We start from the raw sequence: 144,179 nt of genomic DNA on the forward strand, positions 1-144,179 counted from the left end.
TTAGAGAAACAAGAGATATGTCTCCATAACTTTGTTGTGTCTGTGAGGTGAGAGCTGAAGTCACTTTTAGCTCTGCTGGTTCCCAATAAGAAAGCCTCAGCAATTAGGCAATAGCACTGAAATAGGCAGAACAAAAGATTTGAGGGTGTGAAACGAAGACAGAAAAACAAAAATTTGAATCAAAATTTTAAGATGGGACTCCAGAAAGTCTGCAGATGTCATTTTACATAAAAGAATGCAGCTAAGAAATCTGTCTTCCTCCATTTTCTCCATAGTAAGCACAGCTGGTCTATTCTTCAAGTAAAAAGTTTTTTTTAATCAAAACATATTTCATACATTTTGAGAACAGAAAAAAAAATTGGGCTTTTGTTAAAAACAAATAATGAATTTACATTAAATTATACAGCATACTTTCCATCTTCTACATTTGTCACTTGCCAAAATTGAGTTATAGTAAATGAACATTTTCAATAATCAGTACAATAATGTCTGATTTTTAAAAAGCTTTTTGTAGAGAAGAGGCATTGGAAGAACCATCCCCGGTTTTGCAAGGCTAAAAGCCCTCTTGATTTCTTTCTTTTATTTATAGCTCTTTTTTAACATGTCTCTGTGACTGACAAATGAGAACTGCCATCCCTTACCCTCCCTGTTTTCCAGGGTTTTTTCTCCTGGCTTTTCCTTATATTTAACCATTTATATTACACACATGTTCTTCATGTCAGCGTTCCTTTCTTTCTTGCTCTTCCTTGGTATCTGAGTAGTCTATATTTCTGTTTTCTAATTCATGGTCCTTCACACTTACCCTCTGTGAATCCTTGTGTTATGCTTTCCCTTCGTGCTGATTCAATGGATTTTAATACAGATTCCAATTCTGCAGGGGTGAATTTTTTTCCCCTTTCCCCAGCTATCCTTTTGGTAAAGTGCTACCTCACTCCCTCCTCTCAGACCTCAAGCTCTGTTTGACCTTGATGGCTATGACAAAGCTGCAGGCCAGAAGCCTTTCAGAGGCACCTTCCAAACACTGCAGCTAGCAGCATGAAGCTTCCAAGTGGGCCACAATACAGCAGCAGCAGTATGAGCACAAAGAATTCCCCACAATTTAAAAAATATTCATACTCTATTACAGGCTCAGCTGGCCTGATGAAGAGCCAAAATTCATTCTTTCTTAAATTCTCTTACAGCTTGCTCAGGTATTGCCAACGGAAGAGAATTTCCTGTTGTTCTTCAGATGCCAGCAGCTAAAGTCAAGTGAAGATTTCATGCAGGTACAGCGTGAAAAGTTGTCTGTTACAAAACCATCAAAGACCTGCTTGCCATAAACATATCATTAAAGCATTCCCATTCTGATTGCAGACCTGGAGGAAATATGACAGCGACCACAGTGGCTTCATTGATTCTGAGGAACTTAAGGTAAACCAGTATCCTCTATGAGCATGCACAACATGAGAACAGGTGTTGGATTACAGCCTGTGCTGCTATCTCTTTCTTCAGATACCCAACTGTGCATGTTTTTGCATTTCAAACATGACAAAAAATGCAATACAACTAGCTGATGTTTTTATCACCAGTAAATTATTTAAAGTGAAACTCTAATCTGATCAATGTTTTTTAAGCCATGTTTTAATTCAGATCAGTGCTGGTATCAAATGACTTAGGGTACTAGGTAGCTTAGAAGTAAGAAAGATTAAGAAAGCAAGAGGAGTCTCTGTCAGCTATATTGGTTATCTTTTTTGGCCTCTTAGGGAAAAGAACTGCTTTGTTGTATTTTTTCTTAAGAGCATCACTACTATTAATCACTTGCTGCTGAACAGTTGATGCTGTCTCAAGTACTACATAACCCTGCAATTTCCTAACTCTAATACTGCTAGACTAACACACGTGGTATTGTGCTGCCTCTGCTTGGTTTAATATGCACAAATAAGAGCAGAATCAAGGTTACTCCCTTAGCCATCTCGGCCTTGCACAGTTAAGAAATCTTGAAACAAGAGTGATTTAATTTCCCTAGTCATACAACCAACACCAATTTGTCAATGCTGAGTTAGTGTCACAGAGTCACAGGGTAGTTGTTGGGAACCTCAGGAGGTCATCTGGTCCAACCCCTCTGCTCAAGCAATACCACCCAGAGCCAGTTGCCCAGGACCTTTTTCAGATGCCCTTTGCATGTCATCAAGAATGAAGACTCTGCAGCCTCCATGGGCAACCTGTGCCAGTGCTGTGTCATCATTGCAGTGAAAATATATTTCCTGATGCTCAGAAGGAACATTTTGTGTTTCACTTTGTGACCATTGCCTCTGGTCCTGTCAGTAGCCTAGCTCCATCCTCTTTGCACCCTCTCTTGAAGTTTTTATATACTTTGATGATGTTCTCCTGAAGCTCCTCTTCTCCAAGCTTAAGCGTCCCAATTCCCTCTGCCTTTCTTCATAGCAGAGATGCTCATATACAGCAGCTTTCTGAGTAGAAAGGTGCCATCTTCCACAGTTCAACTGCATTTGATTCATTATTGTAGCTTTACATTCAAAGGAGTCAAAGCAATTCATATCAAGAGAACTATCTGTGTTTATCCATCTAATTTGGACTATTTTGTCCATATGTGGCATAAAGAAGAGTGATGTAAGTTTTAAATAAAGCACCAGGAGATCAAACTGTTCAAAATCTTTACTGTTCTTCTGCTCAGAAAAGAAATCCATCACAGAAAATTCACATCTTTTTTTCCTTTTCCCTTTCTCTTTTGAGTTTGATATCTGTGTGACATTTGCTGAGGATCTAAGCTTAGGGTAACGCTCAGGCAGACAAGCCCATTCTTCTGCTGACTGGTTGCACCAGACCAGTTTTTAAAGTTGCAGGATCAGGAAAAGGTAGCACTTGAGAACTCTCCAGCTGTTAGATGATGTCTGCTGACTGCTATATTTTAAAATAGATTTTAAAAGGCAGGGTTGATTGAGGGCCATCTGAAGAATGAAGACATTTAAACTGCATCTCTAATGGTTCATCTCTCTTGTGCTGGGAGGTTTCATTTGCCTCAGAGAAAGAGGTCATTTTAACACTGAAAATAAGACATAAATGTCCAGTTTTATTTTTAGATCAGTATTTCTTGGCAAGCCTAAACATTTTAAAGTATTTGCTATGGGAGGTGTACACCCACTTACAACTTTGTAAGTGAAATTTAAGCTAAAAAATCAAGAAAACTTTCTAACAATAGTAATGACAGTAGAATATGTTGTGTAAGGGGGAGGCAGACTCTTCATCACTGCCTATATTTAGGAAAGGTTTGGCAATAGCTCAGATCAGAGACTAATTCAGGAAGTTTAGATAGATAGAATCCTTTATTGAGACATGGACTGAATAGCCTTTTAATTTCCCTTCCAGTTCTATTTTCCATTGAAGCACACAAGATTAAATATTAGACATGTTTCTGTAGTATCCATTCACAACATTTCAGTCGTGTTCTTCATTATACAAGCTACCAGGAAGGGCCTTCAGCCTGGAGGGGGCCAGGCTGTATGAACTATAGGGAGTGTTAGTCATACCAGTATTGACATGGTTGCATTCAGGTCCAGGAATACAAGTATATTTTCCTATAAGCTCTCCCATTTTCTGTCTTGAAATGTGGCCAGAAATTCTGCAAGGATAATGACACTCCAACAGATGACAGAAATTAGGTCCTTCATCAGGTCTTGTAATGCCCTTGCTTTACAATTTAGTATCTTCCTTGTTTTGAATGTCACAGATCGAGTACAGAAATTTTAAACACTGAATGGGTGGAAACCATCTTATTTTTTAAAGTGAAAATGGCTTGTGTTTCAAGTCATGTGACATCAAATTCTCATTCAAAAATGCAATTAAATTGGCTGCACACATTTAAAATACAAAGTAGGAAGAAGCAATGTTCGCTTCTAGCATCAGGTAATGCCATAGGCAAGGACAAAACTCAATTAATCATTGATCTTTTCTTTAAAATTGTTCAGATTCTGCAAGAAGTGATTAGGCATACAAGTTTCAAGGAGACCCAAGGTTAATTAGTTTAGTTTACTGATAGTGCATATTTAGAAGCAGTACACTTAAAAGCCAAACTTTTTTCCAAATTCACAATACAACAAATGGCATACAATGCAGGAAGTTTTATTAATTACTTTTTCCAAATGAAATGCAATATACTTGAACTTACTAAAAGAAACATATACTCTTAGCTGTTAATAAATATTTTTTCCTACTTATTTGGCACTGCAGTAGTAAATACTAAAGTGGAAGTAAAATAGTATTTCCCAATACTTTAATCTGAAGTTAGCAAGTCAGACATTTTACACTGTAGATAAAAATTCAAAATAAATTCTATTTATTTTAACAGAGCTTCTTGAAAGATTTATTACAGAAAGCAAATAAGCAAATTGAAGACTCAAAGCTAACGGAATACACAGAAATAATGGTAAGTTTATTTAAAAGCATAATGGGTTAATGGGAAGTTACTCAATAACTGCCCATAATGGGTTAATGGGCAGTACTGCTCAAAAAGAGAAGTCCAGAAATTTTTAACCTTCTTGGTATTTATATAGTATCATGCCAAGCCATTGTGTTTTCCGTGGTTTGCTCCCGTGTGCTGTTAGCTGTAAAACCAACAGTCTTCACATTTCATAGGAGCAAAATTGTTCTTGTCATAATTATATTGTTTTGATCAAATTAATTTGGTGTTACTTTCTATATTTTGCATTTTTTCAGAGCTGTGTCTGTCTCTTGTCTTAAAAGATATCACTGCATGATGGCTTCCTTAAATTTACAAATACCTCACTCTTTCTCCCCTTGCTTTAAGGACGATAGTTGATATTTTAGATAAACACTATAGCAAAACTGTTGCTTCCTTTGAACAATCCATCCATCCATTGCTATGGCACTCCATGGTAAGGACTAGTACTGGCTTCTTCATGGGCTTTTCAAGAAAAAAAGACAGAATTCTGGTCTTCAGGAAATGTATAAATCCACATTTTTTTTTGTTTTACCAGCTTGTTTTCATCCTAAAATACTTGTAACAATCAAAAATATGCTAGGTAGATGCACTAGGCCTCAAACTGGCTTAAGACTGGCTGAAAAAAAACTTGTGTTTCTTCTGGAAAAAGTCTGCTGGTTCATTGTACCAGTATAAACCATTTACATAGAATTGTCACTGTTCCTTTACTGCTGAAGATAACATTTTCATTCAGGGAGCTTTTTGACCTCCATCCTAAAGTGTGCTATAAGTTCTGGCCTCTGAAGAGATACACATTGACAAAGAGTTTAGTTAAAAGAGAAAAAAATAAGCCCAGCTCTGCAATTGTCTCTGCAGAAAACAGAAGGATAATAAAAAAACACACAGTCCTGAGCAGCTGCTGGCAGGCAGAGCCAGCCACTAACTCATCAAAATACAAAATAAGTTTACTTCACAGCTGCCTCTGCTTACCTCCCTCAAATGCAAATCTGTTTTCCTGGGAAATGCACACAAGGCAGATGCTTTTATGTAAAGGAAGGAAGTGTTAAAAGGAACCACGGTGTTGTGTAGAAATAAATGTTCTTAGAATTGGTCACTTTTTTCTGGTATCCTTTATCATTTATTGTGTATTAACAAAATGAAATTAGGCCTTTTTTCATTGCCTTACATTAGCTCCCTCTTTAAAAGGATGTATGTTTATGTATATACCTTGGTACAGGATGTTGCTTTTCCTCTTACCTATAAATGACATCTCAAATTACTGGAATTGAAGGTGATGGGATGCAGTGTGGGTGGTGGTGCTTTCAATACAATGCCTTGTAGTCTGCTGCTTTTGTGACTTTTATTGCACAGCAAGTGCAATATAATGTTCAACAGTAGAAAAATGGAACTATACAGACTTAAATACTGGAAAAGCAGGAACAATATCTTCATCTACTTCTAACAGCTATTATAAGCTGTTTGTGCCTGTCAAATGGCAGGAATTAATTCTTTCAAGGCCTCAAAGGAAAACACTTTAATAGTAGAGCTATTAAAATTATTAGAAATAATAATAACAACTTATTTTGTGAACTCATATTAACATAGTTATTACTATAATTTAATTATGCTTATTTGGAGAGATTTATTTTCCTATTTTCATACCATCAAGAAAATAGGATCATCTGCAACATCTGTTCACTTTTTTTTTTAATATTTCACAGTAAAAAAATACTGTCTTTACTTAAATAGTTAGACCTATTCAATTGAATGAAATGTCAATTCTTTTCTTTCTTGGGAATTGATTGCCTTGGATTCTATTGCACTTAACCCAACAGTTTTACATCTTTATGAATAGAGAATAATGATTCTATTACCCAATCACGCCATGAAGTCAAAAGTAAAATGTTATCACATCAACACTCCTCTCATTTATAAATAATAACATGCACCATTTCTCATACAGGAAATTCATTCAGCAGTGTAGGCAGGCTAAGACCTACCTTATTGCAGGTTAATCAGAATTGCTCAGCTGCCTTCTTATCAAGATTTTGCAGTAGAATTATTTACTATAAATTACTTAATCAGTACTTAAAATAAACGCATTACACAGCAAATGTGACTTGGGGACATCATTTCAGGACAAAGTTAATTGGACTTAAGTTTTCCAAATTAGTGTTTTCTTCATTAGGTTGATTAATTTTGATTGATATATTAAATATATATATTCTTTCAGCTCAGGATGTTTGATGCAAACAATGATGGAAAATTGGAGCTTACTGAACTGGCCAGGTATGTCTTCTGTTTCTTTTCACAACAAATATCATATACCAAGTGCTGTAATGGGAACAGTTAAATATTTTGACCTTTGTTTTTTTTTCTCTCCAAAGACTGCTCCCTGTACAGGAAAATTTTCTTATTAAATTTCAGGTATGAATATTCACATTCTTCAGGTAACCTGTTACAATCACACATAACTGGTGTCATTAATGGGTTTGTTTTCCTTTTGGCATTTAGGGTGTCAAAATGTGTGCAAAAGAATTCAATAATGCCTTTGAGATGTATGATCAAGTAAGTCTTTAAAAAATGTTTTTATTAATGGTGTAGTTTATTGGCACTTATTTTCTGAATTTGTGAAGAACTAGCCATAACCTCTGGAATTAAAAATAAACGTTTAAACTTATCTTTAATGGTATTTTTCAGGATGGCAATGGCTATATAGATGAAAATGAACTTGATGCCCTACTGAAGGATCTCTGTGAAAAGAACAAAAAGGTAATCCTAGAGGGCTTCTTTCCCCTTAGAGATTAGATTTAATTTGGATTTTAAGGACGTTTTAATCCACCCTAATAAGATAAATATAGAGCTTCTAAGTCATAATTCCTGAAGTCAAAGTACAACTAAAAATTGTGGTGGAAATAATAGCAGTGTAAATCCTGAACTAAGGAAGTTGTGATTACACAGTTACATTGTCAAGAGCTTGCTTGCTTCTGAGACACCAGCTAGCAGCAAGCTAACACATGGCTATCATATAATGGATAACATACAAATAAATAAAAAACATTTTAGTGTGTTACTGTTGGACAGGCTGAGAATACCTGAGATTTTTTCTCATTTCCTGCCATTGGAAGTAAACTTGTTCATGCTGATAACTAAACAGGATTATAAAGCATTATCTGTTCTTTAAATAGGAACTAGACATTACCAACCTTGCAACATACAAGAAAAGCATCATGGCCTTGTCTGATGGAGGAAAGCTTTACCGAGCAGAATTGGCTCTTATTCTCTGTGCTGAGGAAAACTAGAGCTCTTCTATCATGTCCACTTAACTAGTGATGTACTCTACACAATAACTGTGCACTATAAGGGAGTAGGCTGTATTTTTAAACTGCATATAGAAAATTAGCCAGGATGTGTGGCACATTCCTTTCAGTTTGTTTCTATACTGTTTGTAATGTACAGTTTTTGTAACAATAAGATTGATAAAGAGAATGTCAGTGTTTGGGCCAGTCTATATATTCAAAAAGAAACTAAATATGTCAGGGTTGGTTTTGGTTGGGTTTTTGCTTTCATAAACACAGCTGGAGAAAAATTAAACCTGCTGACATTGTTGTGGTCATCATATCCTTTGACACTTGCGACATTTCTTGTTAAACTACTTGACAAAAAGATCGACACATAAACACATATCTTTCCCAAAACAAATAAATGTGGGATTTTTAAATATGAAACATGAATTCAGATTAAATATGATCTAGGTCTGAAATAGGAAAGAGACATTGGCATGTCTGATTTCAAAAATTTAATAAGGCACTAAGAAATATTTTGAGTTGTTAAACCTTCCACTTACAGGTCTGTATTCTCTGCAGTCTTACAATTACTCTTCTCATTGCGAATTCATAGCATATAGACAAAGCATTTATCTGGAATAGATCTCCATGCAGTAGTTGATAAAAATATAGTGTTCTCAATCTAGCTGTTTTACTGAATTTAAACATAGGCACTTCAGAAATAAATGCCTTTAATCTGTCTTGAAATCCTGGCTAAATGACAGGTAGTATAGTTAATACACAGATTAACATATGATATTATAAGTGTACCTTTCATGACTATTGCTGTGTCAGAGAATATGACAATCCATTTTCTAAACTATTTTCACATTTTGCAGGTTATAATTATTCTAGTAAATTGCTGTTTTTACATCATATTCTGTGTAATCTATAATTAAATTTAATATCCTAAGATTATTGGTGTCTAGTTTGTGTATCTCCTGGATTCTTGTATCTGTACCATGTAAAGGACAAACTGACTATTTTAAAAAATGTGCCTCCTTGGATCTTACACTGAATTATTAGTCTATCTCACTAGCATTAAAATTTGACATTAAATGAAGAAAAAATAATACAGATTTTATAACAATTTAGTAATTTAGTTTACATTGTGGGCTCTGCTTTTTATTATATTAGAGATGTATTTTTTAAATGGGAACTATACTATGAAGCAGCCCTATCTTCTTGCATCCTTGGGGTTTTTTTGGGCCTGGCTCCCTTTTTACTTTACACCAATTTTATGCCAGACAACTTCATGAATGTCCAGGCCACCGCTCCCAGTAAGTACTGGATAAGGAAGGAAACTGGGGTGTCTATTAATGCCAATAAACCTATGCTGCCTCCATGTACAACTGCTTTGGAAGCAATTCCAGGTTAGCAGATTAGCTATACACAACTTCTCAGATGCACTTCTGTGTCTTATTTAACATATGGAAGCAAATGCATTTTATTTGAAATGTGTCTCAAACAATCAGGCTCAGTCCTTCAAGATTACAGTCAATGAACTCCCAATGAAATGAATCCTTGAATTCCTCAGTGAACTCAAGCAACTAAGTACCATTTCAGGAAAGGCCTGATGGCCTTGGGCTCTCTCCAGCCTGAGCCTCAGAAAGTTAAGGGGTAGGTGGTACTGAATGGGGTCTTGCTGGGAATAAAAACCACACAAAAAACTAAAATAAGGTTAAGCCAGTTCATTCTCACTGTTTTACTCCCACTCCATGCACAGTGATTTAATGTCTTACCTGCTTGTCTCCTCTTTTCTCTATGCAATGTGAAATACAATTGTGTACATGAAGTAAAGGAAAAGTGAATCTGCCTATCAGTACAATAAATGATTGATATTGTTCATATTGTCCACTTGAAATCCTGGATTTTGCCTTATTTTAACATTTTAAAAGTATAAAGAAAAAAGCCCCAAACCTTGTGTGTAAAAATATGTTTGCTACATCATTACAGTGAGAGATGAAGCTTTTAAAGTGTTTTGACAGTCACCACAGAAATTGAAATCTGTCTTCCTGAACATAAGTAAAGGTAACTGTCACAAACCCGTTCTGAAGTCACCCTTGTGCTACTGCTGCTGCCCACCAGCTGGCTCTGCTGCAGGACGCAATGCAGAAAGCAGGTCTCAGTCACTCACAGGCAGGGTGTTTCCTGCAGTTATTTCTCTTAAATAAAACTTGGATTAAAAGGCAGCAGTTCAGAACCCCAGTTCTAGCAAAGGTGCCTACTGTCAGTGCAAAGCAAATTGTGACAAGTACAGCTAAGACAAAACTGCTGTAATACCCCCTGGTTTTAAACTCTAAATCACTCCTGGGCAGACTGATTTTTAAATGTCAGGGTTGGGGCAGAACAAGGCATAATTACAAGAGAGGTAATTATAGGGAAGACTTCTTCTTCCTTCTGGTAGACATCTGGTGACCAAAGAAAAATCGTAGCATGTACGAAGATTATTTACATGATGTAGTTCAGATATGCCATATTCCAGCTAAACACAGAAACTGAGACAGAGCTACTTGGGATCCCCTTTACTGAAGCTATTAACCATTTTGCTGTCTATAAATACATAATTTACTACAATAAACACACAAAGAAACACTCAAGCTAACAAATACCAAAACTCACTGTCCTACAAATTACAATTACGCTGTAAAATATTTTAGCCCATTCTAGTTTAAATATGTACAGATTAAAACTTAATGTAGCACTAGGTAGTCAAATCAAAGAAGGTGACCTTCTAGACATTTTAGAGCACAAACCAGCAAACTGAAAGAAAAATAACAGTAGTAATGATGAGGCCCTTCAAATCCTTGGCATTATAAATGCAGTGTTTGCTGACAGAAGTAAACCTTAACAGTACCAGGTCAGCCAGAGTGAGTGCCTGCTTCCACCTAGGCCCACAGCACTGTCCACCAGTGGAGCAGCGGCCGGGTGATACAGAATGCCCAGGCTAGAGAAGCAATGTCCAGCCAGCCTCCAGCCAGTCGAGCACTGCCTAGGCGTGAAATCCAGGCCCTGTGCCTTGCGCTTGAAGGCAGGTGGCCGCAGGTAGAGAACTCCAAAGCTGCAGGACGCTGAAGAAAGGGCGACTCACGGCTTCTTGGGAAAGGAGATTTATTGGAAGGGAAGGTGACGGGTCTGGGAGCTGAAGTCCGGAGCCCCGAGGCAGGGAAAAGCCTCAGGTTATATAGGGAGCGGGCGGGGTTTAGAAAAACAAATCAGGAGAGGGGTACAGAAGTTACATTGAAGACTGACAGTGGTGAGGAGCCAACGGGAGACAGTTGCGGGTGGGGCCCTGGCCCCTGAACCAATCACCCAACACCCCAGCCAGAAGCTTCTGGAAAAAGAGGCAGGGGTGCTGGGTGACAGGCAGGCGGCCAGGGGAGGGGAACACACGAGATACATTGGGGAAACCATGACAACGTGGGAGGGGTACAGAGATTGACATGTACTGGAACTTCCGGGCAGAACCATTAACACAACAACTGAGGGGAAAACTGAACGAACATAGAACAAACCACAACACACCAGGGCACCTCAGGGACCATTAACGCTGCCCAGCTAACCATTCTGGAGAACACCATGTGAATTTCCACTAACAACTTAATCAGGATTGAACACAGCCCTTGAAGCAAATACATTGGCTTTCTTTTGTTCACTGCTTCACTGTTCTGTCATCAACAGTTCATGTGCAGTATCATAGCATTGATCTAATCTTCCCTGTTTAGAACTTAGTTATCCACCTTCAACAATATTACCCACACAAGCTGATGAAATTTCTAAACACTATATTCCATGGGCAAATGTCTAATACAGACCGGGGTGCTGACAGTCATCAGCACTTTTATGCAAAATGAACCTCATCAATGAATAAAATACATACACACTGCTGCTAAACTCCCCTTAAACCTCAGTTAAGGCTGTGTTTCTTTACATAAAGTTTGCTTTTTCTGATTTTTACTAAGCCCTCATCAGAATCATGGTTATAGCCCCTGGTTATGGAGGGCAACTGAAATCCACTCCTACTTACCATGGTTTTGAAAAGATACAGAATACATACTTGGGCACCTGAATATACACGGCCTGATTTTCTGAAGTGTTGAGCACCTCCAATTCCCTATGAAATCAATTGAAGTTGTTCTTCAGCAACTAAAAGCAGGTCAGTGCAATCAAATCCCAAAGACTATTTTATTTTATTGCATATTAAATTATTGCATATTAAAAGACTGTGGGGTTACCTTTGTTCAAGTGGCACTACTTATTTAGCAGTTGCAACACAAGATGTTATATTGAAGGAAGACAATGGTACAAAGTTTCTTGCAGTTCAGTGTCTTTAGTTATATGTTATCAGTATGGGGAAAAAAAGAAAATAAAAATGAGCAGTTCACATGAATTTGGAAGCCAGTACGGACAGCTAGGCACTCACAGTTCCCTCAAACAGTATCATCTTCTGTTTGTAAAGCAATCCTCAACTTGGGAAATGGAAGAAATATTTTCAACAGTAATTAAAACATTAAAGAGGAGAGAGTTCCCAGAACTAGGAGAACTAAAGACTGACAGCAGTTCTGGTATCATAATGAAGAGGAAATACAATAGATTTCTCTCATTTGCAATCTTAAATGATTTTCATAACTTGTTGATAAGCCTCTACTATAGCACAATAACACTTTTGCAGCACTGAATTAATCTAATAAATTTTAACAGGTTCCAAAGACAGTAAATCACCAGCAGAAATAAAAAGGGTAATTTAAAGATTTAATTAAGCAGACAAGACATACTTTTCAGTTGAAAACAAACAATGAATCCTCTTTGTGGGTGTTTCCAAGTTGAGTTCATGGAAGCTACACCACCTTCCACTGATGGACCATGCAAAAGTCATTTTTAAAAAGGTATTTGGATTTTAGGGAAACATCCTTGTGACTCATGAAAATTAAATTGCCTCTGCACCCCTACTGACTCCTGTTGCAATCTCCAATATACACCATCACCTTTTCTGACTCATTTCTCCACGATCCTGTCCATCCAACTTCATAAAATGATTTTGCCACAAAGCAATACTTTTTTTATCCTTCCCTTTACATTGGGTCTCACTGGCAATCTCAGGGTGAGAAATGTAATAACCTCAGGTCAAATATGCCAGCCTAAGACAGCAAAGACCCTACCTCTCCTGACAGTTTAGCTATGTTGGGAATAAAGTAGCTGTGATGACTGTGCTTTGTTTCAGTCTGTGAGTAATACAAAGCTGTGGGGCATGCTTATGGATTGGACACCTCTTGGGTTTTAGCAGTATTTTATGCCTTTTTCAGGACAGTCTAATCCTCATCAGCATTTAGGAACAGCTTCTTTGGGAGTTTCCAAATCAGACACTGCCTGGGTTAAGTAGTAGCTATAAAGCTTTCTCTTATTCTTTTCCTGAGTTCAGATATCATGGGTTGCTACTTCAGTAACAATTACACTGTATTTAAGCAAAACATAAACTTGAGATGTTTAGGATTCATGTCTTCATAGTAATGTTTCTTTCCTGTCCCTACCAAGTCTAAGAACTTTTACTGAAGGAAATGTGTCCCAGCCAGACTATTCCATTCTCCTGTAGCAGTGGATACAAGATCAGTTATGTTTTCTCACTTAACTAAGTCTATATATTAGCAAGTATTTTGTAAGTTAAGTAACATGTAACTCTTAAAACATTAAATGCCATTTCTAAAATCTACATATTGTATACACCTTGTCAAGACAAAATGTTCAGCATCTAAAAGCAACTAACTTGTGTAGTTTGAAATAGATGTCACTGGCATAAGCAAGATAAGATACCCTATTCTTATTATAGATGCTCATTAAAACTTAAAACGTGCTTTCTAGCTCCATCGCTTTAAAAATAGGTTTTTTGTCACTTTACAATTAATAATTCATTTAGCTATGAACAGTTAACAGGTAGAAGACTTCAGAAGCAGTATCCATTTCTACAAATGACAAACATTCTGTGAGTAAATAAATCCCCAGTATCTCTTTGCAAGACAGGCTTTAAGAGGCCTCCCTTCAATATTATGACAATGTCAGATGAAGCAAAATCTGCTATTGTGTTACCATTATTTTATACACAGGGAAGAGATCTATATGACAGGCAGAAGTGCTTCCTAGCACCCAAAACCAAGTACAAACTGGATCCCAACTTCATGTTGAGACTTGGAATATGCCTCTTTCTTGATCTTTCCCACCTATGCCCCACCTATGACCTGTTTTGTGAGCTAGAAGGAACTTGCCAGTCTTCTTGCTTCACATGACCAGCTCCGAGGGAATATTGCACAGTACACCTGTCCTGCTGTTCACAGGCTACAGAAATCACTTCAGGTCACATGGAGTCCATGGCAATTTCAGAGATTGAACCATTGAGATAGTAATCTACAGTCTCAGTCCAGTACTTCAATCACACAACACACCTAGCTATAGTAAGTCACAGAAACCCACAGATGCAAGAGACTGATAGGAACTTCTTTTTATTGACAGCCTGTCACCAGAGGATAACCTGCTAGGCATTCCAGAGAAATAATTGATGTTACCACACCTCACAAACATACATTTTTCTCTGAAGCACTTTTTTTTAAATGTCAAAAGTCTCATATGCAACTGTGTCCCATACAAGGAGACAATATAATTATATGCAAAGGATGACAAGCAAAAAACAGTATATATGGGCCTAACTTCTCAATTAAATCACTTTTTGAGGAAAAGACATGGCTGTCATGTCAGAATTTGATCTTGACAACACACCTACCAAGCCCAAGTTACCATAAAAAAGCTTTACATTGTGCTCAAGAACACCTTGAAGGCTGCTCCAATAAACACATTTGTTTTTTTGATTTGTTTTATTATCAGTGGCTGTTCAATCCCACAGAGAACCATCACTCACAAGAGAAAGGCACATGGAAGCCTGCACTAATACAGTCCACACTTTGAGCAGAAGACATCTTAGCTTGCTTCAGATTTGTAATAAGGCAATCAAGTGAATTCAAAGTCAGATGTTGGCACATGTTAAGTATGCCCTGGATTGTGTGGAAAAATACATGACTGCCACCATCACCTGAAGGAAGACATCCTTATATTGATTTATTGTCCTGACTCTTAAATCACTGTATCAGTCTCAAAGCACATAAAACTATGTACATGCTTGTATGTGGTGACTGGCTGGAGCTCTAGTTAAACACAAAAAAACCCCCAAAAAAACAAAACAAAACAAAACAAAACAAAAAAAAAAAAAAGCAAGCATCGATTTCAGGTTGTAAAGGCCAGAGGCTGATAATTTCTTTGAAGAATTCCAGCCATTGTCTGAGGCATGAGGGACAAAATCTACCAGCTCTGTAAATTTGGATAAAAGAAGAAGAACAATTTTTTTATCACCTGTTTATCTGGAATGGATAAATTGACTAGATTCAGAAGTAATGCCATCTAAAAGTTTCTTTAGTACCAGCTTGTGGATGCAAATGAAACCTAGGGATTTTTTGTACATTTCAATAAATGAGGTTTCAACACTTTCAGTCCCAATATACCGACATCCCTTTAACAGTCTTAAAAAACCTGCTTTTTATGGAGAGCTGCCATAGTCACACATATGTAATAACAAATGATTTTCAGCTTCTCATTTTCAAGAACATTAACTTCATCATGACAAAGAGCAAGCTCCTTAGAAAGGCACAGCAGGTCCGTAAATGCCATTTTTAAAGTTCAGAAAAAGATAATTAACAGACTGAAAATGTCACAAAAGATGAGACCAAGACAGTTAGGCATTTCAAGATTTCCTAAGTAACCACAGGAGTTACATCTTTTCTCAGTGTATGTAGTCCTGCTAATAATGTGAAACTGTATCTGCAAGTTTAGAATTTCTTATTTAAGTGTGAAGATTAGGACTTAGTAGTTTGTTTCTCTCTTCAGATTAATGATTACATTCAGTTATGATAGTACTGAAATGCTATTGGTATTATAATATTAATAGACACTTGCATATATATGAGAAAAAAAATCCTCAGAAGATAAAAAAAAAAAAGGCTGATTGTAGACCATAGCATGGCTATGTAAAACAATCTAAAGACCAATGAAATATTAGTGACCAACTGTTGCTCACTATTGGCAACAGAACAGATTTTACATTGGAAAAATATACAAACTATATTCAAAATACAACAATTTCAAAATATTTTATTGAAATTAGCATAAAAAAGATTTTGAAGGTTATTTCTCAATTGGTTATTTCTAAATATTAATGAAAAAGTAGTGGTTCATTTCCAAGAATCTCCACCATAAAGTTATGTACTTTAGGAGCCTTTTGTTTTTCTAATCATTGCTTCCATCATATCCCACTGCTCTTTGGTAACCTAACAAAAGAAAAGAGATTTTATTGGCATTTCATATAATACTTGCACATCAAAGTATCTAAATGTAAAATAGTGAACAAGGAAATTAATACCTTCTTCAAAGCATTGAATTCTCCTGCCATAGAAACATATTCTCCACCATCCATTCTGATAACCTAGAAAGAGCACAAACAGTGTATTTAGGAATTGTGTGATTTCTGCAATATTCCCTTGTTATGAACTGTGAAAATAAATTTTACTGATTTGGGTGAAAAATGCCCATACTCAAAATAATGCAATGCAGTCACTTTTAAAAGTTCTTTTTAAAGGTGCTAACAACCATGCCCTACACTTAAAAGGTGACTAATACTTGTGAGGAATTTAAAATCAAGATGTTCTGCTTCATTTCTGAAACCAGGGGTTTGAAAAAATATCAGCAATACTCACACCATCATCAGGTTAATTGTACAAACAAGATCAACTCACTGCTCCATTAACCCAGCTTGCATAATCACTGCAGAAATAAGCAGCAAGATTTGCAATTTCTTCTATAGTACCCAGACGACCACAGGGAATCCTCTCAATCATCATCTTCTCAAATGCGCCTGTTGGGTCAAGGCGGCTAAAAGCACCCTGAGAATTAAAAGGAACATTAAAAAAAAAGTTATAACAACATCAAAAAATAAAATCCAATAGAGCTTTGACTCCACACACACAATATGGAAGTTAATATTTGTGAGTAAGCTGTCTACACCCTAATTGTCAGTAGAATGAAAAAGAAAGAAGTAGAAAAGAAAAGCAATTTATCCCTGTTGAACTGATATGCATCTACTGATGATAAGTTGGAATTTAATCCATTTGGGATAGTCACCCACCATCTATCTGTGAAAAACAAAAGGATTTAATCATCTTATTTTCCTCAAACACCCTAGATAAACATTTGAGAAAATAACCAAAACTCAAAATTGCTGCATGGACAGAGGAGAGGAACAAGAGGAGAAGAGGAACAGTAAAGTGACCAAAAATAAATTATAGGTGACTGAGTAAATAAAATGGAAAAGAAAAAAACATCAAGTTCAGTTAAATTGCAGCAACTGCTAAAGCTAAAGGAAGTCATTGGAAGCTTTAGTACTTGAATAGCTTAAAATGGCACAGGAAATAAAAGGAGTTTTTCTGCTCCTCCACAAGGAAATAGCCGCCTCATTCAAAATCAGAAATGTATCAGTAACATTTATGTTAAATTACTGGAGTTATGATTTAAAGCACATTGTAATTCATGTAATCATGGCTGCAAGCATGCCATTTAAGTCTTCTATTGCCATGTTTTTAATTGCCACTTTATAAGCCTAAGAGTGTTGTGCTTGTATACCTTATTCTTTTCCCATCATGACTTAAAACAGTTATGCTTTAAAGCCATTGATACTCCCCCTAAGGCAGAAACCCTTGATTTTGCAATATGCTCTCTGCCTTTTTATGCTTTCAGGGAAATTTCAGGTTGGAATCATACACCAAATGTAGCCTTTTATTAACACACATTATCCCAAACAGATTATACACTATTAGTTCAAAAAAGGAACATTAACTGGAGGTAGCATTACAGACACTTAAACCCCGTAACTTGCCAAATGTTTTTCTTCTACTCTTACTTAAAAATACACAAGATTGTAGAACTTTTGGTCTGATCCTCTAATGGTATTTCAACATTCTTATAATTCTGCTAATTCTGCCACTTATTTTTCTTTTTAGTGAAAAGAGTTAAAACTAAGTGTTCCAGTGTAGCATCTAAAACAGACAAGAGGGGGAAAAGGAAAGAATAGTAAATAAAACAAACACACAAAAAAGTAAAAAAGAACCAACTCTGTACCCCTATTCCCAAAACAACAGCAAAACCAACTGTGAAATATTTTATGGAAGAAGTAATACCATTATTAGTTGTTAGTGCTCATAATCATAATAATTTGATTCAATGGGAAATGGATCCTTCTTTCTCTTCTTGCAGGACTGCTTTCTTTATTCTTCCTGTTCCAGCTCTCTGGGTTACTTCCTTCAAACCCTTCAGTCCTCCTTCTCACTCACTTCAAAGCTTCTCATTTCCTTGCCAACTTAGTTTTTCTCTTTCTAGTTTTGAGATTTTCAACAAAACTAGTGAGATTCTGTTCTCATATACCTAAAAGAGATTCTAAGATTTTGGAATGTTTCAGATGTTATATTTAAAAATTAGGAGTTAGGCAGAAACAGGAACTTTACTCCAACAACTGTAAAGATTCACTCCACTTGACAAACTAAGTATACAGAAATAAGAATCATCCTTAAGTACTTTGATATATCAATTCTTTGAAACACTAAAAAAAGAGGTTCTGTTTATATCAAGTGTAGTAGAAGGGACAGTGGCAGGTCTCAGAAGTTCAAAAAATCCTATTTTATAAAAAGACTAAGAGGGAAGTGTGTTCAATATTCCAGCATTGTCTTGACTATCAAGGAAATCCTATTAGAATTTACAGCTACAGAAAAGTTAGACTGTTGTGAAGTTAGGTCTGTACTACAAAGCACATTCAAGGCTGTGTTTCACTTCATGCCATGTACCTTTGTTTTTATTGGACCTGGTTGAATCACATTGAATCTCATGCCATATCTACCCCATTCAGCCGCAAGAGACCTAAAAATTCATTAACAGAATGCATCAATATTTTAAACACAATATTGTAATCCTATTCAAAAGAAATTAAAATTTAATCAAATGTGTAAATATTAGAACATTCCTGAAGCAGACAATTTATGCTTAAAGGGATTTTTTGTGCTTAACAAAATTATTTCAGAGAAGTAAAAAAAATCTCATTCACCAATAGAGGAATATTGACTTAACAGAGGAATCATAGGTAAAGTAGGGTGAAGGAGCAATTCTTTCTCCCTTGCAAATCACAGATGGTGTTGGCATCCAAATTCCTTACCAAACAACCGTTAGGCCATCATCTTTCTGTGGCAATTTCGACTATCCCACAAGTACACATTTCTAACATTTGCAACATAGCTCTCACATTATGTTTTCAAATAAAACAGAGGATACATTTTAAAATAGAACCACTAGAATAGTTTTGCTTTATGACATTTTCTCTGCATTTCTTTGGATATACCATAGTGAATGAATTAGCTGAGTCATAAAGTCTCTCTACACATTTCCGTTACAGCTCTGTAGAATAGAAATCAAGACCATTACTCAGTCCCTCATTTTCTTCCAGATACAGAATTCTAGTTACTAAAAGGCTTCAAATCTATTCAATTCTTTCTGCTGAAGTGCAGAGGAAAGATCTATGTGCTATGAAGGACTAGCCTGAAATTAAAAATGAGAGAAATCCTTTTGTTTGCTGAGCACAATGGATATGTCAACATGATACTCAGTGGATATATCAACATGATACTGTTCTGAACTAAGTAGAACTGCAGACTTTAATTTTAAATAGTGACAGGAAACAAATTTGTTGAGTAATCTAAACAGTGCTGAAGCCACACTATACTGCACCCAAAAAACAGGCATGTATTTTACTCAGACAAAAGAATGTAGAAGATGCTACAGAACTCAAACAGTCTCCCTCATAGCTGTCTTTAGGTGCTGGTTCACCAATGAGAATGCAAGAGAATCTGATTATCAAAACTCCGTGAAACAAACTTTGGAACTTGCAATTGCCAAAATAAGTAGTTCTACTTGTCCTTATCTCGGTCTTGTAAAAAAACCAGTAGCAGTTAATACTTCCCTTTGCAAGAAGCTGCCAGCATACTATTTTCTTGCTAGGATACTGGAGCCTGGATTGAACTCTTGTGGAACAGTGAAATAGGGGTCTACACTAATAAGCTCCATTTTTATAGACCAATTACCCCATCTTAAGGATGTGAAAATCAAAGCATACATTTTGCTGTATTACTCACTTGCTCATTGCTTCTACACCAGCTTTGGCAGAGGCACTTGGCAACACAAATCCTGAACCACTCTCTGCATAAATTGTTGTAATAGCCAGGAATGCTGCTCCTAGAAGGGGAAAAAACATTTAATAAACAACCCACACCACACAAACCAAACAACCCTGAAGATCAAACTCTCAAGTTCAGATAAAAGCAAGCTAAATGGTACAGATGTTTTCAGCTCAAGTGGTAGGGATACCTTTTCACTCTGGGCAGTGAAAAGGCCTTTTTAAAATATAGTGTTTGAAACTTTCTTTCCAAGCCTGTTTATTTCAGTTTCCTCTTCTTTTGCATGAGTGTTAAGAGAGTTGTTCTAGGTAAGTGCAAATAGCTATTGATTAGGCTCTGAAGGTCTAAGCCCTCAGACTTCCACTGATAATGAACTTAATGCATAAATTAGTCTAACTGGAGTGAAGGCCTAAGATCTTACAGTGTTTTTTCAGAAGCTGCCCTAGTCTAGTTGCCACTAACCAGACATTTTGCCCTAAATTCATCAATTACTGAGTGGGGGGAAAAAAACCCAAAAAACCAACAAAACAGAAAACAAACAAAAACAAACAAGGAAAACAATCAGCATTAACACTTAGGTTTGGCATAATCTCCAATTAACAGGTGAAGGCTTGAATTAACATTTATGCAGAAAAATAAAATATTTTAAAGAAATTTCCAGAAGTTTTTTTCTGCAGCAGAGCCAATTACAGAGTGAACCTGCATAACTTTTCATGTTATTATCAAAACAAACTCCTTTATAAAAGAACTACTTTCTTTTATATGCTGTATTTTGTAACAGATTTAGCAAAAAAACATTCTAGAATAGAATGGAAACTGCAACTGCTTATTTAATCTTTCTTTTATAGAATCCTGCAAATTATGTCTGATCAATGACTGGCATGAGCTTACTGTAGCTGGGAAATGAAGGACAAGGGAAGACAGTTCACTGCTTACGTCATAGTAACTAAAATAACTGTTCTACTTACTATATTTCAAAAATAATTTCATTAAAATAGCTGCCCAGGGAATATTTCTAAAACAATATACACTACTGATAGATTGGATGTAAGTAGACTCAGGTAAAAAATTACAGTAATATAACACAAGAGAAACTAAAGAGAACCAAAAACAAGCACTAATTGAAATGCCAGCAGATATCCAGAAATCATGGGACCTGTTTATAAAAAAAGAGTCTTCACTGAGAGACTTTGAAAGGCAAACAATCCTAGAACAACTTTGCAGTTATCTAGAGATGATTGTTAATTACACATTTTGTAGAATTAAACCACTGATTTTCTTTTTAAATATAGGTTAAATAGATGTAAGCTAGGTGAACTTAACACAGAAGCAAGAATAACTGAGAAATTTACAGCTCTGATATTTAAAGAACACTTCAGCTCATATACAACTTTTATTTATAAAGCCTATATTCACAAAATGGACAATAACTGATCAATTAGTTCCTCTAACTTTGTAAAAATAACTAACATGCTAGCAGATTACAAATTCATTTTAAATACCAGCACAAATTTGCAGTCTAAAAGCAGAGAACTTTTATTTACTAAATTAGACTTAATGTAGGTCACACTGCAGACCTAAAGGACATCCCAGTGTTCTAGAAACTGTCAGATTCCTAGTGTCCTCACAGACTGCTCTAAAATATCTGCACTAGGTAGCATCGCTTTAGAAACTAAGGCATCTGCTCAAACTAAAAAACCACAAGCAAATACAAAGAAAATGAAGGTGAGAAGACAAACACGTACATATGACTTACAAAAACATGCCTTAAAGAAAGCCTTAAACAAAAAGTCTTATTTACAGATGGACTTCCCTAGAAAGAAGACATGCAAGTAATAGCAAAAGAAATTCAAATGTTTTGGAAGCTTAGAAGTCCAAGAAAGAGAGACAACATGAAGGTGAATGACATCTGGATTTTACCAAATTTGAGGATGGAAGTAAGGAAAGTAATGTTGTTTTCATTCAACAACAGCAAAAACAAAAGCATATTTTATTTCATATATATTTCACATTACTATATGGGCACACCACATGCATCTAGAAGACCACAAGGCAACCTATTTCAGTGGTCTGCCATAATGATATAGTAAGTCATAGCTGGGGATGGGTTTCTCATGTGGGAATATCAGCACTAGAATGGTGGAAATGAATTTTTCATGTGCTGCTAAAATAGAGAGGGGACACACTTGTATACTAACAAAAACTGTTACAGAGCCACTGAAACAATATTAACTTCATATTGTTATAATTAAATAGTATAAGCTCATGGAATACTTTTTAGAGAGGATTTTGAAGAAATTAATTCAGAAGGTGAAGAAATGAAGAAACTAATTCAGAGGTTAAAGAAATTCCAGTGTAAATACAAAAGTAGTATTCCAACACAGTGGCTGTACCTAGAAAACAGGGCTCAGTAGTGAGGGCACATTGAAAACCAAAATTATATCTCCCTGCTTTTAAATGAATTTGACATTATATTATGCTGATCTCATAAAATAAACTCCTTCTTTTTCAATTTATAACTGGAACGTAAAATGAAAGCAGTTCTTTGTAAATAATCTATGATATAGCATAGAAGGGCATACATCACCTTTCCTTTTAAAACAATAATCTGTTTAAATAAATCTTTGGCTAAATAGTATATAAAGGACTGTCATATTTTTAAGGTGAAACTGTGATATTGAATTAAACTTCTAGGTAGTCCAGAATTAAGAATGAAACCTGGGAAAATAAAATCCAATACTGATTTCAATTTCAAAGTTCTTTTTCAAATGACCTCAAACGTAATATTCTCTAGTACTATTAGTCATACAGCACAGCTGTAAATTTTATTTTACTGTGGGAGGAAAATTCAAAGGGATATCCTGACTTCTTGTTCATTTAAAGAAATATCCCATGTTCAGTTCAATGAAATTAACATACACAGAGAAAATTCAGAAGAAATAACAGCTTTTTTTGTTTTTTAACACAAAGCTTTATTTTTTAATTTTAAAAATGTTTTGCAACTAGAACTCTGCAATTAGATTTTTATATTCAGCCTCAGTTGGCCTCTGGGTCCAACTGTAAGGCCTGGTACTACAATGAAGTAATTGTTAGCCAGATCTACTGTGTGATACTTAAGTACAGCTTTCACTGAAAAACTTCCTTTCTAGAAGAATATTAAAAATTGTATTTCTCTTCTCACATGAACTCTCAAAACTGGCTATAATGACAAGGCAAGCATAGCAAGTAATAGCATGTCACAATGCTTAAGATACCTTTTTTTACTTTAATGAGCTCCTTTCCAATTTCCAGAGTTACAAAGGCAGTACCATTAAGTACAATATCAGTTATTGTTTTCCAGGCATTAGCAGAAAGTCGTTCAGAAGGGGAAATAAAATTTCCAGCTGCATTGTTTATCACAACCTGAAACACATGAAGGAAAAGAGTTAACTAACAATAACTCTTCCAAAGAGAGACATAAGTAAAGAATTTAAAAGGAGCTTTTTAGGGGTTCCAGGGGACAAAAGTAAACATATGCTCATTGAATGAGGTATGGGGGGCATGGGAAGAGGGAGAAAAATCCAGAAGAAATTTTACCATCTGCAGCACAGATAAAGTATCAGTAACAGAAAATGGGCTGTATTTCCAAATTACTGTACTGAGTGTCCCAAGTGCATCCTAACAGAAAAGTTTGCTTCCATCAAATTCCTGCATCACATCTATTTAATCTAATGGATGCATGGGAAAGAAGCAAAAGGCAGCAACCTGATAACTGAAGTCTGGATGAAGTGACTGCTGTATAACAGGAATTCAAATCACTCGTGATGAGAATGTTATGATACAACATACTGCAAACAACCACTACAAAACTTCTGTTGAATAGATGTACCTCTGTCACTTCCTATGAACAATCATCAGGCAGAGGATTCTTTCACTTCAGGGGACTAAGCATCACATTAGCAGTATTTAAACCAAAACTTATGTAGCCAGATCTGGCATATTTAATAATATAATGTGTTGAAGAATATAATGATGTACTATTAATGGAATGGCACCTTGATTCATGTAGGTTTGCACATAAAACAATTTGTCCAGAAGAACTTCTGGGCTAAAGTCTAATGAAGATATTTGAATTTTCAATAACAAAACAGAGTACAGTACATATTACATGAATGTAAAACTAATAATATACAACAGCCAGAAATTATACATATAGAGAGCAAATTCAATTTAAAGGCATCCCTAAAATTTGAAGGAATAAAAATCCCAACACCTTGAGATACTAAGGAGGTTACTTGAATCACTAAATAAATACAGGAAAGACACAACAATAAAACTAGTGAACTAAGAACTGTACCATGTGATCTTTGAGGTACATAGGACTGCCAAAATAAGCCATGAAAAAAGAATGATTGCTTTCTAATTGGGAGTAACATTCTTGGGAATGGAATGAACAAAACAAAGCTGGAAGGACTTTCAAGTTACTGCCATTAACTTCTGTCTTTGAGATCTCATCTCACATGCAGTATGGCAGTGAGTGATACTCAGGATTCATAAACTAACATCTCATGTCTGCAACAAAGAGAAAAACTGGACAAAAAGAACTCAATATTCAATTTACTCTGCCATCTATCTTAAACACACAAAATATATGAAATTAAAGAGAAGGTAAATGCTTGCAAAGAACAAATCATGGAAAGCATTTATTCAGAAAATTACTGGTGCTCTAAAAATGTACTATACAGGAAGAAATCTCCTCCCTCTCTGCACACATGTAAAATCTTCATGATTTTCACTTAGGCCAAAAATTGCCTTAACTAACAGTCAAAATAATATCCAGAGAATCTTGTCTACAAATCAGGACAGTGAATTGCCTTATTTCTAGCACTGTTATAGCACACAGCTATATAGACCACAATTTCTCTACTTCTTACAATATTTAAAATTCAGTAGGTTCTCTACCACATCTGTAGGAAGCTCCTCCTGAATGCAAATTGTCGACAACAGACATACAATAATTTTAAATTTACAGTAAACAGTTTTAAATCTGTCCTTTACAATGATGCTACATCATCACACTTTCTATCAGCTAGCAGAATCCAAGTTGTTGTCTCACAATCACATCAGAATTTGGTGACATCATCTTTCAGACTCCACCAGATCACCCTCCTCACAATCTGATGTAAAGAGCTCTGTTGGCTTTTTGCCAAACTATAAAAAAAGCAGATGCTTGGCTTGACTGAAGACTTTTTTCTTCATTTTATGAGAACTTAATCTTCAAATTGGAACCTTCCTTGTGTATATTAATAAGCTAAGCAAGGATCAAAGAAGACATTTATGCTTATTTCCATTCCTAATTTGTGAAGCATTGTGTTAAGATGTAATTCAGTAAACACAGGTAAATCACATTTTCAGGAGGATTTAAGGCCGATACTCTACTCCCTTAATTCAAAGAATGCCTCCAGAATTGTCCCATTATTTGAAATGAGATGTTAGACCTCAGAGTAAGGGTAGAAATGTTTTGTCTACTTGGGCACCAAATATTTTAAGAACCACAGGAACGGAGTAACTGGTCTAAATATGAATGTTAGCTTTATCTTGAAGTACTGCCACTGCTCTCTCTAGTGTCTTTTTAAATTCCATTAACTTTCTACCTTATTGAGTTTCTTCACACCTACTATGCAAAGTATTTTCAGTAATGAAGAATGAGTTCTTTCCCTAGGATACTTACATCAGGATGTCCTGCCAGTTGGATTGTTTCAGCAACAGCATTCTTAACTGAAACAGGATCTCTCACATCACACTGGATGGCATGAACCTAAAGAATAATGGAAAGGCAGTTTTAAGACTTAAAAACTGTATCATTCATAAATTAAACAAGTCCATAGAAGTATACAAATGCAAAAAAATCCAATAAAATGTAGAGTATAATATGTAACATATTCATAATTCTGTAAAAATTTACCTTATTCCCTGTTTTAGAAGAAATTTCATCTGCTGTTCCTTTCAAAACATCCAGCTTCCTAGAAATAATCATTAACATCCCTTATGTCAGTTAAATGCAATTACCATTTAGATTACTAAAATCTTTTTTTTCTGAGCAAATATGAACTGCAACTTAAAATATCTGTGTGTGCACATGCATGTTGCTGATTTTCATCAATTAAAAGTATGATTAAGACTATGCTTAACCAGTAACTTTCTGAAAGAAAACTTTAGGTAATTTATGGTTAGTGCTACTTTAAACCAACTCAGAAGTGACAATGGTTAAGAGACTCTAAAGGTAAACAACATATGATAAGCCAGAAAAAAAGCACACAATCATAACAAACTTAGTTTCAGCTACTACTCTACTAGTATTAATAACAGATATACATATTCACATTTGAAACTAAACAAATTACTATTAGGATGAATGTCACACCACTTCTGTTTATTTTGATTTAAAATGAGATTGTTTTTCTAGACTTTACTGAAGTGCTTCTAGACTCAACTGCAGTACTTGAGAGCTGTAGAAAATCATCATTAAAGGAAAATCAGGGCTCTTGTTGAAAGTCAGAAGAGGAATGGATTTAATTCTTTATTGTAATTTAATCTGTATCAAGAACACCTGTATTAATAACATTTATTACTGTTCAATACTGCCCACTGCACATTTTTGTTGTCTTTAAGGCTTTAGTTGAATTTATGCCTAATATTTGAGGTTGTTCATTTTGCTGCCACATTTCACAAAAATGTGCTTAGTTTATTTCTTCCTACTGATTTTTATACCATTAAACATTTGCAGATAAATCTGCAAGTTTCTAGAATCCACAATATGACACTGTAATTTAAACGTGTACTGCAACAGAATAAATAGAATAATTTTTTCTGGTTTGTAAAGAAGAAAACATCTATTCAGCAGTCAGTACTAAGTGAAAGTTCTAAAACATCTTCATTAATATTTACCGGCTTGCTATAACACACTTGGCACCTAAACTGGACAAAGCTGTTGTCATCCCTTTGCCAAGCCCAGTACCTCCACCAGTTATAAAGGCCACTTTCCCTTGGAAGGTATTTGGTGGCAACATCACTTTTTGAAGAGGTGAGAAGAATGCAGCTTGTGGTGCACTGCTCTCTTGATGCAGCACATTGGGCCCACGGCTGAAAAACTGAAAGAAAAAAACCCAGAAAAGTTAGTTTCTTCACCTTTCTGTATGCAGGACTGCTACACAAGATCAGATTTTCCTATGGCAATGGAGGTAACAATCATAACTCCCTTAGTATAAGTAAATATATATGAACATAAGAATGACTAGACTGCATTATACCAACACACGTGGGTCTTTACATAAACTATCACTAGACTAGGAAAGCACTTGAGCTATTTTTATATATTATAATGCAACTAGAGAACTACTGAAAAATACTTCAGTCATGCTTCTTGCTACTTCCTGCATTTTTTGTATCTATCACTTTTACTAAAGCATGTGGAAAACCATTACCAACTAATTACAGAAGAACTTGGGCATCAGATTGATATATGCACTGTAATTTATGCACAAACAAATCCATGTGATTTTAGGTTACATATGTATGTATTTACAAATTTAAAATCTTCAGTAATAGACTCATGATTTTGATCCTTTACTACTCCATCCAACCAAACCTTCTTCTTTACTGGAGAACAGGACAGAATCAAACTTCACAAGACCTGCCCTAATGGCCACTGGAGGTGCTAAGGAAACCAATGCCATCTCCCAGAAAAAACTGGGCAGGGTTAGGTTATCAGCATCACACTCTATCCCAGCAGAAATACCAGCTACAGTACATTAGCCTTGGAAGGATTAGTCCCTGCAAAAAGACACATGGTTGGAACATGTTTAAAAACAGACATGGAAAAAAAAAACCTCAGTATTACATATAGAAAACTATGCTAGTAAGAAAATACCCCACAAATGTAATGAGAAATCAGTGATGTCACCAAGAAAGTTGCAGCAAAAATAGCAAACAGGATATTTCTAGCATCCTAATATGCTAAACTAACTCAAGGCCTAATCTAAGTATTGAATTAAATGCCTTGGGACAGCAGCACTACAGTAATAATTGAGAAATTCCCCTATTATTTAAAAGACAGAAGTTATCACAACCTGAAGCTGCAAATGCTTCTAAGTTTAACAAAACTAGATTTACTTTATTTTTGATGTGCAAAGCAATTATAAGACTAAGTTATACTAATTCACATTTTGAACACTAAAATTAAGAGACAATACTTTTAATGGTAGATGATTACTCTGTACTTCCCACAGTTACAATGCATTGGGGGGTTCACATAGCTTGAAGTTGGCCTGCAGAAGTGTGCACATGAATCTTTCTGTGTGGTAATACATGTGCATTAGTAACTCAGGTGAACACAGAGAGAACAACCATGGAATTACACAGACAATTTAATACAACTTAAAGCATGGTGCTAAAAACATGAGGGTCACAGGCTCAATCCCCGTATGGGACATTCACTTAGGAGCTGGACTCAATCCTTGTGGGTACCTTCCAACTTCTGTGAAAATCTAAAATTGAATTGAATTGAAGAGTTGGAGCCACTACACAGGACAAAATTCAGAAAGCAAAGCTTGAACCAGAGCTAGAACTATTACATTTGTAAAACACTGCTGTTATTGAATTCTCCCAGTGAAAATAAAATTTGCATGCTTTCACGGAGTACCAGGATACTATTAAGCCTCCAGGAAAGGGAAATGTGAAGGTTCTCTTTTGGGACTTTCTTAGTAGCCCCCTGCTCATCTCTCTTCAGGAAAAAAGCTCCCTCTGGAGAATTTCAGCTCACAGCAGAGCTGAAAATCAAGATGGCATTTGGACTCCCCCTTCCTTCAGGACATGGAGATAACCCCCATGAGTGCTGAGACTCCCTGATCAGGTGCTCTGGCAGTGACAGACACAGCCCAGTCTTCTTGCCCTCCATGAAAATAACACTGCAAGCAGCTTTCCTTCTGCTCCAGGCAGGAAGATTAGGACATGCCATAACAGAGGAAAGCAGAACACTGCACCAAGACTAATAAAGTATGGCAATGATAACAGCCAGTAAAGCTGGTATAATTGAGCAATCTTTTAGTCAGACTGCTATCAGCTCCTTACTGGCTTGCACAAGAGGCTTCTATGACAGCATCCATGCAATTTAATCATTCCACTGCTTAAGGCTGAGATTTTAAATTAAATCTCAGGTGTAAACAGAGATATAAAGAAGCCAGTAAACAACTTAAAAAAACCAAACATCAAACACACAAATCACTGACAAACCAAAAAACAACCCTCACCCAGGGGGTGAAAGTGAATTGTGAAATAAATGCAGAAAGCCATCTCAGAAACAAAAGCAGTCGCTAGAAAGAAGCACCGTGCTTGTGGAGAAATCACTAGAAACGGCCTCCAGCAACATCCACACAGTCACAGAATCATAGAATGGCTTGGATTGGAAAGGACCTTAAAGATCATCTTGTTCCAACCCACCTGCCATAGGCAGGAACACCTTCCACTGTAACAGGTCGCCCAGAGATCCAACCTGGTCTTGAACACCTCCACAGATGGGGCATCCACAGCTTTTCTGGGCAACATGTCCGTACCTAACCTAAACACCCTCTTTCAATCTGAATCCATTCCCCCTTTTCTTGTCACTCCATGCCCTCGCAAAAAGTTCCCTTCCAGACTTCTTGTAGGCCCCCTTCAGGTACTGGAAGCCTGCCATAAAGCCAACTCGGTCACAAGTCAAGCCGCGCCGCTGCTCGGACAGCAACATTCCAGCCATTTACCTAAATGGACGGCCCTGCACAGCTGTGCTATCGGGGCCAAAGGGCGCCACGCTCAACGGGGTGACACGGCACGCCCGGCGGTGGGGCCGCAGGCCGTGTACCGGCAGCTCAGCCCGCGCCTCTGCGGGGCTCCGCGGCGGGCAGGGCCGGCAGCTGAGGAGAACCGAGGGGTGCCCCTTCCTGGTGCTTCCCTAACCCCGGCAGCGGGAACCGCAGAGCCCCGCCGTGCCCTCCCTCTGACGGGACACCGGCGCCCGGGCAGAGCCGGGGCGGCGGGGCAGCAGGTGGCGGAGCACATCCGCGGCGCCGCCCGTCCGCCCTCAGCCCGCCAGCCCAGGGAGCGCCTTACCCGCCCGGTGCCGAACGCGCAGGGGCCGCGCACCCCGCGCCGCCACAGCCCCGCCGCCGCTGCCGCCGCCATGTTCCGCGCCGCGCTCTGCGCCTGCTCCGTGGGGAGGAGCGGCGGGCGCCGGGCGAGCACCGAGAGCCGCGGGCGTCGGGGAACCGGCGAGACCGCCCCCGCCCCAGGTGCTGCAAAACGTAGAACATGTAAAAATTTTCTTTAAAAAGGACGGTCTTTGATCCTTGATCTTTGTATACTTTCAAGCCTAATCAACAAGAAAGGAGCAAACAAGTTCTAAGCGATGTCCAGGTGAAATACAAATTATTTATCGGTGGAATTGCCTTGCTAAGGCTTAGGGCTTGACATGTTTCAGTGATCTCAGACCTAGAGAGAGATTAACAAAACTTGGGAAGAGAGATGTACTACTGACACTGGACACAAAGAATACAGAATTTATGGGCTACAAGGGCATTTGGCAGAATCCCCATGATAAACAAAATCTAATAAAGGCAACTCTGCAACTTCGCTCAGATCAGCTCTGACTGGGTATTTCTGACAGGGGAGATTACCCACTGACCCAAAAGAAGAGAAAGACTGAGTATAAGGACTAAACGGCAGGAGAGGTGAGAGAATCATTAACTAAAGAACATAGAACGCTAATTAATGAGAGAACTGGGTAACTGGTAGGCAATGAACATGAATGCCCTTTTTTGCTAAAATGTTTAAATAGTAAAAAGTTTTGGTTTCCTTGTGCTGGCCGTGTGGATTTGTCACCCAACACGCCTTTCTGCACAGAACTATAAATAAATCAAATGTGGATTGGCCTCTTGCACACCAGGTGAAAAAACCTATTTTGGAACAACACAGGGGCACCTCGACCACAGCCACAGCGAGAGCCACAGCAGAGCGCCCGCCCCGACTCCGCCTCGGCTTCCCCCGGGCCCCGCCTCGGCTTCCCCCGGGCCCCGGGCCCCGCCCCAGCCCCCGGGCCCCTTCCCGGCCTCTTCCTGGCCCCGCCCCAGCCCCCGGGCCCCGCCCCAGCCCCCGGGCCCCGCCCCGGGCCCCGCCCCAGCACCCGGGCCCCGCCCCAGCCCCCCGGGCCCCGCCCCAGCCCCCGGGCCCCGCCCCAGCCCCCGGGCCCCGCCCCAGCCCCCGGGCCCCTTCCCGGCCTCTTCCCGGCCCCGCCCCAGCCCCGGCTCCGCCCTGGCCCCGTCTCGGCCTCGCCCCAGCCCTGGCCCCGCCCCCGGCCCCGCCTCTGCCCCGCCCGCCTCCGTCTCGGCCCAGCTCCCGGCCCCGCGCACGCGCGCCGGCCCACGGCTGCGGAGGTAGCGCGAGGCCAGTAGGCGGCGCCCTCGGTCGCGTCCCTCCCCTTATCCCGGCCCGGCGCGCGGGATCGCGGCGGCAGCGGCAGATCCCGGGATTTTCTCTCCCCGGCCCGGCCTTGTCCGGGTCGCCGGGGGCTGCCGGGCGGAGCTCCAGGATGTGGAAGCTGGTGCCCGCTTCGGGAAAAGGTGAGGGAACGCCAAACGCCTCCGCCGCTCCGGCGGGCTGGGCCCCGGCACTGCGGGCCCCTCGCCGCCCCTTCCGCCGCTGCGCGGTCCCCGGGCGTGCCGGGCTGATGGCTGCCCCGGGGCTGATGGCTGCCCCGGGGCTGATGGCTGCCCCGGGGCTGATGGCTGCCCCGGGGCTGATGGCTGCCCCGGGGCTGATGGCTGCCCCGGGGCTGATGGCTGCCCCGGGGCTGATGGCTGCCCCGGGGCTGATGGCTGCCCCGGGGCTGATGGCTGCCCCGGGGCTGATGGCTGCCCCGGGGCTGATGGCTGCCCCGGGGCTGGCTCCAGCCGGGCGGGCGTGTCCGTCCTGCCTCGGGCCGATGCTGATCTAAATCCTGGTCGCTCGGTGCGTTCGTCCTCGCCGAAGCCTCCGTATTTCCCTGGAGCACTGCCGACCACAGCGCCTGCTAAACCCAGTAGGGCTGCTTTTCGAACCCGTGTGGGATGTCTTAGGGTGCTGCAGGCTACAGAGTCCTGCTTTGAAATACCTGGAGAGTTGAACTCTGAGGCAGCAGCCGCAGAAACGATGTGTAACTATTGTGTTGATGTTTCAAGGACCAAGTGTTGAACTTCATGGCGTTTCTTGCATGGAGAGTTTTGAAACTAAATCTCCTCTATACTCTTCTTTGTTTTCTTGTCGATAGGAACTTTAATAATAAGTCTCGTGTAATACGTATATTTCTTCCTAAGTGCTTGTAAGGAACAGACTTAACACAACTGCATTTGCTCTATTTCCTGGTTCACTGGGAGGAAATTTTGCGTGTTTATTTCCTGGTGGATACAGCAGCTAATCATGTTGAAATGAACTGATTTACCTCTTACTGCTTAGAGAGCTCTTGAGTGAATCAAAACACTCTTCATTCTATCCAGAATGATAATTTCTGCACAGTTCATATTTTGAAAGTTATTTGCCAGGGTCGATAACTGGAATCTATCTTTACGTACTTGTATTCATCAAGGAACGTTTTTGTTTCTGTTGACCAGTGGTAGCACACCTTCGGGAGGTCAAGCCATTCACTGGGAAGCCACCACTGGGTCCAGGTGACAGGTACAAAGCTTAAGCATTGGTCAGAGGCTGGACTTACTAAGTGTCAATTTGATTTCCATGAAGATCTCCTTACATTCATTAGGAAGACATTTTCCTCTGAACCTCTTAATCAGTTATGTGAATAAATAATAAAATCTCAAAAAATCAGGTACCCTTATAAAGGTGTTTTAGAAAACCTATCTTACATTGAGGGTTTTTTTTTATTCTAGATGTTGCACTTAATCTTCAATAAAGTATTGGTAAAAATATATTATCCTTAAAAAAATTGTGCTGCCACTTTTGAAACTGATTTATCATAAAATGTATCCTTTTATAATGGACAGAGCAAGGGAGCAAGAAAGAAAGAAAGAGGTTTTGTCTATAAGCTAAATGGATAATTCTAATCAGAATCACAGAATTCAGAGTCACAGAATAGTCTAAGTTGGAAGGATCATTGAGTCCAGTTCTTAAGTGAATGGCACATATGGGGATAAAACCCACAACCTTGGCATTGTTGGCACCGTGCTCTGACCATAAATGATGCATGGCAAAGCTGAGGTTTGGATGTACTACAGACTTCTCAATGTCTCTCCCATGTGCTTCAGGTATTTTGGTGGGGTTTTTTTTCTAAATCGTTATTTTTCTGTCTCTTGTTGATTTCCAGGAGAGCCCTATCGGCTTTTAAGCGGTGTAGAATATGTTGTTGGACGCAGGAACTGCACAATTTTAATTCAGGATGATCAGTCCATCAGCCGAAGTCACGCAGTTCTGACCGTAAGTCGGCCTGAAACAAGCCCTGTAAGTAGCCACCATTTTACTGCATTATCAGTGCTCTGTGGGGGTGATCCAGGCTGCCATGACCATGCATGCTCTCATTTTGCTCTCACCAGTTTTATGCTTGGAGTAGAACCATTGATCACCTGTAGTTTATTTTTTTTAATCTTGAAATTTGGTTTTTTTTTTCCTTAGGTTTGTTTGCTTTCATTGAGGAATTTTGTGGCATAATTTTAGTAGTCCAAGCTTCCTTTTATGCAAAGATTCACTAGGAATTTGTATTAAATAATCATAGCAGGAAAATGATGCAATTAAGTTTCATTACACAGATAAATTTTAGGTTCTGGGAAGTGCTTTAGTTGTTTTACTGCAGACTTAGCTTCTGTTTCATTTCACAACATTAATTCTGTATTTGCTTAGGGCACGGAAAAGAAAAATATACCAAGGAGAATTAGCAATCAGCAATTTACTGTCACTGAGTGTTGTGACAGTTACAGATATTTGAAGCCAGTCAACAGAAATTTCATTTATGTAGCCTTATGTAGTGTTTAAAATAAAACATGTAAAATATATTTGTGCCTTTAATACTGCAAATACGGAGTGAGTCCAGTGGAGGGCTGTGAAGATAATGAGGGGACAGGAGCACCTCAGTTGTGAGGAAAGGCTGAGGCATCTGGGCCTGTTCAGCCTTGAGAAGAGACAGCTGAGATGGGGCCTCATCCATGTCTGTCAGTAGCTGGGAGGGTGTCAAGAGGAGGGAGCCAGGCTCTTGGTGGTGCCAAACAGTAGGAATGACAGAAACTGGGACACAGAATGTTCCACCTGAAAACACAAGAACTTTACTGTGAGAGTGACTCAGCACTGGAGCAGGGTGCCCAGAGGGGTTATGGAGTCTCTACTCTGGATACTCCAAAGGAACCTGGAGACAATCCCAAGTAGCATTCTATAAGGAAACCTGCTCCAACAGGCAGCTTGGATTAGATCACCTCCAGTGGTCCCTTCACACCTGATCCATTCTGTCTAGTAGCATATAACTGCACGGCAAAATTTCATAAAAACAAGCTGTCAGTGTTCTCGTTGGCTTGTGAGCCACTTAGGAAATCTGACAGTATCTAACCTCTTCTCAAGAGACGCTGGTGTCTCCATGTCCTGCAGTTCAGGGAAGACTAGCATTCCTCATGGAAGGAAGCACAAGAAAGTGCCCTCAGGTGACCTCAGGCTTTTACTTGCTGTTCAGCCTGATGCCCAGGATAGAACTGTGTGGTAGGTGAAAACATAATAAATCTCAGAGCCTTGCTAAATTGCACTAGCTCAGGCTTTGGGACAGTGAATGACTGCCATGCACAGTCTGGCAGTGCTATCTCTAAGATAAAGTGCTATCTCCAAAAAGACTAAGTGTAAGAAGCACAAAAGTTCTAAAGCTAAAAACATGGATATTTTCTCTCATTCCTCTATAGCAAAAAACAGAAGATAAATAATTATATACAGCAAGCCTTATTGTCCAAAGTCTTTATATAAGATGATATTTTGTGGGCTGCTTCTTATTTATCCATTGCTTTGATTCACAGTGATAGTAACTTGTTTCTGATAAAACTGTCTCATTCTGATAAACTATATTGGCTTGTTTATGTTTATCTTCAGAGTCAGTCTCTCACAGTACCTGTATTAACAGTAAGAGATACATCCAAGTATGGCACTTTTGTTAATGGATCAAAACTCAATGGTGCTTCAGTGTCTTTGCAGTCTGGTGACAGAATCAACTTTGGAGTCTTTGAGAGCAAGTTTAGGTAAGTGTTTTGATTATAAAATATCAAGTAAAAAATTAATTTTTTAGAAGAGTATATCATGAAACTTTGCAAGTGTTACAGCAATGATTAATTTTTACAAAGCAAAGGAGGTACATAGTATTTTGCCCGTGTTCCACACCTGCTTCTGAAATAGTTTTCTATTATATTTTTGCATAATTTATTTTGACACTAGGAGATTAAAATTGTAGATAAGAAAACATTGGCATTTTAGAAGATAATGTGTCATGTACAGAGAGTGTTTAAAGGCTCTTTTAGGGAAAGAACAAAATCCTACACCAAATGAGAAGAAGGGAGAAAGGTTTAGAGTTTGTTGGAGCCCTTGTTAGAACGTAATGAGAAAAGAACTGGCATTGCAGGAGGATGTGAAACCAACTTGATTTTTTTTTCCAAATTTAACATGGTAGCCAGTACTATCTGTTTATTTACTGGAAGAATTCTAAAAATGAAGTAGCAGATAAATAGAAAAAGTCTAATTACCATTAAAATCAATGTTAAAGTAACCAGAAGGTGGCTTTGTGCCTTGAAATTTTATTCAGTTTTACCAATGCTGTTGGTATTATTTATTGTTAGAAAAAACTTGGCATTCTCCTCCTATTACTACAGTATTTTTTTTTAATATTTTAGGTAAACATACCTGAAACATGATACAGGAATCATACCATGAGACCAGATACATCATGGCTATTGTACTAGAAAGTCTGCAAAGTAGAAGGAAATTTAAATAATCTAAAAATGAAATAATATAATTTGATATGGAAGATCTAAAATAGATATAAAGGCTTATGGTCAAGGATAATGGACATGTTAGGAAACTTACTTGAAATTGCATTTTATGACATTTGTATTTTGAAGTGTTGATCTGTTGGTCACCTGTCCTCTTGAGCATACTTTTGCTTTTGGAGGCACACATTCAAATTTCTTTTGGATATTCCCAGACCTTGCTCTATTCTTGAGGCACTAATTCTATGTGATGTCTGTAAGAGGGCCACAAGTCCATAGAAATATTTCAGGTCAAATTGACAGTAATTTTTCTGAATAAAAATTAGTATTTTGTTTCTTCAGGAAATTTTAAAGCAGGAAGATTTTACTTTGATCTAGATTAGAGTATGGGTCTTCTATTTTTTTTCCTTCAGATTTCCATGAGATACAAAGTATGATAGTTAAGTCAGCTCTGTTTATCATGATGATTGGCTGAGTTAACTTAAGCGATTCTCTCTTTGCAGAGTGGAATATGAACCTTTGGTTGTCTGCTCCTCATGTTTAGATGTAGCTCAGAAAAATGCTTTAAATCAAGCCATCCAGCAGCTTGGAGGCCTTGTAGTCAATGAATGGACAAAAGAATGTACCCACCTTGTAATGGTATCAGTAAAAGTTACTGTTAAGGTACGTTGAGCTTTTGCCTGTTGATAGCATTGTTTTGCAGTTTTCCCACAACTGCTAATTAAATTCTAGAGCTGTTCAAGACTTTTCTCTGCAAAACTGTAGTTAACTCTTCTTTCTCCAAGTTTAGAAGATGTGTATGTCAACACGAGGTTGAAGGGAAAGAAAACAAAAAAAGCCAATTTTGAAGACTTAGGGATTTTTATTAGTTACCTTCTACGTTTTCATAACTTTAATCAAGACACCAATTAAAAGCTAGGCTCTTAAAAGCAAAACAATTCTAGAAGCACAAATCAGTATTGTTTTATTTTCCACATCTTAGATCTTAAAAAGCTAATGTCAGTTAAACCATATTTTATTTGAACTTTTACTATGAAGTAAATTTGTATTTTCTGTTTTTTCAGACTATATGTGCTTTGATTTGTGCTCGACCAATTATAAAACCAGAGTTTTTTTCTGAATTAATCAGAGCTGTTCAATCCAGGCAACAGTTGCCAAATCATGTAAGGTAAGTTGCCAAATCATTATGTTTACTGTGTTGCAGAATGAAATTTATGGGAGTGAGATTATCAGATAACTACACATTTATCTGATGACTTTTACATAGTACACAATTCATAGTAATTTTATTTGTGGAGGAATGCTTAATATGAGTAACATTTTAATATTCCAGCAATTTTATTGTTCTCATCTCTAGAGTTATAAAATGAGCTCTGTAATTGACTCTATGCTTAGAGATGTTACTGTCTCTGAAAGGGAACTTGTTTGTTGGTATTTAAATGTTGCTTCAAACACTTTTGGGAATTGATACATAAAAATAAAGAAATTACACTTTTATAAAAGAAATTGTTTCAAGTTTGTTTCATTATCTAGATGTGTTTTTCCAGTGTGCTGTTAGTTACTGACTTTTAGTTAGTTACTGAGTTTACTGTAAACTTCGGTCAGAACAGAGTTAGCCTGACCATTGAATTCTCTGAAATAGAAGAGGTTTTTAATTATCTGTTGAGAGATGAAGTGAGACTAATGTGCATTGGCTTTCACTAAATGAGAATAGAATATTCATTGTTTTCATGGTTAAATTAACTTCAAAAGGAAATTCTTAATTTGGAATCAATAAATACTGCAGAATAGCTCTCTCGGTTATTTTCTTGATGTGAGAAAATGTAAAATAGTCATAATATCGTATGTGACAATTTCATCTGAGCCCATATTGCTACTCATTTTACCTTGAAAAGGGAGACATTTGTGTTTTGTTTGAGGGTTGTGGTTGTTGGTTTTTTTATTGTATGAACAAATGGTTTATACAGGTTAGAAATTCCCACTATGTATATACATTCATGTAAGCATAAATATGCATATATGTTAGGAAATGGCAATTTATTTTCTTTAGTAGGTGTGGTAGTAGCCATTGGTAGAACAGTTTGAAGACTGAGGCTGGGTACATAGTAAACTATGTAGAGTTTTATTTTTGCCTAATATATTTCCCAGCTAAAGTCCTGCTCAGTTTCCCTGTATTGGATGAACTAATAGAGAATCTGCAGAGTGAATCCCTTCTGTTCTCCATCCCACCAGCAAAAAAAGTGTATTTGTCTGCTGTCAGGTTGTAGGCTGTTCTCGAGTGTGGTGGTACACAATTTAAAACAGTAGAAGAGAATGAGAGGTGACTGTCCACACATGAAGAGTAGAGGAAGCAGGATGACTAATTTTTTGTGGAGTTTTACTATTATTTAGAGTAAGTGCAGAATGAAGCTGGAGTCTCATTTGTCAGTATTGTTAGTAAGAATGTGGATATGTGTACAGAAGATTGGGTGAATGCATTTCTTAGAGCGTTTTCTTAGTTACTGAAGTAGAAAGTCTTGGTCTTGTCTTTGATGTTGAGAAATTGGGGGCTCTGTTTCTTCTTAACAATCTCTTGAAAATTATCTATCTAAGTAGTTTTAACAGAGAAATGTAGGATTTTAACTTCAGAACTTTAAAACAGAAAGGACTGTGAGTCAGTACTGATAAGCAAATCTGAATTTTTTAACTATTATTTTCTGTTCTTGCAGCTTTTATCCTCCAGTTGATGAGCCTTCCATTGGCAGTGATAACTTGGATTTATCTGAGCATCATGAAAGGAAAAAAATATTCAGTGGAAAAACGTTTGTATTTCTAACTGCCAAGCAGGTAATCAGGCTTTAGATTGCAAAAATATTGCAGGGATAGCTAAGTACAGGTTTATTCACTCTGAAATCACACTCATTCTGGGTTCATCAGGAAAGAAGGATTTCCTATGGCACACATATTTCCTATGGCCTAAGCAAGATAAAATGTAGAGAAGGTCCAGAACATATTACATCTGCAGTAGTGCATCAGTGAGAAGCACTACACTGATAGTTCTGTATTCTGATACCTCTGAACTGACTGCATTCTAAGATTTTTTTTTTTGCATTCTCTTTATAGCACAAGAAACTGGGTCCAGCAGTTGTTCTTGGAGGAGGGGAAGTAAAGTTGATGACAGAAGGAAGAAAAGAAATGCCTTTACTACTTTCTCCTGAAGTTTGTGTAGTTGATGTGGGTTTGGCAAACTCTCAGATCTCAGGATCTGACTCTATGACAAACTGGACTGATTCCATTCTGAGTGACTTGGAAAGGTGCAGCATTGTTCTCTTGTACAGCGGTAGGGTAATTTCAGAACTTCTACAGAGACTTGGTCATGGTGTTAGCATACATATTTAAGCAGGAGGCTGCTTATAAAGAGGTCGTTTTTACATTGTTCAAAGTATTTAGCAGAGTAACTAAAGAAAGAACTTGGCAGTTCTGTGAGGATTTGATGGAATTCCTGCTTTCTTCTTTTTATTATTTTTTTGTAGAACTCAGTTCTACAGAAATTCATTGTAATGAAGCTGCTTTAAAAATACAGACAGCAAATAGTTCCTCTTCTACTGTTTAAAAGAAGTTAAAATTAATATATTCTAAGAATTCAAAATAGATATTTTATGATATTTCATTGTTATTGTATGATATTTCATTGTTGATATTTCATTTATATGTATTTCATCAAAAGGAGATGAGATGGCACCTTGAGGTCATGTGGTTCACTGTTGTATAATTATTTGTACAGTGTTTTTAAAGAACAGCTTCTATTTAATGAAAATTACTTTTTGTTTTGGTGGTAGGTTTTGTTTGAGAGGGCAGACCGCATATATTATAAATGTTAGGATTATCATTATGCCATTTTATTAAAACAATGAAACAAAATCCTAATCTTAACACATAAACCTAGTTCCCCTAAATTTTCCTGCTAGGTAGAGAAGACAGTACTCAATCTCTCCTCATGACTGTAGTACAGAAGATTTGTGGGGGAAGGATGCCTGACTTGTAAGAAGTGGTCAGATTTTTCAAGTCTCTTTTCACACATTTTTGAATCAGAAGTAGAGCATAATTGGTTATATGCCCAAAAATCAGGAAAGGAGAAATGTATGGGCCAGATTACTGGAGCTAGACAGTAGCTACAGCAGCAGGAAACAGGGGAGTTCACACATATAGGACATGGCTCTAATGAAGGATAATTGTGCTCACTTACTGTATTGAGAAAAAAGGTAGTGTTTTTTGGAGGCTGATTTTTTTTGGAGGAAGAATGGAACATTTTGTACTTTGCCATACCTGTGGTCATTTGCCTGTTCGTCTTTCAATCTGTACTGAAAAAGCTTTTTTTTTTTTATTTGTATATTAACAGTAAGAATCTTAGGGCTATTCCAGAGGCAGAAATTGGATTGGCAGTTATCTTCATGTCTACAGAAAAGTACTGCAACCCTCAAAAGCAGCCTGCTTCCAAAGGTAACTGGAAGAAGGGTAGTAATAAGTTAACAGCCTCAAAGAAGCAGTATTTCTTTTTATGTCGGAACATCAATCATAACGTTCAAGTTGTTCTGTTTTGCAAGACCACTAAAAAGGAGAGACATTCTATGAAAAATGTATACAACTCCAAAGAGGTAATTGGTTTTTAATGGTCTTGCAGTAAATTGCAATGAAAATTATATTACTCTTACGTAAATAAAAAGTGGATCTAAAACTAGCCTAAAAGGCAGACACATAGAACAGTGACCTTGAAAGGAAAGTTACTTTAAAAACATCTGAAGTTCATATTTTTAGTGATGACTGAATTCATATGTATGTAGTAGTTTGAATTCCATGCTATTCTGTCTTTTCCTAAAAGACTGGAGTAATCAGGAACTTAAAGATGAATTTCAGAAATCAAGAGAATAAGAATGGAAGCAATTTGTTAAAGCTTGTTTTTTTTTCTTTTTTGCCCTTTACTCTAAACAGAATTTGCTTTAGGAAAATACAGACATCTCCTGTGCAGAGAGATTCAAAACTAAAACTAATCTTTCCATAAGTTAAGACAATGAGACATGATCACCACATTTGGGAGTGGACATTCCAAGTTTTGATTTGAAGCTTGTATTTGCTAATGCGGTAATAACAAAAGTCTTGGAGAGACAGAAAGAGGTTTTGTTTCTCTCTTTTCATGCCTCTTCATATTATTCTATGTTTTGTTGCTATGAAATTTTCAGAATAATGTTTTATAGATTCTGGTTTGTTCTACAAAATGTTGTATCAGGTAGAAAATAAAAGAAAAAAATCAAAGAACAACCCCCGTAAGTTTGTCTTTACATGCAGGAATGTTACTTGCTTGAAAATGTATTTTGAATAGAGAAGGACATCTATGCAATACTGGCAGAGATGCTGATTCCTGTTTCCAGTCTGAACAATTTAAGTGGATAAAAGTTAAATTGTCTGAAATTGTGTAAACAGACTATATATCAGAGTTTAAAGGGAGCAGGGTTTAAAATTGAAAAAACCTGTGTCCCAGATACAATAATCACATTAGAGATCATCATAAAGGATTAATATAAGGAATTTTATGCTCTGACAGTTTTGCATGATCTATATATTGTATGATATATATTTTATTTTTTTGCATAAAATATATACCCCATGATTTTTAAAGTACATTATGTACATATTGGTATATGATTTCTCATTATGTTTCATTTTTATTTAAGCAGAATTTCATTATTTAATCAGTAGAATATTTAACTAAATCGGAATTCCAGAATATGGTCCTTTAGAACTATTGCTGTCAGTTTTTTTAAAATTAATAAATCTGCTTCTTTTTTAATGAAAACTGCTTTAAGACCATTTTACAGAGATCTCACACGATCAGGTAGTAATGTGAAATAGCACATGCAAAGAATCACAGATGTGATATTAACCTGCTGATTCTTCTCTTGTGTTGGTCTTGCAGCTGTACCTGAAAGTTCTGCATCAGCTGTCGTAGGCCAAGCCATTTCCCAGAGTCTGGCTGTGGATGAAACCATAATGCCAACTGCTGCAGATGGCAGCTCCTTATACATAGCTGATACAGAAGAGCAGACATGGTAAAGTATTCATGGCAATTTCTAAGCTAATACTTGAAAATAGAGCAGTCTTTTATGGCAGAGGAACTGTATCATTGCCGTGGGGAAAGATATACAGGGTTCAAAATGCCATTCACTACATTGCTGTCACTTGTCTGTGGTGAGATAATTTCTGCTTTTGAGTACTAGATTACAGAAAGCATCCCATAGGATTTAGATGACTTTCAAATACACATGTAGATACTGCATATCTGTCTTGACTGTCTGAACTATTAAAAATTTTCAAGCCATTTCACAATTATAAAAATGTATTTATCATAGCAGGTTTCACAGTTTGTTTTTAGCACATTGTTTATAAGTTTATTCAAAGTACAGGTATAGCTTTCTTAAAAAGTGTATCTCTGATTTGATGTATCTCTGGTAACCTCCCATGTGTCATTTAGTATTTCTTTCTTCTCTAATCTAGTATGGAGATAAAGAATACTTCCCAGGTGCATAGACAAAAGAAAATGGCTTTCCAGGATACAACTGGGAAGAAAAGCAGTGGTACAAGTGGCAGTGTAAATGCAGGAACATCGATACCTAGAGGGAACAGAACATCTGGATTCAGTCAAAGAAGTCAGCCTGTCTCACCATCTAAAATTCCAGAAGCTGGCAAACCTTGTGAGAGTGCTTCATGTCATCCAAACCCAATTACAAATTACTTCCAGGTTTCCAGAAAAAGGTACTTGAAATGTTCTTGCCATTACTTCTCTTATTGGCATGTTCATGATGTTTCTGGAAAATTTTAACTCAAGCAATATACTTTAAATTTGACATATACTTAAAAAGGTATTTAGATCAAATTCCTAGAATAGAAAGCTTTTCCTCAAGGGTACTTTAAATTTCACAATGCAGTCCCTAAAACTCCAGAAGCTGTTATGTTGTGGGTACAGCTAATCATACTCAAAAATGCTTTTGTAATTTTTTTCTGGCTAAGGGAAAGAGCTGAAGAAGAAGAAACATCTGTACCCAAAATAGCAAAATTGGAGGAAAGGTCATCACCTCTTCCCAAGTGCACTGAATCCACAACTTCATTGATCTGCAATAGTGAAGCAAAACAGCATCAAAAGAAAAATAACATCCTTGACCCAAACCCAAGTTTTGCAGAAGACATGGGTATGAAGCCTATGAGGGAAAGTGTCAAACTAACAAGTGATAGAACAGACACTAAAACCACTTCTAGAGAAAATCATGCACCAAAAAAGAGAAAGGAATTAGATGATTTATCTGAAGATACAGAATCACTAGAAATTGTGTTTGGAAGTGGAGACATAGACTGGGAAGATCAAATGGCAGATCATGACCAGGAAGCTCAAAGAACTAAACGAAAAAAACGATGTTTGGAAGCCAAAGGAAGCAGGATTCCAGAAGTAACTGTAAATCAGCAAGAGGAGAATAAAGTATTGGTAAGTTTTATATTCTTCTCAGGTGCCTAATCTTGAAATTTGCAACTTTGTTAGAAGGATGCAATTAATTCCTTTAAGGAGGAGGTTGCCTGCATAAAGAAAGTGGCTCTGTAATATTTGTTTGCTTAAATCTCATACATCGATTTTTAGTTCAGAATGATTCATCTTTTACATGTGAACATTGCAGTTTTACACTTGCTAAATGTTTTTTCATTCTTCTGGGCATTTTTTTTCTTTGCTTATTGAAAACTGCTTGTATTCTGAACATTTCCTTTTTTTTTTAACTTTATATACTGTAAGTAGAATAGGAGAATATATTTGTAGTCCAAGAAAACTTTTTCATACTGCTTGTTGCTGTGTTAATTACAGTATTGTTATTTATACTAAGATAGTACTCAATTATATTTTTGTAATTAATTTTCTAAAGAAGCTTCTAGTTGATCTCTTCTGTTGAATACCACAGTAGTGTCCAACATCTTTTGAGTCTTTTGATATTGTGTGAAAGATTATTAAAATTCCTGTATGAGAAATTTAAAACCGAACCCAACAAAAACAACAGCAAAACCAAAACACAGCTTGTGTTTTTGTGATTATTTTCTTGTTTTTTGTTTTTGACACTAAGGAAATTTTCTAAGTGGTATGAAGAAAACCATACACGTTGAGTTAACAATGATCACTTTGTTTTCCTTTATAAACCTGCTTTTCTTTTTTTCCACCAATGTTGAAAGGTCTAGAGTATTAACAATACAATAGGAATAAGAGCAAAAGTTTATTTTTTATTTAGAATATATATTTTAGCACTTACTGTCCAGTCCATTTACAGTGTAGGCAGTGTTTAAGTGTTTAAAAGTTTGAATGCATGATTAACTGGAATTTGCAAGATTCCTTGGACCACATAAGAATTAGTAATTGTCCATGCATGCTTAGGTCAGAGCAGCTTGACACCTTGTTGATGCTTTACTGGAGCTTGCTTCTGGCAAAGTGTGAACTTTAACTTCATTATTATGCTCTTTTTTTGTGTCTGTTACTAACAGGCAAACTTAAAAAGACAAGTCCTGTAATTTAGAGAATTTTGTTTCTTGCTTTTTACACTATCAGACAGTAGGTACTTTTTATTAGGTCTGAGCATACCGGCAGACTAAAATTGGTGTTTGCAATAGTCTGTTGAATTTTGTTGTTTGGTGCTGGGAAAGTTTTTCTAGTCAAGCTTCTTGTCAGGAAGGAGAAAAACAATCTTATGTGCCACTAAACTGGTACTTTAGCAGATATGCACTTAAAGATTTCTGCTGAAAGGAAGTCTTTTCATAGTTTAGTTATGACCTACTTTATTCATGTAAAATACATTTCCAGTGGACTAGGAAGGAGATTTCATTATAAAGGTCCCCAGGCAAATTTGATAACTGTTTTCTCTAAGTACAGATGCACCTTGTGTATCTGACAAGACAAAGAATGTGAGCAATTGACTCAAAAACTATAAAGTGCATAAAGCTGATTTGGTATTTTATCAAATATTGAAAATAATTTATGTAATGCAAATCTAGTTTTAAACTGTAGGACTTAATCAACCTGCAGAACACTTTCTTGTCGTGGTAATAAAATGTCCTTTCTTACACATATGTACACTTCAAATATCAAATTGAAAATGTTACTTTTTATATTCAAAAGCTTTTACAGTTTTCCAGAACCTGACAGAACTTTGAAGATTGTACAGATGGACAAAACTTCCTAGTGTATAAGGAAGAAAGAAAAAAAAAACAAGTTAACAAACAGTAGTGATTTTTTTAATAGAGAAAATCTCCAATGATTGTTACAGTGTGCATAAAATCATAAAAAAATTAATGTACAGGACAATTTCTTTCCTGTCTAAAGATTTATATTGATTTGAATATGTTTATTCTACCATAAAGAGCAGAAAACAATTCTATGTAATTAAATTTCTATTTCATTTCAGTTTTATATTTTAAATAATTTTTAATCAAATAGAAAGAAGACGAACTTGGATCAGTTCTAACTTCAGAAATGAAAACTGATATCAAGCCGGAGTCTCCAGTCTTGGTAAGGAGCCAGCCAATTGTAAGTTTGAGCAGTGAACTTTAAGAAGCATTACAAAAAGACATCAAAATTTTGCTCTTCATAACATAGTATTTTTGGATCCTGTTTCAGGGTAAAGGAGGTTTGGAGGATTGTACTCCTTAACATAATCCTATGTTAGTTTGAATAGTGCAGTCCAGCTTGTAGACTGTGAAAAAAAGTAGTTCATCTGTGTGCTTCTGTAATGGCATTTGGTGGATACTTGAAGGTGACTGAAACTATATGTCACTGTATTAACTCTTTGCTGTGGTTAATAGTTGTACTGATGATTTTCTTAGATTACTACTTAAAGACCTGCCAGGGATGTAATCTTGTCTGCTGTAAGATCACAACTAAAATGGAAGAGATGGAGCATGGGGAAAATAGATGTCATATACAGTGATTAACAGTAGATAGCATGCTGATTTTTTGTAGGTGAGATGAAGGAAGGAGAGGAGAATTGCTTGGAGTGGCAGTGAGGCAGAGGAAAGGAGACTAGGCTGAATGGAACTGAAATAAAAAAAGTTCTGAAGAGATAGAGTGTAGCCAGTCAACAAGGGACAGAATAATACCATTTCACCCACATACAAAAAAAAGCTCCAAGAAGAGGGAATGCTGAGCAGGTATACCTAAGTGCAGGGTCAGCTCAGATTAAAGGACTTACAGTTATATTTTACTATAAAGCAGCTGTACTGCATCTGGGCTCAGCTGTCCTTGAACATAGTTCAGTGTTACTTGTGAGCTTGTCCTGTGCACAGACTCCTTTGGAATCCACATAGATGTAGCCCCAGGCAGCAAAGTGTGCATGCAAACTTGCTGATGTATGAGCATTCTCATGGACAAGAAAAATTTGATATATTAATCAAATTCAGCCTGCAGCCCGAATGTTGGGCAGATATCTATAGGCTAGAATTGAGCTGAAGATGTTCAACTTTGTCTGCCATGGAGCCTTTAAAGACGTATTTAAACATAAGCAAAACAAATTTACTCTATTCATAGTATATAAGGAGGCTGAGAAGTTGGTACATAATCTTAACTTCTAGCACTGCTCCTGCTTTCCCTCACTTTTTTGTAATCCTAACTTTTGTTTAGCTCTGCTTATGATAATATCTCTACAGTTTGTACTGTTAGATATGCTGTATGTCTGTTAACACACTTGAATGCTTCTCTTTTTCTTCCTACATAAGAACCACAGCAAACTGCAAGATGAGTCCAGCAATCTTCCTAGCAGGCTTCTGTTGACAGAGTTTAGGTCACTGGTTGTCAGCCATCCAAGACAGAACAGTCATCTCCCTGGAAATAACAGCTATGGGGGAAAGAAAAATTTCAAAATGTTCAAAAAGGTTGGTGTGTTTTTTGAATGGTCACAAGATGGCACTATTTAAAAATACTAAAAAGTAGTATTAGAAATGTAGAAATGTGTTACTAAAGATTTTTTTATAAATTGATAATAACTAAAGAAAGAAACAATTTAAATACCATATTATACTGTAAAAAGTATTTTGTTAATTGACTGAAGAAGTACCAGGTTGACAAAGGCTTACCTTGTGCTAGATTTAGATACTTGTATTCCCTGTTCTAAGCTGTTACTTGGAATAAGTTGGTAAGTGATAACTACCATAACTTCAGTTATACCTCCAAAAGCTAGCAATTCCACTTCTCCAAAGACCTATATATACAGCATAGGCTGATTCAGAATCTTCCATTTTAACTAATAAATCTTGTATTTAGAAATAGAACTAAAGTTGTATCATAAAGAAGGTAAGATGATTGCTTGCTTGGGTCCTGAAGACAATTGCAAAATGATTCATGGTGTTCAGTGTAAAAGTACCACTTCAGCTTATATTAAAAATAAAATAAAAAGTAAAATCATATGGTATGAGACGACTAGAAAGGCACTTCAGTAAAATACTCTGTATAGAATGTGATCAGATAATACTACTTGCTGGGAGTATGCTCTCATTTTTAGATAATGTTTTAATTTTGGATAATAGTTTCTTTTCCACTGTTTTGTTACAGATGCTTATGCAGTCTGACAGTAAAATATAAACTGATATTTATTGATATTTCAAACACCACTTAATGCACTATGAAATTAATTTATTATATTTAACTTACCAGATGTATTTTTGTTTGTTTCTTTTGGTAAAAGGAGGGAGTTAATAGCTTTCTGTAAATGCTTTTTTAACTTTTTTAAATATGATCTTTGAATGTTAATCAGAGAAAGACTGCCTGACTTTCTTCTGTGATATCTGAATAGACTTTCTCAATTAGTTAAAATAGATCTTTTATTTGCGCTATGTTTGCCTTGTAGTTGTAAGAATTTATTGTCCAACAGGTAGCTTACCCTGGGGCAGGACAACTTCCACACATTATTGGAGGATCAGATTTGATTGCTCACCATGCTAAAAAGAATTCAGAACTAGAAGACTGGTTAAGGCAAGAAATGGAGGTAAGAAATTAGTTTTTAAACATGATCAAATAAAAACTTGACTAATGTAAGTGGTCATACCAACCTGTGATCATTACTGCAATACTTCAGGATTTTATTTTTTAGATAAAACCTCAGCTGGTTAGTCATCCACACATGCTCATGGGAGCATGTACAGTAGTAAAGTTACTAAATGTCAGAGGTCAGTGGTAACACTCATCTTTTTCTGGTTATTTAAATTCATTTGGCATGCAACACTCACGTAATCAGAAATATTTATAGAAAGCCAAATCAGTAACCTAAATGAGAACAATCTTTTGATGAGTGAAATAAGCGCTATGTAAACTAGTGACTTGTAAAAATGTGACAGGGAGCTAGGAAGAATTTCTGTGTGGCTAACTGTGTTCAAATAGTTCTACAGTACATTTGATATTCTAGTCTTGAATGGAACAGAAAATGCATGAGTAAAACTCTATTGGAGTATACTGAAGAGATGTAGTAAGAACAAATTTAATATTTTTTTCTTTTGTGCATCTCTTTAGATATAGAAGTCCTGAAAAAACACTTATCATGGCAGTTCTTTAGCACTTTCATTTTCGGATAGTTTCCTTAAAAATACTTGCTGATGAGTCATACTGTTTCCACAGCCTGATTGAGATGCAGTTGCATCAACACTTCTTATCTCATTTTTTTAATCTCTGAATATAGATAATGCTAATTACAATTCCCCTTATACACAAATAATCAGATTTAAAAAATTGTATTTCTATAATGGTGCTTAAAACCTAAAAAAAAACACATTTCTGACCAAAATTGACACCTTTCACAAACAATTCCATTTCATTAGTTGGTAGCAGCAGCCAAATTTGAGTAGTGAAATAACTTGTCTAATGTGAATATGCACTAAATGAAGTACTTAGAGAAAACTTACTTCTTCGGGGAAAACTCTGTTAGTGCAGGAATATTGTTTTTCTAGATAGCTCATTAGAATTATCCTTAACAATCAAATATTAAATCAACTTTGTCAGGAACAGAAACGACATGCAAGAGAAGAATCACTTGCTGATGATCTCTTTAGGTAAGACTTTTATGTTTGTACTTTAAAAATGTGTATTTTTTGCATCACATTTTTTGGACAAATTTTGATTTTAGAAGAGATTACTTTGACTAGTCTTTATAAAATTTCATGTATTCTCATATATAAAATGTAGTCAGAAGTGGTTCAACAATTTCTCTGGGGAAAAAAACAACCTATTCAGGCTTCATTTAACATGGAAAATGGGAGGAGGTGAGTTGGAGGAGAAAACATGAAAAGATTTCATGACTGTCAGCATCTCTGTAGCCAGTCACAGACAGGTTTGAAGCTGCTGTTGTTCTGATGAGATATTTCCATCATGTATCATCTCCTACTCCTATCTGCTTTATCTCCCCACTCCTTCCCTGCCCATAGAATCCATATCCAGTCCATAGAATCTTCCATAGAATTTGCTGTCCAGAAGATAGTTAAGCATTAGAACAATCATGTTACAATGCTATAACAATAAAATCAAATAACTGTTTTGAGAGTTAATACAGGGACCTCATTTTGTTTTGCAAAAACTTCATTACTTTCTATGTTTTTTACGTGAAGAAACAACTGACCAGTGTTTGACTTCTCACCTCTCATGAATTTGACTAACACCAAAAGTTGTGCATTTGAGTAGAAAAATGTATGTGGTGAAGAAGGATTTTTTTCCTGATTCATTGTCAAACAAACATGATACTAACATACCAATACATGTTAGAGCCATTCAGAAAATCTTACTGCATTAACAACTTGCTCTGATCATTAACAGTTAATAATGGAGAATTTATTTTAAAGGGTATACATTTAAGTTTTGAAGTCTGAGTTGTATAGCAGCAACAGTAACTTCTAATACCTTTCTAGATACATGGTGATGTAATTTTGTTCACAAGTTGTCACATTTTTCTGTCTAAGCATAAAGTCTTGATGAATGAAAGCAGAATTAGTGGAAGTAAAACTGCCTGATCATTCAGATGTGTCTGTAAGTTATTCATGCATGAATACAAAACACATCACAATTTCAAAGAAATGACAGGAATTTGGGAGATGAAGCACAAGTGGAGAAGGCCAAGGGATAGCAGTGTCAAGTAGAGTCAAACTATAAGCATATTGCAGTAAATCAGTAACTATTTAGTATATCCAGAAAGTAGCTCTGAATTTCTAACAGTCAGTCAGAAGCTATATAAAGGTCAAGGTAGGGTGAGGATCTGCTTTATGTAGGAGTAGGAAGCAGCAGAAAGGTTTTGTCTGAATTAGTTGTGGCCAAATGTACATCAATATAAACATACAGGACCCCTTTTCCCTCCCTCCTCTCTTGTTTTTTGTGGTGTCCTTTTCCAGTAAAGAACATACTGGTGGGACATTAAAGGCTTGGAAAAGCTTGTTCATGCATCAGATTTAAAGGCTGTGAGTAGTTAGGAAATCTGAAAATTTCATTAAGAGTTGTCTAAAGTTCATACAGAGGTTCTTGTACCTCATGCATACTTCATTCAAATAGTAGTAACTATAGTTAATTATAGGAGTGTAGTCAGGGAAAGGACTGAGCACTGGCTATTCCCTTGTTATGAATATGTAATAAAGCTGCTTGCATCACATTGTCTAGCTATATAAACTTTGAATATCATTGTTTTCCTTATTTGTGACATAGATTTTTTTTTTCTTGCAGATATGATCCTAACGTGAAAAGAAGAAGATAAATTGTGACCTGGATTTACAGCGTTTCTCTGGCAAAACCTGCTTTCTGTTTCTTAGGTTTCCTGGTTACAGTGTGTATGATGTTCCTATATGTGACCATTTGAATATCTCTTATTGTAAGACATGTTTTCTAAGTCTTGCTTTTATTAAAGAAAAAGAAAAGTTCCTTTCACTGCTTGGTAGTTACAGATTGCACCATTGTCAAGACCTTCCCGTTAGTTACTTCAGAGTAATGCTCAGTAAAATACTGTAGATACTTAGGATTTCATTTTAGGCTATTTCTAATGTTTGTTATTGGTACTGTTTTGGGGAAAAAAAGGAAGTTAGCATCAGGCTATTTTTTAGTTTTTTAGAAAGGCTTTGTTAATTAGGCATTTTCAAAGGTATTATCTTAAGAATTAAAAATCTATTGAGGCTGAGATGCAACTGGTATTTGATCATGATATGGTTGATAAGATATGATCATTATATGATTCATAATGAACCATTTTTTTTGTGGTTCATTTTATAGAGCATATGCTATTGTTACTGGTACAGAGTATCTTTGAACTGAAAAAAACAGCTTCTTTTTCTCTTGCTTGAACATATTTTCATTTACACCTTTAAATCGGTTTGGTTGAATGTTCATTTGTTAAAACCTACTTCCAATCCAGACAAAGTCTTAAAGAGCTGTTACACTCCAGTTTGGAGTTTTATGACCCATTTCTTTCTCTCATGCCTTTACTTTTTGCAATCACTGTGCAAAAATATGGCCTTCAAAATAGTTCGATTGACAGGGAAAGCTATGAAGCAATTACCTGTTTGTGGATTAGGAGAGCTCATCTCCTAATGATCTGAGAATTGCAATTAGTGAGATTGCCCTGGAAGTACAGTGAGAAAAACTTTCCAGACTTCCTGCTCAAGTGTATGAAGTCTGTCTCACATACAGTTAAAGATGGACAGATGTCACATGCAGATTAAGATGGACAGTAGCTCTATTGCATCCTGTTTCAAGGGGGAGGATCTCCTTCCTCATGTGAAGAAGTAATCTGGTTGATGTAATTGAATTGACACAAACAGACTCCGTTGAAGCCGCTCCAATGTGTATCAGATCTGAGGAGCAGCGCTGTGAGATCTGTGCATGTCAAGGTAGCAGATGTGCTGCAGTCATCATGGTTGCAACATGCAGAACATATTTGGCTTTCCAAAGCCAATGTTTTCTTGGTGTCTTCTTGCTGGTCAGCAGTGTCCAGAGTGATACACAAAGTGCAGCCCAATACTTCTGAGCTCCACAAAAGCTGTGAGAGTGTTTGCATCAGGGCACATCAAATCTTACCCACCAAACACCTTTAAAAAGACTTTAGCAGTTCTTAAGCAGTAGAAATTCTTTCTGAAGGAGATGTACTGACTGTTCTATTCTCAGGTGAGTTTTTCTGCTATCACTTTGAGAATGTCCAGGTTTTCTGGCTGAAGACCTACTGGTCCAACAGCTCTTGTAGACTGCTGACGTTTTGGATTGTTACTAAATTCAAGCTAATAGTTTGAATAGCAGAGTATCAATGAACAAGATTTTCCAAGATTCTTCAGAAAGGTTGTATTTACAGTTGTAAAAAGCAGCTGGAGAATTTCTGAGGTGAAAGGACAAGACATGCAATATATAGGGGCCTTCTGCAAGAAAGTCAAGACTAGGTCCCTTGCTGCCCAGACTGCAATCTGCTAGGGGCTCAAGCAACCCTGGTGGCATAGCTGAGAGCACTCTTTTTTTCATGTTTTGTGATTTAGGGCTCTTCAAATCCAGTTTCCCAGACAGCTGAATTAACCAGCTCTGATACTTATTTTTTAATTTAGTATTTAAGAGTTGTGGGTCCCTTTCAACTCAGAATATTCTAGGATTCCAACTTGAGGGTGCCTAGCAGTGATATAGTTTGGTTTGTAATCCAGTTTCTGCTGCTGTCCAGTTGATGAAAAGCCTACACATTAGCATAACTGAGCTTCTGCTATTTTAATACAAAGTTAGGCTTGCATTAAAAAGCCTAGACAGACAAACCCCCCATGGCTTTAATTGTAACACCAAATTCATGTGACAAGTCCTATTCATTATTCTGAAGGCTTCCTTCCATTTTAATTTATTTTTGTTACGATTTTCACCTCAAGATATTAGAGGAAATATGCTTGCTGGCTTACTGGTTTGGCCTTCTGTTACTGAAGTTTCTGAGGTAGATGAAAAAGGACATAATTACATGACAATAAATTTCAATTTCCAAAAAATTACATCAGTATCTGCCTTGTCCCTGGAGCTAGTGCATTAATTTCACCTAGTATTTCCTTTATGGTATAGAGCATACTGTTGTAGGCTAGCCCCATTAGGCAATTAAGCCCCAGGCAGCCACTCACACACTCCCCAGGAGGATGGGAAAATCATAGAATCAGAAAAGAGAAGGATGGAAAGCTGAAGGGTGGAGGCATTTTTATAGGTGAGCCAAAGGTTGTGAGCACAAGCAAGGGCAATCAACTTTGCATCCTGCAGTTCAAAAATTTTGCTGCATGCTCTATTTTCACCGGGCAGCTTGTGCTCTCTGGTTTCAACCATTCAGTTTCTGGGAGAGCTTGTTTGGTGCTGCTTTTCTTTAGGTTAAAAAAAGTTCAGTAAATCCAGGAAGATATCTAAGGTTTCTTTCATCTGCCATACTACGGTCTGCAAGTATACCTACCTTTTGACAAAGTTCTGCTCTTCACCTTAAAAATACGTCTCGACATTTAACTTCAGATCTTGTTTCTTACATGTTTTGTGTGTAACTGAGTTTGAGGGTTTGTTTGGGATAGTTTTTTTTTTTGTAACAATATTTTTATTCACTCTGCTTACAGGAAGGAGATGCACACAATATATAAACTAAATAAACTTTTTATTAGCAAGGCTCTTAACATACAGTCTTGCATTCAGCAGCTTAGCTGACGAAAACAGTTTAAAGCGGATTGAATCACTCTAGGTACTACTAAAACTGTGGATAGGTGCTGTATCCCTGCATAAAAACCTGTTTAATTTTCAGTTTAATTCACACCAATTTCAGCTGACTTCCCATTTTCTACATCAGCTGGGGAAGCCACAGGTTTGGTTTTTTTGGAGACTACCAAGATACTTGTACTGTTGAAGTGTGATTTCTATTTCTGTCCATTCACATCTCTGAGTCTGTCCTGTTTTCTCCTACCCTTAACTCCCCCATCTTCTCCCAGAGTGGTGGCGGTTGTGTGTCAGGGCTGGCCTCTCCTTTGTCATTGCACCTGTTCCTATATGTGGAAACTGTGTTTGCAGTCAGCTCGAGCTCCTCCATCCAGCCACCTCCCCATCACCTTCCTCTGAAATGCCAAGTCCCTTCCTTGCCTTCATTCTGATGTGTCATAGGCTCTATTCCACGTTAAACCCTAACTGAGACAGTAGCTGAAGCTTCTACTGTAGACCTACCTCTAACCCACTCCCCATCTTGCTCAGTCCATGTCATACAAATGATTTCTCAGTCCTGTCTCTCCCCCATAAAACTGGAGGGAGTCTTGCACCTTCTTCTCTTGCTCTTTTCCCTTTCTTGAATCAAGGGTCAGTCACATTTGGCCACATCTGGTTTGAGTCACAAATTCCCAAACTGATTTTTGCTTGATTTTCAAATTCCAATTGGGTTGATGTTTTTCTGGTATCTCCTTAGAATTCAAGCCAAATGTGCCAAAAAAATGAACCCTCTTCCTTACCATTATTCCTCCCTCTTTCTCTTGCAGTCTTTGATCACCATCATCACATTCCAGTGAGATAGTTACAAAAATGCTACACAATATCAGATATTTCTGACTAGCAACTCTCTCTACCACTTGCTTTAGCGCTCTGCCCCTACTGCTCTGCTGCAGCTTTTACTACTGGAATCTATCAGTCATTAGTTTTAGTACCAGATCTATGCAAAACACCTTCTCCCTCATTCTGAACACTGCAGCTCTCTGAATGCCTTTTCCTCTGCAGCTTGATCTTTCATTTGACTTGGGTTCCCTACTTTTCAAAATCAAGATAATTGACTTCTAGGTGATACTATTTTAATTTTTTTGCCTTCAGTCTCTAATCAGTTTTCACACATTAAGATAAAACAAGCCTAGCATGCAAATCACAGGAATATTTATCACCTAATCAAAAGAGAGGTTTTGCTCACAAGTTGCTTACAGAAAATGTTCTGTATGTGTTTACATTGCTCATCTTAAAAAGAAGTATGATGCAAGCCTACTCCAGCAAAAGATGAAAACTGGCACTGCCACACGTAAATTATATTTACACATATCTCCAAGTCCAGGTGCATTGGGTGTGAGCAAACATAGGTAGATGAATACAGTCCTTTATGTAATTTCAAACTGGAATTCCAACATAAAACCAGCATAGCAGGTCTAACAGAAATGGCCAAGGTCAGAGTATTGACTCAGTTAATTGTGCCAGGGAGATGTAAGGTAGCAGGATCAGTTCTCAAACAATAGCTCACTGTTCACACAGCAGCTGGTCCTAGCATCCAAACCAATGAGAAATATTTGTATATCTAGTTAAAGGACAACCTAAAAAATGCCAGGATTCTATGGTATTTTGTGAATACATAGCAAACCTAGTTGTTAATTTTCTTTATGCTAGCATGTAAGTCTACAGAGGGTGTCTAGGGACAGTTTATTGAAGCATCCACTGCAGGCTGGTACTTACTGCCAGTGATCTCAGAATAAAGAGAGGGAGGAGGAAGGTGCAAATTAGAGTTACTTAAGTCTTCAAAACAAGTTGTTTCCTGGTTTTGATGACTACTGATTACACCTAGGTTTCAAGAGTTGGTTTATGATGGCCTGAAAGTACAAAATTATGAGTTAGAAAATTACCTAACATGCAGACAGGTATAATATGAACCCAAGTTCAAGGTATGTTTGAGCTGAAATGTTCTAGTGTCTGTAGACAAAACTATCTTTAAAACAGCACTTAGATTCACTATAGCTACTAAATAACACTAGAAATGCTTTTCCCCTTGCCTGTAATCCTTGTTCCTTACACCAAATTCATCCTTGACCACACAATTCTCCATGTAATTCAAGCTTCAAAAATAAATTAAACTGAAACTGCCAGTGTACCATATTCCCAAAAACACAGTTTCAGAAAAAGAACTGTTTATAATTCCTTTCTTCAGGTTTGTACCCCTAATGCCCCTAAATGTCACAAAGCCCTTCTTTTTCTGTCAAAGATGCTTCAGTTTTCATTCTTTCTGCTAAGTAAAATCAACTGTTATAGTTATTTCAAACAAAACTTTTCTTTCAGGCTGGGCAAGGAGAAATGGGGAAAATATTTATACAACAAACTCTCACATCTATTGAATGCTCCTGTCTTGCTCCCACTTTAAAATAAGAACTGAAAAATTATGACAGAACATTGTTATTGTATGGTTCTAATGGATTATCTAAATTAAGATGTAACAGTATAAACCTTTTGGCATTTTTGGTTCCCTTATTTACTCAAAATTAAATCATTACTGTATTGACAGTGATAAAATCAGCTGCCCTTAAAGCACATGTGTGCTACCTCTTCCTGTTTAGAAATGTCTGGGAGCACTGTCAGGATCCTGCTATTACAAGAAGATGCTTGCTTCTCAGAAGTAGAAAATATGGTAGCAGGTAACAAAGCCTTGTCTCTTGGCAGCCCACGTCGCTGATCTGGTCCTACAGCTTTTTCAGCAAAGTCAAGTTCTCACACACGTTACAAATCCCAGCCAGCTGTTGGAGGAGCAGCTCCCATGCAGGGCTCATTTCACAGCCCCACATCTCCCCCAGGAGGGTGGGACACCCCCACTATTGGCACTTCAACACCTGTACATCTGCACTTCATACTGCCCATGTTCCTCACTGCTTTCCTCCCATCATCCCTCACTTGTCATCACTTGTCAGCTGTGAAGACTCACTACAAGTTTGCAAATTTTACTCCCTTTCGTTCTCTTTTAAGAACATTTGGCCTAAAAATGGCCTTTGCTTTCAACTGGGTATGCAGGTCAGGCCTCTCTCAAAGTTGAAGTTTTAGTTTGATTTCCTCCAGCTTTGAGTAAATACTCTCGACTTCTGGCTCTAGCTTTCTTTTCAGTTCTTGAGCTGTGAGAGAAAGAAGCTATAGCCACCTCCTTCTACAAAATGAGTATTTTTCATTATGCAAACATCACTCTATGAAATTATTAAAAAGAAGTTGCCTACATCCACCAGGCCAGAAGTAAAATACAAGACTGCCCCAAGTGCTGAGGACAAGGGACCTGGAGCTGTGGCATACACTTTGGTGTCCCTTTCTCAGTGCATAACCACTGGGGAGCCGTACTCTTTTCATGCAGTCACTGGCAAGCTCAGGCTTCTAGTCCAAGAAAGCACTTTGCTGAGAGAGAGAAGAATCCAGTGGTGTTGTCACCGCTCTCTCTGGATTACTTGCAGAAAGGATTCCTGTGTTTACTCACTTGGGTGAAACTTAGGCTTACTCCTGTGTGGAAAAAGTTTTAAGTACAATTCAGTCAGAAGATGTACTGGAAAGAGTCAGGTTGTTAGCAAAATCTAGTAGGAGAAATCTTACTCCCAGTTCAGCATCTGGACACTACTTGAAATACTCTTAGCAATAATTTAACTAGAAGACACATTCACAGCATTAAGAACCAAATCCAAGTGTAAAAGCTGTTTTGCCACTAGCCTATTAGAAAATACACAGTATGGGTTAACACAGCTTTAAAAATTCTGTAAATCCAAATTAACTTACTTCAGCTAAAAATTATGTTCTTCCTGTCTGCATTTTCATGATAAATCTTCAGTACGAAGTACCCTTTCAAAATACACAATGTTTAAAAGTTTATTGTTCTCAATGAAAGAAGAGCTGAAAGAAAGTCTCCCTTCTTCTTCTGTAAATTATTATATTACACAAGAAATTCAAATGTTTGGGCTTTTTTTTAATCTGAGAAACAAGGTGTTTCCCCAAAAGACAACTATTAAGTGCCAACATCTAATTCACAATAAATGCAGTAGGTAAAACTATCTTAAGGTAAAGCCCAAACTTCTCTATCACCTAGTTCCTCAAAATACTAAATAGGAGAGAAACAGAAATTTCTCTCAAAATCAGAAAAGCAAGAATTAAAATGTCTAGCTACAACTTGAAATCTAGCAATTCCTAGAAGACACAAGATGATCTTTTAGCAAACTTAGGTTGAAAAAAGTATTTTTACACTGGCTTAATAAACATGACCACTGAGTTTTCTCTGCCCAGCTATGGGGTCTCACAGGCAACTTTTTATCTCAAAAATACTGGCATGATTGATGGAAAAAAAAAAAAAAAAATTAAACCTCAAGGTGCTGTAAGACTGCAGTGAAAGATTAGGTCAAAGATCTCTGCTACAAAATTGTCACTACAACACACAGAGCTTGTGAGTAGCTGCAGCAGCTGAAGCTCAAAAAGGGGCTGAAGGTTTTTTCCCCATTTTGCAAAATAACTGCTAAGTAAATCTCTTTTTTTTTTGCTGGCATTTTAAATGTCTCCTGTGATTTATGAAAAAGCAGTAACATGCCGCGTGTTGTATTTGGACATTAATATTGACACAAAACTGCAGGAATTTAGTCACAGTGCAAATGTATTCCCAATAACTAAACTGCAATAAAATTCTATAATCAAGTATTTAGCACTTATAACAGTTAAAATTATTAGGTATCACAGGTTTAGAATTGGTTTCTATATACAGAGTTTCTTCCAGAGAAAGCGAATTGTAGAATTGCAATTAAAATATGAAGAAAACAAGCTTAGACTTTAGTGGAATTAAAATCAGCTCAATATCAGTATAAAAAAGTACCTTAACTAGTACTGACAATGCATGGCTAAAGCCAGCCATGTGGGCAATGCAGAAATTGATAGAAATGCTCCTTATTTTGTGTTTATGCTGTTAAGTGGCTCTAGACTAAAATTTATTAGTAGTAGTAGCATAATTTAATAAATTATTTTGGACTTCCACTGAAAATAGTAACTTTAATCCTTGTATCCTTTACCTTTTCAACTTCTATGTCCAAATCCTGAGTAACTTACTCAGATGCATAAAGATCTGCAGTAGCTACAGAACCCTGTAATTCAGTAGGCACAGAAAACAGGCATTTATTGAATATAGCTATCTAGCATTTATGAAAGTTAAGACAGTTGGGAAACCAGCAACCACTAGCAGTTTCACAAAGCCTAACTTCCTTTTTAAAATCTGCTGAAGTTCAATATGGAGATTTTTAATCACGCAAACAGAATACTTGAAACTAACATGACATTCTTTAACAAAAAAAACTCCCAAACAGAAAAATAACACCTTTTCCATCATATTGGACCCGAATGAAAACATTTGGTAAAGAAACAGTTAAGACCAATCACTTTTGTCTATTGAGAGTTCTGGGAATTCACTTTCCTAACTTAACCTCATGACAGTAAATAACCTCATGACAGTAAATACGAGTGTGTTTAGTTGAACTAACTACTGTAAAACCCAGCAAATGATATCTAGGTCTTACATTATGGAGCGGAAAGATGGAACTTGGATTCAGAGGTAGGTACAAGTTAAGTCTTTGTCTTTCATTAAAAGCTTTAAGATTTAAAGGAACTATTGCATGTTTGTTTTGAAATTGGTTTGTTTTTTAGGTGGCTGTAAGACACAAGCCTTTCTTAAGTTTCAAAAACTGCAGGCTAAAATATTTTACTATCATGTGCTGCTCTAGAAAAAAAAAAAAAAACAGAACCCACTTTTGGTCAAATGGGAGAATATCTATCACCCACCCCACCTTCATCAGCCAAGTAATCCCATTCGGTCTTCCTGATCTTGGAAGCAAAAACCCCTTAATTTTCTCATGTAACTAATTTTTCAGTAGTACACTAGATATTCATGATATTGACACTGTAATAAGAGCACTTACATCAGTACTTTATTGTTTATGTTAATGCGTATTCTCAGAAATGTACATGTCACTGTAGGGGAACATCTCATGTTAGTCTTTGTGCACTCACCCAAGTCTAGGCATAGTGTGAAGAAACATTAATGGATTGTGTCAAATCATTAAAGAGTAAATGGGAATGCTTATTCTTTTATTCCAATTACCAGGATAATTTAAAACTGTTGAGGAATACTTCTTGCTTACAGAAGTCCTTCTTATAGTAGAAACCATTTTACTAAGTGCTCATTCCAAGTATTACTGTGGCAAATAAATAAAATCCTTGTTTCAAGCAGAGGGCTCCAAATTTGCTTTGGGACAAAGAATCACTTTGTACAAACAATCTTTCTGCTTTTAGAAGTTATTTCAATTGCATGGTAAGAGTATTCTTGTCACATTTGACACTAAAATGTAAAACCACTCTGGTAGGCATTGCCTTTCACAAACGAAGTTTGCTCTTGTAGTTGAGCAAGAGATGACAGACAGGCAGGCCAATATAAGTTAGTCTCATTTTCTGTTTATCTGGAAGCAGTTCCAGTTGAGATCAGTTGAAATAGCAGATCAATTTTTTTGTATTTTTAAAGACTGAAGTATCGTAATATCCTTTACCAAGCAATACAAGCGCAGGTTACTTGTACACAACAGAAATGTGACTGCTATCAACTTTTGCTGCCAGTGAGTTTTCTGTTAAGACTACATCTGTAACCCTGGATGTGAGAGTTTCTAATGTCTTGTTTATGGTACCCCCTCACCTCCTCCATCCCCACTTTCAATCAATTCATGTTTCTTCTTTTGTCTTATTGCCAAGCATCGTGCAATGCCCAGTGCACCTCCTTTTAAAAACCGTACAAAGTTGTCTCCCACCAGAGGCCCTAAAGCAAAGAGGTTGGCTTCTTTAGTGCATTCGTAAGTGTACGGATCAATCTCTATAGGATTCCCCTTGCATGTGATGGGCTGATTAGAGTGATGACCTATGCTATGTCCTTGGTCCTTTAAAAAGAAAAGATTTGGGTGAGAACCTATCAGAACTAAGGCTACAGAAAACTTCAAAATTTTCTTCAGTCCGGAGGCACTCTGAAGAACACATTTCATCTCAGGCTTGAAGGAAAGTACATTGTGTTCAGGGAAACTAGTGTAAGCAGAATGTTGGTTAGAGTCCATGGTATGAGACTGAGTACACATCATGTGATAGACCTTATGGTATTCAGGGTAAAGCTTTTTAGGTAACTGTTTGAAAATTAGGCTTGTATCGGTAACTCTTCTACGAAACACATGGACCACGGGGATGTTGTTGTTATAGGCACATAGTACTGCATCAGCTGCTGTTAGTCCAGCACCCACAATCAACACAGGGTCTGCCTTCCCACGTAACTTTCCTTTGCTGATTGCGGCTCCGAAGTCAGACATGGAATGGAGGACAAAAGGAAAGTCTTCTCCTTCAACTTGCAGTCGGCCAGGAGAATCAAAGGTTCCAGTTGCAAGAGCCACATTCTCAGCAAAGAGGCAGAAGGGCACATGAGAGCCATCTGTTGCTCGCTGATAACCTCTGACTTCCCAGTTTCTCTTATGAAGTGATTTCTGTCCATCTTCCATTTCCAAATGCTGTGTTGAAATATCTTCATTTTGGTGACTCCTACCTTCATCATCCTTTTCTCGGTAAAGCCTGGACACTGATGTTATGTAAACATTGTCTCTAAAATTCTTTTGGAGGCCCATGACTTTAACATAGTGTTTATAATAACAAGCTATTTCCTCTGGCATTACTCGATCACTCTTTATATTTCTGAAAGAAAATTGAATGATTCTGGTTAATAAATTGACCTTATTGGTAATTTGAATATCAGATATGATATACCACATGGCAGGTCAAGTTTATGAGGACTGAATCTACTCAGTGTAAATGACTCTGAGTTCAGCATCTTTAAAGGCATTTGATTTATTTGTTCTCTTGTTTCCTGATACACAAGACCAGCTAACTTTTTAAACACAGTTTTAAGTGCTTATGCAATGTAAATTGCTATGGTGATTAAGAAATTAGGTGTAACAAAGCTCTGGAGTACCCCAGCAGCTCCATATGGAAGTATTTCACAAAGTTTAACATCACAACTATAAACAATACAGTACTGGCTAAACTTGTACCCAATGAGAATACACTTACTTACAATCTAATAATTAAATGTCATAGTTAAGTGCTAATTTTGAAACTCTAGGTTCAATATGTTACTGGAACCAAGTATTCATTATACTTTACAAAAGAACTCTCCCTTGGGTACGGTTAAGTTCACTAAGTATCAAATGAAGTAGTTCCATGTCACATGAATGAGCAAAGCAAACATGACACAGAGTGTTAATGCAACTATGTAAACAGGATTGTGAGGTTCAAGTGTTCAATAAAAAACATTTATGCACTGCAACCCTGCTATTACATCTGTGCTTTTCTCATGATTATTGCAGTCTCATTTATAAGAAAAATAGCTGACAGTGTAATTATTTGGAACAGTTGCATGAATTTTGCTACTTCTTTAGAAGTAAGCTCTAGGAAAAGGGCAAAATAAACTGTAGTGAACATCAGGATTGCCACTAAATTACACTTAAAATCATATTTACAAGGCTACTCATTTTCTTAGACTAACAATATAATAGCACATGTTCTTTTAAATGCTCAGGTTACTACTCTGGAAATCCTCTGAGATATTTATAGGAAGAGAATAATGTGACAGTGTGACACCTCTTGCAAGGAAACTTAGGAAACTATTCTACATAACTAGAATTTTACATTATCATCAATCCTGTTAAATAAGCTTGTTTAATTGTAGTATAACAGGTCAGCATTCCTGGTTTTAGCATTGTTGAAAACTATAATACATAGCTTCAGATAATAAGCAGCTTATGGGATTTTAGTTAGACAAGGAGGCAAGATTGCTGTGGTTATCTAAGAAAAGGATTAAAGAACAAAGCTACAGTTTCCTCACTTCAAGGGTTGTCCTGAAATGAATAAGTCTGCCCTTAAAGACATATGCTTGAGTAACTGTACTTCTTCTTTTCCCATACATGGTACAAAACCAACTTCCTTTAATTTTGCTAGAACAAAGTAAAAAAAAAATTAAAATTTTAGAAAAAGCTTATGTAGAGTGTTCCTAGGTTCATCTGCTGACACAGACCTTTATGAACTGAAGTAAAACTGGTGAGCTTGCACAAGATTAACTTTTCTTCTCAAGTTTTTTCAAGAAACTTATTTCCACAAATTAACACAGAAATACTGAATCATTTTCTTAAAATTAAAATTCATAGATTTCAGATACTGCAGCTTTGCCTGTAAAAGCAAATGCTGAAATATTTAACTTCCTGAATTGCAAGCAAGCTGGTGTGCGCAGCAACTTCAGCTGCATTAGTGTTGAAAGAGGAACTTGCAGTACCTCCTTCAGTGGATTTGAAATTCCTTCCCTCATCTTCCCTCACCTCTGATCGGAACTGCTTTCAGCAAGTGCCTCTTTCTGAAATGCTGCTGGAACACACTGCTGCCTGTACGTTTGCGTTCAGTGCACTCACCAGCAACTATTCTGCCTGACCATTGTCCAGTTTTTTTCCATCAGAATACACACAGCAGAAGAATTTCCAGTGCCATCAAGCAATTTAATAAACTAAACAAGAAGCCCTCCTCTGAACAGTGAAGTCCGAATATTTTCCAGTAATCTGGATTTTTATAGCCATTAGGATTCCCAAGTAGATTCTGCAGTATCTTTACCTGCGTTTGCTGGCTGCCCACTCCTTAAAGCTGAGGCCAGGCAATTCCATCCAGTCTCCAAAACTGATGGTTAGCATGGAGCCCTCCATGGACTATGGAGAAAATATGAAGATGCGCGATCAGACACATTTCAAATTCAAATTTCAATTCAAATGTAAAATGTAAATTTTAAAAAAATATTCAAATGTAAAAACCAGTGAAGCTCTTCTCATTGTACTCATTTAGAGCAACAAAATACCAGAATACAACATAAAACCAGGACATTAAATGAAGAACTGAGAACTATTTCTGTGTTACACTTAGATAATAAGCAACCACATGAGCTAATAAAGGTGAAGAGACAGCATACGAAAAGAAAACTAAAAGCAAGTTATTTGAGATGCAAAAGAGGAAGGAAACACAAAACATGTGAAAGCAGCATCATATAAAGACACCAAAATTTAAGATTGTGTATAAAAGCACCTGGAAACAATGCAGACAAGAAAAAAAGTTATAGAAAATACTCTTCATTATAATTCATTAAATGCGAACTAACAAAAAACCTGGTAATATAAGACAGCACTCATGGTCACAAACACCCAAGTAAAAGGCAACCTCTTCCTTCCTTTCTCATATCCCCCACTTACTTGGGCTTTGCTAAGGAGCAGCTGAAACTGCAATTGGCACTACCATCTAAAACAGCCCTAGAGTAAGGCAGTAAGAAAAATCCCAAACCACGGAGTTATCAAGTTACTCTAGGAGTGAGATGAAACTTTAACTCACATGCCAGGCCCCGCCAGGTGGTCCTTTTCCAAGCACTATGTGGGGAATGTAATTATGCTGTTCCAACTTCCAGTGCAGAACAGGCGGGTAGTCATAGCCAAAGTCAGCGTCTGGGTGAAGCAAGGTATCAAAAAGCACTGCAACTGGGTTTGAGGAGCGTCCTTCCAGGCCTTCTGACAGGTACTCCAGATCCTGAAGGATGACAAATTTTAAACTTTTCATGTCCATCATGCTACTCTGATGTGCAGAAGTTGAATTGCAACAGAAAACACAGTTCAAATTGCATTTTAGGTAAAGGTATTTAATGTAGACATTCAATCAAAACACTTTTCAGAAATAACTGCTATGATTCAGTTCTTTGTAACTCTGAATAGTACATCTCACTCATTTTAAAATTACATGTTAATAACAGTAATTCTGGGGCAAGTCAGTATTTGCAGAACAAAGAAGTATGTGGACAAACAGAGATCAGAGCAACTTAGTAACATCTATATTTATATACAGCAGACTTCTTTTAACAAAGGACTGCTAATATTTCTAGGAGCTCCATTTTGATAAAGCAAAATTGGAATCTAAAAACATTAAGCTTTAAACATCGAGTAGAAAAGGCTCTTTTGACAGCTCTTAGCTTGTTCCAACACTAACTGTATTATATCTTAAAATAATGAAGATAAAATTAGTATTATTTTTAAAAAGTAAAACTAGGATTATTTTACACACCAGTTAACATTGAGAAAAATTTCTAGAACTTTGTAAAGTTCACATTTCAGATCTATTAACCAGTCTTGTTCTAATAATTGCAAAAATTATACAATAGCAAATATTTAAAGAGAAAATAGAGATTTGAAGAAAGAACTGGACATAAAACCAATTTTGGCTGACAAAGTCAGTACAGCTTAGCCTCCTAATTAGTCAAAATATTAGGGGGTTGGGAGAAGATGAAGTACATGAAACATCTGTAGCCAAAACTTAGGCAACTTACTCTCCTGCAAAAGAAAAAGCCCTTGAGACCTAGGGTAAACATCACATGCAAATAGCGCAGCAGTGAAACAAAAACACCCTCCATAATCCAAAGCCAAACAAACTCCTATTTACTCTCTACAAATATAAATCCATGTTTGTATTTCAAATAAATTAGTCACAAAGGCAATACAGTGATAACATTATCAGTAATCCATCAGAAGTACAATGAGGTGACTGGAAAACAGTGTTAAGATGGCAAACCAATGGACAAGTGGAAAGAAAAATGCTGGAGAAGATTTAACTAATCAAATCAGACAGAAAAATTGGACGTGTACATGGGTACAACAACAACAGGACAAGAGCAACTGTCAATACAACACAAATACTGAAAGATGCATGCTGTTCCAAAAAGATAAATGGATTGTGTTTATAGAGGATATATGTGCCCAATACAACTAAAAATGAAATCTTAGTAAGAATTGTAGTATTTAAGAATATTTTAACTTGAGCTATGTGTACTTTATGTATGTTAGTAGCACGTGTTCCTCGGTGATAATGCCCAAACATCCCAGGACATGACAACTGGAATTCCTGCATCAGTCACAGACCAAGTCACGCTTTAGACACTCCCAGCAAGTAGTAAGAACACAACAAAAAGCAGTAAAACCAAAAGACACCACAAACTAAAAGCCTTTAAGAGCCACAAACAACACTACACAGCCCAGGTTTGGATCTAATGGCCATGAGTTGACTCTATTTAAATTAACAGAATAACAAAATAACTTATTAATGCACTATTGCTTGCAGTAGGAAAAGAGCTAGACAAGAAGGCAACCAAAGCTTACTTGGTCAACAATGGAAAGATGTCGAGCTTCTTCTAATTTTGTATGCAGAATGGGGTTTGGGTGTATAGCTTCAGGAGACAAATATGGCCTGTACCCAGAGAGCAGGTAAGAAAGGCAAATTCCTGAAGGTCCATTTCCTATTAAAGAAAAAATTTCCTGCTTTAGTAAAAATGTTTATAATCTACAGTTTGTTAATCACTAAATATAAAGCAACAAAATAATACTGAAGTAGTATAATGCTAGACTGCCTTGATTTCAAAGCAGCTTATAAACTTTGCAGTAAAATAGAGTTTTATAGAATTTTATAGGACCATCCTCCAAATACACAGAGCAAAGTTTTTTTCAGTTAAAGAGAAACAAATGTATAACTTTTACACCAGGAAGCAAAATGCATATAAAGAAGTTCCCTAATTTACTATGTCAAACTCACTACTGGGTGAAAATGGCCTGACAGATAATGGTCTGCCTGTCAGTCACAGTGATAGCTGAATATTATTGCCATCTTACAACTTTGCATTCTCACAGGCACTGTACAACACAGAGCAGAAAGACAATCTGGATTATATTCTCTTCAGGTCTGTCCATAAAATAAAGGGAAGACAAGCAGAAAGCTTAAGACTGAAAGTCAGAATAGAAGTTACAGACACTGCAAAACAGCAACATAAAAGCTAAGTGACCACAGACCTCCTGTGGGTAAGTGGTAGAGAACATGAAACTCATGTAAGTCCACATTCACTGTTCAGCAAGAGTATCAAGTCAAACACCTTAACCACTTTGTAGCATTTTTAATTTGTATATGTGTATTGCTGCAATTTTAATAGACAATTATTTTAAAAATATTATTAAAAGTATGAGATAGATAGGACCAAAACATTACCATAAGGTAAACCTTTCTATTTATTTGACAGTATTAAACAAAGTAGGGGACCATATTTATCACATGCAAATACAGAAGTAACATTCATTTTGCAAATTCAGACATCAAAAGTTACAGAAAGTGAAATCAGAAAGTATGTGCTATGATACAAACTTTAAATATGTGGCTACGTGTTGTTATTTCTATAGCTCCTCTTACTCATTAACTGAATGAAAAGCACAGTGTTCTCCTAATGAGCCACTTGTCAGTACTTTGTCTTTGTTTGGACACATGGTATTTAGCACACATTGCGAATTCTGGGTTTAAGTTACTAATTCATTCATATTTTAATATAGCAGGCATTGTTCAATATTTATTCTTACTTCATCTCTTGATGTCAAGAATTCACAGGTCATTTACTTTTCCCCATCACCTTTGCACACACAATTTTAACAATCCCATTTCTCCAATGCCTGTCTCTTCTCCCTTTCCTTATTCCTCTGTCCTAAATCCCCCATTACTTCACTGAGGGCCTGTTCATTCCCAGTTTCTTCATATGCTGGATCTCTTTTTCCTCTTTCACCAGGCTGTACTCACCTGGTCCCCAGTGGCAGAATATCCCATACTTTATTACAATGCTGTGCATAGACTGGTCACAGCCAGAGGCTACAGGAAATGATCTAAAGAATCTAAAGACAGTGAAAAAGTTCTTCCTTACTCTCACACTGTTCTGCCCTCCCACAAACAGATCAACATAAGATAGCTGGATGTGATTCAGTCCAGGAATTTAAAGCTTAAAGAAGATGCAAGCACCTACTGTCACCCATTTGCCATGAGATAGATGTGAGAGAGAACTGTAGCAATACAGAGAAACTATCCATAACAAAATCAAATTAATTGATGAAAACACTTTAATCATAGTGGTTCACAAGCATTTCCATGGCTGAGTAAATTCTTAACTGTTTTTAGAATTATAACTTGAATGCAGTAAAGAATTTTTTAATGTTTTTACAATTGCACAGCTAGCTTTATTTTCCCACTGGCATATAAAAAAAGCTCATCCACAATGGAAAGAGGAAAATGTGTGCCATAGCCAAAGATGCCATGCTAAAGAGCATTCCTACTGGATTAGGCTAAAAGAAGGAAATGGTTAACAAATGTCACCCAAACAAAACTGGCAAGGGCCAAGGAAATTACTGAGGATGGGATGGATGGGTTATGTCCAGGGCTTAAAGGGATCACTTCACAAGGATCCATCCTCACACCACTGCCAACTTCAACCAGCCTCACTTCTTTCTGAATGGAAATTTGTTGAGGTCAAGTCCAGCAGTGTGCCCTGATGGCCAAGGGCATCCTAATCTGTATCAGGAGCATTGTGGCCAGCAGGAGCAGAGAGGTCATTCTTCCCCTGTACTCGGCACTGGTGAGGCTGTTCCTTGAGTGCTGTGTCCAGTTCTGGCCTCTCAGTTTGGGAAGGAGTTTGAGACACTTGAGCACGTCCAGAGAAGAGCAATGAGGCTGCTGAGGGGCTTGGAACACAAGCCCTGTGAGGGAGATGGGGCTGTTTGGCCTGGAGAAAAGGAGACTCAGGGGTCACCTTATCACTCTCTACAACTCCCTGAAAGGTGGCTGTAGTCAGGTGAAGGTTGGTCTGTTTCACCAGGCAGCAACTGCCAGAACCAGAGGACAGAGTCTAAAGCTGCACCAAGGGAAATTTATATTGGATACTATGGAAAAGTGGTATTATGGAAAGAGTGATAAAGTACTGGAATGGCCAGCCCAGGGAGGTGGTGGAGTCACCATCCCTGGATGTGTTTAAAAAAAGACTGGATGTGGCACTCAGTGCCATGGTTTAGTTGAGGTGTTGGGGCATGGGTTGGACTCAATGATCTTGAAGGTCTCTTCCAAACTAGTCATTCTGTGATGTTAAGGTGAATTACTGTCACTGAGTTCCCTGAACTTTTCTTGGACCATCCAGAGAGCTGATCCAAACCTAGCTCCTATTCTTTAAGCAGACTGAATCCAAGGGAAAGGAAATCCCTTGAGGATATGCTGTTAAGAACACACAGAGTGAATGTTCAGCTGCAAGGTCTGCAATTAGACTTGCTATGGTTTTCTCAGAAAATTCTTGGGAAAAAGAGAAAAAAATCTTTTTGAAATGACAAATTTTGTTTTTTATTTACACATGGTGCCTCTGATAAGACCTCTGACTGCAATTAGGAGATACTACTATTACACAAACTTTAGTTGTACAATGATATAATCAGAAACCTCATGACCCTGTTCATTTAAGAAGCAGTTAGAAGTTTGTTTGAACATCAGCAAAATCTTCTCTTGATCAACAGCAAACTGTAGTACAATCACCTTTACATTATGTGTCTAAATTTAAAGCAAATATTCAACTTCAGGTATCATAACAGCCTTGTTATTTGGCTAGGAAGTGACAACATTCCACATAGTAATGATCAAAACTGGTGCAGAAGATGAAAATGTTTAGCACTGAATATGTTTTAAACTTAAGAGTTTCAGCATGAAATTGTTGAACCCTGATGGAATGTATCTGTTTCTTCCCAACACAGGTACTGCACAGAAGTTATTAAACCAGCAGAGAGTGTGTTCATACATGGGGGGGCAGGGGGGATGACAACTATTTTCATACTCCTCTACTCCATTATCAAATCATTTTAGATCCCTTTGAAGGCTCTTCAGTGATAATACGCTGTCAGTGGAGAAGATCAGCTTGCAAGGTGTCTCAAATATATCTGTGAAGAAGCATTTGGATGATGGAGAAGTGGTCAATGCAGCTGTATTTGGTGTCAGCACCTAGAAAGGTGCTCTAGACAAACTAAGTATTGAGCACAGGTATTTGCATAACGCACATTTGCAAAACTAAACAGTGGAAACTGAATCATAAACCATATGACAAACCTATACTAAGGCTGACAAAATGCCAGGGCACCGTTCTCTTTGACTGTCATGCAGAATTCATCAAGTGATTCACGTCTGTCACACACACGTCAGTCTGCTCCATGAGCACTATTTTAAACTATCATAAAGAGAGCTTTGAGAACAGGCACTGTGCAAACAGGAGTCTTTGAAAGTTATGGAGACACCGTGAAACACAATTATATTGCAACATCAATCTCCAAAATCTTCGCTTGTTTACAGGTAGGTACTTGCTCTAGTCCCAACAGCTTTGGACTAGATTATTGAAAACCTTCTTTACTTCAAATCTTTTCTTTATCTCCTCATGAAGTCATGGCAAGAATGAGCTGGTGACCAGCTGTTGTTGAAAAACCTTGGCCCAATACACATTACGCTGGCACTCCCAATTAAGTTGTGTACCCATGGAGCCTCCTCCCTCTGTTACCCTGTCATTTCATAAGTACAAGCCCTTAAGTGTTCAATCAAAAAAGTGTACAATTTATTATTTTAAACTAGCCGAATTGAGCTGGATTCATTTTGGAAAAGACAGGAGAATATTTAGATATTAGTGATGGATGCAACAGAGAAAAAGGCAAATAATGAGAGGTTAGCACCTAACCAACACAGAGCACACATTATGCTTTTCACTCTTCCACATGAGCCCACAGATTTCTACTGGTGTACCACTGACAACCTCCATGCATACAGAAATAGACATATCACATTAATCAAATCCTATGTTATCAACACTAGAATCAATACAGTTCTTCTGTTAATACTCCCATATCTGCTGCTAAATAACACAGCTGATTTTTTCAAAGCACAATTCAAATTCAAATATACTCCAACAAGTCCCTTAACATAATATAATGCTACTGTTGTTAATTATAACAACTGTATTACTCTAATAAAGATCTTCACTGTAAGGGTTCTAAGCACAAGTTATTTATTGATAAATTATTTCATGCAGCAGGTCAATAAAGGCAATGTCAGTGAATCTTTAAAAAGGGAAAAAACTCACCTATTATTACTACAGGCAGGGTAAGAAGGGAGTCCCCAGGCAGAACAGTTTCTTCAATTAAAGGCATTCTTTTAATCTTCCTCCCAAGGCTGTCACCAAAGTACTGAACAAAGGAATTCAAAAGCTGTCCTTCGGTTTCAGTGCCGCTGTAAGCTCTAATTAAGAAGGACAGATGGGAGAAAACTAAATTCAAACAGTGAACTGTTGTCAGAACAGTCTCTTCAAAAATAGTCACTTTTGATGTTTTACTTTAAAAGCTACGAAACTGGTGAAATTGAGACCAAAACAGATATGTTTTATCCAATCTACACAATTTTACTCTTCAGCACAGCTTTTCTAACAGAAAATTTTTTAAAACTACTTACTCCTAGCAAGTCTACAGAAGGATAACAAAAAAGCACAGATGGCTCTGCAGAAGTGCAGATTTCTAATCTCAGTTTATACAAAGCCAAAGTATAGCCACAAGCATTATTTTGATCCCACACACAGTAGAACTCATTCCTCATTATCCTTATCAAATCAGGAGATACACAGTGCCTAGCCAATTAACAACATTAAGGCCAGACAAAGCCTGAAGGAGCAGCTAAGGTACAACAGCAGCGTTCATATCCCTTCCTGCTGGCTGAACAGCACACAGGACTTCACCTCAACAAATTTCCATTCAGAGAGAAGTGAGGCTGGTTAAAGTTGGCAGTGGTGTGAGGATGGATCCTTGTGAAGTGATCCCTTTAAGCCCTAGACATATCCTATCCTACCACTATTAAAAGTTTTTATAGAAAGAATTGCCATGTAGTCAGGTCAGCTCCTACACAGCAGACTGCTTTCACCACTGGCCATTTTTCTAGATTTTTCAGTTCCTTCTCTGAAAAATACACCTAAGTTTCTCTTGTAACTCTTCACCATGTAGATGTGTTTCTAGAATACAAAGACTTGTTTTATAATGTTTTCTATTTAATTATTTAGGAGTCCTTTCTGAAACCTTTCCAGGTCATTGAAGCAGCACACAAACTATCAGTCTAGCTAGAAAGACGGAGTCAAATTAAAACTGTCTGTTACTGCAGTTATTTTGTCAGGTCTTTTGTAAAGCAAGGACAACCAATTTTTAATCAAAAATATCTGTAACAACAAGGGGCTATTTTTTTAGAAAAATTTCTAACAAATTTCTCTTTATAAACATGGTAATTATCAATAATAAATAAAAGTACTCTTATCTATTTCCTAAGACTTTGCATATCTTAAAGCTATTCTAGCATTTCAGCAATTATTTTCTACACAGGATCAAAACTGTAAGACGCTGATCCAATTCCCAGGGCCTTCAAGAAGCCAGTGCCATGTACTGCCTCAACTCCCACAGCACCCAAGATTCTGTTTCAAAAGCCCTTCCTCAGTGGGGAAGTCTGAAGTAAACTGGAGACAGAGCCGTGCAGTAACAACAGCAGTAGCACAATCTGTAACACATCTCTCTGATGGCATTGTTAAAAAGGGTGGGGAGGTATTCTGAGGTGGCATTTATTTTGGAAAGTACTTGATATCACTATTCCCTGCAGTACAACAGAAAAAAAAAAGCAAAAAAAAAAAGCAAATTACTTGCTTACTGTTTGATTACAGCTGCACATTAGCTCTTGCAGACACCTAACATCCAAACAGCATGAGTTAGATGAAGACAAGGAGTCAGAGAGGGGATATCTAATTATCATACTGATTTTTTCACCTCTGCTTTTAGAAAGGAGCAGGTAGACTGTTTTATTTTCCGGCCTTTGCTCAAAGTTGACAAAGGCCATCCTACCTATGTTTTGCAAAAGACAGGCTTAAGGGGAGCACACATGCTTTAGTGTGGCTTTACTATACTTGCTGTGCTTGATGTATCATAAAACCAAAAGAAACATTTCAAAACTTCTTTTAAGAGATATATGCACAATGCTATAGGCTACAGAAGAATCTTTTAACAATAAAAATGTTGCTTCAATGCATCTTAGTGTATGACAAATTACCAAACTGGTGATTTTGCACAGGAACATCTGCATACAATGTGCAGTTTCTTGTTCTTTGCACCGGAATACCTGCACACAAAATGCAGTGCACACAAAGGAGTGTTGTCAGCAGCATGTTCTTCCTTTGCAAGAACATCATACCAGAACCTAGCAAGATCTGAAGTTAGGGCCCACACCTTCCTAACCTCTGAGCAGCACTGAAAGCCACCAAGTACCAGCAGTTTGTATCTTGATAAAACTCAGGGTAGACAGCTTTGCAGTGGTGGGGACTTGGCACAATCATCTACGGCTCTAGTCCTGCAGACGTGCAAGTGGGCACAAGATGAGTCAGGTCCAACACCAGAGCCTAATTTATCTTATACTGATCACTCAACCTGGGGAATTACATTCTGTCACTCAGATTCTAAACATATGTAAAAATGTGCCTTCACGGTTTTGCTTTTTTTTTTTAACCCATTAAGAGAAAAAACACAACATACACATAACAGTTTTTCTCCCATTTGAAAAAGCTAATAATAATAATTTGATAACAACTCGTAATTTGTTGCAGGTTATTAAAATAAACGGTACCTTTTCCAGGTAGCTGTTTTGAAAGATGCTAGAATACACTGCGTACTTTCAGGAAAAAAAAAAAAGGAATAAAGAAACGGACTGTGGTGGGCGGTTAACAGAAAACTCGTTATATAAAAGGAATCTGAATTTGGTCTCAACCTGACCCTTCGAGAAGAGAATTCACCACTGCCAGACTGTTGGATTTCGTTCAGGTACGCGGGCGGAGCGGAGCCCCTGGGGGCCGGCATCCCGGGCGTTGCAGCGCTGCGAGCCCCGGAGCGACACCGAGCATCAGCGGCCGCGGGCTGCCCCCGGCCCGGCTGCGCCTCGGCGCTGCCCAAGGTCACGGCGCGCCCGCCCGGGCCCCGCCGTCGCCATCCCTTCCTCGGCGGGGCCGTGCGGGGCCGGCAGAGCCGCGCTCGCCGCCGCAGCCCCGCGGAGGCCGCAGCCCCGCCGGTGTCCCCGTCCTGCCCACGCCGCCGCCGCCCGCCGCCCCGCGGCCCGGCTCCGCGCCGCCCCACCGCCCCCCGCCGCCGCCTCACCTGAAGTGACCGGCCAGGGAGCAGCGGCAGCACCACACGGGCATGGGGAGCGCCGGCGGGGCCCAGCGATGAGGCTGCGGGGGGACACCGCACGCCGGCTCCCGCTCCGCCTCCTGCCGCCGCCACAGAGGGACCCGCGCCGCGCGGTCCCTCCTCCTCCTCCTCCCCGCTCACATGCGGCACCGGGTCACACGCGGGAGGAGGAGCCGCCGCCAGCACCGGCAAGGAGGAGGGACGAGCGGGGTGAGCAGAAAGGACGAGAGGAGCGGAGGGGAGGGGAGCGGGGAGGAGAGTGCCGCTTCCCTCTGCCGCCGCTGCCGCGGCCCCGCGGCCCCGCTCCCGCAGGGGGATGCGAGCTGCGCCGCCTCCCCCGGGGAGGGCGGGCAGCCCCGGCCCGGCTCAGGCAGCCCCGGCCCGGCTCGGGCAGCCCCGGCCCGGCTCCGGCAGCCCCGGCCCGTCACGGGGAGCCCCCGCCCGGCACGGGCAGCCCCCGCCCGGCACGGGCTCAGGGTCGGCGGAAGGCGGCGCAGCGGTGCGAGGCAGCCCCGCGGCCCCGTGAGGGGGCTGCCGTTCCTGAGGGGACTCACACCTCAGGGAGGATCCCGGCCCGCAGCGTACTGCTCTTCCCCATCGGGTTTCGAGAGAGACGCGCATGAAGAAGTTGACAGAAATCAAACAATTAAAAAAATTACGACGCACCTTATGACTGACAGCCCCCTATTCGGGACAATGCTTCATATATGATCAGTTAATAGCTTCGAATGTGTCTTATCATAAATATTTTGCAGGAGTGCGTATCTGGGGAGAAAGCATTCCTTCCCTAGTCACACCCATCTCAGTGACTGGGGTTGGCAGGAGCTCAGGAGGTCATCCAGGCCAAGCCCCTGCCCAGATAGGGCTAGCCTGAGCCAGCTGCCCAAAACCAAGGCCAGATGAGTTTTGAGTATCTCCAAGGATGGAAAATTCATGACCTCCCTGAGCAACCTGCTGAGGTGTTTGACCACTGTGACAGTGAAAACGTGCTTCCTTATGTTCACGTGGATTTTCTTGTCTTTTAGTTTGTGCCCATTGACTCGCATCCTTTCCCAGGGAACCACTGAGTTCCCTCCCATTTTCTGATTAGATCTCTATTCCCTGCCATTTATGGATTAAGGATCCCTCCAACCTTTCTCTTCCACAGGCTAAACAGTCCCAGCTTTCCGAGCCTCTGCTCATGTAGTCAGTCTGCTGTCTGAGACATCAAAATGTCTTACACTGCTTTTCTCTCTCAAGGTCTACCAAACAATGAGAGTGAATGACAATAAATCTCTGACTGTTAATTAAACAACTATAGCCTTCTGCACAGAGTTGAATGTGACAATTAGATATTTCTTCAGTGTGAATCTGTTCTGTAAATCCACAATACCAATATCCTACAAAGCTGTGGACTTGCTGTGTCTGAAGTAGCTGTTGGCAGCTGACAGTCCCAGTTCACCTCGAGGTTGTTCATTCAACACTGTCATGTCTATAGCCAGAGAATATTTACTGTTTAATAGTCATTATTGACTATTAAATTGAATATTTACTATTTAATAGTCATTATGTCTGGTTCCAGTAAAAAGGATGACTTTATTAGATATGAGCTCTGTAAAAGCTTAAGGTAAAAGAACACAGGAGCTGAGCTGTACCACAGAGGAAATACAAAATAGTGATATAAAATCTGTATTTTGAAAGGATGAAACCTATTCAGTTAAACACATTGTTCTTCAAGTGCAGCATCAGGTCTAATATGTCTTTAGACCAGAATTAACAACATGAAGCTGCATTTAGCTTGCTTTGTCCTCAAAAAATACTGCCTTTAATCCAGGAAACTATGTGAATGATTTGTTTTTGACCATATAACTCATACTATTTGAATAGTCATACTGTTTTATTAAAGTTGTGTTCTGCTTTTCAATGAGTTGCAGAAAACTACCGCAGAACTTGAAAAAAATACTATTTTTTTATTCCACATAAAAGTTTGCTCATAGTCAGGACAACCTCCTCCCAGATACAGAATTCCATGTCTTCAGGACCTCACATTTCAAGGAAACTAGCTGTAACCAAGCAAAAGCTTTTGGGGTTTCACCAGTTACGTGGTGGCAGCATCAGATGACATTGACTTCAAAATCAATGTATTAAGGATGTATTTGGCTTTAAGTACCACCCTTATTTCCTCCCATAAACAAATCTGGCTATCTAGAATATAACACAGAACCTCAGCTATACTGGTCCTATTATTAGTTTGTGCTATCTTTATGTATATACACTTGAGAAGGAAAGCAAACACATCTGTGTCCATGTCTAAGATCAGGATATGTCTTCCCCCAGCATGCTTTCACATTTAAAATTAAAAGATTATATTGGACCTTATGTTTCTGAGATAAAGAGGTAGTTTGGAAAAAGTACTAGTGAGGTCTCCCTGAAAATTATGTTCTACATGGATGTCCTGATTTTCAATGAATTATGTTTCTCACAGAAGTAAAATTTTCTGTTCCCTTTAAATTCTACATGTTAACTTGGATTTTTCAAATGTCTTAGTTTTGTGGTTGGGATTCATTTAAATTCCATGTCTCAGAATAAAATGTATTTTCTTTAGATGTACCTTTGTATTAGTTCTTTTCACTAAGGTTAGAACAAGTGGGAAGAGAGTAAAATATATCAAGCCACAGCAAACATTTCCTCACATTTTAAAGGGATCTGTTTTGCCTTTTGAGTTCATTTTTGTAAAGAGATTCGGGTAGCTATTGGCTGTTAGCTTCATTCCAATCTTTACATTTTAAATCATGCTAGCCAATTAGCTAATTTAAATCTCCTTTCTTTTGCTAACACTCACTATACTAATTTACGTAATAAAATTGTACATTTGTTCAAGAATATTCTTTTTTCAAAATCAATTTAATTTGAAAATATTTTCCCCCAAGTATTCAGGAAGTCATCACAACTATTGATGTTGGAAAATGCATTAAACAGCTCTTTGTTAAGCACGGGGGTATTTTTAACAAAACTTGTAGCGTCTCCTGATCAACTGACTGGGAACTAAATATGTTTAGTACTTGATGCTACAGAATTCTTAAAAATCCTGCCTGTGGTGGGAGCATGCAAAGAGGAGGCTGTTGCCTCAAATCAGGATACACAGTATGGGAAAAAAGGACTTCATCCTCTTCTGTAGAAGTGACATGGTCAGTGAGTAGCTGAAGAATGACACCAGCTGTGCTGAATGCAACCTGCACGTTGTAATAGAGCATGGGAAACAAGGAAAGTGACTGCAACATTCTGGTAAGATTCCCAGGCCCCACCCACTGCAATATGAGATTAAAGTACAAAAAAAAATAGAAAATAAACATGCAAGGCTTCAAATGTCACTACAGGGTTATTATCAACTCTGTCTGAATGAATAATGCAGTATCTCAGTTCTGGAGTTTACCCAGGACAGATGTCTCATCAAGGGCAAACTTGCTCCCTGTGACACCAAATGACTCCAGAAGATGTGTGAACTGCAAGGCCCAGCAAGTGACAGAGTAGTGAAACATTTTCTGACATGAGCAAATAGAAAGTTTGCCACAAGCCTGTGGCACTCAGCCTGAAGCACTAGGTGCTGAAAAAAGGCCAGGAGAGATTAGGAAGGGTTGAGTTTATTTGCTCTCAATACTGTTAAGCAAGATGGCAACTTGACAGCCTAGATGCAAAACAACTTTCTGCCTGGCCAAGTTAAAAATAAAAAAGCAAAAAATTGTAAAAATGGGGGAATCTCGGTGAAGAATTTCTGTTGCAGTTGTAACATATCCTGCCAGAAAGTCAAGATATTTGTCAAGAGGGACCAAGAAAAGATGATTATAAAACTATCTTAAAGGAGCAGGTCTGTAAGGTTCCTGGGATATTTTCATCACCTGTGAATAAAGTTATTTTCAGTGGTCCTTTTCAGATGTTACTAAGTGCTAATGAAATAATACTTGCTTGAGAATAAGGATTCAACAATTTCTGTGTCAAATAATTATCTTACTAGAAGTTATTATCTTATTCTAATTATCTTATAGACATTTGACAGGACAGTGTTATGGGTCTTTTGCACCTCAGGATGCGATTTTCCTGAACATCCCAAAAGGTGTCTATGTAGTATTCTGTGATTAAAGGAGAGACAAAGAATTCTGCCATTGGTTTAACTGGGTTTGGAAGCTAAAACACCACATAACCACTTGCTCACTGCCCCCAGTGGAATGGGGCAGATAATCAGCAAAAAGGTAAAACTCACAGGCTGAGATAAGTACACTTTCATAGAACAGAAAAGGAAAGGAAAATAACAACAACAACTATAAAAGAATATACAAAAGTTCACCATCTGCTCTCCAATGCCAAGCCAGTTCCTGAGCAGTGCCCTAATGTTTTATTCTTTAAATAATCCCATGTAAAATCATGATATTGATGCTAGAAACTAATAATTCTACTTTATATCACCTGTAACGATCAAGAAGCACATTCATTTCTAGGGAAGCAATTTGCAATTTTTAATTAGGAAAGACTTCCTATTAACTCAGAGTTTTCATATTTATAAAAATTACTTTTTTAGAAGAATAGATTTTCCCCCTCCCAATTTCTGCCAGATATTTCTTTGTGCTTGTTATTTTGCCAAAGTACATCTCCCAGAGATAAATTATTATATAGGCTACATCTAATCCTCTGTCCCCCAAAAACCTGCAAAATGTGTCTCAATCATATTTCTGATTATGCAAAAACCTCGTCAAAAGTAACTCCTTAACTATAAATTAATTTTAAATCCATATTTTTGTAAGTCTGAGTTATAATTTCATAAAGAAGTGGGCCTATCTGTATTGTGTTGCTTTGCTTTCTTTTCAATATAGTGCTGTGTTACTAACAGCATTTTTTTTGTAAACGTGAGAATGCTCAGCTTGTTCCTGACAGTGTCCAGTGGATGTGTTGTGCTGCCTTCTCAGCCAGTGGGGCACACTTTGTAGGGGACTGAGATGTCATAGGAGATGTTGGAAAAGGGTAACATACTTCTAAAAAGAGTCAAAACTGCATTTGGATTCATGTTTATTTCATGTTTCTCAGTTCTTCTGTTTTGAAACCAGATTGCTCGCAGCCATTGCCCAAGCTACCTGTTATGAAAGTCAGGTTGCATCTCTTGGGGATAGTGCCAAATCCATGGGGAAGCTCTGTGCGCTCGCATGGTTGTTTGAAAAGTGTGAGGAGAAGATTGTGTGCCAAGCAAACTGGTAAAGGCTGGCATATACAAAGGCCCAAGGGATTTGAAGAATATTATAAAGAATGATAACAATAGTTTTCAAAACAAGGACAAAACCTCAGGGCATGAAAGAGCTGAAATTATTCAGTTACTGTAGGTTGAATTTATTGTGCTCCAGCCTACTGAAAGGTTTTTGTTGTGACTTCTGCATTCCTCCCTCCTTTAATCTATTCAAAATCCAGCTGTCATAAATAGCCTATTGCTTTTTCTACTTTACACATTTCTTTAAATCACAAATGGATTGTACTGCCCAAGTGGGGAGTGAAGGAGATTATGGGAGAGAAGATATCAAGTAGTGAGAGATGGAGCATTCAAAAATAGCTCTTTAAGATTTTTAATTAAAAAGGAAAAAAAGACTTTCATTTACTGAACTGGACAATGCAATTACTTACTGGGTCATAGAGTAACAGTTGTTTTTTTCTTTCCTGCTTTTTCTATTATCTGCAAGGTCTATTTGTAATATTTTATTTCTAACTCTGTTCTTGGGAGAGTAATGTGTGTTTGGGTGAGCACTGCTGTCCTGGAGCCTTGTTTCTGATTAGGCCTTTCAACTTGTGCAGTAAACCAAATTCAGTTAGTGGGAATGAAAAGAAACCCACAAAATAGGAGGTGATGAAAACATTTTAGTGAAAATGACAGTTAATGCTGAATTGGAATTTCACTAAACTTTATGTAGCAGTCAATGTCACTTTAGTGTAGTTAAGACCGTCAGTACTTTTATGATTCTGCCGCACGATGATCAAAATGCTAGTCTCTGTTTTTTTCTAATACACTAATTTCCTAATGTTGACCTATAATACTTAAAAGTGACAAATGTTTGATTTTTTTCCTCTATTGCCAGTGATTTGCAGCTTTGTCACAGAATGAGAGATGCAGTTGCTGAAAATTAAGGGAAGTCCCTTCTCACAGTATCCAACACCCACCATATGCTTATTTCAAACTTTCTGCCTTTCCTTCCATTAGGCACCAAAGGAAACAAAAGAACAGCCATAAAAAAATTTTCTGTCTTTGAGTGCTAGATTTCTGTATTCTAGGAGCCCAGTACCCACTGACAGCTTGGTTATAGCTGCACCTCCATAGCAACAACACTTCAACCACACTTTGCAGTTCATATGAATGTGCCTCATTATTTTAAGTCACACTGTTTTAATTGTCACATCTATTAACTGCTTCCTGTCTTTAAAAGGCATAAGACTGCACAGACCTTGGAACTTAAGGAGTGAAATAACGTATGACCAGTCTGTAACGAAGTAAGTAGGTGGAAAGCAGAGACTGCAGGTTACAGGAGAGGGAACCAAAAGGGTGTTACCATGCATGTGCCTCTATATGTGCTTTAACGACATATTGGTGTCCTAAAAGAGTAACAAAATCCAGCCCAAAAAAGCAAACCAGCCCATTGACAATTATTGCAGAAAGCTCTAGAAACAACAACAGGAGTTTTTGCTCTGTACCACTGTGCCAAATATATTTTCAAGCCTCTTGTACGCCTGCCTAGCCATAATTTTTCTCATTCTTTTATAACCCAGCAGTCTTTTGTTTTGCATTGTCTTGTTTTTGCAGACCACAGGAATGGTGTGCAGCTTGCATTTGGTTTACATGATCTTGAGGATAGAATGGTGTTTGTCTTGCCTGGTTACTTGGCAAAATTTTTGGAAGCATTTGCCAGTAATAACTGTACTCGTAGATTGTTTGTTTTTCTAAAGAAAGTAGATATTGCACCAGATGGGCATTTTTAAGGCCCAATTTGAGGCACATAAATAAATAAGAACTTACTATATGTTTTCCTATCTGAGAGTAAATGGATTATTCCAGAATTTTTTTTTTCTCTCTCTGTTTTCCTTGTACATGGGCTAAAGGATAATTTGCCTGAATGTGTGATTATTCCTCTCTCATAGCTGCAAATTTAGCAGCAGTTTGCATAAGATGTGATGGATTCCAATGCAGTTGTTCCTCTTTATGTTAGAGAAAATGCAGACTGAAATGCAATTTCAAGGACACATTTTGAGAATAAAAACACACCTCTTGGTGTGAAATGCTCAGTGCCATAATTTTTTTTCATGTGGTTTTGCTCCTTAGGAAATATCAAAATTTGGATCCAAATATTGTCAGTTTCCCTTCTTAGATTTATAGAGTAAAATTTTCCATAAAATTTCTAAAAGAGGATGTGTGTGTATGTTTGTGTTTAAGTAATGACTACATCTGATGTGGTGTGATAGATGTTTTTTAAATATTTTAATTTAATTTTATAAAATTTTATCTTTAAATTGTATTTTAAAGTCTTCATGTTTTAAAACAGCTGTTAAAAATCAAGCCAATTACCTGACCCAATAATGTTTTTTATACCAAAGGGCATTTAGTACCAAAGCTGAGGAGTGGCAAATGCTTTTAAGCTATAGAGCCCATATGATGAAGACAAAAGGATAGAATATACTGAGTTGGAAGGAACCCATCAGGATCATTGAACCAAACTCCTTGATATAAAGGAATAGTAGGAAATATTTGCTGAGCTCACCTGATTCTGATACAGACAACTGATCATGTCACAGACCACCTGTAATAGCTGGGATGAATTCCAAAAAGAAATCTTTAAAGAAACTGCTCTTTAGATACTTTAAGATCAGTATTATATAAAGACATGAATTCCTCGAAGAGCATTTCTGTCTGACAAAATTAGCAGCTTCACCACTGCAAATCTTTTTTTTTTCCAGCAAGCTGTAAAACAAAGTAAAACATTTGGCCACCTCCTACACATTTCACAGCTGAAACATGTGTGGTTTTTATGGAGTTAGGGAGTCTTCAGCTGTGGAAGAAGTGAAAGAGGTATAAGTAACCACCCTGAACAAGCGATCTGATTTTTTCATTAAATCTGCATGAGTAACACAGTAATGATGCAATCAGATAAGAAAATCCAAACCATCCAAATGAACCGTGGGGCATTACCTGAACTCAACAGTAAGACTTGCTTCACCTTAGCAATGTCTGAAGGAAAACAATAGCAATTACTTTAGGGAGAAAAGTAGGGAAATAAAATCTAAGGGCTATTTAATAATAACACTTTAAAGTGTTTATAACAAATATTTCTATTTTTCTACTTATAGGATGATCTTCATCACTCTGTTCTTTTTATTTTGTCACTCCGGTACTAAATTCTACAGAATCTGAAGGAAAAGTAATGTTTTTTTGCTTTATTTCTAGAGCATGCAGTGCTCTTATACTGTAATCTGGATTGTAATCATTAGGAATACTACAATATAAAGGCATATTTATAATTATATTTTAAATAAATAAGCAGTGTTCAGTACCAGGTAAAAGTAGACGCTATTATTTCCCCCCTGAAGTATTTATCTCAGTAGTCAAATATACTTTCCTGGTGACCAGATGTACTGATTTGCATCTTCAAGGAATTTTTTTTGATAAGTGCCTGATGGAAATAAAGTCATCTACCTCCTAGCTGGGATTACGTGAAAATCTTTGTAAACAAGTTGCTGTGAACAATTGGTTCAGAAGCAGACAAGACCCTTAATTTTGCCTGTCCTTAAGTGTCTTAGTGTTTCTGGTACCTTTGTTTTGGGCTCAGCCTCAGTAATGCGCATAGGTCTCTGCATTTGCTTAAAAAGCCCCATGCTATATTCCTGAAACAACAGATGGAAGTCTCACTGATAATAGCTTTATTCAACCTTGCTGAAAATGTTAAGTCTAGCAACAATAAAGGCTTAACTGTTCTACATGCCAGCCAACTGGCCCTTGCATATTACAGAAAACAATTGCAAGCATTTAGTGTTTCAGTAGCATTCAGCCAAACTACTTGGCAATGTGGGATCTGAATACTTAGCCCTGATGCACTGCCGGGTGATCAGTATTGGGGACCTCATCTTTGGAAAACGATGTGTTATATATGCATTTCAATTTTGCTGTCACATATTCAGATGAAAGTGAAAATATTGTTTTAATTTTTGGAAACTCTAGGACAGAATTTAGGCTTGTTCATTTTACACTGATCTGGCAGGGTGAGGAAGGTATGAGATTCTAGTAACCCTCCTGGAAGTGGAATTAGGAATGATTTCTAGCTGCTGCCTGCAGAGCCCAGCTAGGTGTGCAGCCTGTATCAGCTGGAACCAGTCAGGTTTGCTTTTCCAGCTGTATCAGATGGCTTTGGGAAAAGCATAATCTTTCCTATTTAGTGTTGACCTATACAGCTCTTCTGGCATGCAAAGGCATTGATAAATTAGCAAAGGATTTTTAGCAAAATGTGATGCAAATAGTGTAGAGTCTCTTTATTTGCACTTGTCCTTTTGGGTCCTTGATCTGCTCATGTTTGTAAATTCTACATTGTAAAGCTGGTGTAAAATAAACTAGAGACAATGGAAGGAGAAAAGCAATGCTTTATATGTTTAGAATTTAGTTTTTGTGATTTTTTTTCCCTGAGTATGGGTCACTAGTTACAATTAAAATTACTTCTCTTGATAATTTTTAGTATGAAAACCATATTTTTTCTGGTTGCCTTAAGTTTCTTGATTCCATGGTTATTATATGATTATTATATAATTTTGCTTTTTCTGATATGCACTAATGTTTTTTCACTCTTCAATTATGTTCTCTATTTTAAAAAATCCACTTAGCTTCAGCTTTTTTTATTTGGGTTAAATACTTGAAGATATTTATGACACTGTTTCTATTTTAAATGTCAGATATAATTTCCTTCTTCTCTTGCTTTAAAACCATTTCAGTTTCTCCAAACCCTTTCTCCAATACTTCATGCCTCAGACCACCAGCATATGAACATCAGCGTTCAGGTTGCTTGTATTAAACTTACTTTTCCTACAGGACTTTTCTTTGTGCTAATACCTTTCCTTTATTTGCTTTTATTTGTTGTGATTTATCTAACATATTGTTTGGAAATGCTTCAGCTGAGAACAACAAAACTCCATTGCTATAAGAAATTATCTTAGCAGAATATATGTAACTGCATATAATTTCAACAACAATCGAAACATACAGGACTCTTTCTGGGCAGTTTGAAATGAATCCTTGGAGATGCACCAGACAAAATTTTAGCTTTTTTGGTCTGATGTTACTTGTGGCAGCAGTGTGCTACTGTGCTCAGTATGAAACAGTGACAGAAAGGCTTCATCTCAGAAGATGACAGATCATGAGAGCGCTTTCTGCATGAAAGATCACCAGAGCTTTTAACATATTAAGAGCAATGTATTTTCCTAATCTTCCTCTCAGAAATTGCTGAGTTGTAGTCTAGGCATCCTGTCATGGCATTCACTCAGAAAATCTCTTGACTCCATAGTCACAGACTAAAGCCCTGTGGCTTTGGCCATCTATTCTTTCCGTAGTGCCTAATACCAGCCCCCCTGGAAGTCAGAGCATTGTGTTCATAGACTCCTGATATGTTCAGACTAGCAATTCTGAAGTAATTAAAACTTTTTTTCAGTTGTGATACAAGGATAATGTTATGTTAAGCAAGTAGCTTGCTTTAGAATACTTTTTAAACTTGCAGTAACAACCTCTTCTTGGAACATGTGGTTCCTTGTTTTCTCCCAGTAATAAGAGGTCTCTGCTGCATATTTAGGGTACTAGTTTAAGGTCATTGGAGTTTTTATTTTGTTTGATGTCTTTGCTTTTGCTTTGAGAAAGCCAAGAGGGCTCCTGTAACTAGCTTGTGTTGCATTTCTGATTAAAAGCTTTCCATTATGTGAAAGAAAAAAGTATTGCAGATGCCCGAGCTAAATTCATCTAATCTCCTAGGAAAAATCACTCCATAGCTGTATCCCAAAGAGAAAGAATGCTTTGCTGAGGCTGGGATCACATGCTCTGTACTGCCAGTGTCCTAATCCAAGGCAAACTGAAATGTTTCATAGAATCCATAAAAGACATCACAGTGCTTGGGGCAACAGGGCATTCAGCCAATGCCTCTAGAATCACTTTTTATATTGCACTCTCTTTGTTTTAGAATAAAAGCATTTCCACTTTTAGAGGGGTATGGCAATATTTTCAAATATGTCCTTGTTAACTTTACTTTTGAAAAATTATCTGCAAGAAGAAGCAGTAAATCCACCAAGAGTGCCGCCCTTAAACATTGCCTCATATTTGTGGCGTTTGGGACACATCCTGAACAGCTCAGCTGCCTTGTCACATCAAATGATTGGAAGGCATTTTTACATCATTTAGCCTCTGACCTTAAATTTCACTCTCAATAAGCAGAAACCAAAACATACCCCACAAAACACTGAGAAAATAGAAACTGTGGCTGTGTCATCCAAAATGAATCCCTATCACTACAGATGAGACATTTCCCCGCTTTCACACAATAGATGCTTTTATTTATTACTATCAAGACTGGAGCCAAATCGAACAATCCCTCTTTGTATACAGATACTTCTTTTAATTTGTTAGTGAGTTGAGCCTTTTAAAATTGCTAATTAGCTGAGCTGTTACTAATGTGGCTGAAATAATGGGAAAATCTCTGATCTTATGATCACAGGGCTGTTCAACTGACGTGTCCACAAGTACCACTCATTCACCTTGTAAGTAAGGTAGTGTTTAGTCCAGAAAGAGAAAACCAGTAATACTTGCTGCTCAAATTGCCAGTTTGCCAAACAAAAAGATTGTTCTTTCCAAATATAGCATTTTAACACTTCACATAGTTGATTAAATGCTCAATTAATTTCTTTAGCAAAATAAGCACAGAACACTTATTACAAAATGAATAGGTAAATTTTATGCAGAGGACACTTTGTTAATTTCCAAAGTTTCTGGCACATATTGAAGCATCTGACTTGCAGTGGAGTTGTTACTGCAGAACATACATCCTCATCTGTATTTTGTGTACTTTTTATTACACTGTTAAATCCTTCAGTTTCCTGTTGTCAATCAGCACACCTGTGTTTTCAGTGTGTAGACACTGTTATTAAATCTAGGTTCACATTATTATTGTCTAATGTAATTTACAAATAAACTCTGGCATACTTTGCTCCAGCCATTATTCCTCTGTATGTTAAATTCAGGAGGTTTTTTTCTAAGTCTTTTGCTAAAAAAATATATAATTCTTTCTCATTTTACTTCCTTTTCCCTGCTCTGGAGAAGCATTCACTAAACCAGTGACCCTATTTTAGTAGCTAACAGCCAGCTGGGGAGCAGGGATTTGTGAGAATTCTTTCTTGCCTGTGAATCAATTTGCTGTTTCATCCAAGTCAACAGAGTTCAGCTTAAATTACCAGATCTGGAATTGGTAGTAACTGGCATTTAGCCAAACCTTTTTTTTCCCCTTGAATCCAGACCTTCTTTTTGGTAGAAACAGTTGGAATCTGGTTGTTTTCTAAAAATGCCATCTGCTAAAAAGACCTATCAAATTGGAGCAGAGATCAATGGGGAACAAGTTACATTCAAGCTCATTTTAGTGGTAAATTATAGCTTCATACTAAAACCTACTACCACTAATATATAACTTAAACTGTTTATTCAGTCAGATGATAAGTATACATGACACAAAGCATGGGCTGGAGGTTGAAAGTCACCCTTGGCTAGGTGAATAATATTGCCAGAACTTCATTTATTTGTGTAAAATAGAGCAGTGTTATAAAAACTAAGTCCATATCAGATTTGCTAGTCTGAGCAACTACATTTTTGCAAGGATTTTCCATCTTACCAGCTTTATTGGCGTCATGAGTCTTACTTTTTATTATGCTTCTACAAGATGTCCTTATTGAAATTACAACATTATTTGACTATGTTCCTATATTCCTACTTTTTTTCTATTATACTTAAAATATTATTCTAGCAATTCGCAGTTTTAATGCTTTGCCAAACATAGGGGGAAAAGCCCCAAACATGAATATTGCTTAAAGCATTTCCTGTCACTGTAGAAAAATAAAATGCTGTCTCCAGATAGGCAGGTACGTGTTTGCTGTGTTTGTAGTCTGTGTGGCAAGATTTTAATTCTGCTCTGGTCTGAAAGCAGAACAGTTGGATAAATGACTGTGTCTAAGCCCTGCTTTCCTATTGTAGAAGCACGGCAATGCCCCAGCCGGGGAATAATGTGCTCTGACTCCATGATTCAGAATACTGAACAATTGCTTTATTAAGGTATATTATATTACACTAATACTATACTAAATTACATACTAAAGATACTAAAGAAAAGCCTGTGACTGTCTGCAGACAGCCAGGACACTGCTTTGACCCAATTGGCCAAGGAACCAAAACAACCTTCACTGGTGTCCAATTAACAATCACTTTGGGTAAATAATCTCCATAACACATTCCACATGTGCAAAACAACAGGAACAGTGAATATCAATAAGAATTGTTTTCTCTTCTTCTCTCTCTGCTTCTCACTGCCTTCCCTAGGAGAAATCCTGAGAGAGAGAATTATGTCTCTCTCTGTTCAGAGAATGTGAATACCACCCTCTCTAGAGGGCTTTATTAGCAGAAATACAACACTGATCTAGTGAAAAAGTCCCAGCCAGTTAGGAACCCCATAATGGTGAACTGTCTGCACCCATCAACAGACCAAATTATAAGTTATATTTCAAATAAGAAATATAGTCTAATTGGTGAAAGCATTGTTGCAAGGTTTGCTCATGGTTGGAAACAGGAATGGGATGACAACTGTGCATATGCTAATACCTAAATATGCTGGTGGTGCAAATGTTTTCCAATTTTAGTCCACAAACCTTATTTTTATGTAAGACTCCTGTTCATGCCAACAAATTCATCAAAATGAAGGTAGGAAAGCTGTAGCTTAGAAGTCTCTTCTGCAAGTATTACTAATAATTCAGTTTAGAACAGAAAGTGATGAATTTTGAGAGCAAGGACATGTTCCACTGCAGGCTACTTATTTTTTTTCCTCTCTTGTATTTGCAGTAGGTTTCCACTACAAATCACAGACTTATTGTAATGGTCATTTCATCAGAGGCCACATTATTACTGTTTGAACGGACACTGCTTGCAAAAAACCTACATCTGTTTTTTTTCTTTCTAAAAACAGGGAATTCACTATTGTAGCTTGGCAGTCTTACTTAAGCACAGTAGTCTTACTACAAATGACCAATTCAATGAGCAAGGAGAAATTGTCTTGTACATTACTTGCTTTGATGTGTGTCAATCAAGAAAGAACTCAAACATAAAATGAATTTTAGCTAGTAAACAATTTTACCCTGTTGCCTGACCGGAATTATTTTGGTCATTTATCACAGTTTAAGGATGTAAATGATTATAAAAAGAAATGCTACATACTACAAAGTTTACTCTATTGGCAGAACTATTAAATTTTACTTTAATTTCTATAAATATTAAATTACATCTATAAATATTAAATTACAAGACTGTCCAATATGTAGATATTCAGCATTAACAGAGATACTAAAAAGCAAAATCTTGTTTTGTTGTTGCTTTTTTCTTTTCTCTTTTCTTTTTTTTTTTGAGAGAACTTAAAGTGAAAAGTTTATAAAATATTGTCTGAATTTGAATACAAAATTTACCAAAATAGTGTTGTTTTAAATTGACATCATACAATCAGACTTTCCACTTCTATATAAGCTGATATGATTGTTGAAATCTGGGAGTAATGAATGCACCATTTGGAATTCAAATACAGCATTTTTTAAGCTTGGTTGCTAGGTGCACATATTTCAGATTACAAATGAACTCAGTTGACACCTCATTCTTGAGAAGGAAAGCTGCTGCCCAAGTAATTCATTACTATGATTACATGAGCAGAAAATTAAAAGCATGACCAGAAAACCCAACAGGAATTCTTTTGGAAAATAGTCACATAATTGGACTTTTAGTAGGGGAAGACCAGAGTGCAAGAAATAACAGCGTTATTTTAGGAAATTAGATGTTTTTCTGCAACATGCCTGTATCTTTAGCAATTGTTGAGCCTCTTGAGAAAAAAAACTGAGTAGTTTGTATTAACCTACTGGTGTGGTTAGCTCAGTTCTGTACATTTCAGCAGGACCTCTCCTGATGATTATCCAAGCCCTGGGATAATTGGACTCATGACATTAAGGTTGAGGTATTTTGTATGTTTTTATGTTGTGTTTCTTGTTTTGTTGTTTTTTTTTTTTTTTTTTTTTTTGACAGGAAAAATGTTAACTTTTAAAAAGTAAAGGGGATGCAAGAGAGTTAGCAAGCATGATTGGTATTTTGAAATATGAATGAGAAAAGAAAGTAAGCTCCTCATAGTTCAAAGTAATATGTGAGAAGGAGCAAGATCAAAGGAAAAGGTCACTGTACCTGAAACAGTGAAAGGAAACCACAACAGGATAGCTGAGGAGCATTATCTTGCAGAAGAAAACTAATGCAGAAAATTTTGTTACTGTACTATGTTCTCACTGCCCAGCTCAGAGTCCTTTTCAAAACACCCTTTCTGCTGCTCAGATAGTGTTGGGGAGCTCAGAACTTATGTCTCAAATACCCTAAGGAAGAGCACAAATTAGATACAATAGGTAATTCACATCCAGAGCTTTTGTTTAGAGTTCCATGTCTTAATGGAGTGCAGACAGAAGGTATCTACTGAGACAGAAAATATCTACTGATTGACTGTGTCACATGAAAAATAATGGTGGTGATATAACAGGCATCCTTGACTTATCCACGTTTTTAAACATTGACAATTGAGTATAATTGCACCTGGGTAGAAGATGATGCTCAGTAGAGATAAATTCTTATGCTGAAATTCAGATGTCTGGTTGTTATGACTGTCCTTAGAGAAGGCTGAAGAATGATTGTATGACTAAAACTCTGATGGATCCAAGCTGGAAGTCTTAAAATATATGTGAAAATCACCCCACTCATTTCTTTAAATAGACATCTTTTTCAAGGAAATACATACTTGGAAACAGGTTGCTGTTACTTCCTGAAAGCAGTACAGTAGTCAATGAAAAAGATTGATGTGACAATGTTTGTTTTACATTTAGCAGATCAGGCACTTAATAAAGTAAACTAATCTGAATATACGAAGCAGTTATCACATTTAGAAGCTGAGTTTTATAATAAATGCTGTAGTTTGACATTAAATTTTAGCATTTTATAACAGAAATTATGTGAAAACAGTGGGAAAAAATCGGCTTTCTTGAATTTCAGGTGATGCATAATTAGTAAAGCTATTGGTTCTGCTTCTTTTTGCTGTATGGTCTTTTATGGAGGCTACAATGCTACCACAGGAATCATCTTCCTCTCTTGCTAATCAAGCTGTGTATCATTCCCCTCTGTCTCTTCACAAGTTCTTTTGATCTACATCATGTTTTTAAGAGTCACCATTTTTTTGCCTTTTTGAACATCTAATAAAATATTTGCATTTCTTTTATTTTCTCCATTTTCCTTTTCCTCAGTGTGCTTATTCAAACACTCCTGACTCCTTATTTTGCTTATATCCTTTTTCTCTCTATGGTTGTATTCACCCCCATATTTGTTTGGCAAATTATCTCCTTCTCTTGTTACATCTGTTTTTTTTTTTTTCTCTTCTGTTTCTTTTTTAAAATGACACTCCTAATAGATGTGAGTCTTGAAAAGAAATAAAAAGAAATCTGGAACCAGAAGTATTCAACCTCAGTGTTTGATCAAGAGTAACAGTCAGTTTAATTCAACATTATAAGTTTCACCCAAATAATATTCATTTATGTGTTTATTTGACCTTTAGATGTCATTGGTTGAACATATCTGTCTGTTATCCCCATACTGTGGTTCTGAATTTAGTTTTTTAATTCAGGTGTTTTTATATGTCTTCTGAAACCACAAGTTCCCTTGCCTCTGCCCTTTCCTTCCCCACACACACATTCTGTGGCTCTGCTGGTTGAACTACTATTTGTAGTGCTCTCTCCTTTCTCTGAGCCATCAATCTAAAAAAAACCCCAGTGCCTGGTTTATTTTAGCTTTATGGATCACTTATGGAAAGACAGAAAATATCTACTGATTGACTGTATCACATGAAAAATAATGGTGGTGATGCTGTTGTTATGACAGCTTAAAGACATAATCAAGACAGATTTTCTTGCTGAAAACAGTATCTTTTATTAGACCAGCTTGTACCACTGCCAAAATTATATGAGTTTTTGGGCATGTGAGTCCTTTTTCAGGTCTGAAATAGAATCAGAAGTCTTCAAAGCTAAGTACAAGTTGAGCACATTGTCTTATCACATTAGTTGTGCTCAGACCATCTCAAAGGGAAAGTTGAAGGAAGGAACAGTAAGAAAAAGAAGAGTCTGAGGAAACGATACATCAAGGGGAAGTTTTTTTCTCCCAGAAGCACTGACTCTGAACTCATTGGTTTTGATATCCAGCAGATTTGTGAAAGCACCCAAGTTTTTCTTGGAAAATGTTGTAGGAATCCTTTGGGGTCTGGCCTAAGATATTCAAAATGCAGTGGTTATCTTGTGAGAAATACTCTCTCCCTGATGACTGGGGAACTTCTGTCCTTTACTTGTGTGTGTTCTTTCTTTCAGCTGCCCAGCAGTTGCTTAGTTTCACCTGCATAGTTACCCTGAGACCCCTCAATGCACCTGATCAAAGGTGCCAGAATTACAGGCATCAGATTTGACTGTTAAAGCATATTTGTTGTGCTGGTAGTGGAAAGATGTTGGTTAAGTTTTGTACTTGTGAAGGGCCTAAATTAATTTAGTTTGTTATGGCCACAGGCAGCTTGCCTCCTAGTGGGTTTAGTGAGGCTGGGGCCTGTGCAAGTGGAAGGCAGGATCTGGAGAGCCCTATTTCAAAAGAGGATTGTTTTCCAACACATCTTTCAATGTTTGTATGTGTGTTCCAGTACATGAAATTTCAAGTGGGAAGGATGTAGAAGGGCTTGATGATCTGCTACCACTACGCTATTTCAACACTGTGTGTGTCCTACAGTTGAAGCTGTTTTTCTAACAGTCAGTCTAATAAAATATATTAATAATAGAAATGTGTATTATTAATAATTATATGCACTTGCTTTTAAAAAATAAGTCCTAACATCAAAAAAATAGGATAAATGATGTTAAGATTAGCTTTTGTACAGTCTGTGTCACCATTTGCCAAGAATGTTGATTGCACTGTAGTTAAAACAACATTTAATAATCACTCTGTGGGGGAGGATTTGCTTCTAGTGTTACATTTAACCTTTTCCCTAAATCTTTTTGTTTAGGAAGGAGTACAACATGATGATCAGTGTATATGAGCCTTGTTAACATTTGTTAACCTCATCTTCATCAACCTCTTTTACTTCTGCTACCAAGGATCTTTCTTGGTGACAGTGCTGAAATACTGTGTCCATACAGTCCAAGTGAATAGACTACACTGTCCTGTTCACTGTTGGGAATCCAATCTGTGTCCAAATAACCAGACAACTGTGCCTCCTCTATTTGAGTCATGATTTACAATCCACTTCTCCCTGGTTTCCATAAAGCTGTCTCATGATATCTTCTCTTTCAGCCAAGTCCTCAAATCCTTGTTCCCCGAAGCTCCAGTTGTATATTCTGTCCCTACATGACCACGGGTTCCACAAGAGGGAAAAGTCTCTAGAGTTTCATCAAGTACATAGTATAGGTGGGTAATTGGCTTTTGTGATGTTTGTAACATGAGTATTACAGCAAATAATATCAGCAATATTATTTAGTATTAAACATTGGAAAATGTACTGAAGTGATGCTATGAGTACTTGTATTTTTCAGGGTTTGGAGATGACAGTGCTTTTCAGGAAAACTTCCACAAAGCATCATATTTCTTAGGGGAGCACAAGGGAAAAGAGCTTGTAATTATTTGGCAAAGGGCAGTGAAAATGTTCTCACTGTGTCCCATCTGAGAGAAGGATCTAAGGAACTTGCAGTTGGAGCAGAATTTGTTCTAAGTCTTCATTGGTTGAAAAGAGTGGAAAGGAGAGATTACATTAAGGTAGACCATGAGTTTTGAGAAGATAAAGGTAACACTTCTTCATGGGAAAATAAAATAATAAAAGTAAAAAAGGAGCATGGAGCATTGAGCAGTTCTTGATGTCCAGTGCTTCCTGAACTTGAAGTTATTTCTCTCTCTACTTCTCACTAGGAGCCAGACACTTCAAAAGCAATTCATAGTGTGCAACTGCCTTATTTGCAGCTAGAACAATATATTTCCAAATTGCCTTTCCTTTTTTTTTTTTCATCCTTCAAAATCACAGGAAACATGAAAAAACCTGCGGTTTTAATAATGGCATCATATGCCTGTGTTTTCAGCATTTAGAGGATACTAATTTAAGGATAAAGGCTCTTGTGACCTGTACTTCATAGTCTGATTGTAAAATATTGAGCAGAAACCTTTTGTTTTAAAATTTTCTTCTTTCATGTCAAAACTTCCCACAGTGTTTTCTATACCTTCCAGCTGGCTCTACTAGAATTGTTTCATCGTTTCCCAGTAGAGACATATATTATGGAAAGCCATTTGTAATGGTGTATGTTCAATACAAAGTATAATGTGAGATAAATTCTTAGTCTTTTGTAGAAGACAAAATGTCTGAAGAGCAGCAGCCCCCAAGAACATACCTGCAGAGGCTCTCCCTCCGAGGGGACACCTTTGAGGGTCCTCTCACGCTTTCCCCCAGTCACCACTGTGCTCAAAAGCCATCACCTCCCTGAGTGATATTTCTCTTTAGTCTATGAAATCATCATTCAGAATATGAAATCATTTTTCAGAATATGTCTGGGTCATTATATCCTACATGGGATGCAGAAAAATGGTTTCATTCCAGATGACCCCTTATAAGTTTATTAAGTATTAGGATTTGTCATCTGGAAAAGAGCTTTTTTTCCCCATGTTTAGAAAACAACAGAAAGCATGTAATTTTGTTATTAGCTGAGAATACTATGCAATTCTCCAGTAAAGCAACTGGTAAAAATTTATTTTCCAGAGAAATGCAATTTACACTAGTATTTTGCCATTATTAATTAATAATAATAAATAATAATTCTAAAGTAGAAAATGAAGTATTAATCAGCAATGTTTAATGGGATTTTGCACATTATAAACATAGAGTATTTAAAAAATAAGGAAAGATTTCTTCACTATTTTGTCTTTTGTGTTTGCAGCTGTAGACTACACATTCAAATATAGGTGAAACAAACTGCAAAACATCCTTGGTGACAAGATAACAGGGTAAGATTTTCACCACAGACACAAATTTTTCAAATGTCCTTAGACCCAGTTTAATCGTTGTTCATGAGAGAATGAGGAGGAGGTAGAGGGCATAAAATCGAGTGTACCATTTCTGTTTTATGTAGCTACATTCAGCTTTGACAGACATTCATTTATTTCAATCAGCATGAATCTTGGCAGTTGTATTTACTATACTGGCTCAGAATAATCTGTTTAAAGGCAGAAGTCTTGAAGTGCACTGCAGCCACATGGTACTGTGAACTGATTACCTGAAGAACAGAGGTCTGTTCACACCTTTAAAGACATGGCAAGTCATGGAAAACTTATTTCATCAATGTGCTTTGGGGAAGCTGATGACTCAGTACTTGACTTTCAACAGTGTTCATCTTGCACACCTCTGTGTGCAAATCCTTCACTCTCCCTGTTTAACCAAGCTAGTCTGTATTGCCTGCACACAACAATATTACTGCTGGGTATCTCAGTCATGGGTTTTCAGAGTGCTATTGCAACTTGTGTGTAAACAGCTTAAGGTCTGCTGCAACACAAAGTCTTCAGGGACTTAGCCAGTCACCCTCTTTATGTTTTCACACTGTTCAGACTAATGTCAGTGACTAAATAAATACAACTGACACCTTTTTATCAGACAGTTTATTTTTCAAAGGCTAAGAAATTAGCTTCTGTGTGTCTGACAAGTGGGAAGTTCTTGCCTTCACATTTACAACCTGGCAAAGAAAGTCAAATAGATCAAGTGTCTTGTCAAGGACACACCAGAAGAGAGTGAAGTAGCTGGGAAGAGCTATTTTCTGCTATTGAGTCCATGTACTTTAACCCCAGGATCAGACAAATGAATGCAGACAGAAGCCTGACCTGGAAATAGCAGATTTTCAGTTAAGTTCACTAATGAGGATTTTAATTAGTTGAGTAAGTCAGCATCAATACAATCAGTAAACCAAGCTCCATGACCTAGCAGCCTAGTTCTTTCTGAAGGCAACTGTACTGTAGACAAGTGGATATCAGGCCTTTCTCAGCCACTTTTTACCATTTATTAGCACAAGTCCAGCTTCATTACTTAGTATTTTAATTAATTTAAAATAACATGGCCCTTCTTAGAGTGTAAATCCATTCTGAATGCTCTCATCTGGACTGTGATGGCCACCCATTTCCAGCAAGGGCTGGTATGGCTCTGTGGTTCACTTGTGGGGACCTGCTAGCCCTGTGTCTCCTTCTTCCCTGGCAGTTGGACTTTTCCCCTCCCACCTCTCCAGGCTGTCATTGCTTCTCTTTCATCTGGTCCCAGCAGTGGCCCTCCCTGGGTTGCAAAGGGAACTTTCCACTCTGTGCCAGTTGTTGTAGGAGAGCTCCCTCCACAGCATTGCAGGACATGGCTGCTCCTTAGGGAAAAACAGCTAAAATAAATCTTTCAGCAGATTTCACTCCTCTGATTCTTATTTTTTTAGCACATTACCCATTGTGAAAAGCTTGACACAGTCTATGCTATCACAGCTTGAAATTAATCTAGACAATGTGTCCATAGTATGTCCATATTCTGTGATAGAACAGGGTCTCTGTCGTTTTAAAGTAGCATGATCACCAGTGGAAACAATTTCTTTCCTGGAGGTGGTTTCTTATGTCCCTGGTGTGAATTGATGTTTACAACAACAGTCAGGAATGCTTTTTAGCTGAAGGTTTGTGAATATGCAACAAGACAGTGAATTTTGAATTTGCAAATAGCTTAAGAAGACTGCCTGCATTATAAACAATAGGCTTGCAACAATCATAAGTGCAATGCTTTGTGCAAACCTTGAACTTCCACATCCCACAGAGCTTGTAAACTAGACTGGGTGAAAGGGGAGAGGAGGGCTGAAAAACAGCTGGATAGAGAATGATGCGATAGCTGACAGGCATCAGGGCAAGGAGGAATGAGGAAACCAAGACAGGAATGGTAGGAGAAGCAGGTAGATTCCTTCCAAGCTCCCTAGGAAGGGAGAATAGCTGCACAGAAAAGGAAATGTGGAAGGGAGAGCACAGTACTGCTTTGCTGAGCTCTGCTGGATGAGTTGCAGAATGTCTCTGTTATCATTACACTGGGAAAGCTGCACTAGCCTGTGAATGCACCACATAAAACAGCCACAGGGCAGAGTTAGTGCTGGTACCAAGAACTATTTCACCAGTAGGATTAAATGGTTTGCTCAATAGCAGTAGCTGAAATGTACATTTCTACATTTTATTTATATCTCTCTTTTATAGAAACAGTACATATTGGTACTACGTAGTAGTAGTAGTGTAGTTCTCACTTATCTTCTTTTATCATTTTATGAATTTTATGTATTGAATTTTAATTTTATTAAAATGAAACAGGCTGCCCAGGGAGATGGTGGAGTCACCATCCCTGGAGTTATTTAAAAGATAGAAGACATTGATCTTAGGGACAGGGTTCAGTGGTAATGCTTGATTAACAGTTGGACTTGATGATCTTAGTGATGTTTTCCAACATAAATGATTCTATGATTCTCTCATTCCGAGGAAGAAAAACCACATCTGAATCAAATCTGCACAGAACTAAATAAGAGAAACTTGATGCTGGAAACAATGTGTTGGCAAGAGCAATAGAAGGCCTTTGCAGCTCTCCATTCCACTGGCAAATCTGCATCTCCTAAGACTGAATACAGACAGAAATGTAGAACACCCTCAGGAATGAGAATGCAGGGCAAAATTGTCAGGCTAGATTTGATAAAAGTTTGGAGTTAAATCAGATAGCTTAATGAAGATTCAGATACAAAGTCAATAACATTTTAAAACCTTTAAGGTGGGATCTAAGTGCTGTTGTGAATGAAATGGTAGTGCACAAGACATACAACAAGCAATCAAAGACAAAGCCAAAAAAAGTTATAAATTAAATCTTCATGTCTTGGTTTTACATACTATTACATGGTGAGAGAATAATGTCAATTTGTATTGATTTCCGCCATTTATAGCAGATGAAAATGGGCTCCTATTTTTACCCATCATCAGTGATGTGCTGGTAATTAAAAATATCACAGCTTAAAATAATTTTCTAATTCAATAACTTTTCTTCTACCCTTTTACCCAAGTTCAGAGTGAATGAAAGGAAAAAATCTTAAATTTTCACCAATTAAAACTTTAGCCAAATTCTGTGAAGATTACTTGATTAATTTTTCATGTCCAAAACTTTTTACAGGAGCATGATTTTTATGAAAAAGAGTGGCAATTTTAATGGTTTTTGTCAACCAGTCTATTTTGACTGTTTCAGAGCCTTGTTTCACTTTTCTTTTCATCCTTTCCTTGCTAGACCAAACTCAGATCAATTTGTATTGATTTTTTTTCTGCTTTGCAGGGCATTCCTACAAGTTCTTTAACTCAGATCTCATACAGTTCTCTTCATTACATGGAAGACTTCAAGGAAGCTAAGTTACTGAAAGAAGGCCTGTACCATGCATCACTCATCTTTTCAGTGAAAAGCACTGGATTTATCAATGCAACAGCAAGGCAGAGCTGTTTTTGAAAATATGTTTTATCAAGTTTTCAGGTAACATAGCTCATTTTGACCCCACAAACATTGGCTTGATTTTTGGTCCATTTGTAATGTGCTCAGAAGTAGTTTTTAATTTCAAACTGTGGTCTAATTCTTACCATACCCAGATAGTACTCAGCAGATTCTCTTTTTAATAGTTAATAGTATTATATGAAAGCAATAAGCACTTTAAAGGCAAACATATTATTTTTTTGTATCCTGTTTATTCCTAAAATGTAACTGTCTTAGCTTCCTTGAGTGCAAAGATATAATGAAAGCTAAAAGGGAGGTAGCAGGTACTAATTATAATAATCAGTCTGCATGGGTACCAAATCTGCAATTATAATTTACAGGTTTAAGTGATCATACCACAGAAAATCTGGGAACATAATAAAGAATTTTTTCAAACTTAATTAGGACAAGTCATTAAAGCAAATCTTGAGGGGGAGGAGGGGAAAAAGGAGGGAATGAGAAGAAATTGCTGTCCTTAATACTTCTGTACAAAGTAAAATCACTCTCATGTGAATTCTAGTTATGGCAGTGAAATGGTAAGGAAAGGAAGGGTCAGGGAAAAGCAAGGGAAAGAAAACAAAAAGGAGTAAACTGTTGGTATATGAAAGGAGAAAGAAAAAAAAAACAGGCATATGGCATTCTAAAACTGTTGTGGGCTTTCTGCTGGCATAGCTGCTGCAGAAAGGTTGATGTTTTCCTTCCACACCAGTTGCTGATTTCTACCCTTGTTCCATATCAGCTCTCTGCATTCTGCAATTGTTAATTGCATTTCTGCTTTTAACTGCTCTGTATTTGTGGTTAAACCCGAACTTGAATCTTTTGATTCTATAGTACTTTTTCCTTTTAAAACCAAAAAGTAACTAATAAAAGAACAAACCTACCTGAACAAATGCCCTTTCCATGCCCCATTATTGCAGTGCAAGGTTTGAAATGCAGCTAAAGAATAAACAGAGAAACTAAAAGGCCTGACAGAAAAGAATTCAGCACTGCTCTATTAGATCGCAGGTTTTTTTTTAGGTTAATTAATTTGAGAGCCTGAATACCAGCTCTGTCCTCCCTTGCTCCCCACAGGCCTTGCCCATCCATGCTGGCTCTCACAGAGAGCTCACACCACTTAAAGGCTGACAGCCTCCAGTTACCAATGCAGCAGCCACTTCATTAGGATTATTTATATCCTGGTAGATGTCAGAGTGTGAGTATTCCTGTTCTGGCTGAAGGATGCTGAGTGTCTGTTCCCTTTGTGCAGAAAGCTACTTGTACCCCTCTTCACGTCCTCAGCAATGCTATTGCTCTGTCTGCCTGGCTGTCATCTTCAGCTCTGCTCAAGCTACTGTCATTTATCCTCAGATCTCCCTGGCACCACAGGACTGTTCTGATGCCTGTGCTCAGCCAGAGCACAGCATTTCTCTGACAGTGCCCTAAAGTGCACTTAGGGATGAGAAATATATATTGTGGCTCTACTTCACACCAAAATCATTCCTGGCTGATTATTTCCTAGTGCCCATGTTTGTGTTGCAGCCTATTTTGTTCTACCAAAACAATGTGGTAGAGCCACACAGCAGCTGAAAACCAGCATGGCTTGAGCCCAGAGTGTTGAAGTCATGAAGATGATTCACTGTCAAAATCTTTTGCCCTATGTCTTGTTTCCAGGGAACTGATTTTGCAAAAGCACCCTGCTTTGAACCATTAGTGGAAATTGATTGCCTGTGCTGTATTCAGGAAGCTGCACTATGCCACCCTGGCCTGTGCTGATACATCTTCCCAGCCACACAGGAGGCTGAGCTGTCAGCCCCCATCCTTTCTCTAAACTGGAAATTAATAATTTATTGCCATGGATATCAACAGGACAAAAGAATTACAGTGCAGGAGCTCAGGGCTCTCTCTGCTCCCCTCAGCAATTCAGCCATAATGAAGAATCATAGACTCAGACTCATAGAATCGTAAAATAATTTGGGTTGGAAAGGACCTTTTAAGAATCCTGCCATGGTCAGGGATATCTTCAACTGGATCAGGTTGCTCAGAGCCCCTGAAAGCTGCTCTTGAATGTTTCCAGGATGGGGCTTTCTTTGAGCTTCTTTTTCTGGCAGACACACCTGCAGCAACCCTTTCATTTCCCTTTGCATCCCTTGCTAAATTCTGCTTCAGCTGCATCTTGGCCTTCCTGACCTTGCCCATACAAAACTGGCAAGCATCCCCATACTCCTTCCATTTCTTTACCATCTGGATTTGTAGCAAGCAGTACAACTAATGCAGATACTCTGCCTGGGAGTAAAGTAAGGAAAATGAAGAAAAGAATATGAAATCTGCATACCCTTCCCCTTTTGCTACCTTTTGCTGCCTACCTCTTACAGATATCTCACCTACTTTGTGCCTATTGTTTACTTGCAGATATTACTAGGAGGAGCTGATTAAGAGTACCTTCATGTATCAAGAGAATTACTGGCAGCAGATGAATATCATAAGCTGAGATGGAAGGTGAGGATGGCTTGGTATTCCATTAAGTGAGCAGAGCGAGGGGATTGCTCTAGAAGGCAGTTAAAGTGGAAGTGAATTCAACAGAGTGATACAGAAAAATAACAAATATAGAACAAAGGCTATAGCTCCCCATGTACTGACATCATATTGGCAGCAGGTCAACAGGCACCTGATGCCAACATTGTATTTTCCAAAGAGTGTCTTTATAAATATTTCTTCACTACCAAATAGCAGAGAGACTTGGATATTTCACAAGTTTTATCTGACAAAAAGATAGAGAAGAAAAAATGGGATTATAAGGATGGAAAACTACTCAGACATTCAAGCAGAACAATTTTTTTCATTTCCATAAAATAGATAATTTATTATCCATTAGCTATGATTAGTTTGTTTATTATTTATGGTTAATATAGAAATTCTGAAAAGTCTGTCCTCAATCCTTTTCGTTCATGCTGTTACATATTAGAAACAGCCAGAAGGAAAAAAATCTGTCTGCTGCTACAGACACCGAGGCAATGCTGTAAAGAAAGAGGAATGTTTGAACTTTAACCTCATCTTCATTGGACTTTCTGCAGGTTGTTATAGATACATATTATTCAGAATATGTAGGTGACACTTTACATTGGAGTTAAGCCTGTACATCTCAGTACTTTTGCTGGGGGCAGGAATATGCACATGGCTCTGGTTCTACTGCTCCAAGCAGAATATCTGAAAACAGCAGGCTCTTTTTCCTGAGAGCACCAGGCAGAGGAGTTCTCCCTCTTGTGGAGTCAAATGTGACTCAACTGGCAATTTAAATTCTGCTTCCATGATCACCCAGTCTCAGAGACAGACAGGACATAAATCCCAAGATAGCAAGTGAGAGATGGATGCAATTTGCAGGATCCTTCATATGATGGCACAATACAGGCAAGAGGAAGGTCTAATCAGAAATAAGGTAATATCACTATGAAGACCGTTTTCTGACCCAAACACACGCTTTTGTGTGTTCAAAACTATTGCATTGCAATAGTTCTGAAATTCTTTTGCACATCAGGCATCTGGTTCAGCAGCTTGTCCTTTAACTTATGACCATTACTATCAAATTTGCCCTTCTTCTGTTTCTAAATGACTCTTTGCATTTCTACATAGAGTAAGGATTCATTACAGTTTTAAACCAGTACATGCTCTTTACCTTTTTCTTTTTCCCCCCTCTGGGCTCTGCATGTAGGTAGAATGTTTTCAAACATCATCAAGCAGGTTTTCTTCCAGTGTAAACTCTTCTTGTCCTCCTTCCCTCCCTCCCTCCAGCAGGTGTGGCTAGTAAGAGCTTGAGACAAGAGATGTGGGACTTCAGGTGGCTCTTCAAAATGCAGTTTATTGTATCCAAGATGTTACAACAGTCCAGGGTCCTGGGTGACAGAGCCTGTGTCTACAGCTGTCAGCTCCAATTATAAAAAAGCCTGAAGACCCTTTTGTTTTGGCTACAATGCATGGTATACTTTTATTTGCTGAGCATCTTAAAACGTAAGAACCAATCTATACTTTTACTATTACCTGTAGCCTATCGTAACTACTATCATTACCATATTATGGTCAATACTATCCAATCACAACATAGTATGTTACAGTTTAAGCTTAAAATTGTTTTTCAGTTTTTCTTGCAGTGGAAAATTCTTAGACCTTTTTTATACTAGCCACATTGACATGTCTTGTTTGCCTGTGGTATCTTTCTGCCTGGTAAAAACATCCTTTTGTTTGTGGTCAGTTTATCCTTTGCTCTAAGTCATAAAATCTCTTTCCAACTTGACATAATCTTTGCTTTCTTAGTTGTCCAGTAAGACCAGCTCAGCAAACCTCAATTTACACATATATTATTCTTCTATATCAAAACTTGCTTCCATCTCTATTTCTTAGTCAGATTCTACATTCAGAGACCTTTCTGCCAAGCATACATACCTGTTAAACTTTCTTGTCAAACATTCATCCTTTCCAACATCTCCCCCAATCTGATGAACAACAAAGATGCTAGAAACTATCTTCTTATTCATCATTCTCTGCACACATTAAAGTACAGAGGGCACCACTACTATAATTACAATTACCACCACTAAAATAATCAAGCCTACTTTACAAAGTTCCTTCAGCCAAGGTGCAAAGCTCCAACCATCAAACAGTCTAGCCAAGATGTCTCATCTGTTGAAATTTGGTTAGCTAAATCTCTTAAGTTTTGCAGCTGTTTATGAATAGAAGTAGAATGATCAGACAAGTTCATACAACACAATCCTTCAAAATCTTCATAGCCATGCCCATGTGCTTGTAAAAAAAGTCAATAGCAGCTCTATTTTGTAAAGTGGCATGTCTGACTTCTTCTTCATCTGTCAGCAAATCCCTAATCATAGCAAAGTTTACTTCTTTACTGAGCCAACAGCCTAATTTGTTTGACTGTTTCAGTGCAATTGAGGACAACTGAGGCAAAAAATGCTTGTAGCAATTGATTTTCCAGAGTTCCAAGGGTGAAACTCACTATCACAGTTGCTGTCATAATGATGCCCCAAGGAAGATCTTATTTTTCTATTTTTCTTTTTGATTGCTCTTTTGACACTGGGAGCAATTATTGTAAGTTGTCCCAGGGCACAAGGGCCACCATCTGGTTCTGAGGGAATACCTTGCCAAGCCCTGTCTCCACAGATGAGCCAAATTCCTTAAGAAATCGAATAGGAAGTTTGTTTAAACAATCTGTGTGAGGTTCATCGTATGTAAGAAGCTTAGTTTGACAACACCAAGTCATATTACTATAAACTGGGTGATAAGGAGTAACATTTAGATGAGGGCTGTTTTTTCCCACAAAATGAAACAAGTAACAAGTGTCCATAGTTAATGAGCCTAAAAATTCTAATTCTTGAATGTCAGATTTATCAACTTTATAATTACCAATATAAGTTTGGTGTCTCGGGCTGGGAGTTGGGGAAATGTGATGATTGTCATATGGCCGATATTTATTAAAAGTGACATTATCAAAAGTTTCTGGGAAAGGCACTCCAACCAAACAAGTTGAAAGAGTTTTATTAGGGGACTGTGTTGGATAAGCAGATGGTGTCGGAGCCTGCGGACTTGGCTAAAGAAACCCAAACATTCATCTTTGGTTGAGTTACAGGTAAAGCTTCACTGTAAAAATAAAAACAAAAGGGTAAAAGCTGCATTCACCCACACAAATAATAATAAAACTCCATTATTTTCTTGAACTGTTTCTGGCAGACAGTTTTCGCTGGGTGATTCTGCGTAGTTCACGTTTGGTTGCCAGTTTCTCAGCTTCCACTTGCAGGGTCACTGGCTGGTGTGGAAGCATCAAAAAGCATTGATGGGTGGTGCAGTTTCACGTTTTTTGCTGGCAGCCACTTGAGTCCTGTATCTGTAGAAATACATGCAAACCCCTTGCCCCATGTTATAAGATCATATGGTCCTTTTTGTCCTGATTCTAGATTTTTAATTAAAACTGGGGGGTACTCTTTCAGTTTTGCTTTTTTGTTGTTCATGAAATATCTGTAAATGGGGGGATCAGGCTCTTCTGCAGAGCTATTCAAAAAGTTATAAACATACAAAGCTTTATTCAATCTCCTTTGAGGTATATCCTGGGCTCCCCCCCTTTCTGTTGATCTAAAATGTGTTTCAGAGTTTGATGTGCTCTTTCTACCATTCCCTGGCTTGTAGGAGAATAAGGAATACCAAATGCACGGCAAACACCCCAGTTATTTAAAAATGTGGCCAATACTTGTGAAGCATATGAAAGACCATTATCAATTTTGATTTCTTGAGGGACACCTAATGAGGAAAATGCTTGTGAAAAATGCTGCCAAACATGCTTAGCTGTTTCTCCTATATGTACAGACGCAAAAACTGCTTTTGAAAATGGTATCAGTAGAGCCATGGATATTTTTAAATTTCCCAAAAGAAGGGTACTTTGTGACATCTGTTTGCCATTTTTGAAAACTTTCCAACCCTCTTGGGTTGGTGGCTCCTGTAGAAGGGATAGGTTGGACAAGCTAGCAGTCAGGGCAAGCCCATATAATGGCTTGTGCTTGCTCTAGGGAAATGTGAAAATCTCACCTGAGTGCCTGTGCATTTTGGTGAAAAAAGGCATGACTCAATTTAGCTTGTTCAACAATGTTAGGCAAGGTAGCTGCAGGAAGCACTGAAGTGGAATCTTTAATGTCTCCTGCAGCTCCCTCACCACATGCTGCTGATGCCAATGCATCAGCTCGTGCATTCCCCTCTGCCATAAATCCTGGGAGACCAGAGTGAGCTCTAATGTGGGCAACAAAATAGGGATTAGTTCTGTGTAACAAAATTTGATAAAGACAGGTGAGCCAAAGACACAATTTTTTGTTCCTAACATCTTTTAAAACATATCCTTCAATTCTCTTAACAATGTTAGCAACGTATGCTGAATCAGTGACTAGGTTAAAAGGCTCTGGAAAGAGCTGAAATGCTCTTACCACTGCTGCCAATTCAACAATCCGAGGAGAACCTTTGACTTTTTGAACATCTTGTTCCCAGGATTTAGTATTTTTATTTTGCCATGTAACTACTGCCTTGTGTGTTTGTCCTGGCCCATCAGTGAAGAGATTCTAAAGGTCCTTCCCTGATAAGGGGTTTCTCTTTGTAGCATAATTTAGCTTTGATCAATTTGTGTGCTGGATAATGAATGGAGCAAACACCTGGAAAATCTAACAAGGCATACAACAAATCTTCTGACTTTTGCATGGCCCAATCAAAATAGGATTTAATTATAGGTAAATAGATGATTGTAAATTTGCAACCTGATATAAAAAGAAGCCTTGCTCTGCCTTTGATGATGATTTGAGAAATCATCTCTAAAGATGTAAAGATTGTCTTTGGTGACCTGTAAGCAAGAAAAACCCATTCAGTTATGAGCAAAAGATCATTTTGAGAGGAGTCCCATTGAAAGATGAGGCCATACAGTCTCAGTGTTTCTCCTAAAACTGCAAGGAAAAAAGGTTTATCTGGAACATAGCGATGTGCTTGTCTATTTTGCAGAGCATCAGTAATTTTCTCTAAAACTTTGCAAGCTGCAGGCATAAGAGATCTAGGGGATGATTTGGTGGATCCCTCAGGGCTTCCTGCTGGCGGCGGCAACATGGTTAAAAGATCTCCTCCAGTCATGGGGGAAGCCCTGGGATTATTTGGAAACAAATCTGGTTGGTTTTGGGGGTTTATTGGTGATGGATTTAAGGATTTGGTGTTGGATTTAAGGGATCCCTCTCATCCTCCGAGGTAGAGTACTTTTAGTTTGGTCTACCTCTCTTACTGGTGTTTTCTTCTCCCTCTTCCTCCTCCCCCCTCTCTTGGCTGGAGAGGTGGCACGGAGGGTTCAGGTGGAATGGTGGGGGGAAAGGGCACTGCAGCGGGGGTTTCCTGGAAAAGATTTCTACAAGCACACAGCAAGTGGGGAGTAAATCTGCTGCTGTTTTGTCGTGGTGAGAAATAGCATTATATCATTTCACCCCCGGAGAGTCCCAAAGGTCTCTGGTAAACAGCTGTAGAATCGGCACTTGGGAAGTTGGTCTCAGTCCATGGTAGAAGATTTTTAAGCTCTTGTTTTGGTAATTTACTTGTACTGGATTTAATTAGAGATTTTAAATGCTGATACACATCTCTCTGATTGGCAGACACATTCTGCCCCATTGACTCCCCGCTGCTCACCTGCTGTCCTCCTTGCAGCAGGTGCTGTACGTTGAGCTCCGATCCAGGTACTGTGCAGCAGCAACACCTGTCCAGCCTCCGGTCACCTTCCTTTCAGGTGCCTGTTCCTCCTTTGGGCTCTTCTTTCTGAGTTCACCAGGAGGTCTCTTATTGCTAAAAGTCCGAGTTTGCCTACTAAAATGTGGGCACCATTTGTAAGAGCCTGAGACGAGAGATGCAGGACTCCAGGCGGCTCTTCAAAATGCTGTTTATTGTATACAAGATTTTAAAGCAGTCTTGGGTTGTGGGTGACAGAGCCATGCTTACAGCTGTCAGTTTCAGCTATAGACAAGCCTAAAGACCCTTTAGTTTTGGTTAAATTGCATTATATATTTTTCTTTGCTGAGCATCTTAATACATTACCAATTAATACCTTTACTATTACCTATAGCCTATCATAACTACTATCATTACCATATTATGGTCAATACTATCCAATCACATGAGTTAATATGTTACAGTTTAAGCTTAAAGTTGTTTTTCAGTTTTCTTGCAGTGGAAAATTCTTAGACCTTTTTTCGACTTGCCACATTGGGATGCTTGTTTGCTTATGGTATCTTTCTGCTTTTCCTAAGACCTATTTCTGCTTGGTAAAAATATCTTTTTGTTTGTGGTCAACATATCCTTTGCTCTAGTCATAAAACACCCTTCCAACTCGACTTAACCTTTGCTTTCTTTGTTGTCCAGTAACGACTGGCTCAGCAGCTGTCAATTTAGACATCTATTATTCTTCTATATCAAAACTTGCTTCCATCTCTATTTCATTCTCAGATTCTACATTCAAAGAGCCTTCTGCCAAACATACATATCTGTGAAACTTTCTTGTTAAAGTTTCATCGTTTCCAACAAAGTGCTTTATAGTTTCAACATGTTGCACGATAACTCAATATTAACAAACAGAATTTTAAAAAGAAATCCTGGAAAACAGAGTGTTTTATAAAACCATCACAACTTAACTGACAGCAAACTGATGCACAGTACAGTGGTTTGTACTCTAGTATGACTGAACATATGGGGAGAACTTCAGATGATAAAAATTGTTCCAGATAGGAGATGTCAAGGCACAATTCTCAATGTTGAGGCAACTCTATTTACTCTTAGCTGCTGTGGGTTCCACGTCTATGTCCAGGTCTGACAGAGCACAGTAGAAGAGCATCTGAACATACTTCGTTGTTGTAGCTGTACTGGCAAAAATGTGTGACAGAAATTTAAATATATCTTAGACATACATCTGGATTTTGAGGATTTGAAAACACTACACAGATATTAGAAAAATCTTGAAACGCCTTAATCAATAAAATTAGGCATAAGTTATAAATAGCTAAAGGCAAAAGAAGGCAATTATTAAACTGAAATTCTTGTTTAATCAGGTTTTCATCAACATTTTCATTGAATTGATAGCTGAATTCAAAGTATAATAAATAAAAATATTAAAGATTTGCTTTTCAAGACTGCCTGAATTTGAGGACAGGCAACTACCCTTCAAACCAATAATTAATTATTTCACTGTTTTTGAAAATCTGTGCACTCCTCTGATTTGGATTGTTCCATTCTTGGATGGAAAGTGAAGCAAAGATGCTCTGGTATTTCTGCCTTCCAGGGTATTAAAAAGATTAGGTTTAGTATTCACAATCCCACGTGGCTTTTATTGAGCCAATATAGTTATTACACCTACATATTGGCCTGTTTTGTACAGGTGAGCATGGTTTTGTTTTCAGGACCATGTGCTAAAGCAGATGATCTCAGACATGCCACATACCAAAGCATAGCCACACTTCATATAAATAAGGATTTTAGGAAAAATTATTCTTTCCTTCTTCTGACCAAGGTTTTGACATGGTGATTGGGACATGATGTTGCTTACCAGAGAGCCAAAGTAGACATTTAGGTCGTTTTTCAACTGGCAGATAGACTCCCAAATAATATGCAGGAATGCCTGAGAGGGCAATACCAACCCCAATAAGGGAATTGATTGTGTCACTGTAGAGAGGCACTATAATCAGGAAGAGGGAACACAAACAATATACTATAGGGAAGAAGAGGCTAAGCTGTGAAGACAAAAAAAAATACAGCATTTATTAAAAGATGCAACAAACACTCTGTTGTAAAAATTCAGGCTTTGCAGATTAAAGTTAGACATGTCAATAATAAATGTACTGAATCTTTTTGACTGCTTATAGTCAGCATAATTTATTAACTTCTGTGTACACTGCTGAGAATCTCTTATAAGTAATGGGTAGCTTTCTCTCCAACTTCAGTTGAGAATTGTTACGTGTATTTTTGGTTGGGAACTACCTCTCTAGACCTTCAATTACATTCTTGATGTTGTAGAACTAAAGGACTGATTTACAACCCTTTTTGTGGGCACTTAACAAATGTCATATGACAAATAAGGAAAGTTGGGCCATGAAGCTGATAAGAAGACTGGAGCACTTTCCCTACAACAGCAGGCTGAGAAAGTTGGGGCTGTTCAGCCAAGAGAAGAAAAGGTTGCATGGGCACCTCGCAGCAACCTTCCAGTGTCTTAAGGGTGCCTACAGGGAAGCTGGAGAGGGATTCTTCACCAGGAACTGTAGTGATAGGATAAGGAATAATGGGTACAAACTGAAAGAGGAGAAATTTAGGTTAGGCATTAAGAAGAAATTCTCCACTGTGAAAGTGGTGAGACACTGGAACAGGTTGCCCAGGGAGGTTGTGGATACCCCAACTCTGGCAGTAGTTCAAGGCTAGGTTGGACAAATCCTTGAGCAACCTGGTCTGGTGGAAATTGTCTCTGCCTGTGGCAGGGGTGGTTAGGACTAGGAGATCTTTAAGGTCCCTTCCAAACCTTGACTTTTTATGATTCTATGAAGGTTTCAAAAACCTCTTTATGAATTTATTTTTCACTTTTTATTTTTCCTGTCTCTAGTAGTGAGCCTTCTCAAGGGTCCAGGAGTTGACATTTGAATTCCAGCTGAAATTGGTGAGAGTTTACTGTTGTAAATACTTTTTTTTTTCTTTATAAAGGTTAAAAATGTAAGTTGATGAAAACCAACTACTGCATTTCAGAAGAGGAAATGGTGTATGTGGAGTTGTGGTGTTGACTAAGCTGGCAAATGCTGACAGGAATTAAACAGTCTTTGTGTAAAATCTGACTGTAATCCTTAGTAGAATCAGAGGCAAAACTGCCAATAAGGCAAGATTTAATCTTTATCTTCCACATATTTTGTGGGAAAGTTTGGAAATTGAGTGTGAACATGCTTCAGGAAAATTTAGTCTGCTGTGGAAAATTAGGAAGGTTTCTAGCAGGAGATACTTAGAATATTTTATGCCTTTGTTTGAACTTTTTAAAAATTAATCAGGATGTGACATTTAAATGGAAAGAAAATGTGTTTGTAAAAATGATGCAGGAGTTAGGAAGAGAGATTGACAAAGAAGAAATATTTGGGGGGTTTTAATTTGTAATTCTCTTGATTTTTACTGCATCACTGCAGAGCCGAAATGCAGGTCACGGAGCCAATAAACAGGAGGCAGTGCAGGTTTTGTGTGCCTGCTGTGTGTTTCCATCCTTGCTTCCTGGACAATCACTGGATTAAAACTAGAAAGAGGTTTTAGGCACACTTTGTTTCTGTGCAGTCGCCCTTGTCTAACTGATAGTCAAATGCTCTTCTAAGTCAATCATTAAACTTGCACTTTACTGTCTATAACCACTACCCAGTGGGAGGGAACGTTCAAAATATATTTGATAATTTAAGCTAACTTCTGTGTGGGCAGAATTGTGGACATTTATGGGCTTTGGATGGATTTTACTGTGTTTGTTAAATCATGTAGGTTTGATCAGAGTGTTAACCTCTCTGGAGCTTCCATCACCAGCTCTACTGAGTCTGCTGTTCTCCCAGAATGGGCTAAAAACCTCAGACATTTTTTTATTCCTTGTTTTGAAACAAAAATTATAATAAGTCTGAATGAAAGAAGAATAAATGGTGTGTATCATTTCAATATCACAGCAAAATTTCCAGAACAGATGTTCTTGTGGACTCTTAATGGATTTTGCTCCTTCATCTTGTATTTTGAAAGAATTTCTATGGCTAATAAATAATCTATAATATAACTGGTACTGTTATGGTTGTGATATTAAAGGTCATATAAACACATGCATTAGGTGGCTTTTAGAGCTTTCTTCCTGACTTTTTTACTTACTTTAACAGGTCGTGGTCTATGTGGCTGAGTATATCTCAGATAGATTAGTCCTGCAATAGATAGACCCACAAAGAGCCAGTAGTTGAAGCAGTAGTAATTAATAAGGAGGAAAACATCTTCCACAAGAAGATAAAGCAAAGTCATTAAGCCCTAGAAACAATAAAAAACAAAGACTTTTTAACGTGAAAATAAGGACAGAGTAAAATTATAAACTGATCTGTTTCAGCCTATTTATATGAGCTTAGGATTTAAGTCCACTCATAAACTGAGACCATTAGAGTAAATTCTGTGCCCTGCAGGTGTGCTATACTGCCTGCAGAGAAAGACCTAAACCACCAGGAATTCAATGTCTATTTTAACAGATGAGCAGAAAAACTTCCCCTTTCCACATGAAAAATGTGAATGGTTGTATACTGAGAGAGTATAAATCAACTTGCTAGTGAAGACAGAGTCCCTGTGAGAAGAGTCTTTATAATGAGATTATAATTTTTAGTAAATTTTTTGATGTCAAACAGGATGAGTATGATATTCATAAACAATATGTAACACAGAGCAATGGCAGACACCAAATAAAATGCATGCTTAAATACATGGATTATTTATGAAAAGAATTTCCAGTAATTCTATAACACAAGATCTCATTTGTATAGTGGCAACAGTAAAAAAGTCAACAGGGTTATAGGCATCCAATGGTAGAAATTGAATTTTAAGAGCTTTGTCATTCCTGTTATTACTACAGTTGTAGAACATCAGCCTATGGCAGGGTCGAAGAGATGTTCCTGACATATTCTCCTCCAGTGACACTTTAAAAGCTCACATAAGAGACATAAACAGCTCTTGTCTATACCATTACATCTTTAGCCATTCTCTGTTGTCTCAGCAATGCTATTGTACTTCTCACTAATATTGTTTGGAGAGCACATGAACAAATCAAGCCATTCTCTTTCCACTGAAAAAAACCCCCTCGATCAAACAAAATAACACCACTCCCACGCCCTCAATGAGTTTAAAAGTTGTGGGCATATGCAGAAGATGTCTCCAGGGCAGGAGAAGTCTGTGAGAAGTCCAGGGCAGAGCAGAGATGTTTTACCCCAGGTGCAAACCCCAAGTGCCCAGCCAGGCACGAGGCTGGGTGTCACTTACGTTGAACAGGAGAGCAGGGACTGGTGTGAAGCACTTCACATGAATCAAACTCAGACTGACAGGGAGGTGTCCTTCCCTGGCTCCAACATAGAAAAGCCTAAAAAAGACTAAGGAAACTCAACCACAGGAAGAGCTTTTTGCTTCCTGACAAAGCAAAGAAACAATTCTTTTATTACTCTGTTGTAAGTGCTGTTCTCTTCTTAAGTGGCTTTAGTTTATCAAATGTTGCTAATCATGAGAAGACATCTGATTGTGACAATACCTCCATCATAAATGTACCACTTCACATGGCAAAAATTACCAAACTAATAAAGAGGCAGATTATAGATTCCTCTTCAATTATTTAAATTAAATCTTCTATTCCATACCGAGATGCTGCAATAATTGATGAGTTTAAGCCACTATAGCAAGACATGGCCACTGCTATAGGAATTATCCACTTGGCATGACTAAGGGTTTCACCTGCAAATGTCTGTAACAGAAAAAAAAAATGATGGTGAGGCCTACTATGTTAGGAATATGGATAATTCTGAGAAACTCTCATGAAAACACATTATCCCAAATGTAGCATCATAGCTCATGCTTTTTGGTGGCACCCAATAATGACTTAGGAAATTAGAATTGGGAAAAGCTAATCAGCATCAAAACAAAATTGGCAGATACATTAAAAATATTTTTAAAAAAATCTAAGCCTAGATTAATTTAGTGATGGAAAAAAGGATGATGTATTGACTTTAAAGTATTCTGACAAATCCCAACTGTAGTAATCCATGAATTATTATTTTCTTTCTGTATAAAATATTGATAAGGTTTTAAAAAAACATTATAGTGCACACTTCTGCACTGCAAATATTGCTGTGGTTGTGCAGCATTAAACATTACATACTGTACATTAGAATGATAACAAAAAAACCTGGTTCTCCAACAACCCAGACATTCTATAGCTCTTTGGTCCTGGCAAAAGCATCTTTCCTATGATGTAGTGTTAAGAGCAGGATTTACAGAGTATAAAAGACAATTTTTCAAGAGCATATTTATTGGATATATTCTTGATATGCACCTTCTAATATACTGGTACTGTTACATGAAAAAAATCTTTCAAGCAGCCTCCAACATGATAGTATTTCAGCTGTTTGCCAAGCTGAAATGCTGCCATGCTACCTGAAATTTTCCTGTAGTGTCTTTTGTTTGAGTTATGTTCCACAACTTACCACAGCCACCGCATCACTTGTGAGGAGAGCCGATATGTCCAACACTACATAGTATGCTATATTAGTCAATAAGTAAATAATAGCTACAATAGGCATTGAAATTGCAATAGAAAGAGGTAAGTTCCTGCAAAAGGAAAATAGAAAAATTATTCCATGTTATTTAAAAAAGAAATAATTAAATAGAAGATTGTTCCCAGAATGGATACCTCCATCACGTCTTGTAATCCATCATTTTGAATCATGGGGTTACAAAACAACACACAGCCATGTGTGAAACAATGCCATAAAAAGCTTAGTTTGTTGCTTGTGTGTCTGTCACAAGTTAAAAAAAAAAACCCTTAAAAAATTCATACATGTAAATTTAATACACTGTCTGTTATAGGCAGCAATGTAAGAGAGCTCTGAAACAATGAGATTTAAGTGCAGACTTAGGTATTTTCTTGATTGTGGCATTTTTTCCCTGACTCATAACCTATCCATGTTCCCAAGACAAGATGGACTATATCAGCTTGAGTGGCTGACTCAAGCCAACTCCCACAGGGCTGACATCCCTACAGAAGGGAGGAGATGATATTTGCCCATAAACAATAATGCTGAAGATCACATCATAAAAGCCACAAAGCTGACACAATCTTACTCTACTGGTGGCAAAAAATGTCTTGGAAAAATAATTCTGCCTAACTGAAGAGATGCAGGGAATTTTAGAGGGCCAGATGCACCTTTGCCTTTCCTTGCTTCCAGCAGGGATTTGTTCTTCTTCTTTAAAAATTGTAGTCTGAAGTGGAAGATGTAAAATACACATATAAAGGTAAATGATTCATTAGTGTGATATAAGTGATAAATGAGCACAATAATCAGAAAGAGTTCTCCTACTTACTCCTTCATTTGAGAAGAGAAAATAATTTGGCTAGTCAGAAACAGAGTGGCTTGTCCTGCCATCACCTGTCAGCGGTTCAAAGGGAAAGCCTGTGTTTACCTCTCAGGATTCTGCATTTCCTCGGTGACATAGTTGAGCGTGTCCCATCCTGAGTAGGAGAAGAGGGCAGAGTAGAGAGCCAGGGCAATCATCCCTGGGTTTGTTGCTGAGCCCTCAAACGGAGCTCTCAGGTTTTCAGTTTCCCCTGTACAAATGGCAGGTGCCAATTGACTGTTACATTTCAAGGATTGCAACTTAGAAGGGCACTACACCTCAAGTGCCAGCTAACCAAAAGGAAATAACACCCCACTGCAGCCAGGTTTCATTACTGTATCTAAAACTGCACAACTTACATTTTTAATTAACAAACAAGAGAGTTTCAACCAGATGTTCAGACAGCTACACTTGCACAGGGAGAAAAGAGAACATTTTCACATGTTTGTTATCTGGATGTGACTTTTGTAATTCTACCAGAATTCACAGAGTCCCCTCCTGACATTACTGCTGACCCTACCGAAGGAGGGAGCCATACCGAGGGCATGCAGTACCCTGTCAGCCAGGATGAGGCGCTTTGCAAACCCAGTTTCAGTTCCTGAATCTGTCTCATATCTCTTCCTAACAGCTGTGCTTTTATTTTCCCCAGATGAATTAGTGCCACTAGAGGGGGACCTCCTTTAGTTTTCAGTGGGATGCTCTGACCCACAAGGGGCTTCCCCAAAACTAAGGGATGAAATGAAAAATTTTTCCTTTCAAAATTCTGCTTTAGTTAAGTTCCATTGGTTGAGATGACAACCTGCAGAGTGCTGCAAAATAGGCCAAATGTTAGTGAAACTGCACAAGCCTTCACTGACGTGCTGGAAAGGGGAAGAAAGGCCTTACTGAGATTGCAGAAGGAAAGTCTACCATCTAATGAAAATTGAAGTGGGTTAAGTATTAAGAGAAGACAGAAACATGCTGAAACTTCAATTAGGAAAGAAGGTAATGTCTTTTTGTAGTCTTTTTTTGTAAAATGAAAGCACTGATTCAACTAAGGAGTTTTTACATACTACAAATGCCATTCAGTCATCGAAGAGCAGGAGATTGTTTGAACCAAAGAAGAGAAGATATGAGATGTACACATACTTTGGAGAAGAAAATGGTTGGAAGGTAAAAGAAAGAAAAATCCAAAATGTTCAAGAAGAGTTTTTGGGTTGTTTTTTTGGTAAAGACAGTTCATATTCAGAATCAGTTATATTTACAGACCTTTAACACAAGAAGTGTATCCAAGCACATTAGAAAGAATATGGCAGGGCTAAAACATCATAACTGTTCTTTTCATTAAAACAGCTGCTGAGTTTAAAAGGGTCATTGACCTGATCACAGCTTCCTCCAGAAATTGACATCATTCCTCCTCCCAGACTTTCTCGTACTTAAGTGCTCAGTTCTGCTTAAACAAAGCAGAGATGAGACCTTTACTACCAGTAAAAGCTCTCAGCACTTCGTGTGCCTCACCATAATGTTCCCTTTATGCTTCAACCCTCCCTGAGCCCACAGAGCAATGCAGAGGAAACAAAATGAGCAGTATGTGGGACCAGAGGGAGCAGCCCCTGCATCCAGCAGCACGCCAGTGAGCAGGAGGGGAGGCAATTTTGAAGGAGGCAATTTGAAAGCAGGGGTGGTGCTGCTGCAGAGGTGACATCACAGAATCACACTTTTGCAAAACTGCAGCAGTTTTATGAGGGGAACTACTCCTTCATGCAACTGTGACCCTTAAGCAATGCTTCTTCTCTGAATCTTCACCTCTCTGCCCTTAGGGCTGGGCTTGGTTGTCCACGTTCCTTTAGACTCCAACCAGCTGGTGACAACTGACATGCAGAGGTAATGGCTAAACAAGAAAGCTTTCCTAAAGTCTAATGTAGCTTTATGGTGTAACACCTGATGCAACTGCAGCCAAGGAAAGGAGGAGGCCAGCAAACATGGAAAAGAAAGCATGCTTGTTAGGTTTTACCAGCTAATTTAGCAGGAGAAAAAGATAATTCCTAAACTGGAGAGGGAAAACCACCTTTATTTCAATGGAATAAAGATAAAGGCTATGCAATTTAAGAATTTCAAAGAAAATGAAAATGTAAAAACCTTAGTAATCTAAGCAGCAGAGCTAGAACTAGAGGAGAATTCACTGTACCAGAGGCCCAAATTAATAAAATCAAATCTATTGCTATATGCAAAGCTCTGAGGTAGCACCAGAATAAACTGCTCTCCAGCTTTGCAGTGTGTTCAGTTCAGTCCAGTCATTGCTGATAGGAGGTGGCTCATCTGCCCTGTGATGCCTTTCAGTAGCACCATGCCACAGTGATTCACAGAACTGCACTCTTGCAGTCTTCTCCTCCGTTTCTAGGAACAAAGATGCCCTCCCACAAATGCCACCTATGATTGACCTGGTTCTCTTCTGGGCAGGGTGCTGTGGCTGGGGGGTGGTGCCAGTGGGGTGAGGTGGGGGGAGAATGGTGGTGGGGGGAACTGTGAGGAGCAATGCAGTTTCTGTTTCCCTGTCCTGTAGTAATGCATGAGTTAGACACCGAGGCTGACTTTAACTAGTCAGCAGTAAAGTGATGTTAATTCAGCTGCTATTTGCTATTCAGACCAAGCAGCACAGGACTTGGCCTGAATAATTAATCTCCTATTGCTTAACAAGCCATAAAATACATCTGATCTTCCTATGGCAGACTTTTTTTTTTTTTCCAGAATAAGAAACACTTCGTATGTAAGTGTTAAAGATCTCCCTACGTGCATTTTAAAATCATCATATATGATTCATTTAATAGAATTTAGGTAAATGAAAATGATTCTTACCTTTGCCAATTTTGTAAAGGCCAACAGATATCACCAAGATTAGAGCCATGACTTTGGCATATGTGAAAATATCTTGTACACGGGTACCCCACTTTACATTAACACAGTTAATAAATGTTAAGGAACCTGCAGAGAAATAGAATATGCATGAAAGGAGCCCTGGATGTTTAACATCACTTAAGTCATATTTCAAACCCATCTATCCATATACCACTTCTCTTTCAAGGAGTAAAACTGAATCAAATTTCACCACTTCAGGACCACCCAGATTCAGTAAAATTAAATACCTGGTTTAAAATTTACACAATGATTTTCTGTTTTCATGACAGTGGGTAAGATAAAACACATCAATTTTTGAACTTTAGGACTAGCTCCTTCTCCTTTTAAATAATATTTAAATTTTATTAAACTCAACAAGAGCTATTGACATGCAAATGATAGTATTTCTTTATATCCTGTATATCAAAAATTTCTTCCCGCTGAGTTAAGCTCTAGTTTTAGTACAGAATAAGGACAACTGCTGCACAAACATAGTTTGCATGCTGTGAGAAGATACTGAATTGAACCAGGCCAGTGTGCTATTACTCTGTGCTCATGGCTTAGAAGTTTCCTCCTTTCCCCAAATTCTCTGCAGTCAGGCTTGTCCCTCAGCTGGCAGCAGGTCCAGCCAGGGGCTGAGCCATGTGCCCATCTGCTCTCACTCTAGCACACACACAGGGCAACACAGGCAACTTCTCCCTCTTGCATGAATCCCATGATTCAAAACAGAGATAGATGAGGAAAGGTGATGGTGTGCATTGGTACCAGGTATGAAGCCCAGCTGCTGGAGAAGAGAGCAGAACAAATGTAGCATGGTCACCTAGAGTGCTCTCAAGCATAGATCAAAGTGGGATTTTTCTTATCTAGAATTCTTGTTGGTCTTTGCTTCTGTTTCCTTGACCTGCCTATAATCTATACTTCAGTTTTGAAAGGAAGAAAAAGGGTTTTGTAATTCTCAAAATTAAAATAATTTAGAAATCATTCCATATAGTAAGGTCACTAGCATACAACCACACATGCTCAAAGAACTTCTTGCCTTCATTTTCATAAATTAATCTGTGCATGTGACAGTGTCCTGTCAGCCAGTTAGGCCAGTGAAGCATAGACATACATGTACCTTTAATCAGCAGTCACAATTTCTCCCTGCCAAATTGTTGTAATTCTTCTCTCCCCTCTAGTAATACCAGCTCCAAACACAATACATATGAATAAAAGATTATTAGTTCTTAAGAACATGTTTTTGATAGGTAATAATTATTTTCACAGAATGCAAAGAAATAGAAATTTAGAAAAACCTTCTCTGACCACATATAATTACAGTTCTTAACTTCTGGCAATCACTACTTACATACACACGCAGCTGCAATCAACCTCACTGCGTCATACGGCGGCTCACAGTGGGGAAAAATTGGCTGAACAATATAGTTAGCAAATGTGATTGCTATCACTGCCTGAGTTGTCGGTTCGATAATTAGCAAGGAAGACCAGAGTCTAATGAAGGCCACAAAGGCCCCAAATGCCTCCAGAATATAGGCATAACTGCCTCCAGATTTTATGATGGATGTTCCCAGTTCCACGTAACACAAAGCTCCAAACAGGGAAAAAATCCCACCAAGTGCCCAGATGATCAGTGAGAGTCCATAGGAAGCACTATACATTAAAACACCTCGGGGTGATACAAATATGCCAGAGCCAATCATGTTCCCTACAATTAAAGAAACTCCATTTAGTAATGTGATTTCTTTTTTCATCTGCATTTTTTCACTTGTCTCTGCCATATTGTCCATTTCAGCTTTTGCATTCTCAGTTCTGGACTTTTTATTGCAGCATTTTTGCCAAGGGGTTGGCATCTTCAAAACACGTTACCTGAAAACAAGAGGAGAGAACATCTTCTGTAATGCATGTGGCATCAGAGACATGGATAATATAATTAACATACAAGGCACAAAAGATACAAAGAACAACTATTTTGCCTGATTTTATCTTGCAGTTCAAGAACAGCACTCTAGTGAAGTTTTTTAACTTTCACGGTTACATACCTTTCCAATGCATAAATATGAGGCCACTGTCTTTGGTTATAGATTCTGAAGCTTTTGTTAACTCTCAGTTCACTATTATTATTTGTCTTGAATTGTAATTATGTGCTATGTTATTGAAAATATTTTAAGGAAGAAGGAGACACTGTATCCCTAGAAACACGTTCTAATACAGCTGCAGTATCTTCTACAAGAATACCTCTTCCTAAAATTTGTTCTTATCTCACAAAGAATTTCAATTTCATTATTATTTGTTTTATCAAATGACATTCACTTGAAAATTGTTCTGCTGGGGAGCTCCAGAGAAAAGACAGAAAAAGAGCCTCAAAACCTCTAATCTCACAAAATAAATGTTAATATGAGGGTAAAAAAATCTTTTACTACTGCGGTGAATAATGCAGCTTGGTTAGCTATTAACCTCACTTAACTCAGGAGAAGCCACTAACATTCACAGGGATTGAGTCTGGAACACTCTGTCCCTGGAACACTTCTGTGTAAGAGTCCAACAAAACATGCCTGTAAAAGCATCTCCCTCTGGTGCTCACAGGACCAGATCCAAGTGTGCTGGGAGCTGGGAAGCAGGACCTGACTGCAGAGCTCCATGGGTCAGTCTGCCTTGTGCACATCTGCACCACTCTGGGGCCGAGGAACCCAGGACTGCAGGGACTGCCTCAGTTCTTGGGTCCTGCTGATGTATAAGGGGGCTTAGAACAATGACTAATTTTTGGTATCTGTCTCAAAAGACATCTGTTTCTCCTTCCCTTCTCCCCTCCACACACATTCTAAAGCACTTCTGAAGATAATTTCCTTAAAATCCTATGATCTAGATCCAAGTTCCCTGAGTAGAACAAAGCTCATCCATGCAACACTGGCTAAACAAAACCCATTTGATTACAAATGTTTGCACATTACATTTACACATTACACGTGATTCATAAATTTGTGTTGTTAAACGTGGGTCAATGGCCAGTTTAAAACATTCTGCCCTCCCCAAACTTCCTGAAAGGTTTGCTTTCCTTGTAAAGTATGGCTGGTTTAGCAACCCTGAATATATTTTAATTCTATGTCTTCCTTCCCAGCTTTTTTGATGCAACTCACTTTCCTAATTGATCAAATAGCGAACAAGGCCTGATGAGTACTAAAAATTAAAAGATGCCAAACTCTCTTTAAAGATTAAATGCTTTTCTCATCCCAATGGCACTTTCCCTAACCACAGGAACACTGTGGGAACACTGGAAAAAACTTAAATATTAACTCTTGTCAAAAGTGTCCAAGCATTGACTGCAGTCTCCCTTTTGTCTTTTTGGCCTCCTCCTCACACACACAAGTGACTCCTGTTACTTGTCATATCATCCCTCTATGAATAAAAAACATCATCCTGTTTTGCAGGGATAAATTTCATGCATCCAACACACCATTCATATATCTTCCTTTAAATTCCTAATGAGCTTCACTTGTTTCCTTCTGTGTGACAGAAAGGAGGAAAAAATCACCCTCCCCACCCAAAATACAGACCAATAGGCCAATACTTCCAGAACCTCCTATCTCCATTTCTGTTCTTGATGGCTACATAAAATATCAGCAGAAACTCCTCCCATGATAGCAGCTGTTTGGAGAGTTCATCATGATAGTAACATGCTAAAATCTGGACACAATTCTGTATTAATAGTCCTTTTCTAGCATAGCTGGTTTAAAATGATTGTATGCTTCTTATGCTTGATGTATGATTTTTAATTTTTTTTTTTCAGATTTTTAAATGTGAGCTCTGGCTGTGAGCTGAAATGCACAACTATTTCAGTCAGCACAGCTCAAAGGGTGTGGGAATTTAAAATGCAGTTGTTACCCAGGTGATGTTAATGTGGAGCTATGCAAGCAATGATCAAACCCAGGGGCTATCACTTTTCCTGAAATGAGGTCTCACTGATTAGTAAGATACAGTTATTTTCCTGTAAAAAAGAATACATCAAGTAATTGGTAGGTATGGGTAACTTGTGTACATGGTATCAAACCTGAACTTGGATGCCTAGCACAGAGGGCCTGCTAGCTAAAGGAAATTTGATCATTTAAACTGGCAATGCTACAGAAGCCTAGTAGCACTTTTACAATCTGCAGATTTCATGAGAGCACTAAGGTAAAGTTTAAATTATATTCGTAAGTAACACAATGTTTTGCATATTTTCCTCTTATCTCTTGTGCTACCAAAAGTTTATTTCCAATTTCTAAAAATGTGTAACCGGAGCTGTATAGGGAAGTATGTCTTCCATTAGTAGGTGACTGCTGATTAAAACATTATGAAAGAAGAACAATTAGAAGAAACAGTGCAAAATTCAGTACTTTGAGATATGTCACATTAGCAGAACTTTTACCCAGACCCTCAAATAAGTCCACAGATAGGTATGGCCTGAGAATCAAAGGGTAAGAGATTCAGTTTCCATAACCAAGATGTGCAACTTCACTGTAATTAATTTATATAATCTGAAAGTAGAAATTTTTGGACATAATTTTTTCAACAGCTTCTGCCTGTCCTTCTCCACCAAGACAACAGTAATATTTCTAGCAGCTTTGACAGTGCACTGATTTCATTCAGTGCCATCACAATGTTGGAGCAGTTACTGATTTCTTTATTCAGGACTATGTCCTTAAATAAACAAGATTCACTGAGTCGTGACTGATGCTTGTTCTCAGCAAAGTTTTCATGCTATTAAGAAAATTAGTGGGATATAGGACATAGTCTCCTGTACAGATCTCCCTGTATAATAGCATAATTTTTTTGTCAAGTGTATAAAGAATTTACTGCTTTTACATCCCAGGCAATGATGAAAACTATTCAAAGATATGCCCAGTGTCTGTTGTCTAATTCTTTACCTCATTTATAGCTTCTGCTATTTTTTTCCTACTGAACCTGGTGAATGGTCCTGTCCTACTGTTGTCACTATCACTTCATCCTCATGCCACCATGTTCCCTTTCTGGGACCATCACCATTGCTTCTGCCTTGAACTGGTGTGCCAAGAAGCTTCAGCTGAGAAGCTTGCACGTTCAAGAATGCTTCAATAGCTCTTCTCCATCATTTGGACATTTAGGTCACATTTTGAAGGTGCACATAACCCAAGTGAGAGACAGCAAAAGCTCCTAACTGAGAGAGCTTATTGGGGACAACCATCAGAGCTTTAATAAGGTGATTTCTTACAGAGGTGGCCATTTTCAGTCGTAAAATCCTGTATTATAATAGATGAAAAATATTTATGGTGAATCTTCTAGCATTCAAAGTGGCTTTCTGAGACCAGAAAATTTTAATTTATGTAGTAATTAAAAAGCTGAGGTTCTTCTCATTCTGTTTTAACATGGTTGGGTATTGTGACGATAAACTTTATGGCAGTGAAATTACTAGTACAGGCATTTTAGAAACTCTTGAGTATGAAGTCTGAAGAGCAAAGCATAAAAGTTTTCTGATGCTAAAGAAGGTCCTTGGTGTCTTGGTCCCACGGAGTGGGACAAGCAGAAGGAGCTATTGGTTTCTGGAATCAATGTGGCCTCAGAGGCCACGGCAGGCTGAATGACACAGCTGCCAGCACTTGCCTCTGCCTTGTGTCAGCAAGTGAGCTCTGCTACACAGCTTCAGAACCTATTTTCATTCAGGTCCTCCTTTTTCTTAGGCACTCTCTCAACAAATGGAGGCAAATTTTCATCTCAGGGAAACACAATGCCTTGAGAGCCCAGAGAGCCAAAATGGCCCTAAATCCTTTGCAGCTTCATCTTCATCACACAGCTGTATATGCAAAGAGCAAGAGAAAGGACCTTGGAGACCAACACCTGAGAAGTTAAGTTAATTACATACAGGTAATTCTTAAAAGGTTGTTTCTTACTTAAGCCACTGCCAAAAGTCATACACAAAAATAGATAGTAGTTGAAAACTAAAGCTGAAATCAAACACAGTTCTTCCATAAATTACTGTAGGACTGGTTTGGTAGGGCAGGATTTTCTCAGACACTTCCCATTCCTCAGGGGTCTATATTTCATGAGTGATTGCTTCCTTCTTAAGGAGGTAATTCAACTTTGCCAAATGATTCAAGAAGCTTGGCCAGGGAAGTGCTTATGTACTTCCATAGGAACTTACAGACTTGTGCAGTCTTACAAACAGCTTCCAGAGCGACTGAGATGCCTCTCTTTGTTATTTAGCAATTCTCATTTTTTAATTCAAGAAATATTAGTAAAACAATAAGATCTCAGAGATTAATTATTGCTGCCTTCAGCAGCTTCCCTTGGAAGCTGAGGAAAGTAATTTAAAAAGTCAACTCTTATGAAAGATGTTGGAACATGCTGGCCATCAGATTTACACCTCATTTCACGGTCTTTTGTTTTGGTGAATTTTGTCTACCTTCACAAATTTTCTCAATAATGAAAGCGCCACCAATGAACCAGGCAAAATCAAACCAGCTAAGAAAACTGACAAACCCCCAGTATTTTCTAGTTTCATTCAGCAAATTAGTGAGATTAAGAATAACATTTAAAATTAAAATCTAGCACATTTTAATTATGTGTGTATTAGAAATCAATGTGCATGTAGAAAGCCATTCTAAAAGTCATGAGCAATCTCTTATTTTCTCTAAGTACATTCTGGGCAATTTTCTCCTGCCTGTAGAAGATTGGCCAAAAGTTAAAAAAACCCAAACATATACATTTATATTAATAGCTATTAGAACATGAAATCAGATGAGCAAGCAGTTTTCAACATGACCAAAAATGTGTAGCTCAAATTTCAAAACACTACTATTGAGTATGAGCATGAACAGGTCTCAAAGGGAGTATTCATAACAGCTTGTACTGTTGGACATTTCCCAATGAGGAAAGCAAACAAAACAAGATTATGCAGTATGAGGAAAGAGCATAAAATAAAATACTCTCAGAAATTATAATACTAAAAACTCAAACAACAGCAACAAAAAATCCACTTTGATCTCGTCTGAAGCAAACATTTCTCACTCAATAGGAAACAAGCATATTTCTTTTTAGATTTCAAATTCTATGTTTATAAAAACATTTAATGAATTATTGCTTCACATGCCTTACTAGGGTCATAGACTGCCTTTCCCACAGAAGGGACTTGCTCCACCCCCAGCACTACATTCCCACCCCAAAACAAATCACAGAGGAGATTTGAGAGAAAAGCTACTGTAGCCCAAATCTAAGGAAAGTATTAAAAAGAGAAGCTAGCAGCTTACCGAGGGTAGGTGACACACTTGCTTCCTTTAGCAGAAAGGCTGCTGGAATAGAACAGTGCCTCTCTAAGGCTGCTGCTCTAAATAAACACCTCTGTTTAACCAGGATGTGTAAGTTAACATCCATATGAATAGCCTCTTCTCTCACTTTAGCCTTGACTTACCTGCTATTTTTATTACAGTAGCATGAATATTAAAATCAATGAGAGCTTTCAAGAAAGACCTCAGACTCTCCTGGAATGTGGTTTCCCCAAACAGCCTCAACTGAGGTCTTTAGCAGGCAGAGGCAGGAAACTGCTTCTCTCTATTCCTAAGAAAGTTGTGATAGAAGTAAAACAAAAGGAAAGTTGGGGGGGGGGGAAATCCTTCATCCATATGTCACTGAAACCATGAATAACTACTGCAGTCTAATTCCTTCTTGCCAATTTAGAAAGCCTCAATGGAATTTTTACTAACACTACACAAAGATGTTTATTCTGGTGGCATAACTTGCTAAATCAGAAAGTCTTTCAGAGAGATAGGCTAGCAAAGAGTTGTAAACTGAATTTAATAGGTATTATTTAATTTCAAACTACTAAATGTTTTTCTGGGTTTTTTTTCCAGATTTTCTTCTAAGTTTAATCTACACATTGTATGATATTAATCAACTTGATTATTTTTCTTATTTTCAGAATTATAGATCTGTGTCTTTTATAATTTATGACATGATGCATGAGACACAAAACAGACTGATCTGGTGTTAAGATCTTACTTTAATTAAATAAGCTTTAAAAAAAAAACCCTAAGATAAGAATAAGCAAAGAAAGAAAGAAATTCTTTACCCAGTGTATTCAGTTAGTCTTCTGAAGTAATAGGTGGTCCTGTGATGTCCTGTAGCAAAGCCAGTATGGTATACAGCATCCAAGTAAACATCCAGAAAATAAAACTCTGCTTTTTTGGCAGAGTGAAAAGTTAATAAATGCAAGATTTAACTGGGATTTTTGTTTTCCGTGAAGAATGATGTACTCACGTGCCAAAGGGCATCTGGAAGGAGCTGATCCAGCAGGTCAAGAGTCTTGTCACTAGAGCTGAAGCACCAGATAACAGCACTTCATCAGACTGGACTAATCACACAGGAAAGTAAAATATTTGAATCCAAGCACAGATATTCCTCCAACACACCTGAGCAGCCCAACTAGAAAACAAGCAGGAGCATAGAATCATGTTGTACATTCCATTCTGTAACCCATGGTGACCAAAAGGAATAATAAACACAACACAAATCTTTCTTTTTAAAGCCAGTGCTCCTCCTGCTTCTTCATTTTAAAGTAACATCTTGTATAAACATGCTTTTTATGGTAGACTGAGACAACTATACAGTTAATGTTTACACAGAAATGGCTGTGTTTCTTTAAAACCCTATTCAAAGCAGGTGTAGGACGAATTCTTTGAATAAACAGTTTTCAAGTTTTTTCTTCTATGAAGGATGAGAGCTCTCTAAGTCTGCCTGCCTGAAAAGATTGCACAATTCCAGCTGCCTGCAAGTTTGTGGTTACTTACATTATAATGTAGCAATTTTGGCAATGGGATTGTTTTGCAGGGATGTTGTTCCTTGTTGGACAAACAGAGGCTGAGCCCCATGTTCCTTAATCAGGGCCTCTGTCATCTTAAATTCTTTTTCTTCTGCCAGGGCAATATTCACAAACTATAGCCTAAAGCCCAGAATGTATATTTTCAAGAATGTGTAATTATTTTCACTCTGAAATTTGAACTTGAGTTTGTCCTGTTTCTGATCTGGGGCACCAAACTGGGTTTCTGATTGTGTGTTATATTGAGGGACTTTGCTATCAGACCACCTTTATACTGTCCATTTATCCTGCTCCTGAGCCAGCCTCAGCCCTTTGTTTCAAGTCTGTAGAAGCTGCATGTTCAAATATGAAACAGTCTTTTCTTCATTAATGTCTCCCATATTTCTATTGGTCTGACCCTCATGGTTACACACTACTGGACATTTGCCATAGATTTACAGGAACAGCACATAAATCAACATTGAGCAATCATAAAGCATACACCATGCACAAAAAGGATTTTTCCTGAACATTTTATTCTGTAAACACAAAACCTAGTTCCTTTGCCAAGGAAGATTACATTTAATCTTGCATTTTAAGTTAGCAAGATGGATAATGTAAAGAAGTGAATGTGAATGCCTTTGTAACAAGTTTTTCTTACTCATTTTTACAGTACTTCAGGACTTGATAAGAATGTTTGCAGTGAAGCTTCTCCTGTACCAACTTACTGTTCACAGTAATTCTTCTGTGTGTCTTAGTTACATATAAACACACATTTCCTGATTGAACAGCAAAGTAAGGCATGCTTGCCTGACTAAACCTGTGGCATTTTCTGCCCACACTTCTATTACTGTTCAGGAAAGCTTTTCATACTCTGCACTGGAATCAAGGCTAGTTCAATTATTTCCAGAGCCCTCTTCATTCATACCATTGCTCAGCTGCTGCAAACAGCTCAGTGGTGCCCTGCCAAGTCCTCTGCTTCCTCCTGTTCCGTAACTCTGCCCTCTGTGCCTCAGCCAGCCCAGGCTCCTACAGTCCTCATCCACAACAGATGTGCTTACACTGAGCCCTGATTGAAAACACACTGCCAAACACCCTCTACCATTAGCTGCAAGACTCTGAATGACAAACAAAGGCCACCATTAGTGTCATCTTGGTAAAACCAGATCTTTACTTACTTTGCCATGAAGTTGATGCAGGAGAGAATGTAGCTCACAGACCAACAAACTTCTTCCAACCATGTTAACTTCAGGTATGGCAGCAGAACACAAGGAGCAGACACTACTCAGTGACAAGGTGCTAAAAGACCATACAAAATCTAATGCCAACAAACACTAAATAATATGTGTAGTCCTATGTTTCTATTTTCCCCTGTGTACATATAAAAAGATATTTCTATGTGCACATTTTTAAAAGGTTTTCAGTGAGCTGTTACAACTCAGAGAAAAGCTTTTACTGTCAGTCTGAAACATCAGCAGCATTTCCCCTTGGAGCGAAAAAGCAGGAAAATCTGTTAGAAATTGCAATTAAGAAATGAGGAATGTACAAAGTACTGTTAAAACAACTGTAAAACAACAGAAGTGTCAGAGTGTGGCTCATACTGACTCTCACGTGTGTCACCTCCATAAACCCTTCACTGTGTGAACCTCCACCTCCCTTTCCCCATGCTGACCCCAAATTATTCTCCTTATGCCCTTGTCTGCATCTCTCAAGCCCCAACTGTGGCTGCCTCCTCCTCCCTTTCACTCAAGGAAATCCATGTGTGCTTTCCACATTGGAGAGGGCTGGTTGATGTTGCCCAGAGTGGTAGTGTCTGATGCCCTGGAAACATTCAAGGTCACACTGGCTCTGACCAACCAGGGCTGTGGGCAACCTGATCCAGTTGAAGATGTCCCTGACCATGGCAGAAGGGCTGGACAAGCTGACCCTTAGCAGTCCCTTCTAACCAGAACTATTCCATGATTGTACTCCATCATGGAGAGAGGCTCAGGGTCCAAGGAAAGAGGAGGGAGATTGGCCTGAGTTTTCATACTGAGTAGCCTCAGGGTTTCCTTGGAGGGCTGGGCTTTGGCTGGAATGCTCATGGCCTTACAGACGTGGGCATATTCAGAGCAGGGGGTAGAAAATTACTCTTTCTGCAGCTGTGCCACCTCATGGTGATGGCACACAGAGGAGCAGCCCATAGTGATTGCAGCAGTGTGACAGCACCATTCCTGAATGTGACTCCATAGGGCCACATTTAATTGTAATTAAGGGAAACCAAACTAGTTCTGTACTGACAGGCAGGAGTCAACAGGGAGACTTTGAAAGCTGCAGGATGCTCTTCTCCCTGACCTAGCTGTCTTACAGGGGGTCCTCAGGAAAGTTGCTAATACATGAATAATTTTGGACACACATTGAAGAAATGTTACTTGCCACCTTGCAAAACACAAATATTATTTTAAGGACCAATAATAATGAACAATGTGGCTTAAAATGTGATGTGCAGTGAAACACACAGTTTTGGCACCAGCTTTCCTCAGACTTCTACCTGCTAGACATCATTAGGTCTACTCTGGGAAAAGCACAGCCATTTATTGCACCATAGCCCTGATTTCAGCTATCTAACTTGAATTTTTCAGCTTCCAAAGGGAAGCAGGATAAAAGGCAAATACCCAGTTTATGTCAAAAACTTTCTTTATTAAAAAAAATTTTAAACCTCTCCTATACAATAAACTATACATTGTATTCTTATGATTCAGTTCTCAAAATCATAAAGATATTGAAAAAAGTAAGCTGTTGGCAACCACTAATGACACTGAAGCTTGAATCATTGAAATGGGGCAATGGTAATTTATATGGTAATTTAGGCATATTTCACCATTCTTTCATGTGGAGATTGGATTTTCCCAGATTTTAAATAGCCTCAGCAGAAATTGTAATTATTTATTAGTGCTTGCAAAAATAATCTGCCTGTGCTGTGTTCTGCCAAATTAAGACTAGTAATTTTTTACTAATTTTGAAGTCATCTAGATAAAGTCACTAAGGTCTTGTGAAAGTAACTGAAAAAATACCACATACCTTTTCCTCTCAGGTGGCCCCACTTGTGCCTCAACATGTTACCATCCTTCAGACAAAAAGGACAGCAGAGATGTGATCTAGAGAAGGTTAAGGCAGGTGATAGCAGAAGAGACCCCTGCACATTACTTCCAGCATGGCAGAGCAGGACATGATTGATCTTTGTACAGACCCAACTACTTATGTAGCTCATCACGTAAATACCAAAAATAAAATTGAGTTAGAAGTTTGATCTAGCAATATGACATGAGAAGTATTTATGGCAGATGACAAAGGTAAGGGGTGGTAAGATGGCAGGTGACAAAGGCAAGGCAGATGGACAAGGAAATGTTAAAGAGTATTAAGTGAGGGTGCCCTTATGTAAGTTCTTCCTGGATCTCATCCTACAATGATTTCAAGAAGAGCTGAAGTGGTTATAACCAAACAATGCAAAATTCTATAGCTGCAGCCTTTCTCCTATATCACTTCTGAGCAGAACAAAGATGACAAGCACACCATCCTCCTTCCCCTTGGGCTCCTCTTTGGACTAAAATTCTTCTTATTCTGTGGTCTGAGGCACTTGCTCTGGCAACAAAATGGGAAAAACAAAACAAAACAAAACAATAAAAAATCCTGCAAAAATGCAATATAAACTTCCTCCCACCTACCACTCCTCTCCTGTATGCACACCAGCATGGCTTAAGGAATGAAGTTTATTACACACACAGCAGAACAGCCCTGGAAAAGAGCACCTAGGTTTTTTTTTCCCTCCTCTGTGAGAAAGAGCAGATGGAACGAGAAAAACAAACATGCCATGTTTAGATTAGATGTCTCAATCCTGTGAGATGAAAGGAAAGGATGTGTATAAACAGCAAATATGTAAAATGGTGAGCCTTTAATGTTTTTCTTTGTCATGTATAAACAAAATACTTTCACAAAATGAGTCAGCAACTGTCAAGTGTTTGGTTTTATGACTGCACTCCAAATTATTAATTGGTCACTGACCAAATGCAGGCTAGAACTCAGGGTCATTTCTGATACTCTTACAAAGGCACAGCAAAGACAAAGCTGCACATAAATAAAATACTATATTAGAAACAAGAATCATGTTGTAAGAAATATTCACATGGTTTCATAAAGAAAGAATAAATTTAAAGATGCAGTCTTTGAGAATTAGATACAATATCTGGATAAGGCTGAAGTCCTAGCTGTTTGTTATCTTTCAACTTCTGTACTATTATTCTGGCAAATTCCTCTCCTTGGCTGTCTGAAGTATCAAGCAATTGTCGTACTTTTGATGTCCTTGTAGGTTTGGTGCTTATAAGTTCATAATCTTCTTTCATGAGTAAAAATCTTGATAGAAGAGCATCCAGTGATTGATTCAAACATGCTTCAGTCATCTGATCAATAATTTCTTCTCTTTTACTTTGGATCCACTGATGAGCTACATTCTTTTGTATGGTTTCCAATACAAAATCTGAGATTGGAAAGGATTAGAAAAAAGGAAGGGATGGTAACTGTCAACAAGTATTGCCACAGAACAAAGAACAAGCTGAAAAAAACCTGTTAAAATGATCCAATTTGACAAATTTAATGGTTAGAGTATTTATTCTATCTGAATTACAGAATAATTTAGGTTAGAAGGGACCCTCAAGGAAGTGATCTGATGTAATAGCCTGCTCAAAGCTGGGCCAACTTCAAGGATAACTCAGGTTGCTCAGGGCCTTTTCCAGCTGAATTTTGAGCATCTCCAAGTGTTGGTACTTCTGCAGCCTCCATGGGCACCCTGTTCCAGTGTTCAACCCGACCTGGTTCTAAAAAGAGACAGTTGGTAAATTCACTTTCCAGGGGGATTTTTATTGAAGATTACTGAAAACATCCCTGTGGTTTCCTGGAATTTTTCTCAAGGTGAAGTTTCACACAGTGAAAGGGTGTTGATTCTTTTATTTTCAGAAGAGGGATGATGCAATAGATCTTTATAAAGTTTCATGTTACTGTGTGGCCCCTCAAAAAATATACCTGAATAATTACTCATTAAAATTTCCTTTTGTTAACTTTTGTGTTAACTTTTAACAGTTATTTGACACATAAAAATACAATGTAGTGGGCTCCAACTAACACAGAGGATCATTACAGCTAAGATGCTGACACAGTTGCTGCTTCTCTCAACCCCACCATTGCTAAATGGAAGACTGGAAAGCCTAAAAAGTGAGAAGTGACAGGCAAGAAGGTGACTAAGTTTGAGCTAAGTTTTCCTCCTGTTCTGCTGGACTGTAGCACTGCAACAGTAGTAGGAAATAGAAATACTATGAGCAGAGGGAATGGGATAAAGAAGACTGATGGCAGCAGGAATCTGATTAGGAGGAGAGAAAAAAAGCTAGTAGGTACAGGTACCTGTACTTGGCCACATTTTACACTGTTTTTGCTTACTTTGTAGTATAAGTCTACAAGGACAGAATTACTTAATTTTGCACTCTTAATTTGCAATGTTTTGTTTTCATGTGCTGGTGAGTAACAGTTCCAGTTTCCATTTCATACAGACAGACATTCAATGTTACAACACTTATTGTGGGTCTCGGAGTCAAACAGTGTTTGCTGTACCTGGAGGAATCGGCGATGACCGCAGCACATGGGATGCAGAACTTGGGGCATCTGAAATACCCCTGGCAGGTGAGAGACCAGCACTGTAAGGAGGCACAAGGAGTTTGGCACTCTGAGTTATAGACAGATTTTCATCTGTGCTCTGGCTGCTAAGAGAGTATAGACATCCAGAATTTCCATCTTAGACAAAAAAAAAAAAAGACAAAAAAGACAAAAAAAGAAAAAGAACAAGCTCTATTACTTCTGTGTACAAATAAAATACACCCATCTGAGACTATTTAGAGCAATTTCACAGAAATCATAAACCAACTACTTTTACATCATATACAACAGATTAGTCCTTATACTCAAATTCTGAATACATTTATGTCCCTCATATTTTACCAAGGCTTGACTATGGTATGGGGTCCTGCCTTATTTTAAAGAAATAGGAGTATATGGGAGTATAAATCTGGTAGATGTGAACTTCAACAAAAAAGCTCTGTTTGAGAGAAAATTTTTGTAGGGACTAGAAGAACAAAATAAATCCTTTGAGTATGTGGAAAGGTCACTAAAAGTCAGCAGGAAAGCAGACTAATTTATTTTGATGAAGTTTGGCAGTGTAACAAAGATGAAAATATTAAAATAAAGATTCAGATGGGGGAAAAGGACATGAAGAGCAGTGGGAGAAGGTAACATTCAGTTGGAGGCCAGTGGAGCTTTTTGTAGTCCATCAAAACAGGACATGACTTCATGAAAGCTTCATGTAAACTTTTGCAAAGAAAAGTAAAAAGGATTTCTATTTGGGGGGGGAAGTTGAACAGCTTCTAGCTTTACAATTTTTTTATAGTAGAAATGGTGAGAGATATGAAAGCAGCAGTTGCAATAACACAAGGAAGAGATAAAGAGCTGGTGAGAAACAAACTACAGGACATGTGCTAGCTCTGCAAATAGCTCTGATTAGACTTTCACAGTGTCACTTGATAAAGACACAGTAACTAAGAACCAGAGATTCAAGAATTCACATGAGTATCTAAAGACAGTGAGGTAGCCCCATGGACAACTTGAGATTACCTGTCCAATGGGGAAATCTGAAGTTGTATTCCCAGCTCTTTCTTGACCTGTAGAAGAATATGTCTGTAAGTACACAGAGCAGGACTAGGAAAATGTGGAAGAAACTCCATTCCCAGTATTTTAAAATGGTGGACTAGAACTCATAGTAACTAGTATTTTATTTCATGAACAAGGCAGAAAGTTGGGCAGAGCTATGTACTGTGAAGCAGCAGTTATTATCTACTGCATGAAAAAGGGGATTAGGAGACAACCACTGTGAGTGAAAGATCATTTCAGGAAAGAATTCCAAGCAGCTGTGCTGGGATGTTATACATTTTTAGACACACAAATTTAATTTCATAACATAAAGACAAAACTACAGGGTTTGTACTGGTATGAGAGAATGAGACCAGTGAACACAGCATAAGAAAATGCAATCATAAAATCACACAATCATCTCCATTGGAAAGACCCTGAGATCATCAAGTCCAGCACTGCCCAGTCCACCACTGCCCCGTGTCCTGAATGCCATCCAAAAGGTGTCTACACATCCTTTAAATACCTCCAGGGCTGGTGACTCAACCACCTCCCTGGGCAGCCTGTCCCAATGCTTGACAACTCTTGCCATGAAGGAGTTTTTTCTAATATCCAATCTAAACCTCCCCTGGCACAACTCAGGGCATTTCCTCTTAGCCTGCTGCTTGCTGCTGTTGCTTGTCAGTTAAGAGGCCCCCACCAGGCCATAATCTTCTCTCAGGTAGTTGGAGAGAGCAAAGGAGCAAGATTTCCTCTCTGAGCCTCCTTTTCTCCACACTAAACAACTCCCTCAAAAAAAAAATGCTATTGAGAGTTAGTCAAATGTTATTCAGAAAAAAACAGATTGACTCAAGTTATGCAAAAAGAACCTAGGTCACCTAGAAGAATGGAGTAACAGAAATAGAAAAAGAAGGAAAAATATGAGATATAGACTTTGTGTTTCAAGCTGGGGCTAATGATTAGAAGTGAGATGAGGAATAAAAACAATCCCTAAGTAGATTGTTCTGTAATGAAGGATCTTGTGAGAAAGGAAAAATAAAATTCTAAGGTACAGTAAGTAAGGGGGATTTTGTAGACAAAAAAAGTTTGTCATGTCTCTCATAATACTATGTAGCCTTAATTCACTTAAGTCAGAACATGTACCAGGAGGACTAGTTAGGATACAACGTGAATAAAGAAGTTTATTTTACAAAGGGATTTCAAAAGAGTGCATCCTGTTCATCCAGCAAAACAAACTATATTAAAGGATTACTCTTGTATCAGAAATGAAATGGGAAGAGGGAAAAGACCTGTTTAAGGAAATACCCAAGTAAAGCTCACCAGGGTAGGGAAAAAAAAAAGTAAAGATGAAAAGAAAGGCTAAAGGCTAGAAAACAAGTCTTAACTCTGAAGAAGCAATATTCTGAAAAGGTATTCTGATTGTATTGATGGAAAAAACAAGAATCTATAGTCATTAACTCAGCTAGACTCCGTAGTCATTAACTTCTGCCTTCATGCCATGCCAAACTCCTCTCTTGCTAACAGCTACCTGGAATAGAATTTTCACCTAAAACAATTGCATGTGAGTTTGAAAAGCAAGATGAATGTCAGTCCTGCTTCCCACTACAACTACCTGATGCAGCTATTGGCAAAGCAATAACAAACTCTTCTGCAGTAGAGTTTTGTAGGCACTATTTTCACAAGCTTTACAGTATCTATACATAAACAATAAAGTCTAAGCAATGATTCTATAAAACAACCACCAGCTGACCAATCAGATTAATTGTACCAATAAATTTTCATTGATTCCCTCCACAGGCAGACACAACAATTCATAACAGGAACCAGCAGCAAGAAAGGCTGATATTTATCATTATCTTATGTGATTACCCTTACAGTCCATGCTCATGCTGAAACAATATTCCATGTTCTAAAATTCATCACAACACACTTATTAAGCTAGGTAAATATGAGTTATTCTTCATCTTTGAGGTTTTTATGCTGTATAGATAAATGCTTCAGTTGAGGTACAGCCACAGTACCCTGCACTTGCTTTCTGCCATTTTCCCCAGTAACTGGAAGTGCTTAAGCCTCCTGTAATTTTTTCACCCAAGTTCCTCCTGTATTTATACCTTGCTAGTACACTGAGTAGAAGTTCAAAAATGTGTATGTGTTCAAACAGGAGCTGAAACAGGAACTGCCTGTGCTCTCCTACCTCTACCAGAGTATCTCTGGTTTTGCAGCACCTCAGAATACTTTTTGACCTTTTTTTTAGCAGTGAAGTCAAAAGTCTTGTCTGCTTTCATACTCCTGGTCCCTGCAATGCCAGAGAACACTCTATTATTTTGAAATATGTTTATATTCTGTCAAGGGAAAAAACTTAAATGCAGTTTTAGTTTCACAATGTGTTGCTATTCCACCTGGGTTCTATTGTATGTTTCTGGCTTCTGATATCAGCAAAATCTCAAAATTGAGTTTTCTCAGGGAATTTTGCCAACTTTTATTCATAAAAGGGGACATCTACAAAAGGTCTGTGCAGATACTTTTGCAAAGAAGTCTATTAAAGACATTTTTACTTACTGAATTAAAAATTATCTGGAAACTTGCACTGGAAACTTTGAGTTTACTCAGCTTCTAGAAGGCCTTAAAATGTGTAGCCTTTTTTATATTCAGAAGTAGTTCACACAAAAAAAAAACCCACAAACACCAAAAACAAACAAACAAACAAAAAACCCCAGTTAACTAAACTGCAAGAGTCTGAAGGGACAAGAAAATGTTAGCTCTGCACTCACAACTCTGAATAGGAAAACTGAACCGGTGAACTGTAAAGACTTCTCAGGTGACAGGAACATAAAATCAGAGTTTAAAAACTCTTTTTTTACCCAGAACATAAAAGTTTACAAAAGACATTTTTTTCTGACATAAAGAGACCCAGCTTTCTACTACACAAATGCAGTGTCACAATGTGAATGTAAAGCTGCAATGGCAACTTAAATTTACACAAAGTCAAGAGTATCTCACCTGATGAGAGGATATTACACGGGGGAATAGACTTGAATTTTGATGTATCTGGAGGGATGCTCTGAAGGGGAAGTGCATCACACTCTATGGAGCTAGAGTATGTTGGCTGAAAGAAATCCAGGTGTATATTGAACAGACACATTAAACAAATATGAAGTTGCAATGTTTTTACAGAGAACTTTTCCACCACCACGTTTTCCCTGCTATCTAAATGCTCAATAGACAGCACAATTAAGATATGGTAAATAAGAAGAAAGAATGTAATCCCAATACTTATATATTTTCAAATATGACAGCAATTTTGTATACAACTACTAGTAAGAACCAAAAGCAGCAGCATTAAGAATCAAAATATAAATGCAAATCTATATTATAATATACAAGCAAGCTCTGTAGAGGTGTAAGGGAGCAACAGACAATCTCTTACTATTGGCAGGCATTGTGGGCTGCATTCCTCTTTGAGGGGATCACAGACTCACAGAATATGTGGAGTGGGAAGAGACCTACAAGGATCATGAAGTCCAACTGGTGGCCCTACATAGGAGCACCCCAAGAATCATTTGCCCAAGAGCACTGTGTAAACACTTAAACTCTGGTGGGCTTGGTGCTGTGATCAATTCCCTAGGGAGCCAGTTCCAGTACCTGATCGCCCTTTGGGCGAAGAACCTTTTCCAGATATCCAACCTAAACCTCCCCTGGACAGCTCCATGCCATAATCTCTGAATTATATTTAGAGATTATGCCCTTCTAATTTCTGCATACTCACCCTTTTCTATCTTCATATATATGGCTTTGCATTTGCTACACCCTGGCTCAAGTGATGCATTTTATGCCTTTCCTGGTTGTACAGGAAGCAAAGTGCAGAACAGCTCCCCTTACCACATTAAACTCCCTTTAATCTCTCAGAATGCGACATACCAAATGCAACACGTAAAGTATTTACCTTTTCAGGATTCAGAGGTATATTTAGAGGTATCTGCTCCACATTTGTTTTCTTTCCACTCTTGTAAATACTTTGTGATTCATATAGTGACTGGAAGAGAAATATTTTCCTGTATTAAATTTCTGCTACAAGACGAAATGACAACCCCACGCAAATGGATGTTTCAACCAGATACAAGATTAGACAAAGGAAAGTGACAAGAAATGACAAAGGAGATAAGACTTCTTTTAGCAAGTGAAAGTCACCAACTAACTTGACCAACTCATGACTGTGACAAAAGCCACTTACCTTCGATCTCTTTAAGAGAAGTACTGCTTCCAGCATAGCTATTTGATCAAACGTTCGCAGAACTGGCTCCAGATCTATTAAACATTCTGAACAAAGGAAGAGTACTTGGTGAATGGTTTGAAGTGGAAATCAAGTTGTCACTGTACTAGAGTGTCTTTCTTACATTTACAAAAATAATTTTTCTATTGGCACGTATGAAACCACTTATGCTGCTAAAACAGAAGCTGCTTGCTTCTCTTAGAACAGTTCACACCACCAAAAGAAATGTGTACCAAAAGACATCCAGGATAATGCTGGACCGGGATAACACAAGTCTCACACTCATGGAATGGAGAGATTGGTGAGTTTGCTGTATTTTAAAGTAGCCCCATCAAGCCTGATTAGCTGAATAGGACCCAAATACCATAAGACCTCAGAGTGCGCTGCTGTCTTCTCACTCCAGAAGAGGTGTTAAAGATTTATACCAGAAAAATAAACAAGTACACCCCCAACACAGCAATATCCAGAACACATGCCTAAGGCATAAGGCAGGGCCAGAGAAGATGGGAGAGTCAAAGCACTGACCTATCACACCCAGTGAAACCAAATGACGCTGACCTCAGTGTGCCTGTGTCCCTATGCTACAGTAATTGCTTAAGTTCCCCATCAGTAAGCTGCACTTCCCCTAATTTTGCAATAGTTTTGCAACTTCTTCTTTCCTTTTATGATAGTAAAGTAGTGGCAAAAGGAACACATGTTTTTTTTTTTCAAAGACCATCTTACTACACACATGGCACTAAAAAGAGAATCCAAGTTAGCTCACACTGTAGTACATATGCCAGATAATTTTCCCTTCAGTGTGACCACGTACTTACATTACTATTTTTTTTTGTTAATTGGCATAGGAAAACAAGAATGCATATGAAAATGTCACAATGTGTCTATTTTTTGTTTTTTATTTTAGGAAATATTGTATTTAGATACATTTCCTTGCTTGGAAAAAAAATCCAGTTCTTGCTTGATAAAGGAGATGCAAGAATTAAAGTGTCAGTGAAAGATTTACACTGAGATGCAAATACAAGCTGAAGTCACTACGACTTATCTGATGTGCAATGGTTCATTGGCTTGGTTGGATGCTCATAAATCCCACAGTACTGGTTTTATACTTCACTTCTCCCATGCTCTCTTAAAAAACTCCAAATTATCTTCAACAATAAACAAAAACCTCCAAACACAAGTAGTTAAACAAAACATGCGGCTTTTTTACAGGTAAATTAAGAGATGGTAAATGCAAAAGACTCCAACAACCAATCTGGTTTTATGGCACACACATAATTCCATTCATAAAAGTTTGTTTACAGACATGAAGGAAGCAGCCAAACACTTTATGATAAGCAGCAAGACCAAGCACATAGATCTCCTGACAACTTTAGCACTTTCCTTTCAAGACTATAGCCTTGCTCTGTAAGTACCATGTTCAACAGAAATCTGGCAAGGTAAACTCACTTAAGAACGATGGTCTTTCATCTGGGTTTTGTGCCCATCCACTTTCCATCAGCCTTATGATAAGCCCTCGATGAGGAATGTCCATTGATAGACTTCCCTCACTCAAGTCTAGTCGCTGTCCTTGTGACACGCTGTACATTATCTGCAAGGGGTTTATAACTTCTGTCAAAACAGACATTGTGAAGTCATTAGAAATATATGCAATATAAAGAGCTTACTGTGTAGGAGGAGTAATTCCATTTGCACACACAGAATTTAAATAATCAATATAAGGTTACATTTCTTGATTAAGGAAAAGGTATTCTTAATTTATGAAACAACACTGTAATTGAAAAAGATACTAAAAATATAGTCTAATTTGAAAAGTATTTCAAAGTGTTGTTCAATAAGCTTAAAAGTTGAATTACTAGAAAGTAACCCCTATAATTAAGTCCCCAGGTTTCATGTTTAATCTCCAGGTAAGGCATGAAAAATAAAGGAAGACATGGTCTTACCTTCAAATGGCTGTTTCCTTGACATCACTTCCCATATGATAACTGCATAGCTGTTTACAGTACAAAAAGTACAGAAGATGTTATTTTAGACTACAGACAGTTAACAACACAATATGCTCAGCTTTACATTGTATTTAAAACATTTTGGTAAAATGATCCTCTAAGCACACATGGGACTGACTATAACTTACTAAAATGTTGACATGAATATATGAAAACTAGCAGGTGAACTCATCTTGAACTAAATAATACTATTATTAGGTACAGACAAAATCCATGGCATATAAACTCCTGTTCCAAATCTGTATCAACTTGGCTGTGCTAATATTTTGTGAATTACGTACACGGAGTTTAAATCTCAGCACACAAATTAAAGTGAGCCCCAGAGAGCCAACTGCTCTGTCCTAACTGCAATATTCTGGCATCTTCCCAGTATGGACTGACATTCCCTGACATTCCCAAGGGAAGCTGGATATTAGCAGGAGGATGGCTTTGAGCCAGGTAAGATACAAACTTGCACTTGGGATGCCCACTCCAGCTTCCTCCCTCCCCATATATGCTTTCAACATCTGCAATCTTCTGCATAGGGAGAGATGTCACTTACACACAGCATTAACTTTCCAAAAAAGACACTTGGGAACACTACTTTGAACTAATGCCACGATATTGAACACACATGTGCTTACTCAGTGACCTTCTTTTCTATTCACATCAACATGAATGGCAAGTGGTTCAGTGAGCACAAACTTGCCCCATCTTTAGTAAACTAGTCACTCCAGCCATCAGGATATGTTAGAAAGAGGTAACTTTGAACAACTTTGTAATTTAAATAAGGTTAGCAGATTTCATATAAAAGCAGCATTGAATTCTCAGTCCTTCTCTGCAACTTTTCCTTACATACTCTACCCTATCTGAATGAAGCTCTATTCCATGAAAAGATCATAGTATTAATCACAGCACTGTATTCAAGTATCTGGTTCTGGATTTAGAAAGGACAATCCAGGCTAAAGCTTCATTGCTTCCATAACTTCAGAATGCACTCAAGGTGCTGACAAGTGTGTATTTCCATGTTTTCAGTCCAACTCTTTATAAGCATTGTGGCAGTGTCATTCCAGAAAATAATCACCATGATCAACTGCTGTTAAGGCTTGCTCCCCACTCTTGGTATGAATGTACTGAGCTTCCTTCCTACATCACTAAGAAGTACCAAATTTTGCAGACAGTTACATTAGTTACATCAACTGCCTTAAAGCACTGTACCATTCGACAGCTACCCAATAAGAATTCAAAAAAATGAAGTAAAAACAAATAACTGATGCCTAAAACCAAATAATATAAATTGACTTTTCCTAACTATTTACCCTGTTTACATTTTAACATTCTTCAGTGATAAAATTTACTTATGTAGCTTTTAATAAAAGCAGTCCTCCCTGTTAGAAAAGTCTGCTTTTGATGGATTCCTGGCAAATCCATGCAACTGGTATAGCAAATCATCTCTTTTGTAGAAGTTAAGCTGCTTGACTGTTGTTTAAATAATTTGTTTCTTTAAGAAAGATCCCTCCTCACAAATTAGCTTCAGTATCTCAGCAACACTCAGCTGTGATCAATTAATTTGACATCCAGAAAATATCCAGCTATTTAATAATATCTTTCATTCAGTTTGGAGTCTCTCTACAGTTGAAGATTATTTTCTCAGTTCTACAACACTGCAGCATTGCCCTTTACACTATTCCTGTTTTCCTTTCTTATTTCTGCTTTGTAGCATCTCCTTCTGAGAGTGTGCATGGCACCTCCTGTGTGGCCTTTCCGGTGGTTCTTCACTGTCTCTGCACCTTCATGTCTTCCTGCCTTGAACATCTCTCTTTCCAACGCTGTCTCAGTCTCTCTTCTTTCTTCTCACATAATCTCTTTCCTTCCTAATTTATCTGTTTTTTATGCCCTTCTGATGTGTTCTCATATTTTCTCCAATTTGGTTGTTATTCCTCTGAAAATATTATTTTCTTCCTAAGAAACATTTGTCTTCTTCCTCTCCACCCATTCATTAAGCCATCAGTCACCCTTTCTTTCCCTTCAATACACCTTTTTTTCTTTTCAGTATTTTCCTTATCCATATTTCTCATCAAAGGGTACAGAAAGCAGGTGTGTTGTCAGCTGTAGTCTTTGGAAGGGATATCAAGGAACTTCATGTGCTTCTTAGGGTTAAGGGAAAATTAAGGGAAACAGTGGTTTCCCTGGAAGTCAGTAGGACCCTCTGGGCCTGGGTCACCTCTCACCAAGATATAACCATGTCAGAGATCAATGAAGGTAAAGGTGGCAGACTGCACCAGAATGATGTGACAATATGACTTTGGCACAGTGATTGGCAAGTTCATGCCTCCTCAATCTTCCTTTACACATGATAATTCCTCCCAAAATTCTTCACATAATCTCTGAGCTCTCCAAACCATTTTAGACCAGCCAATTTTAACTCCAATATCCTCAGAGAGATTTCCTTTTGTTATATGGGTCACCACCACTCTATTTACTATTCTACTACTTGTACTCAGGAGTGCCAACACAAAACTACCACAGCTTTCACAAAGTAAATTATTCCTTAATAAGATTACTGTAACTACTTTCTCCAACCCCGCTATCCTGTTTTTATCTACCTCCTTTCCAAAAATACATTTTCTTCTTTCCTCCTAGTACATTCTGAAATTATGTTATTTGATTACACAAATTATAAGTGTATGTGCATTGACTTGATCGTGTGAATGGCTTTCTTCTTTCCCTGAATTGTATGTGTACATTCATTTACAGAAATCAGTCCCCCACCTATTTCTGTAGTCTCAGCTTAATTTTGAAGCATTACACTTGTCATAGCACAAAAGTAATTAAATCCAGCTATCACTCAATTCTTTATTTCCCAATTCATTTAGCCTATATAGCCATGATATCATCACTGAAAATAATAAAATTGCTGAGAAAATGCTAAAATCTAAGTTCAGTAAATCATATCTGAGCTCAGATTTCAAGCCCCCTAGAGATCAACAGGAGTTACCTGTAAATATCATGTTTCACGCTTGCCCGGGTTTTCTGACTGGGGTTGTAATCCTCAGGTGGCATGTAGACAATTGTCCCTCCTTCTGGCAAGGAGGACTCGCTTCGGGACTGGGACATGGATATGATACGCCATTTGGACATGCCAAAATCTGCAATCTGCAAAGGTCAAATCAATTGTTCTGAGAAGAAAAACCAGTTTTATCTGCTGACAGTTGCTAGAAATTCCTGAAATACACCCAGAAAAAGGGGTCACCCAAAGCTCTTAACCTGACACACAAAAAGTATGTGGTTCTCCTAGCAACAGGAAACATCAACTCCAGTCCATAAAGCATTCCCAGGTTGTGACTCATGCTATACCTATAGCACTGCCCTAACCTGCTCTTTTAAGGAAGGACTCATGTACACTATGGATGAGGAATCTGCTGTAGATAGCTGTGCCATATTAAGAAAATCACTTTCTTATGCTAAAAAAAGCAAACAAAAAAAATCATTGATTACTTGTAGCTCCCTGGTTGTGAAGAAAGCACAAGTTTAGTATAAATCGCAGTAGTTGTACATAACTCAGCTTGCTAATATCCAAAGGCAGTTCTTCTCACAGAACAATTTTAGGGCACTTCACTCCCCAAACTATGATGTATTAATCCTGAATTAATAAATTTGATATTCTGAAATTCTGTGCTGCAAAAAGTTGCTGAATAATTTCTTTACTGTGCACTCTGGGGCCTTGCTCCTTTCTACACAATACAGTGCATCTACATGAAGAAGTAACTGACTTCCCTTTACATCCTCAGACATCCATAAGCCAGGGCACCAGATGTATGATTAGGTTATGGATAAGGAGAGAGACATTTAGCAGAATGCACCTGCTGGCTGAGCTGCAGTGTCTGGCATATATGGGACATAAGCAGCCACCTACCAGCTCTGCACTTGTCCAGCATTTGCACAACAGCAAAAACATTTTCAACAAAGATGCCTGTGCAAGCACTAAGGCAATTAAGACAATAGAAACAAGCTTTCTGAAGAGCATACATCGAAATCCACAATGAAAAGTAACCTTTCTTCTCTACAACTCACTCTCATCAAGCCTTCCTCATTGTAATTGGTCTTAAGTCTTGCTCATTCAGTAGGTCAAGAGACAGTCAGAAGCACCCTGTAAATGCTGTGACTTTTATACATATGCAGTATCTCTTCTGTTTAGCATGCATGATAAACCTTGTTTGCATTTCCTGTCACTGTACTACTTTAGAGAATCTTGCTTCACTTAAAACCCCAAGGACACTCCTTACAGGAGGCAGGGCAGGTATGCAAGAGTTCACCTCTTCCCTTCAAGTGCCTCAGCAAAGAAACTGTTCAGATATGATTAGGCAGAGCACCAGGCCACACCAAAGCTGCTAGGGATTAAAAACAGAGTGGATAAAAAAATGACTTGGACTAGCTGCCTGATCAGGTTTATCAGGAAGCTCGAGAGATGGCAATTCCAGCACAATTGAGTGGGAGGAAGTATGACCAGCTGAGGGTGTGAGCGGAGACAAAGCCATGTGAGGCACTTTGCTGCCAAGAAAAATTTCTGTGCAATGGAGAAAGAAGAAACCAGCAGTGGATCTTTGCTCAAAGGAGTCACAAGGAGAGTCAACTTACAGTAGCAACTGAAACATTCACTTTTCAAGTATAAATTTAGTGCAAAATATCTCTTATTCCATTTACTTGAGTAACATATTCTATCAATTATAAAACCAGATCTTTTTAAAATAACAACAACAAAACAAACTCTTGCAATTATGGAAGCACCTAAACATTTTGTCAGAAGTACTTTCAGTCCCTTTTTCACATCACGGCAGTGATATTTTAACAGGCAGAATTAAAGTTTTCAATTACTGATACTTCTGCATGTATGTTTGCTTGTTCTAAGGAGCTTCACAAAAGCCACCTTCCAACATAGTAAGATTTTGGAGTTTTGCTTTACATGTTCTGTTACTACACCAACAGAACAGAAATGTCCATATTGCATGGTAAGTATCAAATGGAGCATTAACATTTGAATTTGACCTACTGCCTATCAGAAGTAACTTGTCAGAGCATCTCAGGCAGGAACACTTTCTGTTTCCTTCTGAGGAAGGGCCAGATATAGCTAGCCTTGGAAGGCTGACAAACAAGAGTGTCACCACTATTGAGTATGAGCTACTGCTATAGCAGAAACAGCCCAACTTCTATCTTCCTGGTCTTTTCAGACAGATAAAATCCACAACTGAGTAATACAGAGTTTCCAAAAGAAAAACTCCAAAGTTTTGTCTGCAAGGATAGAAATAAAAATCCACCATACAATTACATCCTCCTCTCTGTATGGCCACAACCTCACCCTTCCTCCTCTACAATCATGAAAACACTTTCACTCATTCTGGATGCTGAAGAACATAACAATTAAATAACCCTACCTTGATATGAAACTCATCATCCAGCAAAATGTTCTGTGTTTTTAAGTCATGGTGCAGCAATGGAGGATTCATGTTGTGCAAATAGTTTACTCCCAGAGCAATTTCATAAAGAATGCGGAATCTCAGGCACCAGGGAATGTCGGGATATACATCTTTCTGCCAAGATAAAACCACAAAACCAGAACATAATCCTCTGTTCTAACAGCACACACAAAGACTTATTTTATAAAAAGAAGAAGAAAATTACTTGGGCAAACAATAATCTTTTAAAACATACAAACTCCTGAAAAAATTGTAATGGTGCATTAAGACTCATTAGCTGTTAAAGAAACATTATCAAAAAATAATAATTATGCAGTGCTATGTTTCCATTCCCTAGCATTCACATAGTAGTTCATGACTGCTATACATGATGTTGAACATTTACTACACTACTCATTCATATGGAAATATGAATTACAGACGAACTTCTGCATCAAACTTGTAACCCACAATTCATGACTCCTACACAAAGAATGACAAAAATCATATCTGCAGCT

General features: G+C 37.9%; 7 protein-coding genes across 7 annotated transcripts in view; 3 read left to right on the forward strand and 4 right to left on the reverse strand.

The window, feature by feature from the left end:
• CALB1 (calbindin 1) overlaps nucleotides 1-9,628 on the forward strand; it is an 18,129-nt gene extending 8,501 nt beyond the window's left edge. The window contains exons 4-11 of the mRNA XM_066565545.1: nucleotides 1,182-1,265; nucleotides 1,354-1,410; nucleotides 4,346-4,423; nucleotides 6,672-6,727; nucleotides 6,826-6,865; nucleotides 6,953-7,006; nucleotides 7,139-7,210; nucleotides 7,627-9,628. Of these exons, the coding sequence (XP_066421642.1) occupies nucleotides 1,182-1,265; nucleotides 1,354-1,410; nucleotides 4,346-4,423; nucleotides 6,672-6,727; nucleotides 6,826-6,865; nucleotides 6,953-7,006; nucleotides 7,139-7,210; nucleotides 7,627-7,740 (555 nt within the window). The 3' untranslated portion in view covers nucleotides 7,741-9,628. The remainder of the gene's footprint in view (nucleotides 1-1,181; nucleotides 1,266-1,353; nucleotides 1,411-4,345; nucleotides 4,424-6,671; nucleotides 6,728-6,825; nucleotides 6,866-6,952; nucleotides 7,007-7,138; nucleotides 7,211-7,626) is intronic.
• A 4,611-nt stretch (nucleotides 9,629-14,239) lies between these two features.
• DECR1 (2,4-dienoyl-CoA reductase 1) lies at nucleotides 14,240-30,286 on the reverse strand. Its single transcript, XM_066565557.1, has 10 exons — nucleotides 30,195-30,286; nucleotides 26,997-27,199; nucleotides 26,014-26,071; nucleotides 25,780-25,866; nucleotides 23,324-23,471; nucleotides 20,028-20,127; nucleotides 18,690-18,762; nucleotides 16,593-16,739; nucleotides 16,220-16,282; nucleotides 14,240-16,127 (listed from the first exon to the last, which is right to left on the reverse strand). The coding sequence occupies exons 1-10, from the start codon at nucleotides 30,264-30,266 to the stop codon at nucleotides 16,068-16,070; spliced, it is 1,011 nt and encodes a 336-aa protein (XP_066421654.1). The 5' UTR covers nucleotides 30,267-30,286; the 3' UTR covers nucleotides 14,240-16,067.
• Nucleotides 30,265-31,517, forward strand: LOC136555794 (basic proline-rich protein-like). Its single transcript, XM_066548848.1, has 2 exons — nucleotides 30,265-30,394; nucleotides 31,027-31,517. The coding sequence occupies exons 1-2, from the start codon at nucleotides 30,265-30,267 to the stop codon at nucleotides 31,515-31,517; spliced, it is 621 nt and encodes a 206-aa protein (XP_066404945.1).
• Nucleotides 31,518-31,563: 46 nt separating this feature from the next.
• NBN (nibrin) lies at nucleotides 31,564-53,089 on the forward strand. Its single transcript, XM_066565569.1, has 16 exons — nucleotides 31,564-31,699; nucleotides 33,433-33,566; nucleotides 35,184-35,329; nucleotides 36,574-36,733; nucleotides 37,135-37,238; nucleotides 38,779-38,896; nucleotides 39,173-39,363; nucleotides 40,449-40,549; nucleotides 42,021-42,153; nucleotides 42,599-42,856; nucleotides 43,112-43,580; nucleotides 45,564-45,635; nucleotides 46,838-46,993; nucleotides 47,989-48,102; nucleotides 49,110-49,159; nucleotides 50,811-53,089. The coding sequence occupies exons 1-16, from the start codon at nucleotides 31,669-31,671 to the stop codon at nucleotides 50,839-50,841; spliced, it is 2,268 nt and encodes a 755-aa protein (XP_066421666.1). The 5' UTR covers nucleotides 31,564-31,668; the 3' UTR covers nucleotides 50,842-53,089.
• Nucleotides 53,090-53,704: 615 nt separating this feature from the next.
• OSGIN2 (oxidative stress induced growth inhibitor family member 2) lies at nucleotides 53,705-74,136 on the reverse strand. Its single transcript, XM_066565580.1, has 6 exons — nucleotides 73,982-74,136; nucleotides 70,897-71,051; nucleotides 66,095-66,231; nucleotides 64,287-64,478; nucleotides 63,525-63,616; nucleotides 53,705-61,562 (listed from the first exon to the last, which is right to left on the reverse strand). Exons 1-6 carry the CDS (start codon nucleotides 74,023-74,025, stop codon nucleotides 60,515-60,517), a joined length of 1,668 nt encoding a protein of 555 aa, XP_066421677.1. The 5' UTR covers nucleotides 74,026-74,136; the 3' UTR covers nucleotides 53,705-60,514.
• A 32,189-nt stretch (nucleotides 74,137-106,325) lies between these two features.
• LOC136555350 (Y+L amino acid transporter 2-like) lies at nucleotides 106,326-118,301 on the reverse strand. The gene is made up of 9 exons (XM_066547937.1): nucleotides 117,800-118,301; nucleotides 116,413-116,538; nucleotides 113,644-113,788; nucleotides 112,668-112,791; nucleotides 111,825-111,928; nucleotides 111,457-111,553; nucleotides 110,314-110,463; nucleotides 107,999-108,182; nucleotides 106,326-107,313 (listed from the first exon to the last, which is right to left on the reverse strand). The coding sequence occupies exons 1-9, from the start codon at nucleotides 118,299-118,301 to the stop codon at nucleotides 107,222-107,224; spliced, it is 1,524 nt and encodes a 507-aa protein (XP_066404034.1). The 3' UTR covers nucleotides 106,326-107,221.
• A 9,608-nt stretch (nucleotides 118,302-127,909) lies between these two features.
• Nucleotides 127,910-144,179, reverse strand: part of RIPK2 (receptor interacting serine/threonine kinase 2) — a 21,002-nt gene continuing 4,732 nt past the window's right edge. Inside the window, exons 3-11 of the mRNA XM_066547950.1 lie at nucleotides 143,641-143,796; nucleotides 141,207-141,364; nucleotides 138,167-138,216; nucleotides 137,673-137,834; nucleotides 136,188-136,273; nucleotides 135,900-135,989; nucleotides 134,957-135,062; nucleotides 130,889-131,068; nucleotides 127,910-129,764 (exon numbers count right to left, since the gene is read on the reverse strand). Coding sequence (XP_066404047.1) covers nucleotides 129,439-129,764; nucleotides 130,889-131,068; nucleotides 134,957-135,062; nucleotides 135,900-135,989; nucleotides 136,188-136,273; nucleotides 137,673-137,834; nucleotides 138,167-138,216; nucleotides 141,207-141,364; nucleotides 143,641-143,796 — 1,314 coding nt within the window. The 3' untranslated portion in view covers nucleotides 127,910-129,438. The remainder of the gene's footprint in view (nucleotides 129,765-130,888; nucleotides 131,069-134,956; nucleotides 135,063-135,899; nucleotides 135,990-136,187; nucleotides 136,274-137,672; nucleotides 137,835-138,166; nucleotides 138,217-141,206; nucleotides 141,365-143,640; nucleotides 143,797-144,179) is intronic.

This window comes from Molothrus aeneus, chromosome 1, assembly GCF_037042795.1.
Source record: "Molothrus aeneus isolate 106 chromosome 1, BPBGC_Maene_1.0, whole genome shotgun sequence".
In the NCBI taxonomy this organism is placed as follows: Eukaryota; Metazoa; Chordata; class Aves; order Passeriformes; family Icteridae; genus Molothrus; species Molothrus aeneus.

Coding starts and splice junctions, on each gene's coding strand:
- LOC136555794 (XM_066548848.1), top strand. CDS start 30,265: ATGTTCCGCGCCGCGCTCTGCGCCTGCTCCGTGGGGAGGAGCGGCGGG. Junction 30,395..31,026: donor TGCTGCAAAACGTAGAACAT/GTAAAAATTTTC, acceptor CTTGCACACCAG/GTGAAAAAACCTATTTTGGA.
- DECR1 (XM_066565557.1), bottom strand. CDS start 30,266: ATGGCGGCGGCAGCGGCGGCGGGGCTGTGGCGGCGCGGGGTGCGCGGC. Junction 27,200..30,194: donor GCGCGTTCGGCACCGGGCGG/GTAAGGCGCTCC, acceptor TTTTTCTTTCAG/TTTTTCAGCCGTGGGCCCAA. Junction 16,740..18,689: donor CAGGTCCAATAAAAACAAAG/GTACATGGCATG, acceptor TTTAATTCTCAG/GGTGCTTTTAGCCGCCTTGA.
- NBN (XM_066565569.1), top strand. CDS start 31,669: ATGTGGAAGCTGGTGCCCGCTTCGGGAAAAG. Junction 33,567..35,183: donor GTCGGCCTGAAACAAGCCCT/GTAAGTAGCCAC, acceptor GTTTATCTTCAG/AGTCAGTCTCTCACAGTACC. Junction 40,550..42,020: donor AAAGCAGCCTGCTTCCAAAG/GTAACTGGAAGA, acceptor TTGGTCTTGCAG/CTGTACCTGAAAGTTCTGCA.
- OSGIN2 (XM_066565580.1), bottom strand. CDS start 74,025: ATGCCCGTGTGGTGCTGCCGCTGCTCCCTGGCCGGTCACTTCAG. Junction 71,052..73,981: donor TCCCTGGCCGGTCACTTCAG/GTGAGGCGGCGG, acceptor CTTCTTAATTAG/AGCTTACAGCGGCACTGAAA. Junction 64,479..66,094: donor ATCTTTCCATTGTTGACCAA/GTAAGCTTTGGT, acceptor GTCATCCTTCAG/GATCTGGAGTACCTGTCAGA.
- LOC136555350 (XM_066547937.1), bottom strand. CDS start 118,301: ATGCCAACCCCTTGGCAAAAATGCTGCAATAAAAAGTCCAGAACTGAG. Junction 111,929..112,667: donor CAAGTGATGCGGTGGCTGTG/GTAAGTTGTGGA, acceptor TTTCTGTTACAG/ACATTTGCAGGTGAAACCCT. Junction 111,554..111,824: donor TCAATTATTGCAGCATCTCG/GTATGGAATAGA, acceptor AGTCTTTTTTAG/GCTTTTCTATGTTGGAGCCA.